Source organism: Hemibagrus wyckioides, linkage group LG02 (genome assembly GCF_019097595.1).
Source record: "Hemibagrus wyckioides isolate EC202008001 linkage group LG02, SWU_Hwy_1.0, whole genome shotgun sequence".
NCBI lineage: Eukaryota > Metazoa > Chordata > Actinopteri > Siluriformes > Bagridae > Hemibagrus > Hemibagrus wyckioides.
This window is the reverse complement of record NC_080711.1, coordinates 13479959-13623611: the sequence shown is the minus strand read 5'-3', so window position 1 is coordinate 13623611 and position 143653 is coordinate 13479959. Positions and strand designations below refer to the sequence as shown.

The 143653-nt window shown below is 39.3% G+C and overlaps 12 protein-coding genes across 23 annotated transcripts; 5 read left to right on the top strand and 7 right to left on the bottom strand.

Moving 5' to 3' along the window:
- Positions 1-171: 171 nt before the first annotated feature.
- Positions 172-2066, top strand: LOC131343121 (proteoglycan 4-like). The gene is made up of 2 exons (XM_058374551.1): positions 172-418; positions 1151-2066. Exon 2 carries the CDS (start codon positions 1212-1214, stop codon positions 2064-2066), a length of 855 nt encoding a protein of 284 aa, XP_058230534.1. The 5' UTR covers positions 172-418; positions 1151-1211.
- Positions 2067-27370: 25304 nt separating this feature from the next.
- LOC131343286 (uncharacterized) lies at positions 27371-30144 on the top strand. Its single transcript, XM_058374851.1, has 2 exons — positions 27371-27617; positions 28362-30144. Exon 2 carries the CDS (start codon positions 28423-28425, stop codon positions 29332-29334), a length of 912 nt encoding a protein of 303 aa, XP_058230834.1. The 5' UTR covers positions 27371-27617; positions 28362-28422; the 3' UTR covers positions 29335-30144.
- A 10778-nt stretch (positions 30145-40922) lies between these two features.
- Positions 40923-43580, top strand: LOC131343320 (keratin-associated protein 16-1-like). The gene is made up of 2 exons (XM_058374908.1): positions 40923-41165; positions 41911-43580. The coding sequence occupies exon 2, from the start codon at positions 41972-41974 to the stop codon at positions 42767-42769; it is 798 nt and encodes a 265-aa protein (XP_058230891.1). The 5' UTR covers positions 40923-41165; positions 41911-41971; the 3' UTR covers positions 42770-43580.
- Positions 43581-49524: 5944 nt separating this feature from the next.
- tspan34b (tetraspanin 34b) lies at positions 49525-58712 on the bottom strand. Its single transcript, XM_058405403.1, has 8 exons — positions 58556-58712; positions 54993-55069; positions 53589-53804; positions 50803-50877; positions 50611-50718; positions 50243-50368; positions 49853-49945; positions 49525-49666 (listed from the first exon to the last, which is right to left on the bottom strand). Exons 2-8 carry the CDS (start codon positions 55047-55049, stop codon positions 49607-49609), a joined length of 735 nt encoding a protein of 244 aa, XP_058261386.1. The 5' UTR covers positions 55050-55069; positions 58556-58712; the 3' UTR covers positions 49525-49606.
- A 2523-nt stretch (positions 58713-61235) lies between these two features.
- Positions 61236-70904, bottom strand: znf653 (zinc finger protein 653). 2 transcript variants are annotated; one of them, XM_058373659.1, is made up of 10 exons: positions 70472-70904; positions 70329-70366; positions 69211-69501; positions 68424-68932; positions 68045-68225; positions 67803-67878; positions 67445-67556; positions 65429-65543; positions 64709-64808; positions 61236-63506 (listed from the first exon to the last, which is right to left on the bottom strand). In XM_058373659.1, exons 1-10 carry the CDS (start codon positions 70765-70767, stop codon positions 63329-63331), a joined length of 1896 nt encoding a protein of 631 aa, XP_058229642.1. In that variant the 5' UTR covers positions 70768-70904; the 3' UTR covers positions 61236-63328. The 2 variants fall into 2 exon arrangements, with proteins under 2 accessions (XP_058229642.1, XP_058229637.1); XM_058373654.1 differs by having other exon boundaries at positions 68424-68938; positions 70472-70897.
- A 58-nt stretch (positions 70905-70962) lies between these two features.
- Positions 70963-73065, top strand: swsap1 (SWIM-type zinc finger 7 associated protein 1). 2 transcript variants are annotated; one of them, XM_058373681.1, is made up of 3 exons: positions 71107-71185; positions 71317-71550; positions 72134-73065. In XM_058373681.1, the coding sequence occupies exons 2-3, from the start codon at positions 71386-71388 to the stop codon at positions 72704-72706; spliced, it is 738 nt and encodes a 245-aa protein (XP_058229664.1). In that variant the 5' UTR covers positions 71107-71185; positions 71317-71385; the 3' UTR covers positions 72707-73065. The 2 variants fall into 2 exon arrangements, with proteins under 2 accessions (XP_058229655.1, XP_058229664.1); XM_058373672.1 differs by having other exon boundaries at positions 70963-71550.
- A 1938-nt stretch (positions 73066-75003) lies between these two features.
- On the bottom strand, positions 75004-80010 carry epor (erythropoietin receptor). The gene is made up of 8 exons (XM_058374875.1): positions 79693-80010; positions 79418-79553; positions 78483-78655; positions 78247-78398; positions 77713-77863; positions 77548-77629; positions 77318-77405; positions 75004-77052 (listed from the first exon to the last, which is right to left on the bottom strand). The coding sequence occupies exons 1-8, from the start codon at positions 79778-79780 to the stop codon at positions 76306-76308; spliced, it is 1617 nt and encodes a 538-aa protein (XP_058230858.1). The 5' UTR covers positions 79781-80010; the 3' UTR covers positions 75004-76305.
- A 1579-nt stretch (positions 80011-81589) lies between these two features.
- Positions 81590-91841, bottom strand: rab3db (RAB3D, member RAS oncogene family, b). Of its 3 annotated transcripts, none has more exons than XM_058375225.1 (5): positions 91647-91841; positions 88984-89223; positions 84723-84841; positions 83630-83754; positions 81590-83473 (listed from the first exon to the last, which is right to left on the bottom strand). In XM_058375225.1, the coding sequence occupies exons 1-5, from the start codon at positions 91824-91826 to the stop codon at positions 83286-83288; spliced, it is 852 nt and encodes a 283-aa protein (XP_058231208.1). In that variant the 5' UTR covers positions 91827-91841; the 3' UTR covers positions 81590-83285. The 3 variants fall into 3 exon arrangements, with proteins under 3 accessions (XP_058231208.1, XP_058231217.1, XP_058231224.1); XM_058375234.1 differs by having other exon boundaries at positions 91713-91841; XM_058375241.1 differs by lacking the exon at positions 91647-91841 and adding an exon at positions 89421-89561.
- Positions 91842-99242: 7401 nt separating this feature from the next.
- Positions 99243-108447, bottom strand: LOC131343046 (transmembrane protein 205-like). 8 transcript variants are annotated; one of them, XM_058374415.1, is made up of 6 exons: positions 105549-105758; positions 104884-104968; positions 103677-104067; positions 102560-102668; positions 100365-100528; positions 99243-100216 (listed from the first exon to the last, which is right to left on the bottom strand). In XM_058374415.1, exons 3-6 carry the CDS (start codon positions 103683-103685, stop codon positions 99914-99916), a joined length of 585 nt encoding a protein of 194 aa, XP_058230398.1. In that variant the 5' UTR covers positions 103686-104067; positions 104884-104968; positions 105549-105758; the 3' UTR covers positions 99243-99913. The 8 variants fall into 8 exon arrangements, with proteins under 8 accessions (XP_058230398.1, XP_058230422.1, XP_058230413.1 ...); XM_058374439.1 differs by having other exon boundaries at positions 104884-104956; XM_058374430.1 differs by having other exon boundaries at positions 105555-105758.
- Positions 108448-111063: 2616 nt separating this feature from the next.
- LOC131343074 (transmembrane protein 205-like) lies at positions 111064-115235 on the bottom strand. The gene is made up of 4 exons (XM_058374487.1): positions 115124-115235; positions 113154-113262; positions 112717-112880; positions 111064-112366 (listed from the first exon to the last, which is right to left on the bottom strand). The coding sequence occupies exons 2-4, from the start codon at positions 113251-113253 to the stop codon at positions 112064-112066; spliced, it is 567 nt and encodes a 188-aa protein (XP_058230470.1). The 5' UTR covers positions 113254-113262; positions 115124-115235; the 3' UTR covers positions 111064-112063.
- Positions 115236-116853: 1618 nt separating this feature from the next.
- Positions 116854-120524, top strand: elof1 (elongation factor 1). The gene is made up of 4 exons (XM_058411985.1): positions 116854-116990; positions 118482-118612; positions 119228-119298; positions 120094-120524. The coding sequence occupies exons 2-4, from the start codon at positions 118497-118499 to the stop codon at positions 120156-120158; spliced, it is 252 nt and encodes an 83-aa protein (XP_058267968.1). The 5' UTR covers positions 116854-116990; positions 118482-118496; the 3' UTR covers positions 120159-120524.
- Positions 120525-124459: 3935 nt separating this feature from the next.
- cnn1b (calponin 1, basic, smooth muscle, b) lies at positions 124460-137457 on the bottom strand. Its single transcript, XM_058411974.1, has 7 exons — positions 137177-137457; positions 133794-133915; positions 133395-133461; positions 131300-131437; positions 127170-127286; positions 126234-126380; positions 124460-125589 (listed from the first exon to the last, which is right to left on the bottom strand). Exons 1-7 carry the CDS (start codon positions 137234-137236, stop codon positions 125350-125352), a joined length of 891 nt encoding a protein of 296 aa, XP_058267957.1. The 5' UTR covers positions 137237-137457; the 3' UTR covers positions 124460-125349.
- Between the last annotated feature and the right edge of the window lie 6196 nt (positions 137458-143653).

Here is a 143653-nt window from a genome sequence, read left to right as displayed (position 1 = left end):
TTTTTATATACATACAGTGATGTTAAAAAGTATTTGCTGATTTTATATAGAATAATATTGAATAAGAAATAAAGCTCAGATATTTAGATAGACGGCCATGTTTTTTTGAGAGTGAGGGGAATCACTGCGCATGCGCACTGCGCACCCTGCAGCGTCAGAGAACACTTTACGTAATGTTTGTCTTTAAACTGTGTTTCCTTTTAAACACTAAGTTGTTGTGGTTGTGAAGCTCGCAAGACTCCAGTTATCCTTTGTGATTTTTCTACACTCCTGATATCTACTTACTCCGCTACTGGACCTGACTCTTACACCGACTCTACAGCAGTGAGGATGAACTTCGAAGAAGAAACCGCGCTTCAGCAGCACCAGGATGTGGAGCCCGAGCCCGGATGGAGCGGACTGGACGACCCCTGGAACGGTCAGTTACTGACTTTTCTCTTTTTCTCTTAAGTATAAAGCCTTTTAAACACCGCGATATTACAAAAAAACCGCAATCGGGAATATCGTTTTATTTGGTTAGATGATTTGGAGAAAATCTGTTCGGCTAATCGATATTTGGCTAATCGCTTTATGGACACGATCATTATGGTAAAGCTAGCGGACAAAGCGGCAGACTCCAGTGAAACGAGCAGGGAAGTAGAAAACAGTGTTAATGTTTTCAGATATGTTAAAATCAGCTTCTTCTTTTTTTTTTTTTTGATAAAAGTCGGAATGTTTATTTAACGCTTATTAAAGTTTACTAAGACAAGCCGATGAGTATTAGCAAAGATTAGCTAGACGGCTAGTTAGCATGTAGCTAAGTAATTGTTTTTCAGTGTTCATAGTTTTTTAAAGAGTGAATAAAACAAGTTAAAATGTTTACAATAACATGATCTATTTTATTTTTTGGACGATTTTTCATTGTCCGTGTTTGTCGAGTTGTTAAAGCCGTGATAGCGTAAGAAACTCCTATAAATGCAGAATATAAATACTGAGTATATAAATTTTTTTCTGCACTGTTATAGGAAGATTACAGTAGTATAACTTGTGTAAATATGTCTTGTTTTCTGCTTTACAAAACATACACAGTGCTATTAAAAAGGGGTTTCTGCTTCTTTTTATGAGATGTTTTTCAATGTGCCGCATTGTCTGTTTATCTTCTTTGACACAGGGACACAGAGGGAGACGTTTGTGTTTCCGGAGGATGAGGACGATGAAAACTGGCCTGTGCTATGCCTCTCTCCTGTTTGGATGCCAACACCTGTGGGGAGCCCATTCCCACCTATGAGAGGTCTCTCTCCTTTATGCACCCCACCACCTGTGAGGAGTCCATCCCCACCTATGAGAGGTCTCTCTCCTTTATGCACCCTACCACCTGTGAGGAGTCCATCCCCACCTATGAGAGGTCTCTCTCCTTTATGGACCCCACCACCTCTGAGGAGTCCATCCCCACCTATGAGAGGCCTCTCTCCTGTATGGACCCCACCACCTGTGAGGAGTCCATCCCCACCTATGAGAGGCCTCTCTCCGTTATGCACCCCACCACCTGTGAGGATCCCATCCCCACCGATGAGAGGCCTCTCTCCTTTATTGACCCCACCACCTGTGAGGATCCCATCCCCACCTATGAGAGGCCTCTCTCCTTTATGCACCCCACCACCTGTGAGGATCCCATCCCCACCGATGAGAGGTCTCTCTCCTTTATGGACTCTACCACCTGTGAGGATCCCATCCCCACCTATGAGAGGTCTCCCTCCTTTATTGACCCCACCACCTGTGGGGAGCCCATCCCCACCTATGAGAGGCCTCTCTCCTGTATGGATCCCACCACCTGTGGGGAGCCTTTCTCCTATGTGGATCCCACCACCTGTATGGATCCCACCACCTGTGGGGAGCCCATCCCAACCTATGAGAGGCCTCTCTCCTTTATGGATCCCACCACCTGTATGGATCCCACCACCTGTGGGGACCCCATCCCAACCTATGAGAGGCCTCTCTCCTTTATGGATCCCACCACCTGTGGGGAGCACATCCCAACCTATGAGAGGCCTCTCTCCTGTATGGAGGAGACCATCCCCTCGCATTAACCCTTCCTCTGTGATGAGTACATACCCACTAACGCTACCATCCCCATTGAGGAGGCCATCACCTTCAGGGAATCCACAACGTTCCACAGTTCCTCTGCCCCAGCCTCATGTCCAGATTAACCCGCACCACATCGTGGCTGGTCAGCTGTATGTTCCTGTCCCATGCCAGGGCATAAGGAGGAGGAGGGACGAAGAGGACGGCAATGAAGAAGCCCCTCCGAGTAGACGGCAGCATGTGGATCAGGATGGGTAGCTGGATTTCATCAGGAGGATCGTCCGATTCCCCGTTCACTGGGTTTCTGTTTTCATGGGAGAGCTGTAAGTTCCAAAGCTTAGTCATCACCTCATGTTCATCACCTCATATCCATGATGTATGGTAAGTATCTGTGGTAAGTATGTATGGTAAGTATTTTACCCCTAGATTTCAGCATTAGTCTTTTTTTAATAATTAAAAAATTAATTAATTATTTCAGCCTTTTAAACACGTGGGGTGGCGAGAATCCGCTTGATACCTTCTCGTCTGTTTCCCAAAATTTTCAGTAGACCCAAGAGCCCAGTGTTCATGCTCAGGCCTCTTCTGTAGTTTTTTTAAGAACAGCTCTTATGAGCTCATAGCCCATAGTTCGTAGCTACATCATTCGGTCACGTTATGAATCTCGGTGTGATTGCGCAGGCATCCAGAGGATTCTTACCACCATCTCTAGCATACTCTCTAAATGTAAATCATTTTAATGATATAATTTTGCTATGATTAAAGTAGTTATCGCATCTAGTTAAAAATGTGAGTCTGTTGTTTCTTTTGTATTTTGCATTTGGATTTAGTTTGTGTTAAATGTGTAGGATTTTTATAATATTAATGTTGTATATTTAAGTTATGGGTATTAACCTAATTTATATGAATGAATAAATAAATATAATTTGTATAGTTGTAGAATCATGCATTGTTGTAAATATGTAAATATGTAAATATTACATTTTTAAGATTTAGATTTTAATATTAAGTTATACAAATGTAGTGTTTCATAAAATATTAAAATAGTGTATAAAATATTAATATCTGTAAGAAGTGTACAATTTGTCATTGCTTGTAAATAGTTAATACATTATTTTTGGTTCAATACACACATGTCTCAAGTGTCTTTTTTTATAACATCATAAACATTTCTCATTTGTTTTTCATAGAATTACACAGTAAAAAGAGTACAGTATTGCTGTATTACATATCAGTATTTTTCTAAAACAACAGCCATGTTACTGTGTGAAATGCTGTCAGAGTGTGTGTGTGTGTGTGTGTTTGTGTGTGTATGTGTACTGAGATGAAATCACTGAAAGCTAAATAAAATCAGAAGGTTGTGAGTTCCAATCCCAGATCCACCACAAGGCCCTCAACCCTCAATTACTCAGTTGTAGAAAATAAGATAAAATGTAAGTCCCTCTGGATAAGGGCATCTGCTAAATGCCAGAAACGTAAATGTCTGATATCTGCCTCTTGTCTCCTCAGTTCTGGTTAAACCTATGAGAGTGTCACACTTATTCAAAACACATGTCACTAAGACCTGTTATAAACATATTCTGTCTAATTTATCTCTGAATGAAATAAAACCTCATAAACCTCCTGATATTAATTATACTATTTTCCTTCCACCCTCATCGTCCTGACTCCTGACCCTGAGGCTGACCAGTGTGCCTGCACACCAGGAGATAGTGGATAGTAAAACTGCTTTATCTTCTTCATAGCTGTCTGTTGGATTTTTTAAGAAATTTTGGACTTGTTTAATTTTGGACTGCAGTTGTTGTGTCTGTTATCCAGTGTGACCGTGCTGTTCAAGATTTAACATAATTTGGTACAACTTACAAATCAGCTTAAAACAGCTTTTACTTGTACTAAAGATTTTAGGAGTACTTCTACTTTTACCCTACTCAGAGAATTATTGGAAAGTAACAGTTCTTTTACATCCCTTTATATATACAGGGGTCGGACAATGAAACTGAAACGCCTGGTTTTAGACCACAATAATTCATTAGTATGGTGTAGGGCCTCCTTTTGCGGCCAATACAGCATCAATTCGTCTTGGGAATGACAGATACAAGTCCTGCACAGTGGCCAGAGGAATTTTGAGCCATTCGTCTTAGAGAATAGTGGCCAGGTCACTACGTGATGCTGGAGGAGGAAAACGTTTCCTGACTCGCTCCTCCAAAACACCCCAAAGTGGCTCAATAATATTTAGATCTGGTGACTGTGCAGGCCATGGGAGATGTTCAACTTCACTTTCATGTTCATCAAACCACTCTGTCACCAGTTTTGCTGTGTGTATTGGTGCATTATCATCCTGATACACGGCACCGCCTTCAGGATACAATGTTTGAACCATTGGGTGCACATGGTCCTCCAGAATGGTTCAGTAGTACTTGGCAGTGACGCGCCCATCTAGCACAAGTATTGGGCCTAGGGAATGCCATGATATTGCAGCCCAAACCATCACTGATCCACCCCCATGCTTCACTCTGGCCATGCAACAGTCTGGGTGGTACGCTTCTTTGGGGCTTCTCCACACCGTAACTCTCCCGGATGTGGGAAAGACACACTGATTTTCGCTGCTGGCACCATTGAAACTGACGTTTGGCATTGGCACGAGTGACCAAAGTTTGGCTATAGCAGCCCGGCCATGTACATTGACCCTGTGGAGCTCCCGACGGACAGTTTTGGTGGAAACAGGAGAGTTGAGGTGCACATTTAATTCTGCAGTGAGTTGGGCAGCTGTGGTTTTAAGTTTTTTGGATACAATCCGGGTTAGCACCCCGACATCCCTTTCAGACAGCTTCCTCTTGCGTCCACAGTTACTCCTGTTGGATGTGGTTCGTCCTTCTTGGTGGTATGCTGACATTACCCTGGATACCGTGGCTCTTGATACATCACAAAGACTTGCTGTCTTAGTCACAGATGCGCCAGCGAGACGTGCACCAACAATTTGTCCTCTTTTGAACTCTGATATGTCACCCATAATGTTGTGTGCATTGCAATATTTTAAGCAAGACTGTGCTATTACTCTGCTAATTAAACCTTCACACTCTGCTCTTACTGGTGGAATGTGCAATCAATGAAGATTGGCCACCAGGCTGGTCAAATTTAGCCATGAAACCTCCAACACTAAATTGGCCAGTGTTTCAGTTTCATTGTCCAACCCCTGTATATATACATCTCTCTCTGACGTCTCTCTCTGCACGCGCGCGCCCACACACACGCGCGCACACCAAAATACCGCGAGAGCTTGCGCTGGAATATGCGCTAGAACAGCTCTCGCGATACTTTAATGTCATACACCTATCGGTCTGCACAGCGCCGCTTTCCCACCACGTGACTAAAATACCTTACAGCCCTTGAACGGGAGAGCAATAAAAATGTCAGAAAACACAACAGTCTTATTATTCAGATAAAAGTCTAACTTTTTATATCTAATGTTAACACAGTTGATAAAAGTAGGCTAACAAATGTATGTTGTGTCAAAAAGGAGGCCCACTGTCTTTGATTCTGAAAACCCCTGACATAAGGACCCTTTTGAATATTATTCCATACCCAAGACGTACAAAAGCCTTAAATTAAATAAACCTAAAGATAGATCTAAATAAAATATAAACTGTTAAAGCGCTAAGACATTACAGTCTGAACATCCTGACTTTCTATTATTCAACTAATGCAGTATTTAAGTTAAAATACAGACATGGCTTAGGTGAACAATGCGCCAGAACAGACTCCATCATTCGGCTGTTCTGTCAATAGAAAAAGGAATTCTCAGAGAGAAGAGAGGCTGTAAAAAATAAAAAAATAATCAAAGAATAATTCATACAGTATTGGCAGCATAAATCAGGAATCTTCTCCCTGAGAAGATGCTGGTGAACTTCTACACTGCCATCATCGAATCTATCCTCACATCCTCCATCACAAGATCGCATCCGACCCCTCTCATCCCGGAAACAAACTTTTTCAGTCCCTCCCCTCTGGCAAGAGGCTCCGGTCCATCAGGACCAGGACTTCACGCCACAAACAGTTTCTTCCCCAGTGCAGTCACCCTGCTGAACAGTGCCTCACTTACCCCCAGATGACCCCCCCAACCCAGACACTCACTTCCACATTCTAAATTGCACTACTGTTCATTCAAACTCACACTTTTGTACACAATATTTATCTCATTCTAGATTGTGTACATACCTCACATCTGTATATATGTTTGGACAGTCACTTTCACTGTACATTCTATTGCAGTACTTCTCATGCAAGTCACTTTGTACAGTATTTATTTAACTTATTCTAGCTCTTTTCTAAAATTGTGTACATTTGTACAGACATTACATACCTGTGTATATGTTTGCACCTGACACCAAGACAAATTCCTAGTACTGTAAAGTGCTCTTTGCTGACCCTTTGCTGTACCTGGCAATAAAACTTTTTCTGATTCTGTTTCTGATTCTGATTCCGATTCTGATGAAATAATAGGTGCAGGTATAATATAGATTATTGTAAAATAATAGTAATAATAAAGGATCTCCACGGCACAGCTACACACACAAGCTGTAAGAGATAATATTGCATGGCATACCTGTGTGAGAGAGAAAAGGTAATGAAATGAATGAACTCCTTTTTTAGTAGCAAGACTCTGGGATGATGGGAGGAGTCAGAAAAAAGATTGAATTAAATTTTCTAAAGTTGCATACTGTTTGTGTTAATTTGTGTTTATTATTAAAGAACATTACATAAAAATGCTCTTACAAAACGTGTTATTCTTGCTTACCCCCTCTCCCTAAGTAGCCCCCGATGTTTCGGGATCAACCCCTCATGTTTTCAAATCCTAGATACACCCCTGGTCACTATCCAGCATCATTTGAAGGTGGGACTTCCTTTTCTGCCACATGGTCGCAGGAGCACATGGTGTGAGATGAAGGTAAGATTATTTACTTTGGTAATCTAATTTAAAATGACATTAACTGTAAATTAAAAATATATGTGCATGCATGAAGGCAAAAGAAGATTTTCGTCATGGTTTAATGTTTTTTTGGTACTTTGCATGTTTAGAAAATAAGTTTTTCCTTTTGTTGCCTCAAGACAACGTTGTGTGATAAGGGGCAGTTTTTAAGGACGTTTTTGCTGACAATGTGTTTTGATGTCATCACGAGTATTTCTGCACAATGTAAAATATTCATTTTTTTATTTAATTTTACTTCTTTTAACACATTGTGCCAGGAAAATGGACATAAAGTTGTTCTATGGAAAGCAAGAGCAGAACTGGAATGTTAGGCAAATCATATCTGACAGTGAGGACAGTGAGGATTCAAGATTCAAGAAGCTTTATTGTCATTTCAACCACATATAGCTGACGCAGTACACAGTGAAATGATACAACGTTTCTCCAGGACCTGGTGCTACAGAAACATACAACAACAAAGAGTTCAACACAAAAAAACCCCACCACAGAGCTAGGACAGAAGGTTGTCTTAGCCACGTAAAGTGCACAGTGTGCAGCTAGGTGCAAACAGAGCATAGACAAGACAGCGCAAAAGACAATAAATACAAGACAACACAAAAAACACAGGACGATTAGCGCCGAAAAAGAATGAAAAGAACATGTGTAATGGAATGTAAGTGAAATAAAATAAGATAAAATGAAATGATGTAAAAAAAATATTGTGCAAAAATACAACAGCAGCGGGTGAGGTAGTGCAAATAGAAATAAACATAAATATAACTATAGCAGCAGATGACAGGTTGAGGTAGTGCAAATAGAAATAAACATAAATATAACTATAGCAGCAGATGACAGGTTGAGGTAGTGCAAATAGAAATAAACATAAATATAACTATAGCAGCAGATGACAGGTTGAGGTAGTGCAATAAGTAATGAACAATATAAATTATGTGTGTGCGTCCACACAATCGAGAGAGAGAGAGAGAGTGTGTGTGTGTACGTGTGTGAGAGAGACACAGAGTTGTATACAGTTCAGTCCTGAGTGAGTGTGTGTGTGTGTGTGTGTGTGTGAGAGTGTAGAACAGTTCAGTCCGGTACCTCTTTCCAGATGGCAGGAGGGTGAAGAGTGTGTGTGAGGGGTGTGTGGGGTCAGCCACAATGCTGTTAGCTTTGCGGATGCAGCGTGCGGTGTAAATGTCTATGATAGAGGGAAGAGAGACTCTGATGATCTTTTCAGCTGTCCTCACTATCTGCTGAAGGGTCTTGCGATCCGAGATGGTGCAGTTCCCAAACCAGGCAGTGATGCAGCTGCTCAGGATGCTCTCGATTGTCCCTCTGTAGAACACAGTCAGGATGGGGGAAGGGAGATGGGCTTTCCTCAGCCTCCTCAGGAAGTAGAGTCGCTGCTGGGCTTTCTTGGTGATGGAGCTGGTGTTGAGCGACCAAGTGAAGTTCTCCGCCAGATGGACACTAAGGAATTTGGTGCTCTTGACGATCTCCCCCAAGGATCCGTCGATGGACAGCGGAGAATGGTCACTCTGTGCTCTCCATTAGTCTTGTCAACATTCAGGGATTCGACATTCAAGGTGTGGACATGAGGAGGAGCGGAATGGAGAAAAAAGGTTTATGCAGAAGAGGTAAAATAATTTTCATTTAGGGTTTGGACTGTTGAGCTCATTTGCACACAACCAAGTCTAATGAGTTGATTTATTTCCTGTAGAAGAATGGTTGTGATAGGTTTATGCAGATACATCCTAAAAAATAGTATGTATCAAATATCACACTGTTTTATTTTTGCTGTGCTTTTATTGGCAGTGGAAACTTACATTTTGTATGTTTTTTATAGATAGTCAAGATAGATGTAATACCATGGAGGATGATGAAGGTGAAATTCTGTCTGAAGACGATGAGTTTCTTTCTAAACCCCTCGATGGAAAACATGTCTCACCATTGTGCCTCCAGTTCACCCTGTATGGTTACAGATCCCTCCATCAGCTGGTGAGATTCTGTTTCAAACTACTTCTCTCTGATGACCTCTATGATGTTATTGTTCATACTTTGGTGTGATTGATACACATGGGATTGTGCATTCTGACTTTTGGAGGCTTTATTATGTCAATTTTATGATGAAACATGAAAAGACTTTAAAGGTCATCTGTCTTGTTCTGATCACATTAAATACACTACATTGCCAAAAGTTTTGGGACATCTGCCTTTACATGGACATGAATTTTAACGACATCCCATTCTTAATCCGTAGGTTTTAATATGGATTTGGCCCGCCCATTGCAGCTATAACAGCTTCAGCTCTTCTAGGAAGGCTTCCCACAAGGTTTAGGAGTGTGTTTATGGGAATGTTTGACCATTCCACTAGAAGTGCATTTGTGAGGTCAGGCGCTGATGTTGGACAAGAAGGTATAGCTCATAGTTTCTGCTCTAATTCATCCCAAAGGTGTTCTATCGGGTTGAGGTCAGGACTCTTTGCAGGCCAGTCAAGTTCCTCCACACCAAACTCACTCATCCATGTCTTTATGGACCTTGCTTTGTGCACTGGTGTGCAGTCATGTTGGAACAGGAAGGGGTCATCCCCAAACTGTTCCCACAAAGTTGGGAGCATGAAATTGTCCAGAATGTCTGAACGACACATTCTTTCATAAATGTTTGGAGAAGCAGTCTGCATGCATAGGTGCTTGATTTTATACACCTGTGTCCATGGAAGTGATTAGAATACCTGAATTCAATGATTTGGAGGGGTGTCCCAAAACTTTTGGAAATACAGTGTATAAACACATCTATCAACATCTATACCATCTACCTGGTATAAATCACATTATACCAGGCTCAGCAGTATCACTCTCAGTTATGATCAGTTAATTCAATAAAAAATTCATTAGGCAAGAGGAATTTAGGGAGAAACTTGTTAATTAACTGATGAGAAACTGAACAACTGTGTTTACTCTAGTGATCCACTGTGGGCCAGCAGAGCCAGCATCCAAGCACACCTCCTTTCAGTTGCATCTGTTGCATTTCTGGGTTTAAAATGTGAGTTAAAGCAGTAAAATCACCAAACTGGATGCTGGCCTTTCAGGACTGGAGTTTGTACCTACGGATTAGTTTAAAAGGTCAGAGATAAAACACCTGCACCATGGTACAATAGTCATACTCATGCCCTCAAGAGAACAACCCGTAACCTCAAGCAAAAGTGGAGAAAAGCCAAATTAGAAGTTTTTAGAATTGCGTATAAAGACAGTCTGGCCAACTATAGACACGCTCTAAAAGCTGCTAGGGCTGAGCATCTGAGCAATCTGATTGAAATAAACCAGAACAATCCCAGATTCTTATTTAGTACAGTAGCTAAACTAACAAAGCATCAGATTTCTGGAGAGAGTATTTCAGCACAGTTTAGTAGTGAGGACTTTATGAATTTCTTCACTAAAAAAATTGATAGTATCAGGAACAAAATATTGGATGTTCAGCCATTGACGGCATCCGGTGATCCAGACCAGCCTATAGCTCCACACTTAAAGCTACAATGCTTTACCAGCATGGGGCAGGAAGAGCTAGTTAAACTTATCACCACGGCTAAACCAACAACGTGTTTGTTGGATCCAATTCCAACTAGATTGCTGAAAGAAGTGATACATGCAGCTGGAGAGCCTCTTCTCAATATTATTAACTCTTCGTTATTTCTAGGTCATGTCCCAAAATCTCTTAAGTTAGCAGTTATTAAGCCTCTTCTTAAGAAACCGAAACTGGACCCTGATGAAATATCAAATTACAGACCGATTTCAAACCTTCCGTTTATATCTAAAATATTAGAAAAGGTGGTGTCAGGTCAATTATGCTCCTTCCTACAGGAAAACAATATCCTTGAAGAATTTCAGTCAGGTTTTGGGCGCCATCATAGTACAGAAACTGCACTAGTTAAAATCACTAATGACTTGCTTTTAGCTTTGGACCAAGGCTGCATCTCAATTTTAGTCCTGCTTGATCTTAGTGCTGCATTCGACACTATAGATCATAATATCCTCATAGATCGCTTACAAAATCACATAGGCATGCAGGGACAGGCATTAAAATGGTTTAGATCCTACCTGTCTGATCGATACCACTTTGTAGATTTAAATGGAGAACTGTCCAGTGTAGTGCCAGTGAAATACGAGGTCCCACAGGGGTCAGTTTTAGGACCTCTGCTTTTCTCAGTATACATGCTTCCATTGGGTGACATCATTAGAAGGCATGGGATTAGTTTCCATTGTTATGCCGATGATACCCAGTTATATATTTCATCAAAACCAGGTGAAATATCTAATTTGTCTAGACTAACTGAGTGTGTTAAAGATATTAGAGATTGGATGACCGATAATTTCCTATTATTAAATTTTGACAAGACAGAGATATTACTTATTGGCCCAAAAACTAGTACACAGAAGCTCTCACAATTCAGCTTGCACCTAGAAGGATGCACTGTTACTACTAGCTCAACAGTGAAAGACCTGCGTGTAATATTAGACAGCAACTTATCCTTTGAAAATCATATTTCCAATATCACAAAAACAGCCTTCTTCCATCTTAGAAATATTGCCAAGCTTAGGAACATTTTATCTGTATCTGATGCAGAAAAACTAGTTCATGCATTCATGACCTCCAGACTGGACTATTGTAATGCATTATTAGGTGGTTGTCCTGCATCTTCAATTAACAAGCTACAGTTAGTCCAGAATGCAGCTGCCAGAGTTCTTACCAGATCAAGAAAATTTGATCATATAACCCCAATATTATCATCCCTGCACTGGCTACCTGTGAAGTTTAGAATTGACTATAAACTAGCTCTACTCACATAAAAGGCTGTAATTGGTTTAGCTCCCACCTATCTCTCCAGTCTTCTAACACGTTACAATCCACCACGCTCTTTAAGATCACAAAATTCCGGACTTCTAGTAGTTCCCAGAATATCAAAGTCCACAAAAGGGGGTAGAGTGTTTTCATATTTAGCTCCAAAACTTTGGAATAGTCTTCCTGACAGTGTTCGGGGCTCAGACACAGTCTCCCAGTTTAAATGTAGACTAAAGACTTATCTCTTTAGCCAGGCATACCTTTAATACATCCCATAACCTTGTACTCCAGTACATCTGATTAAATGCACATTCAGCTAGTACTGCTAATATTATGAACAGCAGCTACGCTAATGCTGTTCCTTTGTTACCCTTCTTCTACCCATCCCGAGGCATACAGAGACTGTGCCGGCTCCAGTGGCATCCGGAGATGGACCAGCTCCAGCCGGGTTCTGCTTGTGAGGATTGGGATATTCAAGCAGCGCCATGGACAACAACCTCCTTATTGATTTACATAACACTATACACATGCTGTATCTGCATCACACAATTGTCACCCAAATGAGGATGGGTTCCCTTTTGAGTATGGTTTCTCTCAAGGTTTATTCCTCATACCATCTAAGTGAGTTTTTCCTTGCCACAGTCGCCTCAGTCACCTCAGGCTTGCTCACTTGGGATAACATCTAGGACTGTCTGTCTGTTTGTCTGTTCATATGTTTGTTGTTTTCTTATGTCGTTTCTCATGTAAAGCTGCTTTGAGACAATGCTCTTTGTTAAAAGCGCTATAGAAATAAAAATTGAATGAATGAATGAATCAGTGTCCATCTGCTGTGTGACATACGAACATGTGGTTTAAATGTGGGCTTGGTTGTCTGTATGGAACCAGGGCAAGAACACACAGAGTAAGGAGTGAGAGTATGAGAGAGTGTGTATGCATGAGAGAGTGACGCAGAGAGCAGTATGTCATCCTTTGCTTATATCTGCATGTAGACATACAGTAGGGTCTGATTGGTCCTTTCCCTCCCTCCCCTCTGACAGCTGGGTCTGAGTTCAGTGTAGCTTTGAGTTGCTTCATTCTCTTCGTTCGTAGTAAGTCATTTAGCATAAAAGCAACCAGCAAATCCACTAGTGAATGCTGCTAGAAAAATGACAGTGATCCGAAACACGCCAGCAAGTCCACCTCTGAATGGCTAAAAAAAAAAAAAAAAAATTAATGTTTTGGAGTTAGCTACCTAGTCAAAGTCCAGACTTAAATACGATTGAGATTCTGTGGCATCACTTTAAACAGACCATTCATGCTAGAAACCCTCCAATGTGGCTGAATTAAAACAATTTAAAACAATTCTGCAAAGAAGAGTGAAGCAAATGTCCTCCAGAGTGATCTGAAAGACTCATTGCCAGTTATCGCTTATGCTTGTTTGCAGTTGTTCCTGCTGAAGGGGCCACAAACGGGTTATTAGGTTTTGGGGGCAATTACTTTTTCACATAGGGCCAGGCAGGTTTGGACAGTTTGTTACCCTTAATAAATGATATCATAATTTAAAAACTGCATTTTGTATTTATTCGCATAATTATCTTTGTATAATGAAACTGATGATCTGAACCATTTAGATGAATTATATGTATGTATGTATATATATGTGTATATATATGTATGAAATAAAGGGTTTTTATATAAAAAGTTTTTAAAAGGTTTTTATATACATACAGTGATGTTAAAAAGTATTTGCTGATTTTATATAGAATAATATTGAATAAGAAATAAAGCTCAGATATTTAGATAGACGGCCATGTTTTTTTGAGAGTGAGGGGGAATCACTGCGCATGCGCACTGCGCACCCTGCAGCGTCAGAGAACACTTTACGTAATGTTTGTCTTTAAACTGTGTTTCCTTTTAAACACTAAGTTGTTGTGGTTGTGAAGCTCGCAAGACTCCAGTTATCCTTTGTGATTTTTCTACACTCCTGATATCTACTTACTCCGCTACTGGACCTGACTCTTACACCGACTCTACAGCAGTGAGGATGAACTTCGAAGAAGAAACCGCGCTTCAGCAGCACCAGGATGTGGAGCACGAGCCCGGATGGCGCGGACTGGACGACCCCTGGAACGGTCAGTTACTGACTTTTCTCTTTTTCTCTTAAGTATAAAGCCTTTTAAACACCGCGATATTACAAAAAAACCGCAATCGGGAATATCGTTTTATTTGGTTAGATGATTTGGAGAAAATCTGTTCGGCTAATCGATATTTGGCTAATCGCTTTATGGACACGATCATTATGCTAAAGCTAGCGGACAAAGCGGCAGACTCCAGTGAAACGAGCAGGGAAGTAGAAAACAGTGTTAATGTTTTCAGATATGTTAAAATCAGCTTCTTCTTCTTTTTTTTTTTTATAAAAGTCGGAATGTTTATTTAACGCTTATTAAAGTTTACTAAGACAAGCCGATGAGTATTAGCAAAGATTAGCTAGACGGCTAGTTAGCATGTAGCTAAGTAATTGTTTTTCAGTGTTCATAGTTTTTTAAAGAGTGAATAAAACAAGTTAAAATGTTTACAATAACATGATCTATTTTATTTTTTGGACGATTTTTCATTGTCCGTGTTTGTCGAGTTGTTAAAGCCGTGATAGCGTAAGAAACTCCTATAAATGCAGAATATAAATACTGAGTATATAAATTTTTTTCTGCACTGTTATAGGAAGATTACAGTAGTATAACTTGTGTAAATATGTCTTGTTTTCTGCTTTACAAAACATACACAGTGCTATTAAAAAGGGGTTTCTGCTTCTTTTTATGAGATGTTTTTCAATGTGCCGCATTGTCTGTTTATCTTCTTTGACACAGGGACACAGAGGGAGACGTTTGTGTTTCCGGAGGATGAGGACGATGAAAACTGGCCTGTGCTATGCCTCTCTCCTGTTTGGATGCCAACACCTGTGGGGAGCCCATTCCCACCTATGAGAGGTCTCTCTCCTTTATGCACCCCACCACCTGTGAGGAGTCCATCCCCACCTATGAGAGGTCTCTCTCCTTTATGCACCCTACCACCTGTGAGGAGTCCATCCCCACCTATGAGAGGTCTCTCTCCTTTATGGACCCCACCACCTCTGAGGAGTCCATCCCCACCTATGAGAGGCCTCTCTCCTGTATGGACCCCACCACCTGTGAGGAGTCCATCCCCACCTATGAGAGGCCTCTCTCCGTTATGCACCCCACCACCTGTGAGGATCCCATCCCCACCGATGAGAGGCCTCTCTCCTTTATTGACCCCACCACCTGTGAGGATCCCATCCCCACCTATGAGAGGCCTCTCTCCTTTATGCACCCCACCACCTGTGAGGATCCCATCCCCACCGATGAGAGGTCTCTCTCCTTTATGGACTCTACCACCTGTGAGGATCCCATCCCCACCTATGAGAGGTCTCCCTCCTTTATTGACCCCACCACCTGTGGGGAGCCCATCCCCACCTATGAGAGGCCTCTCTCCTGTATGGATCCCACCACCTGTGGGGAGCCTTTCTCCTATGTGGATCCCACCACCTGTATGGATCCCACCACCTGTGGGGAGCCCATCCCAACCTATGAGAGGCCTCTCTCCTTTATGGATCCCACCACCTGTATGGATCCCACCACCTGTGGGGACCCCATCCCAACCTATGAGAGGCCTCTCTCCTTTATGGATCCCACCACCTGTGGGGAGCACATCCCAACCTATGAGAGGCCTCTCTCCTGTATGGAGGAGACCATCCCCTCGCATTAACCCTTCCTCTGTGATGAGTACATACCCACTAACGCTACCATCCCCATTGAGGAGGCCATCACCTTCAGGGAATCCACAACGTTCCACAGTTCCTCTGCCCCAGCCTCATGTCCAGATTAACCCGCACCACATCGTGGCTGGTCAGCTGTATGTTCCTGTCCCATGCCAGGGCATAAGGAGGAGGAGGGACGAAGAGGACGGCAATGAAGAAGCCCCTCCGAGTAGACGGCAGCATGTGGATCAGGATGGGTAGCTGGATTTCATCAGGAGGATCGTCCGATTCCCCGTTCACTGGGTTTCTGTTTTCATGGGAGAGCTGTAAGTTCCAAAGCTTAGTCATCACCTCATGTTCATCACCTCATATCCATGATGTATGGTAAGTATCTGTGGTAAGTATGTATGGTAAGTATTTTACCCCTAGATTTCAGCATTAGTCTTTTTTTAATAATTAAAAAATTAATTAATTATTTCAGCCTTTTAAACACGTGGGGTGGCGAGAATCCGCTTGATACCTTCTCGTCTGTTTCCCAAAATTTTCAGTAGACCCAAGAGCCCAGTGTTCATGCTCAGGCCTCTTCTGTAGTTTTTTTAAGAACAGCTCTTATGAGCTCATAGCCCATAGTTCGTAGCTACATCATTCGGTCACGTTATGAATCTCGGTGTGATTGCGCAGGCATCCAGAGGATTCTTACCACCATCTCTAGCATACTCTCTAAATGTAAATCATTTTAATGATATAATTTTGCTATGATTAAAGTAGTTATCGCATCTAGTTAAAAATGTGAGTCTGTTGTTTCTTTTGTATTTTGCATTTGGATTTAGTTTGTGTTAAATGTGTAGGATTTTTATAATATTAATGTTGTATATTTAAGTTATGGGTATTAACCTAATTTATATGAATGAATAAATAAATATAATTTGTATAGTTGTAGAATCATGCATTGTTGTAAATATGTAAATATGTAAATATTACATTTTTAAGATTTAGATTTTAATATTAAGTTATACAAATGTAGTGTTTCATAAAATATTAAAATAGTGTATAAAATATTAATATCTGTAAGAAGTGTACAATTTGTCATTGCTTGTAAATAGTTAATACATTATTTTTGGTTCAATACACACATGTCTCAAGTGTCTTTTTTTATAACATCATAAACATTTCTCATTTGTTTTTCATAGAATTACACAGTAAAAAGAGTACAGTATTGCTGTATTACATATCAGTATTTTTCTAAAACAACAGCCATGTTACTGTGTGAAATGCTGTCAGAGTGTGTGTGTGTGTGTGTGTTTGTGTGTGTATGTGTACTGAGATGAAATCACTGAAAGCTAAATAAAATCAGAAGGTTGTGAGTTCCAATCCCAGATCCACCACAAGGCCCTCAACCCTCAATTACTCAGTTGTAGAAAATAAGATAAAATGTAAGTCCCTCTGGATAAGGGCATCTGCTAAATGCCAGAAACGTAAATGTCTGATATCTGCCTCTTGTCTCCTCAGTTCTGGTTAAACCTATGAGAGTGTCACACTTATTCAAAACACATGTCACTAAGACCTGTTATAAACATATTCTGTCTAATTTATCTCTGAATGAAATAAAACCTCATAAACCTCCTGATATTAATTATACTATTTTCCTTCCACCCTCATCGTCCTGACTCCTGACCCTGAGGCTGACCAGTGTGCCTGCACACCAGGAGATAGTGGATAGTAAAACTGCTTTATCTTCTTCATAGCTGTCTGTTGGATTTTTTAAGAAATTTTGGACTTGTTTAATTTTGGACTGCAGTTGTTGTGTCTGTTATCCAGTGTGACCGTGCTGTTCAAGATTTAACATAATTTGGTACAACTTACAAATCAGCTTAAAACAGCTTTTACTTGTACTAAAGATTTTAGGAGTACTTCTACTTTTACCCTACTCAGAGAATTATTGGAAAGTAACAGTTCTTTTACATCCCTTTATATATACAGGGGTCGGACAATGAAACTGAAACGCCTGGTTTTAGACCACAATAATTCATTAGTATGGTGTAGGGCCTCCTTTTGCGGCCAATACAGCATCAATTCGTCTTGGGAATGACAGATACAAGTCCTGCACAGTGGCCAGAGGAATTTTGAGCCATTCGTCTTAGAGAATAGTGGCCAGGTCACTACGTGATGCTGGAGGAGGAAAACGTTTCCTGACTCGCTCCTCCAAAACACCCCAAAGTGGCTCAATAATATTTAGATCTGGTGACTGTGCAGGCCATGGGAGATGTTCAACTTCACTTTCATGTTCATCAAACCACTCTGTCACCAGTTTTGCTGTGTGTATTGGTGCATTATCATCCTGATACACGGCACCGCCTTCAGGATACAATGTTTGAACCATTGGGTGCACATGGTCCTCCAGAATGGTTCAGTAGTACTTGGCAGTGACGCGCCCATCTAGCACAAGTATTGGGCCTAGGGAATGCCATGATATTGCAGCCCAAACCATCACTGATCCACCCCCATGCTTCACTCTGGCCATGCAACAGTCTGGGTGGTACGCTTCTTTGGGGCTTCTCCACACCGTAACTCTCCCGGATGTGGGAAAGACACACTGATTTTCGCTGCTGGCACCATTGAAACTGACGTTTGGCATTGGCACGAGTGACCAAAGTTTGGCTATAGCAGCCCGGCCATGTACATTGACCCTGTGGAGCTCCCGACGGACAGTTTTGGTGGAAACAGGAGAGTTGAGGTGCACATTTAATTCTGCAGTGAGTTGGGCAGCTGTGGTTTTAAGTTTTTTGGATACAATCCGGGTTAGCACCCCGACATCCCTTTCAGACAGCTTCCTCTTGCGTCCACAGTTACTCCTGTTGGATGTGGTTCGTCCTTCTTGGTGGTATGCTGACATTACCCTGGATACCGTGGCTCTTGATACATCACAAAGACTTGCTGTCTTAGTCACAGATGCGCCAGCGAGACGTGCACCAACAATTTGTCCTCTTTTGAACTCTGATATGTCACCCATAATGTTGTGTGCATTGCAATATTTTAAGCAAGACTGTGCTATTACTCTGCTAATTAAACCTTCACACTCTGCTCTTACTGGTGGAATGTGCAATCAATGAAGATTGGCCACCAGGCTGGTCAAATTTAGCCATGAAACCTCCAACACTAAATTGGCCAGTGTTTCAGTTTCATTGTCCAACCCCTGTATATATACATCTCTCTCTGACGTCTCTCTCTGCACGCGCGCGCCCACACACACGCGCGCACACCAAAATACCGCGAGAGCTTGCGCTGGAATATGCGCTAGAACAGCTCTCGCGATACTTTAATGTCATACACCTATCGGTCTGCACAGCGCCGCTTTCCCACCACGTGACTAAAATACCTTACAGCCCTTGAACGGGAGAGCAATAAAAATGTCAGAAAACACAACAGTCTTATTATTCAGATAAAAGTCTAACTTTTTATATCTAATGTTAACACAGTTGATAAAAGTAGGCTAACAAATGTATGTTGTGTCAAAAAGGAGGCCCACTGTCTTTGATTCTGAAAACCCCTGACATAAGGACCCTTTTGAATATTATTCCATACCCAAGACGTACAAAAGCCTTAAATTAAATAAACCTAAAGATAGATCTAAATAAAATATAAACTGTTAAAGCGCTAAGACATTACAGTCTGAACATCCTGACTTTCTATTATTCAACTAATGCAGTATTTAAGTTAAAATACAGACATGGCTTAGGTGAACAATGCGCCAGAACAGACTCCATCATTCGGCTGTTCTGTCAATAGAAAAAGGAATTCTCAGAGAGAAGAGAGGCTGTAAAAAATAAAAAAATAATCAAAGAATAATTCATACAGTATTGGCAGCATAAATCAGGAATCTTCTCCCTGAGAAGATGCTGGTGAACTTCTACACTGCCATCATCGAATCTATCCTCACATCCTCCATCACAAGATCGCATCCGACCCCTCTCATCCCGGAAACAAACTTTTTCAGTCCCTCCCCTCTGGCAAGAGGCTCCGGTCCATCAGGACCAGGACTTCACGCCACAAACAGTTTCTTCCCCAGTGCAGTCACCCTGCTGAACAGTGCCTCACTTACCCCCAGATGACCCCCCCAACCCAGACACTCACTTCCACATTCTAAATTGCACTACTGTTCATTCAAACTCACACTTTTGTACACAATATTTATCTCATTCTAGATTGTGTACATACCTCACATCTGTATATATGTTTGGACAGTCACTTTCACTGTACATTCTATTGCAGTACTTCTCATGCAAGTCACTTTGTACAGTATTTATTTAACTTATTCTAGCTCTTTTCTAAAATTGTGTACATTTGTACAGACATTACATACCTGTGTATATGTTTGCACCTGACACCAAGACAAATTCCTAGTACTGTAAAGTGCTCTTTGCTGACCCTTTGCTGTACCTGGCAATAAAACTTTTTCTGATTCTGTTTCTGATTCTGATTCCGATTCTGATGAAATAATAGGTGCAGGTATAATATAGATTATTGTAAAATAATAGTAATAATAAAGGATCTCCACGGCACAGCTACACACACAAGCTGTAAGAGATAATATTGCATGGCATACCTGTGTGAGAGAGAAAAGGTAATGAAATGAATGAACTCCTTTTTTAGTAGCAAGACTCTGGGATGATGGGAGGAGTCAGAAAAAAGATTGAATTAAATTTTCTAAAGTTGCATACTGTTTGTGTTAATTTGTGTTTATTATTAAAGAACATTACATAAAAATGCTCTTACAAAACGTGTTATTCTTGCTTACCCCCTCTCCCTAAGTAGCCCCCGATGTTTCGGGATCAACCCCTCATGTTTTCAAATCCTAGATACACCCCTGGTCACTATCCAGCATCATTTGAAGGTGGGACTTCCTTTTCTGCCACATGGTCGCAGGAGCACATGGTGTGAGATGAAGGTAAGATTATTTACTTTGGTAATCTAATTTAAAATGACATTAACTGTAAATTAAAAATATATGTGCATGCATGAAGGCAAAAGAAGATTTTCGTCATGGTTTAATGTTTTTTTGGTACTTTGCATGTTTAGAAAATAAGTTTTTCCTTTTGTTGCCTCAAGACAATGTTGTGTGATAAGGGGCAGTTTTTAAGGACGTTTTTGCTGACAATGTGTTTTGATGTCATAACGAGTATTTCTGCACAATGTAAAATATTCATTTTTTTATTTAATTTTACTTCTTTTAACACATTGTGCCAGGAAAATGGACATAAAGTTGTTCTATGGAAAGCAAGAGCAGAACTGGAATGTTAGGCAAATCATATCTGACAGTGAGGACAGTGAGGATTCAAGATTCAAGAAGCTTTATTGTCATTTCAACCACATATAGCTGACGCAGTACACAGTGAAATGATACAACGTTTCTCCAGGACCTGGTGCTACAGAAACATACAACAACAAAGAGTTCAACACAAAAAAACCCCACCACAGAGCTAGGACAGAAGGTTGTCTTAGCCACGTAAAGTGCACAGTGTGCAGCTAGGTGCAAACAGAGCATAGACAAGACAGCGCAAAAGACAATAAATACAAGACAACACAAAAAACACAGGACGATTAGCGCCGAAAAAGAATGAAAAGAACATGTGTAATGGAATGTAAGTGAAATAAAATAAGATAAAATGAAATGATGTAAAAAAAATATTGTGCAAAAATACAACAGCAGCGGGTGAGGTAGTGCAAATAGAAATAAACATAAATATAACTATAGCAGCAGATGACAGGTTGAGGTAGTGCAAATAGAAATAAACATAAATATAACTATAGCAGCAGATGACAGGTTGAGGTAGTGCAAATAGAAATAAACATAAATATAACTATAGCAGCAGATGACAGGTTGAGGTAGTGCAAATAGAAATAAACATAAATATAACTATAGCAGCAGATGACAGGTTGAGGTAGTGCAAATAGAAATAAACATAAATATAACTATAGCAGCAGATGACAGGTTGAGGTAGTGCAATAAGTAATGAACAATATAAATTATGTGTGTGCGTCCACACAATCGAGAGAGAGAGAGAGTGTGTGTGTGTACGTGTGTGAGAGAGACACAGAGTTGTATACAGTTCAGTCCTGAGTGAGTGTGTGTGTGTGTGTGTGTGTGAGAGTGTAGAACAGTTCAGTCCGGTACCTCTTTCCAGATGGCAGGAGGGTGAAGAGTGTGTGTGAGGGGTGTGTGGGGTCAGCCACAATGCTGTTAGCTTTGCGGATGCAGCGTGCGGTGTAAATGTCTATGATAGAGGGAAGAGAGACTCTGATGATCTTTTCAGCTGTCCTCACTATCTGCTGAAGGGTCTTGCGATCCGAGATGGTGCAGTTCCCAAACCAGGCAGTGATGCAGCTGCTCAGGATGCTCTCGATTGTCCCTCTGTAGAACACAGTCAGGATGGGGGAAGGGAGATGGGCTTTCCTCAGCCTCCTCAGGAAGTAGAGTCGCTGCTGGGCTTTCTTGGTGATGGAGCTGGTGTTGAGCGACCAAGTGAAGTTCTCCGCCAGATGGACACTAAGGAATTTGGTGCTCTTGACGATCTCCCCCAAGGATCCGTCGATGGACAGCGGAGAATGGTCACTCTGTGCTCTCCATTAGTCTTGTCAACATTCAGGGATTCGACATTCAAGGTGTGGACATGAGGAGGAGCGGAACGGAGAAAAAAGGTTTATGCAGAAGAGGTAAAATAATTTTCATTTAGGGTTTGGACTGTTGAGCTCATTTGCACACAACCAAGTCTAATGAGTTGATTTATTTCCTGTAGAAGAATGGTTGTGATAGGTTTATGCAGATACATCCTAAAAAATAGTATGTATCAAATATCACACTGTTTTATTTTTGCTGTGCTTTTATTGGCAGTGGAAACTTACATTTTGTATGTTTTTTATAGATAGTCAAGATAGATGTAATACCATGGAGGATGATGAAGGTGAAATTCTGTCTGAAGACGATGAGTTTCTTTCTAAACCCCTCGATGGAAAACATGTCTCACCATTGTGCCTCCAGTTCACCCTGTATGGTTACAGATCCCTCCATCAGCTGGTGAGATTCTGTTTCAAACTACTTCTCTCTGATGACCTCTATGATGTTATTGTTCATACTTTGGTGTGATTGATACACATGGGATTGTGCATTCTGACTTTTGGAGGCTTTATTATGTCAATTTTATGATGAAACATGAAAAGACTTTAAAGGTCATCTGTCTTGTTCTGATCACATTAAATACACTACATTGCCAAAAGTTTTGGGACATCTGCCTTTACATGGACATGAATTTTAACGACATCCCATTCTTAATCCGTAGGTTTTAATATGGATTTGGCCCGCCCATTGCAGCTATAACAGCTTCAGCTCTTCTAGGAAGGCTTCCCACAAGGTTTAGGAGTGTGTTTATGGGAATGTTTGACCATTCCACTAGAAGTGCATTTGTGAGGTCAGGCGCTGATGTTGGACAAGAAGGTATAGCTCATAGTTTCTGCTCTAATTCATCCCAAAGGTGTTCTATCGGGTTGAGGTCAGGACTCTTTGCAGGCCAGTCAAGTTCCTCCACACCAAACTCACTCATCCATGTCTTTATGGACCTTGCTTTGTGCACTGGTGTGCAGTCATGTTGGAACAGGAAGGGGTCATCCCCAAACTGTTCCCACAAAGTTGGGAGCATGAAATTGTCCAGAATGTCTGAACGACACATTCTTTCATAAATGTTTGGAGAAGCAGTCTGCATGCATAGGTGCTTGATTTTATACACCTGTGTCCATGGAAGTGATTAGAATACCTGAATTCAATGATTTGGAGGGGTGTCCCAAAACTTTTGGAAATACAGTGTATAAACACATCTATCAACATCTATACCATCTACCTGGTATAAATCACATTATACCAGGCTCAGCAGTATCACTCTCAGTTATGATCAGTTAATTCAATAAAAAATTCATTAGGCAAGAGGAATTTAGGGAGAAACTTGTTAATTAACTGATGAGAAACTGAACAACTGTGTTTACTCTAGTGATCCACTGTGGGCCAGCAGAGCCAGCATCCAAGCACACCTCCTTTCAGTTGCATCTGTTGCATTTCTGGGTTTAAAATGTGAGTTAAAGCAGTAAAATCACCAAACTGGATGCTGGCCTTTCAGGACTGGAGTTTGTACCTACGGATTAGTTTAAAAGGTCAGAGATAAAACACCTGCACCATGGTACAATAGTCATACTCATGCCCTCAAGAGAACAACCCGTAACCTCGAGCAAAAGTGGAGAAGTTTTTAGAATTGCGTATAAAGACAGTCTGGCCAACTATAGACACGCTCTAAAAGCTGCTAGGGCTGAGCATCTGAGCAATCTGATTGAAATAAACCAGAACAATCCCAGATTCTTATTTAGTACAGTAGCTAAACTAACAAAGCATCAGATTTCTGGAGAGAGTATTTCAGCACAGTTTAGTAGTGAGGACTTTATGAATTTCTTCACTAAAAAAATTGATAGTATCAGGAACAAAATATTGGATGTTCAGCCATTGACGGCATCCGGTGATCCAGACCAGCCTATAGCTCCACACTTAAAGCTACAATGCTTTACCAGCATGGGGCAGGAAGAGCTAGTTAAACTTATCACCACGGCTAAACCAACAACGTGTTTGTTGGATCCAATTCCAACTAGATTGCTGAAAGAAGTGATACATGCAGCTGGAGAGCCTCTTCTCAATATTATTAACTCTTCGTTATTTCTAGGTCATGTCCCAAAATCTCTTAAGTTAGCAGTTATTAAGCCTCTTCTTAAGAAACCGAAACTGGACCCTGATGAAATATCAAATTACAGACCGATTTCAAACCTTCCGTTTATATCTAAAATATTAGAAAAGGTGGTGTCAGGTCAATTATGCTCCTTCCTACAGGAAAACAATATCCTTGAAGAATTTCAGTCAGGTTTTGGGCGCCATCATAGTACAGAAACTGCACTAGTTAAAATCACTAATGACTTGCTTTTAGCTTTGGACCAAGGCTGCATCTCAATTTTAGTCCTGCTTGATCTTAGTGCTGCATTCGACACTATAGATCATAATATCCTCATAGATCGCTTACAAAATCACATAGGCATGCAGGGACAGGCATTAAAATGGTTTAGATCCTACCTGTCTGATCGATACCACTTTGTAGATTTAAATGGAGAACTGTCCAGTGTAGTGCCAGTGAAATACGAGGTCCCACAGGGGTCAGTTTTAGGACCTCTGCTTTTCTCAGTATACATGCTTCCATTGGGTGACATCATTAGAAGGCATGGGATTAGTTTCCATTGTTATGCCGATGATACCCAGTTATATATTTCATCAAAACCAGGTGAAATATCTAATTTGTCTAGACTAACTGAGTGTGTTAAAGATATTAGAGATTGGATGACCGATAATTTCCTATTATTAAATTTTGACAAGACAGAGATATTACTTATTGGCCCAAAAACTAGTACACAGAAGCTCTCACAATTCAGCTTGCACCTAGAAGGATGCACTGTTACTACTAGCTCAACAGTGAAAGACCTGCGTGTAATATTAGACAGCAACTTATCCTTTGAAAATCATATTTCCAATATCACAAAAACAGCCTTCTTCCATCTTAGAAATATTGCCAAGCTTAGGAACATTTTATCTGTATCTGATGCAGAAAAACTAGTTCATGCATTCATGACCTCCAGACTGGACTATTGTAATGCATTATTAGGTGGTTGTCCTGCATCTTCAATAAACAAGCTACAGTTAGTCCAGAATGCAGCTGCCAGAGTTCTTACCAGATCAAGAAAATTTGATCATATAACCCCAATATTATCATCCCTGCACTGGCTACCTGTGAAGTTTAGAATTGACTATAAACTAGCTCTACTCACATAAAAGGCTGTAATTGGTTTAGCTCCCACCTATCTCTCCAGTCTTCTAACACGTTACAATCCACCACGCTCTTTAAGATCACAAAATTCCGGACTTCTAGTAGTTCCCAGAATATCAAAGTCCACAAAAGGGGGTAGAGTGTTTTCATATTTAGCTCCAAAACTTTGGAATAGTCTTCCTGACAGTGTTCGGGGCTCAGACACAGTCTCCCAGTTTAAATGTAGACTAAAGACTTATCTCTTTAGCCAGGCATACATTTAATACATCCCATAACCTTGTACTCCAGTACATCTGATTAAATGCACATTCAGCTAGTACTGCTAATATTATGAACAGCAGCTACGCTAATGCTGTTCCTTTGTTACCCTTCTTCTACCCATCCCGAGGCATACAGAGACTGTGCCGGCTCCAGTGGCATCCGGAGATGGACCAGCTCCAGCCGGGTTCTGCTTGTGAGGATTGGGATATTCAAGCAGCGCCATGGACAACAACCTCCTTATTGATTTACATAACACTATACACATGCTGTATCTGCATCACACAATTGTCACCCAAATGAGGATGGGTTCCCTTTTGAGTATGGTTTCTCTCAAGGTTTATTCCTCATACCATCTAAGTGAGTTTTTCCTTGCCACAGTCGCCTCAGTCACCTCAGGCTTGCTCACTTGGGATAACATCTAGGACTGTCTGTCTGTTTGTCTGTTCATATGTTTGTTGTTTTCTTATGTCGTTTCTCATGTAAAGCTGCTTTGAGACAATGCTCTTTGTTAAAAGCGCTATAGAAATAAAAATTGAATGAATGAATGAATCAGTGTCCATCTGCTGTGTGACATACGAACATGTGGTTTAAATGTGGGCTTGGTTGTCTGTATGGAACCAGGGCAAGAACACACAGAGTAAGGAGTGAGAGTATGAGAGAGTGTGTATGCATGAGAGAGTGACGCAGAGAGCAGTATGTCATCCTTTGCTTATATCTGCATGTAGACATACAGTAGGGTCTGATTGGTCCTTTCCCTCCCTCCCCTCTGACAGCTGGGTCTGAGTTCAGTGTAGCTTTGAGTTGCTTCATTCTCTTCGTTCGTAGTAAGTCATTTAGCATAAAAGCAACCAGCAAATCCACTAGTGAATGCTGCTAGAAAAATGACAGTGATCCGAAACACGCCAGCAAGTCCACCTCTGAATGGCTAAAAAAAAAAAAAAAAAATTAATGTTTTGGAGTTAGCTACCTAGTCAAAGTCCAGACTTAAATACGATTGAGATTCTGTGGCATCACTTTAAACAGACCATTCATGCTAGAAACCCTCCAATGTGGCTGAATTAAAACAATTTAAAACAATTCTGCAAAGAAGAGTGAAGCAAATGTCCTCCAGAGTGATCTGAAAGACTCATTGCCAGTTATCGCTTATGCTTGTTTGCAGTTGTTCCTGCTGAAGGGGCCACAAACGGGTTATTAGGTTTTGGGGGCAATTACTTTTTCACATAGGGCCAGGCAGGTTTGGACAGTTTGTTACCCTTAATAAATGATATCATAATTTAAAAACTGCATTTTGTATTTATTCGCATAATTATCTTTGTATAATGAAACTGATGATCTGAACCATTTAGATGAATTATATGTATGTATGTATATATATGTGTATATATATGTATGAAATAAAGGGTTTTTATATAAAAAGTTTTTAAAAGGTTTTTATATACATACAGTGATGTTAAAAAGTATTTGCTGATTTTATATAGAATAATATTGAATAAGAAATAAAGCTCAGATATTTAGATAGACGGCCATGTTTTTTTGAGAGTGAGGGGAATCACTGCGCATGCGCACTGCGCACCCTGCAGCGTCAGAGAACACTTTACGTAATGTTTGTCTTTAAACTGTGTTTCCTTTTAAACACTAAGTTGTTGTGGTTGTGAAGCTCGCAAGACTCCAGTTATCCTTTGTGATTTTTCTACACTCCTGATATCTACTTACTCCGCTACTGGACCTGACTCTTACACCGACTCTACAGCAGTGAGGATGAACTTCGAAGAAGAAACCGCGCTTCAGCAGCACCAGGATGTGGAGCCCGAGCCCGGATGGAGCGGACTGGACGACCCCTGGAACGGTCAGTTACTGACTTTTCTCTTTTTCTCTTAAGTATAAAGCCTTTTAAACACCGCGATATTACAAAAAAACCGCAATCGGGAATATCGTTTTATTTGGTTAGATGATTTGGAGAAAATCTGTTCGGCTAATCGATATTTGGCTAATCGCTTTATGGACACGATCATTATGCTAAAGCTAGCGGACAAAGCGGCAGTCTCCAGTGAAACGAGCAGGGAAGAAATAAACAGTGTTAATGTTTTCAGATATGTTAAAATCAGCTTCTTCTTTTTTTTTTTTATAAAATTCGGAATGTTTATTTAACGCTTATTAAAGTTTACTAAGACAAGCCGAGGAGTATTAGCAAAGATTAGCTAGACGGCTAGTTAGCATGTAGCTAAGTAATTGTTTTTCAGTGTTCATAGTTTTTTAAAGAGTGAATAAAACAAGTTAAAATGTTTACAATAACATGATCTATTTTATTTTTTGGACGATTTTTCATTGTCCGTGTTTGTCGAGTTGTTAAAGCCGTGATAGCGTAAGTAACTCCTATAAATGCAGAATATAAATACTGAGTATATAAATTTTTTTCTGCACTGTTATAGGAAGATTACAGTAATATAACTTGTGTAAATATGTCTTGTTTTGATAGGGAGGTTTTTCTGCTTTACAAAACATACACAGTGCTATTAAAAAGGGGTTTCTGCTTCTTTTTATGAGATGTTTTTCAATGTGCCGCATTGTCTGTTTATCTTCTTTGACACAGGGACACAGAGGGAGACGTTTGTGTTTCCGGAGGATGAGGACGATGAAAACTGGCCTGTGCTATGCCTCTCTCCTGTTTGGATGCCAACACCTGTGGGGAGCCCATTCCCACCTATGAGAGGTCTCTCTCCTTTATGCACCCCACCACCTGTGAGGAGTCCATCCCCACCTATGAGAGGTCTCTCTCCTTTATGCACCCTACCACCTGTGAGGAGTCCATCCCCACCTATGAGAGGTCTCTCTCCTTTATGCACCCTACCACCTGTGAGGAGCCCATCCCCACCTATGAGAGGTCTCTCTCCTTTATGCACCCCACCACCTCTGAGGAGTCCATCCCCACCTATGAGAGGCCTCTCTCCTGTATGGACCCCACCACCTGTGAGGAGTCCATCCCCACCTATGAGAGGCCTCTCTCCATTATGCACCCCACCACCTGTGAGGATCCCATCCCCACCGATGAGAGGCCTCTCTCCTTTATTGACCCCACCACCTGTGAGGATCCCATCCCCACCTATGAGAGGCCTCTCTCCTTTATGCACCCCACCACCTGTGAGGATCCCATCCCCACCGATGAGAGGTCTCTCTCCTTTATGGACTCTACCACCTGTGAGGATCCCATCCCCACCTATGAGAGGTCTCCCTCCTTTATTGACCCCACCACCTGTGGGGAGCCCATCCCCACCTATGAGAGGCCTCTCTCCTGTATGGATCCCACCACCTGTGGGGAGCCTTTCTCCTATGTGGATCCCACCACCTGTATGGATCCCACCACCTGTGGGGAGCCCATCCCAACCTATGAGAGGCCTCTCTCCTTTATGGATCCCACCACCTGTATGGATCCCACCACCTGTGGGGACCCCATCCCAACCTATGAGAGGCCTCTCTCCTTTATGGATCCCACCACCTGTGGGGAGCACATCCCAACCTATGAGAGGCCTCTCTCCTGTATGGAGGAGACCATCCCCTCGCACTAACCCTTCCTCTGTGATGAGTACATACCCACTAACGCTACCATCCCCATTGAGGAGGCCATCACCTTCAGGGAATCCACAACGTTCCACAGTTCCTCTGCCCCAGCCTCATGTCCAGATTAACCCGCACCACATCGTGGCTGGTCAGCTGTATGTTCCTGTCCCATGCCAGGGCATAAGGAGGAGGAGGGACGAAGAGGACGGCAATGAAGAAGCCCCTCCGAGTAGACGGCAGCATGTGGATCAGGATGGGTAGCTGGATTTCATCAGGAGGATCGTCCGATTCCCCGTTCACTGGGTTTCTGTTTTCATGGGAGAGCTGTAAGTTCCAAAGCTTAGTCATCACCTCATGTTCATCACCTCATATCCATGATGTATGGTAAGTATCTGTGGTAAGTATGTATGGTAAGTATTTTACCCCTAGATTTCAGCATTAGTCTTTTTTTAATAATTAAAAAATTAATTAATTATTTCAGCCTTTTAAACACGTGGGGTGGCGAGAATCCGCTTGATACCTTCTCGTCTGTTTCCCAAAATTTTCAGTAGACCCAAGAGCCCAGTGTTCATGCTCAGGCCTCTTCTGTAGTTTTTTTAAGAACAGCTCTTATGAGCTCATAGCCCATAGTTCGTAGCTACATCATTCGGTCACGTTATGAATCTCGGTGTGATTGCGCAGGCATCCAGAGGATTCTTACCACCATCTCTAGCATACTCTCTAAATGTAAATCATTTTAATGATATAATTTTGCTATGATTAAAGTAGTTATCGCATCTAGTTAAAAATGTGAGTCTGTTGTTTCTTTTGTATTTTGCATTTGGATTTAGTTTGTGTTAAATGTGTAGGATTTTTATAATATTAATGTTGTATATTTAAGTTATGTGTATTAACCTAATTTATATGAATGAATAAATAAATATAATTTGTATAGTTGTAGAATCATGCATTGTTGTAAATATGTAAATATGTAAATATTACATTTTTAAGATTTAGATTTTAATATTAAGTTATACAAATGTAGTGTTTCATAAAATATTAAAATAGTGTATAAAATATTAATATCTGTAAGAAGTGTACAATTTGTCATTGCTTGTAAATAGTTAATACATTATTTTTGGTTCAATACACACATGTCTCAAGTGTCTTTTTTTATAACATCATAAACATTTCTCATTTGTTTTTCATAGAATTACACAGTAAAAAGAGTACAGTATTGCTGTATTACATATCAGTATTTTTCTAAAACAACAGCCATGTTACTGTGTGAAATGCTGTCAGAGTGTGTGTGTGTGTGTGTTTGTGTGTGTATGTGTACTGAGATGAAATCACTGAAAGCTAAATAAAATCAGAAGGTTGTGAGTTCCAATCCCAGATCCACCACAAGGCCCTCAACCCTCAATTACTCAGTTGTAGAAAATAAGATAAAATGTAAGTCCCTCTGGATAAGGGCATCTGCTAAATGCCAGAAACGTAAATGTCTGATATCTGCCTCTTGTCTCCTCAGTTCTGGTTAAACCTATGAGAGTGTCACACTTATTCAAAACACATGTCACTAAGACCTGTTATAAACATATTCTGTCTAATTTATCTCTGAATGAAATAAAACCTCATAAACCTCCTGATATTAATTATACTATTTTCCTTCCACCCTCATCGTCCTGACTCCTGACCCTGAGGCTGACCAGTGTGCCTGCACACCAGGAGATAGTGGATAGTAAAACTGCTTTATCTTCTTCATAGCTGTCTGTTGGATTTTTTAATAAATTTTGGACTTGTTTAATTTTGGACTGCAGTTGTTGTGTCTGTTATCCAGTGTGACCGTGCTGTTCAAGATTTAACATAATTTGGTACAACTTACAAATCAGCTTAAAACAGCTTTTACTTGTACTAAAGATTTTAGGAGTACTTCTACTTTTACCCTACTCAGAGAATTATTGGAAAGTAACAGTTCTTTTACATCCCTTTATATATACAGGGGTCGGACAATGAAACTGAAACGCCTGGTTTTAGACCACAATAATTCATTAGTATGGTGTAGGGCCTCCTTTTGCGGCCAATACAGCATCAATTCGTCTTGGGAATGACAGATACAAGTCCTGCACAGTGGCCAGAGGAATTTTGAGCCATTCGTCTTAGAGAATAGTGGCCAGGTCACTACGTGATGCTGGAGGAGGAAAACGTTTCCTGACTCGCTCCTCCAAAACACCCCAAAGTGGCTCAATAATATTTAGATCTGGTGACTGTGCAGGCCATGGGAGATGTTCAACTTCACTTTCATGTTCATCAAACCACTCTGTCACCAGTTTTGCTGTGTGTATTGGTGCATTATCATCCTGATACACGGCACCGCCTTCAGGATACAATGTTTGAACCATTGGGTGCACATGGTCCTCCAGAATGGTTCAGTAGTACTTGGCAGTGACGCGCCCATCTAGCACAAGTATTGGGCCTAGGGAATGCCATGATATTGCAGCCCAAACCATCACTGATCCACCCCCATGCTTCACTCTGGCCATGCAACAGTCTGGGTGGTACGCTTCTTTGGGGCTTCTCCACACCGTAACTCTCCCGGATGTGGGAAAGACACACTGATTTTCGCTGCTGGCACCATTGAAACTGACGTTTGGCATTGGCACGAGTGACCAAAGTTTGGCTATAGCAGCCCGGCCATGTACATTGACCCTGTGGAGCTCCCGACGGACAGTTTTGGTGGAAACAGGAGAGTTGAGGTGCACATTTAATTCTGCAGTGAGTTGGGCAGCTGTGGTTTTAAGTTTTTTGGATACAATCCGGGTTAGCACCCCGACATCCCTTTCAGACAGCTTCCTCTTGCGTCCACAGTTACTCCTGTTGGATGTGGTTCGTCCTTCTTGGTGGTATGCTGACATTACCCTGGATACCGTGGCTCTTGATACATCACAAAGACTTGCTGTCTTAGTCACAGATGCGCCAGCGAGACGTGCACCAACAATTTGTCCTCTTTTGAACTCTGATATGTCACCCATAATGTTGTGTGCATTGCAATATTTTAAGCAAGACTGTGCTATTACTCCGCTAATTAAACCTTCACACTCTGCTCTTACTGGTGGAATGTGCAATCAATGAAGATTGGCCACCAGGCTGGTCAAATTTAGCCATGAAACCTCCAACACTAAATTGGCCAGTGTTTCAGTTTCATTGTCCAACCCCTGTATATATACATCTCTCTCTGACGTCTCTCTCTGCACGCGCGCGCGCGCGCGCCCACACACACACGCGCGCACACCAAAATACCGCGAGAGCTTGCGCTGGAATATGCGCTAGAACAGCTCTCGCGATACTTTAATGTCATACACCTATCGGTCTGCACAGCGCCGCTTTCCCACCACGTGACTAAAATACCTTACAGCCCTTGAACGGGAGAGCAATAAAAATGTCAGAAAACACAACAGTCTTATTATTCAGATAAAAGTCTAACTTTTTATATTTAATGTTAACACAGTTGATAAAAGTAGGCTAACAAATGTATGTTGTGTCAAAAAGGAGGCCCACTGTCTTTGATTCTGAAAACCCCTGACATAAGGACCCTTTTGAATATTATTCCATACCCAAGACGTACAAAAGCCTTAAATTAAATAAACCTAAAGATAGATCTAAATAAAATATAAACTGTTAAAGCGCTAAGACATTACAGTCTGAACATCCTGACTTTCTATTATTCAACTAATGCAGTATTTAAGTTAAAATACAGACATGGCTTAGGTGAACAGTGCGCCAGAACAGACTCCATCATTCGGCTGTTCTGTCAATAGAAAAAGGAATTCTCAGAGAGAAGAGAGGCTGTAAAAAATAAAAAAATAATCAAAGAATAATTCATACAGTATTGGCAGCATAAATCAGGAATCTTCTCCCTGAGAAGATGCTGGTGAACTTCTACACTGCCATCATCGAATCTATCCTCACATCCTCCATCACAAGATCGCATCCGACCCCTCTCATCCCGGAAACAAACTTTTTCAGTCCCTCCCCTCTGGCAAGAGGCTCCGGTCCATCAGGACCAGGACTTCACGCCACAAACAGTTTCTTCCCCAGTGCAGTCACCCTGCTGAACAGTGCCTCACTTACCCCCAGATGACCCCCCCAACCCAGACACTCACTTCCACATTCTAAATTGCACTACTGTTCATTCAAACTCACACTTTTGTACACAATATTTATCTCATTCTAGATTGTGTACATACCTCACATCTGTATATATGTTTGGACAGTCACTTTCACTGTACATTCTATTGCAGTACTTCTCATGCAAGTCACTTTGTACAGTATTTATTTAACTTATTCTAGCTCTTTTCTAAAATTGTGTACATTTGTACAGACATTACATACCTGTGTATATGTTTGCACCTGACACCAAGACAAATTCCTAGTACTGTAAAGTGCTCTTTGCTGACCCTTTGCTGTACCTGGCAATAAAACTTTTTCTGATTCTGATTCCGATTCTGATGAAATAATAGGTGCAGGTATAATATAGATTATTGTAAAATAATAGTAATAATAAAGGATCTCCACGGCACAGCTACACACACAAGCTGTAAGAGATAATATTGCATGGCATACCTGTGTGAGAGAGAAAAGGTAATGAAATGAATGAACTCCTTTTTTAGTAGCAAGACTCTGGGATGATGGGAGGAGTCAGAAAAAAGATTGAATTAAATTTTCTAAAGTTGCATACTGTTTGTGTTAATTTGTGTTTATTATTAAAGAACATTACATAAAAATGCTCTTACAAAACGTGTTATTCTTGCTTACCCCCTCTCCCTAAGTAGCCCCCGATGTTTCGGGATCAACCCCTCATGTTTTCAAATCCTAGATACACCCCTGGTCACTATCCAGCATCATTTGAAGGTGGGACTTCCTTTTCTGCCACATGGTCGCAGGAGCACATGGTGTGAGATGAAGGTAAGATTATTTACTTTGGTAATCTAATTTAAAATGACATTAACTGTAAATTAAAAATATATGTGCATGCATGAAGGCAAAAGAAGATTTTCGTCATGGTTTAATGTTTTTTTGGTACTTTGCATGTTTAGAAAATAAGTTTTTCCTTTTGTTGCCTCAAGACAACGTTGTGTGATAAGGGGCAGTTTTTAAGGACATTTTTGCTGACAATGTGTTTTGATGTCATCACGAGTATTTCTGCACAATGTAAAATATTCATTTTTTTATTTAATTTTACTTCTTTTAACACATTGTGCCAGAAAAATGGACATAAAGTTGTTCTATGGAAAGCAAGAGCAGAACTGGAATGTTAGGCAAATCATATCTGACAGTGAGGACAGTGAGGATTCAAGAATCAAGATTCAAGAAGCTTTATTGTCATTTCAACCACATATAGCTGACGCAGTACACAGTGAAATGATACAACGTTTCTCCAGGACCTGGTGCTACAGAAACATACAACAACAAAGAGTTCAACACAAAAAAACCCCACCACAGAGCTAGGACAGAAGGTTGTCTTAGCCACGTAAAGTGCACAGTGTGCAGCTAGGTGCAAACAGAGCATAGACAAGACAGCGCAAAAGACAATAAATACAAGACAACACAAAAAACACAGGACGATTAGCGCCGAAAAAGAATGAAAAGAACATGTGTAATGGAATGTAAGTGAAATAAAATAAGATAAAATGAAATGATGTAAAAAAAATATTGTGCAAAAATACAACAGCAGCGGGTGAGGTAGTGCAAATAGAAATAAACATAAATATAACTATAGCAGCAGATGACAGGTTGAGGTAGTGCAAATAGAAATAAACATAAATATAACTATAGCAGCAGATGACAGGTTGAGGTAGTGCAATAAGTAATGAACAATATAAATTATGTGTGTGCGTCCACACAATCGAGAGAGAGAGAGAGAGTGTGTGTGTGTATGTGTGTGAGAGAGACACAGAGTTGTATACAGTTCAGTCCTGAGTGAGTGTGTGTGTGTGTGTGTGAGAGTGTAGAACAGTTCAGTCCGGTACCTCTTTCCAGATGGCAGGAGGGTGAAGAGTGTGTGTGAGGGGTGTGTGGGGTCAGCCACAATGCTGTTAGCTTTGCGGATGCAGCGTGCGGTGTAAATGTCTGTGATAGAGGGAAGAGAGACTCTGATGATCTTTTCAGCTGTCCTCACTATCTGCTGAAGGGTCTTGCGATCCGAGATGGTGCAGTTCCCAAACCAGGCAGTGATGCAGCTGCTCAGGATGCTCTCGATTGTCCCTCTGTAGAACACAGTCAGGATGGGGGAAGGGAGATGGGCTTTCCTCAGCCTCCTCAGGAAGTAGAGTCGCTGCTGGGCTTTCTTGGTGATGGAGCTGGTGTTGAGCGACCAAGTGAAGTTCTCCGCCAGATGGACACTAAGGAATTTGGTGCTCTTGACGATCTCCCCCAAGGATCCGTCGATGGACAGCGGAGAATGGTCACTCTGTGCTCTCCATTAGTCTTGTCAACATTCAGGGATTCGACATTCAAGGTGTGGACATGAGGAGGAGCGGAATGGAGAAAAAAGGTTTATGCAGAAGAGGTAAAATAATTTTCATTTAGGGTTTGGACTGTTGAGCTCATTTGCACACAACCAAGTCTAATGAGTTGATTTATTTCCTGTAGAAGAATGGTTGTGATAGGTTTATGCAGATACATCCTAAAAAATAGTATGTATCAAATATCACACTGTTTTATTTTTGCTGTGCTTTTATTGGCAGTGGAAACTTACATTTTGTATGTTTTTTATAGATAGTCAAGATAGATGTAATACCATGGAGGATGATGAAGGTGAAATTCTGTCTGAAGACGATGAGTTTCTTTCTAAACCCCTCGATGGAAAACATGTCTCACCATTGTGCCTCCAGTTCACCCTGTATGGTTACAGATCCCTCCATCAGCTGGTGAGATTCTGTTTCAAACTACTTCTCTCTGATGACCTCTATGATGTTATTGTTCATACTTTGGTGTGATTGATACACATGGGATTGTGCATTCTGACTTTTGGAGGCTTTATTATGTCAATTTTATGATGAAACATGAAAAGACTTTAAAGGTCATCTGTCTTGTTCTGATCACATTAAATACACTACATTGCCAAAAGTTTTGGGACATCTGCCTTTACATGGACATGAATTTTAACGACATCCCATTCTTAATCCGTAGGTTTTAATATGGATTTGGCCCGCCCATTGCAGCTATAACAGCTTCAGCTCTTCTAGGAAGGCTTCCCACAAGGTTTAGGAGTGTGTTTATGGGAATGTTTGACCATTCCACTAGAAGTGCATTTGTGAGGTCAGGCGCTGATGTTGGACAAGAAGGTATAGCTCATAGTTTCTGCTCTAATTCATCCCAAAGGTGTTCTATCGGGTTGAGGTCAGGACTCTTTGCAGGCCAGTCAAGTTCCTCCACACCAAACTCACTCATCCATGTCTTTATGGACCTTGCTTTGTGCACTGGTGTGCAGTCATGTTGGAACAGGAAGGGGTCATCCCCAACTGTTCCCACAAAGTTGGGAGCATGAAATTGTCCAGAATGTCTGAACGACACATTCTTTCATAAATGTTTGGAGAAGCAGTCTGCATGCATAGGTGCTTGATTTTATACACCTGTGTCCATGGAAGTGATTAGAATACCTGAATTCAATGATTTGGAGGGGTGTCCCAAAACTTTTGGAAATACAGTGTATAAACACATCTATCAACATCTATACCATCTACCTGGTATAAATCACATTATACCAGGCTCAGCAGTATCACTCTCAGTTATGATCAGTTAATTCAATAAAAAATTCATTAGGCAAGAGGAATTTAGGGAGAAACTTGTTAATTAACTGATGAGAAACTGAACAACTGTGTTTACTCTAGTGATCCACTGTGGGCCAGCAGAGCCAGCATCCAAGCACACCTCCTTTCAGTTGCATCTGTTGCATTTCTGGGTTTAAAATGTGAGTTAAAGCAGGAAAATCACCAAACTGGATGCTGGCCTTTCAGGACTGGAGTTTGTACCTACGGATTAGTTTAAAAGGTCAGAGATAAAACACCTGCACCATGGTACAATAGTCATACTCATGCCCTCAAGAGAACAACCCGTAACCTCGAGCAAAAGTGGAGAAGTTTTTAGAATTGCGTATAAAGACAGTCTGGCCAACTATAGACACGCTCTAAAAGCTGCTAGGGCTGAGCATCTGAGCAATCTGATTGAAATAAACCAGAACAATCCCAGATTCTTATTTAGTACAGTAGCTAAACTAACAAAGCATCAGATTTCTGGAGAGAGTATTTCAGCACAGTTTAGTAGTGAGGACTTTATGAATTTCTTCACTAAAAAAATTGATAGTATCAGGAACAAAATATTGGATGTTCAGCCATTGACGGCATCCGGTGATCCAGACCAGCCTATAGCTCCACACTTAAAGCTACAATGCTTTACCAGCATAGGGCAGGAAGAGCTAGTTAAACTTATCACCACGGCTAAACCAACAACGTGTTTGTTGGATCCAATTCCAACTAGATTGCTGAAAGAAGTGATACATGCAGCTGGAGAGCCTCTTCTCAATATTATTAACTCTTCGTTATTTCTAGGTCATGTCCCAAAATCTCTTAAGTTAGCAGTTATTAAGCCTCTTCTTAAGAAACCGAAACTGGACCCTGATGAAATATCAAATTACAGACCGATTTCAAACCTTCCGTTTATATCTAAAATATTAGAAAAGGTGGTGTCAGGTCAATTATGCTCCTTCCTACAGGAAAACAATATCCTTGAAGAATTTCAGTCAGGTTTTGGGCGCCATCATAGTACAGAAACTGCACTAGTTAAAATCACTAATGACTTGCTTTTAGCTTTGGACCAAGGCTGCATCTCAATTTTAGTCCTGCTTGATCTTAGTGCTGCATTCGACACTATAGATCATAATATCCTCATAGATCGCTTACAAAATCACATAGGCATGCAGGGACAGGCATTAAAATGGTTTAGATCCTACCTGTCTGATCGATACCACTTTGTAGATTTAAATGGAGAACTGTCCAGTGTAGTGCCAGTGAAATACGAGGTCCCACAGGGGTCAGTTTTAGGACCTCTGCTTTTCTCAGTATACATGCTTCCATTGGGTGACATCATTAGAAGGCATGGGATTAGTTTCCATTGTTATGCCGATGATACCCAGTTATATATTTCATCAAAACCAGGTGAAATATCTAATTTGTCTAGACTAACTGAGTGTGTTAAAGATATTAGAGATTGGATGACCGATAATTTCCTATTATTAAATTTTGACAAGACAGAGATATTACTTATTGGCCCAAAAACTAGTACACAGAAGCTCTCACAATTCAGCTTGCACCTAGAAGGATGCACTGTTACTACTAGCTCAACAGTGAAAGACCTGCGTGTAATATTAGACAGCAACTTATCCTTTGAAAATCATATTTCCAATATCACAAAAACAGCCTTCTTCCATCTTAGAAATATTGCCAAGCTTAGGAACATTTTATCTGTATCTGATGCAGAAAAACTAGTTCATGCATTCATGACCTCCAGACTGGACTATTGTAATGCATTATTAGGTGGTTGTCCTGCATCTTCAATTAACAAGCTACAGTTAGTCCAGAATGCAGCTGCCAGAGTTCTTACCAGATCAAGAAAATTTGATCATATAACCCCAATATTATCATCCCTGCACTGGCTACCTGTGAAGTTTAGAATTGACTATAAACTAGCTCTACTCACATAAAAGGCTGTAATTGGTTTAGCTCCCACCTATCTCTCCAGTCTTCTAACACGTTACAATCCACCACGCTCTTTAAGATCACAAAATTCCGGACTTCTAGTAGTTCCCAGAATATCAAAGTCCACAAAAGGGGGTAGAGTGTTTTCATATTTAGCTCCAAAACTTTGGAATAGTCTTCCTGACAGTGTTCGGGGCTCAGACACAGTCTCCCAGTTTAAATGTAGACTAAAGACTTATCTCTTTAGCCAGGCATACCTTTAATACATCCCATAACCTTGTACTCCAGTACATCTGATTAAATGCACATTCAGCTAGTACTGCTAATATTATGAACAGCAGCTACGCTAATGCTGTTCCTTTGTTACCCTTCTTCTACCCATCCCGAGGCATACAGAGACTGTGCCGGCTCCAGTGGCATCCGGAGATGGACCAGCTCCAGCCGGGTTCTGCTTGTGAGGATTGGGATATTCAAGCAGCGCCATGGACAACAACCTCCTTATTGATTTACATAACACTATACACATGCTGTATCTGCATCACACAATTGTCACCCAAATGAGGATGGGTTCCCTTTTGAGTATGGTTTCTCTCAAGGTTTATTCCTCATACCATCTAAGTGAGTTTTTCCTTGCCACAGTCGCCTCAGTCACCTCAGGCTTGCTCACTTGGGATAACATCTAGGACTGTCTGTCTGTTTGTCTGTTCATATGTTTGTTGTTTTCTTATGTCGTTTCTCATGTAAAGCTGCTTTGAGACAATGCTCTTTGTTAAAAGCGCTATAGAAATAAAAATTGAATGAATGAATGAATCAGTGTCCATCTGCTGTGTGACATACGAACATGTGGTTTAAATGTGGGCTTGGTTGTCTGTATGGAACCAGGGCAAGAACACACAGAGTAAGGAGTGAGAGTATGAGAGAGTGTGTATGCATGAGAGAGTGACGCAGAGAGCAGTATGTCATCCTTTGCTTATATCTGCATGTAGACATACAGTAGGGTCTGATTGGTCCTTTCCCTCCCTCCCCTCTGACAGCTGGGTCTGAGTTCAGTGTAGCTTTGAGTTGCTTCATTCTCTTCGTTCGTAGTAAGTCATTTAGCATAAAAGCAACCAGCAAATCCACTAGTGAATGCTGCTAGAAAAATGACAGTGATCCGAAACAAACCAGCAAGTCCACCTCTGAATGGCTAAAAAAAAAAAAAAAAAATTAATGTTTTGGAGTTAGCTACCTAGTCAAAGTCCAGACTTAAATACGATTGAGATTCTGTGGCATCACTTTAAACAGACCATTCATGCTAGAAACCCTCCAATGTGGCTGAATTAAAACAATTTAAAACAATTCTGCAAAGAAGAGTGAAGCAAATGTCCTCCAGAGTGATCTGAAAGACTCATTGCCAGTTATCGCTTATGCTTGTTTGCAGTTGTTCCTGCTGAAGGGGCCACAAACGGGTTATTAGGTTTTGGGGGCAATTACTTTTTCACATAGGGCCAGGCAGGTTTGGACAGTTTGTTACCCTTAATAAATGATATCATAATTTAAAAACTGCATTTTGTATTTATTCACATAATTATCTTTGTATAATGAAACTGATGATCTGAACCATTTAGATGAATTATATGTATGTATGTATATATATGTGTATATATATGTATGAAATAAAAGGTTTTTATATAAAAAGTTTTTAAAAGGTTTTTATATACATACAGTGATGTTAAAAAGTATTTGCTGATTTTATATAGAATAATATTGAATAAGAAATAAAGCTCAGATATTTAGATAGACGGCCATGTTTTTTTTGAGTGTGAGGGGAATCACTGCGCATGCGCACTGCGCACCCTGCAGTGTCAGAGAACACTTTACGTAATGTTTGTCTTTAAACTGTGTTTCCTTTTAAACACTAAGTTGTTGTGGTTGTGAAGCTCGCAAGACTCCAGTTATCCTTTGTGATTTTTCTACACTCCTGATATCTACTTACTCCGCTACTGGACCTGACTCTTACACCGACTCTACAGCAGTGAGGATGAACTTCGAAGAAGAAACCGCGCTTCAGCAGCACCAGGATGTGGAGCCCGAGCCCGGATGGAGCGGACTGGACGACCCCTGGAACGGTCAGTTACTGACTTTTCTCTTTTTCTCTTAAGTATAAAGCCTTTTAAACACCGCGATATTACAAAAAAACCGCAATCGGGAATATCGTTTTATTTGGTTAGATGATTTGGAGAAAATCTGTTCGGCTAATCGATATTTGGCTAATCGCTTTATGGACACGATCATTATGCTAAAGCTAGCGGACAAAGCGGCAGACTCCAGTGAAACGAGCAGGGAAGAAATAAACAGTGTTAATGTTTTCAGATATGTTAAAATCAGCTTCTTCTTTTTTTTTTTTTTTTATAAAAGTCGGAATGTTTATTTAACGCTTATTAAAGTTTACTAAGACAAGCCGAGGAGTATTAGCAAAGATTAGCTAGACGGCTAGTTAGCATGTAGCTAAGTAATTGTTTTTCAGTGTTCATAGTTTTTTAAAGAGTGAATAAAACAAGTTAAAATGTTTACAATAACATGATCTATTTTATTTTTTGGACGATTTTTCATTGTCCGTGTTTGTCGAGTTGTTAAAGCCGTGATAGCGTAAGTAACTATAAATGCAGAATATAAATACTGAGTATATAAATTTTTTTCTGCACTGTTATAGGAAGATTACAGTAATATAACTTGTGTAAATATGTCTTGTTTTGATAGGGAGGTTTTTCTGCTTTACAAAACATACACAGTGCTATTAAAAAGGGGTTTCTGCTTCTTTTTATGAGATGTTTTTCAATGTGCCGCATTGTCTGTTTATCTTCTTTGACACAGGGACACAGAGGGAGACGTTTGTGTTTCCGGAGGATGAGGACGATGAAAACTGGCCTGTGCTATGCCTCTCTCCTGTTTGGATGCCAACACCTGTGGGGAGCCCATTCCCACCTATGAGAGGTCTCTCTCCTTTATGCACCCCACCACCTGTGAGGAGTCCATCCCCACCTATGAGAGGTCTCTCTCCTTTATGCACCCTACCACCTGTGAGGAGTCCATCCCCACCTATGAGAGGTCTCTCTCCTTTATGCACCCTACCACCTCTGAGGAGTCCATCCCCACCTATGAGAGGCCTCTCTCCGTTATGCACCCCACCACCTGTGAGGAGTCCATCCCCACCGATGAGAGGCCTCTCTCCTTTATTGACCCCACCACCTGTGAGGATCCCATCCCCACCTATGAGAGGCCTCTCTCCTTTATGCACCCCACCACCTGTGAGGATCCCATCCCCACCGATGAGAGGTCTCTCTCCTTTATGGACTCTACCACCTGTGAGGATCCCATCCCCACCTATGAGAGGTCTCCCTCCTTTATTGACCCCACCACCTGTGGGGAGCCCATCCCCACCTATGAGAGGCCTCTCTCCTGTATGGATCCCACCACCTGTGGGGAGCCTTTCTCCTATGTGGATCCCACCACCTGTATGGATCCCACCACCTGTGGGGAGCCCATCCCAACCTATGAGAGGCCTCTCTCCTTTATGGATCCCACCACCTGTATGGATCCCACCACCTGTGGGGACCCCATCCCAACCTATGAGAGGCCTCTCTCCTTTATGGATCCCACCACCTGTGGGGAGCACATCCCAACCTATGAGAGGCCTCTCTCCTGTATGGAGGAGACCATCCCCTCGCACTAACCCTTCCTCTGTGATGAGTACATACCCACTAACGCTACCATCCCCATTGAGGAGGCCATCACCTTCAGGGAATCCACAACGTTCCACAGTTCCTCTGCCCCAGCCTCATGTCCAGATTAACCCGCACCACATCGTGGCTGGTCAGCTGTATGTTCCTGTCCCATGCCAGGGCATAAGGAGGAGGAGGGACGAAGAGGACGGCAATGAAGAAGCCCCTCCGAGTAGACGGCAGCATGTGGATCAGGATGGGTAGCTGGATTTCATCAGGAGGATCGTCCGATTCCCCGTTCACTGGGTTTCTGTTTTCATGGGAGAGCTGTAAGTTCCAAAGCTTAGTCATCACCTCATGTTCATCACCTCATATCCATGATGTATGGTAAGTATCTGTGGTAAGTATGTATGGTAAGTATTTTACCCCTAGATTTCAGCATTAGTCTTTTTTTAATAATTAAAAAATTAATTAATTATTTCAGCCTTTTAAACACGTGGGGTGGCGAGAATCCGCTTGATACCTTCTCGTCTGTTTCCCAAAATTTTCAGTAGACCCAAGAGCCCAGTGTTCATGCTCAGGCCTCTTCTGTAGTTTTTTTAAGAACAGCTCTTATGAGCTCATAGCCCATAGTTCGTAGCTACATCATTCGGTCACGTTATGAATCTCGGTGTGATTGCGCAGGCATCCAGAGGATTCTTACCACCATCTCTAGCATACTCTCTAAATGTAAATCATTTTAATGATATGATTGTGCTATGATTAAAGTAGTTATCACATCTACTTAAAAATGTGAGTCTGTTGTTTCTTTTGTATTTTGCATTTGGATTTAGTTTGTGTTAAATGTGTAGGATTTTTATAATATTAATGTTGTTTATTTAAGTTATGTGTATTAACCTAATTTATATGAATGAATAAATAAATATAATTTGTATAGTTGTAGAATCATGCATTGTTGTAAATATGTAAATATGTAAATATTACATTTTTAAGATTTAGATTTTAATATTAAGTTATACAAATGTAGTGTTTCATAAAATATTAAAATAGTGTATAAAATATTAATATCTGTAAGAAGTGTACAATTTGTCATTGCTTGTAAATAGTTAATACATTATTTTTGGTTCAATACACACATGTCTCAAGTGTCTTTTTTTATAACATCATAAACATTTCTCATTTGTTTTTCATAGAATTACACAGTAAAAAGAGTACAGTATTGCTGTATTACATATCAGTATTTTTCTAAAACAACAGCCATGTTACTGTGTGAAATGCTGTCAGAGTGTGTGTGTGTGTGTGTTTGTGTGTGTATGTGTACTGAGATGAAATCACTGAAAGCTAAATAAAATCAGAAGGTTGTGAGTTCCAATCCCAGATCCACCACAAGGCCCTCAACCCTCAATTACTCAGTTGTAGAAAATAAGATAAAATGTAAGTCCCTCTGGATAAGGGCATCTGCTAAATGCCAGAAACGTAAATGTCTGATATCTGCCTCTTGTCTCCTCAGTTCTGGTTAAACCTATGAGAGTGTCACACTTATTCAAAACACATGTCACTAAGACCTGTTATAAACATATTCTGTCTAATTTATCTCTGAATGAAATAAAACCTCATAAACCTTCTGATATTAATTATACTATTTTCCTTCCACCCTCATCGTCCTGACTCCTGACCCTGAGGCTGACCAGTGTGCCTGCACACCAGGAGATAGTGGATAGTAAAACTGCTTTATCTTCTTCATATCTGTCTGTTGGATTTTTTAAGAAATTTTGGACTGCAGTTGTTGTGTCTGTTATCCAGTGTGACCGTGCTGTTCAAGATTTAACATAATTTGGTACAACTTACAAATCAGCTTAAAACAGCTTTTACTTGTACTAAAGATTTTAGGAGTACTTCTACTTTTACCCTACTCAGAGAATTATTGGAAAGTAACAGTTCTTTTACATCCCTTTATATATACAGGGGTCGGACAATGAAACTGAAACGCCTGGTTTTAGACCACAATAATTCATTAGTATGGTGTAGGGCCTCCTTTTGCGGCCAATACAGCATCAATTCGTCTTGGGAATGACAGATACAAGTCCTGCACAGTGGCCAGAGGAATTTTGAGCCATTCGTCTTAGAGAATAGTGGCCAGGTCACTACGTGATGCTGGAGGAGGAAAACGTTTCCTGACTCGCTCCTCCAAAACACCCCAAAGTGGCTCAATAATATTTAGATCTGGTGACTGTGCAGGCCATGGGAGATGTTCAACTTCACTTTCATGTTCATCAAACCACTCTGTCACCAGTTTTGCTGTGTGTATTGGTGCATTATCATCCTGATACACGGCACCGCCTTCAGGATACAATGTTTGAACCATTGGGTGCACATGGTCCTCCAGAATGGTTCAGTAGTACTTGGCAGTGACGCGCCCATCTAGCACAAGTATTGGGCCTAGGGAATGCCATGATATTGCAGCCCAAACCATCACTGATCCACCCCCATGCTTCACTCTGGCCATGCAACAGTCTGGGTGGTACGCTTCTTTGGGGCTTCTCCACACCGTAACTCTCCCGGATGTGGGAAAGACACACTGATTTTCGCTGCTGGCACCATTGAAACTGACGTTTGGCATTGGCACGAGTGACCAAAGTTTGGCTATAGCAGCCCGGCCATGTACATTGACCCTGTGGAGCTCCCGACGGACAGTTTTGGTGGAAACAGGAGAGTTGAGGTGCACATTTAATTCTGCAGTGAGTTGGGCAGCTGTGGTTTTAAGTTTTTTGGATACAATCCGGGTTAGCACCCCGACATCCCTTTCAGACAGCTTCCTCTTGCGTCCACAGTTACTCCTGTTGGATGTGGTTCGTCCTTCTTGGTGGTATGCTGACATTACCCTGGATACCGTGGCTCTTGATACATCACAAAGACTTGCTGTCTTAGTCACAGATGCGCCAGCGAGACGTGCACCAACAATTTGTCCTCTTTTGAACTCTGATATGTCACCCATAATGTTGTGTGCATTGCAATATTTTAAGCAAAACTGTGCTATTACTCTGCTAATTAAACCTTCACACTCTGCTCTTACTGGTGGAATGTGCAATCAATGAAGATTGGCCACCAGGCTGGTCAAATTTAGCCATGAAACCTCCAACACTAAATTGGCCAGTGTTTCAGTTTCATTGTCCAACCCCTGTATATATACGTCTCTCTCTGACGTCTCTCTCTGCACGCGCGCGCGCGCGCGCCCACACACACACGCGCACACCAAAATACCGCGAGAGCTTGCGCTGGTATATGCGCTAGAACAGCTCTCGCGATACTTTAATGTCATACACCGATCGGTCTGCACAGCGCCGCTTTCCCACCACGTGACTAAAATACCTTACAGCCCTTGAACGGGAGAGCAATGAAAATGTCAGAAAACACAACAGTCTTATTATTCAGATAAAAGTCTAACTTTTTATATTTAATGTTAACACAGTTGATAAAAGTAGGCTAACAAATGTATGTTGTGTCAAAAAGGAGGCCCACTGTCTTTGATTCTGAAAACCCCTGACATAAGGACCCTTTTGAATATTATTCCATACCCAAGACGTACAAAAGCCTTAAATTAAATAAACCTAAAGATAGATCTAAATAAAATATAAACTGTTAAAGCGCTAAGACATTACAGTCTGAACATCCTGACTTTCTATTATTCAACTAATGCAGTATTTAAGTTAAAATACAGACATGGCTTAGGTGAACAGTGCGCCAGAACAGACTCCATCATTCGGCTGTTCTGTCAATAGAAAAAGGAATTCTCAGAGAGAAGAGAGGCTGTAAAAAATAAAAAAATAATCAAAGAATAATTCATACAGTATTGGCAGCATAAATCAGGAATCTTCTCCCTGAGAAGATGCTGGTGAACTTCTACACTGCCATCATCGAATCTATCCTCACATCCTCCATCACAAGATCGCATCCGACCCCTCTCATCCCGGAAATAAACTTTTTCAGTCCCTCCCCTCTGGCAAGAGGCTCCGGTCCATCAGGACCAGGACTTCACGCCACAAACAGTTTCTTCCCCAGTGCAGTCACCCTGCTGAACAGTGCCTCACTTACCCCCAGATGACCCCCCCAACCCAGACACTCACTTCCACATTCTAAATTGCACTACTGTTCATTCAAACTCACACTTTTGTACACAATATTTATCTCATTCTAGATTGTGTACATACCTCACATCTGTATATATGTTTGGACAGTCACTTTCACTGTACATTCTATTGCAGTACTTCTCATGCAAGTCACTTTGTACAGTATTTATTTAACTTATTCTAGCTCTTTTCTAAAATTGTGTACATTTGTACAGACATTACATACCTGTGTATATGTTTGCACCTGACACCAAGACAAATTCCTAGTACTGTAAAGTGCTCTTTGCTGACCCTTTGCTGTACCTGGCAATAAAACTTTTTCTGATTCTGTTTCTGATTCTGATTCCGATTCTGATGAAATAATAGGTGCAGGTATAATATAGATTATTGTAAAATAATAGTAATAATAAAGGATCTCCACGGCACAGCTACACACACAAGCTGTAAGAGATAATATTGCATGGCATACCTGTGTGAGAGAGAAAAGGTAATGAAATGAATGAACTCCTTTTTTAGTAGCAAGACTCTGGGATGATGGGAGGAGTCAGAAAAAAGATTGAATTAAATTTTCTAAAGTTGCATACTGTTTGTGTTAATTTGTGTTTATTATTAAAGAACATTACATAAAAATGCTCTTACAAAACGTGTTATTCTTGCTTACCCCCTCTCCCTAAGTAGCCCTAGGTTTTGGGCTCAGCCCCTGATGTTTTCAAATCCTAGAAAACATCTATCTATCTATCTATCTATCTATCTATCTATCTATCTATCTATCTATCTATCTATCTATCTATCTATCTATCTATCTATCTATCTAGATAGAGGTAGATAAATATATGCATAACTGATCATTATTATTGACCTTAAGCATTGAACGCACTGAAATGCATTCATTGTGTTTCATATGCGTTTTAAGTGGCTGTGTAGCCACTATGACTTCCAGATATGAAGGCATACATAGAAAATATATTATATCTGAAAGTCCAATGAGGACCCTTAACAGTACATATGCTTAGATTTGTACTGTATATACATGCTTATTCTTATGCTCTACAAATTTACACATGCTCCTCATGCCATATGTCTTATCGTCTTTTTTAAGCCCTGTGCCTGGTGACTGTTTACTAGGTGACTGCAATACTAGCCCCCAGCGATGCTAAAAACTCATTTTCTTATTTAAGTCTTTTTTTATGTTCATTCATTTATTTCATGCAAAATCAGTCTAATAAATAATAAAATAAAAACAACTGAATAAGAACTGTATACACTAGGAATTACATCTATGAACAACAAATAAATAAATAAATAAATAAATAGCTTAGTTCTACTAAATGAAGGGGAAGGTACAACCACGTCTCACGTGGACACGAGTGTGCTAGCTGTTAAATTTTGGATATGGCTGGGAAAACTTACAGTTGTCAAACATTGTATTGCTTTTTAGATTTAATTTAAAATGAATTACATTTTTGTTTGGCTTTTGTTGCCATCAATCTACCACCAATAATCTATAATGACAAAACAAAAACAGGTATACTTTTAGTCACTGCTGGGGATGTAGTAGCTTAGTGGTTAAGGTATTGGACTACTGATCAGAATGTGGTGAAGCTGAACACCAGGTCCATCAAGCTGCCACTGCCAGAGCCGGGGAGAACATCCACACAGAAAGGCCCCAGCCTGATTTGAACCCAGGACCTTCTTGCTGTGAGACAACAGTGCTAACCACTAAGCCACCCCACTGCCCTGAATGCATTCATCCATCCCTTAATTCTGACCAGTTTCCCATCCCTGGTGCTGAGAAGCACCTACACCAGGGGTGTCTGATCTTATCCAGAAAAGGCCAGTGTGAGTGCAGGTTTTCATTCCAAACAAGCAAGAGCCATATTTTATTCCACCTGTTTAATCAACTAATCTTGGCTTTCAGTAGACTCTGGTGTGGTTTCTGCTCCATTGTAACGAAAACCTGCATCTACACTGGGCCTTTGTGGATAAGACTCGACACACCTGATTACACCATATGATGCTGCCACCACCATGCTTCATAGTAGGGATGGTATTACCAGTTGTACCAGTTGTTGGTTTGCCAGATGTAATACCGGCAGTTCAGCCCAAAGTATAATTTTTTCCTTGTCATACCAGAGAATCTTTTTTTTCTCATAATCTTAGTGTAATAAGAGAAACTAAATGTAGAAAAGAAGAAATGGGAGGCAGGTTAAAGGTGGAGGAGAAGAGAGAAAGGAGAGGAGAAGGTAGAGATGACTAATGAGAAGTATTCTATATCGGTTGCTACACATATTAAGAAAGATTTATAGTTTTTTTTTCATTTGTCATTTATTTACACAGAACAATGTTTGTAAAGGTGCATTTTTAAGAAATATATACTTATCACAAAATATCATATCTAATATATCTTTGCAGATACTTTAGCTGCGAAAATTGGCAAAAAAGGTATATATATCATTTTTATGTCTATAACACTATGTCAGTAGACACTGAATAATCTGAAAATAACATGTTTGAATCAAGAATAAAATTAAACAGTAATCATAATAAATCCTTTAAAGAACATAAATATATTATTGTGCACATTTCAAGTGTTCGTATATGAAACATAAAGACAACTTCATTTACAAAATTCCTAAAAATCAATTCATTTATTTTGAAAAAGCTTTCAGTAAATATGTATTTGTAAATTTCGAATGTTGGGATTGTTCTGTTGGTCAGGTTTCAGGCTTCTGTAGATTTTATTTGGCAGTACAAGGTCATGGAGACAACCATGGCGAAGAGCTTATAGTCAAAAGAAAACAGAAAGGAGAAACTTTATTCATGAAAAATGACTAAAACAAAATGGCAATATGCTATAAAAAGAACAACATATCTTTACTCGAACATCTGATACAAGAATTCTTATGAATATGCGTTATTTAGTAGACAAGGGCATTTATTTAAAGATAATGGGAATTGCTAAATTACCTCAAGTGCAGCGATGCCCAAGGCCACAGCTATGATGACAACTGAATTTGAGTCAAAAAGTTTGATCAATGCAGGGTAACATCCATTAACATTCTGTGTAGGAAAAAGATAAAATCGTATAATCAGATAGTAGACAAAAAAAAAAAAGAATAGGATATTAGTGAGTTTCACATTCTAGCTTAGGGGTTTCTAACTATTTTTGTAAATAAGAAGAGTTAGAATATAAAAATACCAAAAACTAATGACAACACACTCTCTTCCTCTAGCTAACTTATCATTCTGTTTTTAATTGGTCAATTTATGGGAAATAAATCTTGCAGTACTGTCTTTGATTAGGTAGTCTCTGCTATAAAATACATTTATAAAAAAAATAAAATCAGCGTGTTTTACCGCAATTGTAGCATTTTGTTGGCTACAGGATTGAAGCTGACAGCACTGCTTTGGATACAGACTGGTGGTTTGGACAAAAGGGGAACCTGTGAAATCTGTATAGTTGTTGAATCCACAGCACTTCAGCTACAAGAAGACACAGACAGAGGAGGTGTTAAATGAACACAAGACATAGATATCAGCATTTAAATTCCAGATATTAAGGACCAATCATTACAGAAATTAATAACCAATCATTAGACCCTAACTGCTTGTGGAATGTCAGGCAAGGGATTGTTTACCGATTACATCTTTAATTCTTATCAACACATGAAACACAATAAAAAAAAAACGGTATCAAGATTGCCTGTACAACAAATTTTACCGACCAAGTCCATAGTGGTGTTCCACAGACCCGTGACATCTGCATTAGCGCCGTAATCTTTGCGAATGCTGTCCACTACAGTGACTCCCACTTGAGCTATCAGAGATTGTATCTGAGAGAGATAGAGTTTGCAGCAGAAATCATTAAGCATCAAAAGCAGCTGTCTGCATCTATAAAGATTGTTTGTGTTACTTACCACTCCCTTGAAGACCAAAATCACAATAGCTCCAGCAACCTCAGCAATAAAGACTAGCAGGATAATGACAAAGAACTGGGGACAGAAAGAGCAAAAAAAAAAATTAGGGCACAAAACCTCAACCCAATTCTACAGCTGTGTTACACATACACATTACATCCCTCCTCTGTGTGGCTCATGGATGTGTAAAGATGTGCCTTGAGGGTGATCTGGACTTCTGTGACCACAAATGATGCATTTGAGTCATGAGTTATTTACAAGCTGAACGCATGAGTGGCACCACAAAGTCGTAATTACGAATAAGAAACACAGGATTTTCTTTGAGTTTCAGAAGTCAGAAAACATGATAGAATTTCTTGAAATTGAATACTTACTTGTCTCAGATGCTGATTTTTTTTCTTTTATTATTTATGATAAAACAAGCTAATTGCCTGCACAAAATACAAATGCACTTTGCAATTCTGATATAATATGTAATAAAAAAAACCCCAGAAGAGGTTGTTTAAAATGTATTAAAACATACAAAAAAGCAAAACACACCTGATGGCATTCTTTGCTATTAGATTTCTAGAAGTAGTGATTTAAAATAATTTGTATTTAATTAAAAGAATTAATCTTGCTCAAAACAAATTGACTTAAACACATCTGAAGTCGTAATTACGACTTCCCAACTTGTAAATATGAGCTTTCCAAGGAGGACTCCAACTCACAATTTGAAAATTGTATAATTTTGAATTAGCTCCCTGTAAATTTCATAATTCTTGGACAATCCTCTGGTATACCACCAGTACAACTATTTAAAATAATTCAGTTTTGAGACCCAAAGATGCTGCATACTGAAAGTCTAGACTTCAGTTGCGTATTCAGCAGCAGCAACGTCAGAGACACTAGAGACACCTGAGCCTCCATGGCCCAATTTATCTGGTTTAAAAAAAAAAGGAAACGGTGTGATAATGTTCTGCAAATTATGTGAGCCAAATCAGTTGAAATTATTAACATTTCATAGCACAACACCCAGCTAGAAAGATAAGATGTGCAGCTAAGCTGAATGAGCTAGACTAGCTAGAAAGATTTGGATGCTTTACAGTATTAAAGCTCAGTATTAAACTTTGATGTACAGTATGAAGTTTGACAGCCATGTTAATTATATTAGATGCAGCTACAGCCGATAAGTGATGCTCAGGGTGATGTTTAAGAGCATCTTTGCTAGATATCTTACTACAAAGGTGGAGACATAACTAACATGGCTAGCTAGCTAACAAACTTAGCAAGCTTCTCAGTCTCCAGCAGTTTTTTGCGGCATTAAGTAAGCTAGCCAGCTAACCTTTCCTTTCTTTATGTACTGTTGATAATTTAGGTGTTTTTTTTTTTTTATCACTTTTCACTTCACTGAAAATAAAATATTTTCAGATTAGTTGCGTCAGCTGTACATGTAAACAAGTAATTTGTAAAGTTATGTAAGTCAGTTTTTTTTTTTTTTTTTTACCAAATTCCCTGTTTTACACAAGTGAATCATTCCTACAGAAACTAATTTAATTATTTAACAGTAAAGTATGTGTTGTATTCTCTTCAGCACAGTGTAAGCTTTATGTTTGTGTGTGTGTGTGTGTTCCCTACTGAAATAATATAAAGTTGTTTTTGTATTGTTTATTCACTATTATTATTATCCTTTGTACTACTTTCCGTCACTGTTTAATCCTTGATCATAAGCATTAGTAAGGATTACAGTCTGTAAGAACAGAATGTATTGTCTGTGGTCAAGGTGATATCTGTAGAGAATGAACAGATCCTTACGTCACACTTTCACAGTGTATGAAAGCCATTACATGTTAAAAGAGAATTTTCTTTAGTCAGTAATGAATGTCTGGGTGTGGAACTGAATGTGAATAGTATTATGTAGCTTAAATTTTAAAGATAAGCAAACAGAATAAAAGCTGTCCCCAACTTTTAAGGACACTATTAATAGTGTATTGCTGTAATTAATAAGTAATAATATAACTATATTCCTATAAACTATGTTCCTCAAAGGTATTATGGAGAGTTAAGTATTCTTAGCTTCCTAGTTCCTCTATGATAGGGAAATACCCTGTGGTACGAAACTACAGAGTTTAACTCCATGGAGTTGTATGAAAGTTCACAGTCATACTAAGAAGACGTCATAATAGTTGTTCCATAACAGTTTAATGGTTTATAGCCATTACATTCTCTACAGAAATAAGAAAGCCAACATAGTACAGCAGGGTGGAAACACTCAAACTGAGTCACTCTGTATCTAACTTCGTATTTTCATCTGTCTTAACTTGCTGCTACTGGACATTTTTAAACTATTTTTACATATATTTCTCTGTCTGCTTGCTGATACTGGACATTTATTTATTTATTTTTAAAATTACTTCATTTGCACATCTTTCACCCCATTGTTTGCACAAAATTTGATACTCACTGTCATTGCTGTGCCTTATAGACAATGCTACTTTGTAATATAGGTTTTTTACTTATATGGGTCGACATTTTAATCTGTACAGTCTGATGTACAATGTCTGTTGCTTATAGTTTCACTGCTAAGTATTACTTTGGGTGTGGGGGGTGTTGATAATCTTGCCTACTGGATGCTTGAATTTCCTCCAGTATTCAATAAAATATCTATCTATCTATCTATCTATCTATCTATCTATCTATCTATCTATCTATCTATCTATCTATCTATCTATCTATCTATCTATCTATCTATCTATCTATCTGTGTCTAGTCTGTGATAAATGCTGTAACAGAAGCAGCAGACTTACCGTAAGCAGCATGCACCTGCTTTCTCGAACAGCGCCACAGCAGCCCAGGAAGCCGAGCAGCATCAGCACACCGCCCACAGCAATCAGCAGGTAGCCTACATTCAGAACCTGTTTCAGCTCAGGTGGTGCCCCAGACAGACCTTGTAGAGCGCCCATGATCGAGTTATTATCTACCTTTACCCAGATACCTACAGCCAAGATACCTGCTCCAGCCAGCTGAGGAAGAGGGACAGAAGTGGAGAAAGAGGAAAAAGTTCATGAAACAAGATCACTAGATCACATTTCTTCTTTTATTAACACATTGTTTATACACTATTTGGGGCCTCCTGACAATGAGCCTGGCGCATAGAATAAATGAATAGCGAATTTATTTGTACATTGTTCAGTAGTGTAGAGTAGTGCAGTTTAGATCATATGATTTGGGTTGAGCTATTGTGCTTTATTTGTATATGGATTACTGGGTCATTTAGTGCATAGTCAAAATAAGCACATTAGTATGAAGAAAAAATCGAGAATGCCAAAATCTTCATAAGTCTGATTTGTTTTTTGTTTTAACTTTATTCATTTCACTTCATATCCCTTTAGTGTGTTATGTTTGTCGACAAGCATCATAAGAATAATATACAAGGATAACATGGAACCTCATTACCCCCTTTTTGTCCACCGAGGTGGTGGGATAGATTATTTGCATGCAAGAATAAAGGTCAGAAAACAAGGAAACGAAACTCTCACAACATGGAGGACAGTGCAGGTTAATTCAGTTACCTTGTTACTAATTTGTGTAGTGATGCATTTCAAAGCACAAAAACCCTCATGCAGTTCATTTACAATGGGGATATCCAAAGCTTTAGTAACAGGTTTGGAGAATTTAATATCACTTTAAAGGTATAAGAGATGATTGGTGTATGTAGAAAACTTTGAGGTTGCAGTAAATAATCATTCCATGCGTTATTTGTCCATTCCTGTGGATGGATTTTATGATAATAAGAACTGCTAACTTTGTGCTGTGTTTCTGTGGCCATGACTAAAAACAACTTTGGGCACCACTGCTGTAAACGATGGAAAAAAACCCCAAATGAGGTGGACAACCAACATCCAATCAAAAAACAAGTAGGGCATCTCGACCTGCCTGTCAATCATGTAACCTGTCATTTCAGAAAGCACTTCTTCTGTGCTAGTGCTCAGGTTTTCTAACCACTGAGGCACTGAGAGGGTGTGTTTTAAGGGCTTTGGAGAGAAAGTGAAAAAGATCTATACTTGGTTGGAGTTACAAAATCCTTGACTATGAATTTGGCATATGGATCTACAAGCGAGACAAAATCCAACACCTCTTTACTGGCCTAGAACCTTCACAAAGTTACTCATAAAGATTCTAGCATTCATTTTAAAATCCATTGTACTTACAAAGATAATGCCATTAAAGATAAACATCATTGTTTTCAAAAATCCAAAGCAGCCCATCTTGACAGCGTCTGATGTACCTGAAACAGACACAAAGACACAAGTAACGTGAAATCCAATCAGCAATCAAAGCCAAGGCGGTTCTTTGAATACAGTTTTCTTAAGACATTACTAATAGTTTAGTCTGCGTGTTTACTGTTTTATTAAATAGTTTGAACTTCTTGTTTTTAAGGATCTCTATCCACAAAACAGCTGATTGCTGTGATAAGTTATTGAACTGAATCCTTCTGTCAATCCTACTCCACTAATTTTGTCTTCATGTTCAGTATCTAGCTTAGCCAAAGCGGATCATTTTATAAAATTTTGTTATTCTCCATTACTGAGTAAAGTTAGAGGTTACAGAATGGTCTGATAGTAACTGGAAAACAACAGCTTTAATTTTAAAATATCTACAATGGTTAAACCATATAGAAATCACACGCCATTTAACCCATAGGGTCTTTTATATTATAAGAGATTCAGACAAGGCCTCTAATTGTTTGTTCACATTTAGCTTATTTAGATTTAGATTATTGTTTATCACAAGTAGACAACAGCAATACAAATGTAACCTTTTCGATCGCACCAAGAGGTCTGTCACATGTTTGATCAATTACTGTAATCGTTGTAGGAACATCAGGATATTACACACAATAAAGAGCTGATGTGATGGAAAGTGGGAGTGACGTGGCATAACAATGGTAGGAACCTTTTGGTGGAATCCATTAAAGAGAGGACAACAAGTATTGTATAAACATTGTAAAGAAGTAAATTACATTTATAAAAAGGAGGAATGTCAGTAGTCCTATCAGTCCCCTGGATTGTTGGAATAGAGAGAGAAAGCCATTTGCATGCATGGAAAACAGGGCAGCAAATCCCTCACAAGATGAATGACTGGTTTATTCAGTACCTGTGGTTGCTAATTTGCATAGTGATGTATTTTTAAAATTATACTAACATTACATCTAAATGCAAAATGAAGATATGTGAATATGATATAATGGGTTTTTAAGGTTTAAGTAGTCTCTATATATGGGGTTGACCTTTTTTGAGAATTTATTACACTGTAAGAAGTGACAAAAAGCAGGATTGGCATTTTACATTTACATCTATGTCAATGTGGCAGACGCCCTTAACCAGAGCTACTTATAGAAGTGCTTTTAAAATCCCTAATAATGAATACATCAATACTGGTTCAGTTGGCCAGGGACTCATATTGTCAGACTGAAACTCTGTTAGGAGGCAATACAGCAAGAAGAGCACAGAAACAAGTGCTAGTTCAAGTATTTCAGGAAGAGGTAACACATTGTCTTTACACAAAGACAGCCAGTGACTCAGCTGTTTAGACATCTAGGGGAAGTTCAGTCTACTACCTAGGTGCCAGAACAGAGAAGTGTAATGATGCATACCTTCCTTGTATCCTGAGAGATCAGGTGGGATCAGAAGAGCAGTGTTAGAGGAGTGGCAGGAGCATGGTGCAAAGTGGAGTGTGTATTTTAGCATATAGATGTAAATATCCATGGGCCACCTATTTGTTTATCTCAAAGAAAAGTCTAAATAAAGCCTTTGTATTTCCATATTTTTTTTCTTATTCCTATAGAAATCAAACATTCAATGATCAATTTAGTCATATAACAAAAAAACTGGTAAACAAATGAAAAGGTGATCTACAGGCTTGGCTTGCCTTCAGGCAGCCACTATCTATTCAGACTAAGCTGGAATTTTTAGCCTCATCAGGGAAAATTGTCACACAGTTAATGTTAAAAAATGGCAACCTAAAAGAGGAAAAGCATGACCTAGGTCTTTATTATAAACGAATTCTAAATGTACTATAAACACTATTATTTAAAAAAAATAATATTACCGTATACCAAGGTATTTAGTATTCTGCCCCACCTTACAGAACATAAGGTTATGCTTCTATGCCTGATGTTTAGATTCGTGGTTTTCCATTCACCATGCAAAGAAGTGGTTTTTAAAAAAAACTGATCCATGTGCTTGCATTTAAATGCCTCCCAGTCACGCAAACTGCCGATGTGATCATGAAAACAGTCTTCATAATCTATTCAGCCCATACCATGGCTCAGATTAGTCCACTATAAGTGTTGTAGGTGTAAAATAATTTCACTGATCTGTTTTTTTATACTTTATACTTCAAGCTTTTTATATGAAAAGGGATTTTTATTTGTGCTTTTATGCTGAAACTGTGGTGAACCATGAGGAATCATAGCGTATGAGGCAAGAGACCAAATGGTGACAAAGAGCTTCTACTCCCGTCTCATTTCCAATAAAAGTCACTGACCGTATTCAGAATTTGAACCGTTGTTGTTTAGAATCTCGAAAATTCTGACCAGAGCTGTCACCTGCACCATAATCAGCAGTTATTATCACCTGCCATCTTATCTTGTTCTTCCCTGTTATGAAACTTTCCCAAAAATCATTATCTGTTCAAAATTTGGTGCAGGTCAAATATCAGATGCGGAATAATAAAATTTATTTGTACTTCCCTTCACAAAAGAAAGCATGAGGCTTGTTCTAGTTATGTCAATGTTTATCTAGTGTTAGGTTAATCAGAGCAACACTGAAATCTCAAGAGCTTTTTAATTGCACAGGTGTTTTTTTTTCACTCTGTCTCCCTGACATGGCCTACTGCTTGCATGTATGAATGTATGCATAGAAACAGGACGCTGTCCGGGTCAGCATCACACTTGAATAGCTAGTGAGTTACTTCAGTGATTTATTAAGTACTCATGAAGCCTGAATCTCAAACCACTCAGTGAAAACAGAAAGTGGGAAACTGGACTATATCAATTGCATCTGATTTCCTTTGTTTATGGTATGATGCTCACTGGAGTTTTGCATTGTCGTTTGAATTAGCGAGTGCCCTGATGAAATCGGGAACGTTCATGTTTTGTTTAAACAAAAAACAGCAACGGGCATTCAGCTCCTATCTTACTTTCAAAAAAATGTTAGATGTATAATTGCAATAAAACTAACACATATTAATCAACAGCTCTGAGAAGACATGCTAGCAAGGCTCTCCTTTATTATTTTTTTTTAAATGTATTTATTTCCTGTTATTTGTTCTCATCACTCATTTTTTATTTACATTTTTTTTGCAGGTCAATGAGCTGGAAATTTCAGGGCACACCTGGTGACAGTCGTATCCTGGAGATGGCTAAACCTGTGGAGAACCCTTGAGAGCTTCAGAGTGGGAAATGCCAAGCCAATTACATAATGGCAATTTTAACTGCTTGTTAAATGGAAGATAACTTCATTATAATTATTAAAAAAATAAATAAATTAAAATAAAAAAATCAAAAAAAAAAAAATCAACAAAACTCACAAAAAGTTCAGTGTCTATTATAGTAAATGTTCACAGGATATATAGAGATACACATCAAACTCAAAATAATGTCACAATGTCTGTTTAAAGTAGTTTGTGGTTGAAGTCCCGAGAAGAAGCTTAGTGTAAAGATAAATAGACCTGCTCCATGTAAGTCAGAGTGAGTAAAAGAAATTCTTACCTTTACTGAAGACTTGAAGAGACTAAGGAGAATGTAAGACTAAATTTCGGAATGTCCACAAGAAAACAGGGCTGAAAATACAAAGGACCAGCTAGTCTGTTCTACACTTGTGCTTCTATCATTCTGGCTGAAGTGCTGCAGGTTTACAATTGCCAGAGAGAGAGAGAGAGAGAGAGAGAGAGAGAGAGAGAGAGAGAGAGAGAGAGGGAGGGAGGAGAGAAGAGATGAAAGAAAACTAGTGGGACAGCAGGTTTTCTGTTCCCTGTAGAGAAAGTCCCACTTGAGAAGGGAGGCGAGGGGGGGTGCATCGAGGTGGTGGCCATGGTGATACACAGGCTTGTGTTTATACACATCATACGGCTCATGTTTACTGGTACAGAATAGAATTTTAGTAAATGGATTAAAGCTGAACAGTATGATGTCACTGTATATATATATATATATATATATATATATATATATATATATACAGAAACTGCTGACCTCCTGTGATTTTCACGCATGACCGTCTCTACAGAAAGAAATACACAAAACATTCAGTGTGTGACAAGGATGAGAGAGGCCAGACTGGTTTATAGTCATAGTGGTTCAAATCTATCTATCTATCTATCTATCTATCTATCTATCTATCTATCTATCTATCTATCTATCTATCTATCTATCTATCTAGCTATCTATATATATATATATAGAGAGAGAGAGAGAGAGAGATACACATAGATAGATAGATAGATAGATAGATAGATAGATAGATAGATAGATAGATAGATAGATAGATAGATAGATTTGAACCACTTCAGTAAGAATCTGGAGTATTCTGAGGACAGTATGTTAATACTGTAAGCCAGCCTGTGATATTTTAAATCCTTCATACACAATATCAGATTTTCCTAAAGTCATTTCCCTTATTTTGAATTTTGTGAGCCAGGGCCCAAGGTAGCTTCAGATTTTTATACTTGTGTGCCAAGACTGTTACAAATATGGTCGTCTTTTGCTGTAGACCATCCGTCTCATTATTTGAAAAGTTGTGAGTTCTGAGATGATTTTCTGCTCACAAGTGTTTTGAACCACTATGACTATAAACCAGTCTGGCCTCTCTCATCCTTGTCACACACTAAATGTTTTGTGTATATCTTTCTGTAGAAATGGTCATGCATGAAAATCACAGGAGGTCAGCAGTTTCTGAAACACTGAAACTAGCCTGAGGTTAAAGTCACTCAGATCAATTTTTCCCTCACTTGGCTGTTTGATGTGAACATTACCTGAAGCTCTTGACATAATTTTATTTGCTGCACTAATGTTTTATGACTGATTGGATAATTACATGAATGAACAGTACAGGTGTATAGTGCACTGAATAGGATGAAATGTTCTTTCATTTAAGTGTAAATGAAATTCAGTACATAACATTAATGCCTATGCCCATCTAATGTCTGTAGAATTAGATGAGATTACCTAGTAGCATGTCTTTGGACTGTGGGAAACTGGAGCACTCAGAGGAAACCCACCAAGCACGGGGAGAACATGCAAACTCCACGCACACAGTGAGACTCGAACCCAGGACAGTGGAGGTGTGAGGCGAACATGCTAACCACTAAGCCACCATGCCGCCCTTGAGTTGTACATAGAGAATAAAAATGTTTTCATCTTCATTTTGTATTCATTATTAAAGACAGAAGGATATAGAATAAAGCATTTATAGCCCTGCATCTTTAATAACTAATTCTTTTCTACGAAGGCTCATATAAAGTGGGCAGCCAATGCCAGACTAGAAAATCTGGTTTCATAATGATAAAAGCCCACAAAGCATTTCTAGAAAGCTGGCCAACAAAGCAAGGCTAAATCCAATCCAAATCAGAACATCTTTTGTTTTTTTCCTACGATTTATATGTCCATTATTTACTACAGGTTCATTTATCTTAGAGGTGTGGCAGACTGCAAACTTGGTCACTGACTTCAAAGTTAGTACACAAAAGTGAACAGAGAAGTTTGCTATAAAAACAATGTCTAACATCATTGTTATTTAAAACAGAACGGCTCTAATGAAGTACAAATCCCTGAGCAATGTTATGACAAAGAATATGCTTTTAGTCCATGTCCTTTCAACACTCACGACATATGTTTGAATTCATGCAAATCCTAGTGTGTAATAATTTGCACGTTTACGCACAGTCTGGGTAGATTAACAAATGTTCAAGCTCTCTTAAAAGTTTATATGCATGTAAGGACAGAAGATCAAGATGAATACAGTCCAGTCTCTTGTTTTCAGATAAAGCATAAGCAAAACATCATAACAGAAAATTTTTCCACAGAATGAACTGTTATTTAATAAACAGTATTAACAACAGTATTAATATTAATACTTTCCATATAACTTTAACATAATAAGACCATCATAATGAAACTCACAGAAAAGAATTTCAGAATTACAGCATTGAACCGTTCACCATTTGGCATTAAAACAAAACGATTGTCAACTCAAAGTGCTTAGATATAGCAGAAACAAACGAACCGGATCATAAAAGCCAAAGGTTTCAGATAAAGGAACGAGAAATACAATAGTTGGTGACTGTTTCCCCTGAGAATTGAAGCACTGTAATACAGTCACTTCCTTGTAAGATCAACAATGCAGTTTTATTTCAGGACATTAAGCAGGTAAGTGAGAGTTTTTGAAGCACTTCCTGCTTTTTTTTTTTTGTTGGAGAACATTTAAAATGGGCTGTAAACATTATATGTAAATGCATCGACATTTTTAGGGGGTACCAATTACAGTATTTACACGTAGCGGATCACTGACAAAAGCTTGAGGCTTCCAACACCTTGAAAACACACAAATCTGTTCTTCTCAGTGTATCTAGGAGGGTAAACAAATAAGGCACCACTGCTAAAGTGGTTTGACTTAAAATGAGAAAAAAGACTGAGGAAAAAAAAAAAAACAGACTTTTCTCCAGAAGCTTATAGTAATAAAAAAAATGCCAGCATATAGGGAAGATATTGGATAACAGTCTGATTTAAAAATCTATTCTATAAAGACACACAATAAATAAAACAAGAACAAACAAGTCCAGTTATGATAAGTCCGACATATTCCCACAGTTCACTCAGCTGTGTGAGCATGTGTGTGTGTGTGTGTCAGGTCTTTGATGCACAAATTAAAAAGCAAAGCTTTAACATGCAATCAGACTGTTACACAATTACTGGCACCACTAATGAATCCCGACAACAATAAGTGTACGAGATGAACAGGCAATTTGTGGCACTGTGAGTTTAACCATACAGAGATACTGTATGGTGGTAATAATAACAATAATAACAGTTCTTCCTGTAATGACTCCATTCATTCAAGTCTTTATATTATTAAGATTGCATAAAAGAGAGCTGTTCTCATATATTGAGGTCAGTACTGCAAATCAATGTGATTCTGTGGATTTTGGACTCGGTCATAGCTTGGGGTCATTTATCTAGCTTAAAAGACCCTTCAAAAGGCAGGCTTTTACTTCCAGGCAGAGGTAGCCAGGTTATTGACAAATGTTATGGTACTTAGTATAGTGGAATCTTCAAACAACTCCTAGAGCCACTATATTTACAGTTCCTTTTTACTTCCAATTCTTGCCATTATATGGTTATGGTGTGAGCAAAAAAGTTTTATTTTTGGTCTCAGTTGATTACACACTCCAGTGACACATAGTCGTAAGTATTTCTACATCCATTAACCTGACATGCGGAGGTTAACATGCATTCTTATCCACCAAACTGTTTAGATCCTGGAAACTAAGGGATATCATAACGTACATGTTCTCAATTCAGACAATTTAGTTGCATTTCTTTTAAATATTTTTTTTAAAAACAGCTGAAATGATTGTGAATGCACTAAAATTAAAACAGGTCTGAGGTGGCACTTGTTTAGTCATTCCTTAAACAGACAGATGTGAAACACAGCTAATCCTTTAGGTTCCTATTTTTTGATACTGGTATGCTGGTGTTGTAATAACCTGCACAAGCATTTTGGTTGGAACATTCATTCGTCTTCAGTAGCCGCTTTATCCTGATTAGGGTTGCGGTATATCTGGAGCATATGCTAGGAACACTGGGCACACACCCTGGCAGTACACCCTGGCTGAGCCATCAGTCCATCACAGTGAAACATAACTGGCCCTTGAATAAAATAAATTCACCCGTTACATGTTGATAAATAACCGTTTGCAGCTGCAATAATTCTTAAAATAATTTAGCATAAATTCTGTAGTGGCAATTTCTACCCTCTACCCACACCGCACACTCACTTAAAAAGATGTTGCTTCTAAAAAAAAAGAAAAAGAAAAAAAACTTCTCTCAACAAACCTAAAATGTGTTTGAAAATATGAATTAAACACATTTTATAAAGCTCAAGATGAGGATTTGGAGTAGAATATGAACCTACAAAACACTTTGTAAACAATACTTCACAAAGACATTTGAGAACCATGCAACACCATAACCGGGTGAGTAAAAGCTGTGACCAGCACAGCACATGGAAAATAATTATGCCTCAAATTAGCACACACAGGTTTAACTTCTGCTGCGCTGGGCCTCTTTAGACCACTATTCTCTTTAGTTTTACCTTCATGATTTGTTTCTTCATTTCCTCCTGCTTGTGCACTTACTCAGAGCCCAGTCTACAAACCGTTCACTCTGCCCACCAGTCACTAGCCTCAATAAAACTGGTGTTGACAGAAGCCCCTATACATATATTTTATTAAATATATCCTTCTTGCCACCTCTCTACATACTCTTTCAAGTGGTCTGTCTGTCAGGATGGCTTTTCAGCTTATGGAACTTCACACTGTCGAGTTTCTCAAAGCGCTTGCCGCAGTACTCGCAGGTGTAGTTGTAGTGTGCCTCAGAGGTGTGTTTCTTCATATGCCAGTTGAGGGAAGCACGCTGCCGACACTGATAACCACAGATCTCACACCTGCAAGGAAAAAACCCGCTGTTTTTCATACTGGTTCACAGGGATGGCATGCAAGATGATTAAGTAATTAATCAACAATAATGAATTATTGTATTGATATATTATTATTATTGCTACCATAATGTAATATGATAAGTGCATTAAAAAAAGGACTGAAAAAATTAGATTAATTGCAACTAAGGGATTAAACCTATGAAGTCGGCGGCCCCCTATGAGCTAAGACAACACATAACTGTTGTAGCCGGACACACACTGCAGACTATTTTGGTAAAGTCTCTAAGGGCTGCTGGAATAACATCACAGCTTGCTGAACAGGTTTCATTTGTCTTTTGTAAAGTAAAGTAAAAAAAAAAAGCCCATGCAGAATGTCAATACTGACCTGAAACACTAGATCAGTCCTGGATCAGATTTAATAACCATCTGGCAGATTTGATACCATAAAGGTTAAATTGACCATATTAGTAGATAAATTTAGCCCAGCTGCTAAAATGTTCCATGTATTTATGTAATTTCTTTGTTCCAAGTAATTAAAAACCATATTTAATGGCTCTAATAAATGAGTATTACAGAAATACAGAAATAAAGATTTTATATTTTACACACACACACACACAGTCTTTAGTTCTGTAATATACTACACTATATTGCCAAAGATTTTGGGACTCCCCTCTAAATCATTGAATTCAGATGTTGTTTTGCATGGGTTGGACTTAGATCCAGTAAAAGGAACTCTTAATGCTTCAGCATACCAAGACATTTTGGACAACTCCCAACTTTGGGGACGACCCCTTCCTGTTCCAACATGACTGCACACCAGTGCATAAAGCAAGGTCCATAAAGACATGGATGAGCGAGTTTGGTGTGGAGGAACTTGACTGGCCTGTACAGAGTCCTGACCTCAACCTGATAGAACACCTTTGGGATGAATTAGAGCGGAGACTGTGAGCCAGTCCTTCTCATCCAGCATCAGTGCCTGAAAATTCCCATAATCACACTCCTAAACCTTGTGGAAAGCCTTTCAAAGGGTGGCCCAACTTCATATTACATTCATGTGCAGGTAAAGGCAGACGTTCCAAATCTTTTGGCAATATAGTGTACATGGATGTTTTTCAGTTCTGTAATATTGATTTATTTTACTGCTATGAACAGTAAAGCAGGTTAAACTCACAAAAGATATTTGAATGAGATCAGGTTAAACTCACTGTAAAGGCGTCTCTCCGGTGTGAGTGCGCCTGTGCACCTCTAAATGGTTCTTGCGTTTAAAAGACTTGCCACAGGTCTCGCAGATGAAGTCTCGCACTCCTGAGCAAACATAACGGACAAATGCCCTTATTTATCAAACAGTCAACCTTCATTGTGAAACGAGCATACTCATATTCAAATATCTCTATTCATTAATTTAATCTTTGGCATATTTGTATGATCAAATTCACATCTGAATGGAATGCATGGAAATAGGAGCATACCATTTTAACAACCTGAAAACTGCTCGTAAAATTGTCAAGATGAATATACTGTACATCACACATACTCAAACATTGCAGCAAGATAAACCGCAAAAGTAACATCAGACAAAACAAACAAATTGAGGACCTTGCACAAAAGTAGCCCTAGTTTCACTTTTTTCTCCCCCCACAGCTCTTCACAGGTCTGCTGAATGCTTTTTTTCATCGGCTCACCTGCATAAATTAGGGTGTGTTTGATGTAAATTAAGTGTATATGAGGATAAATTGGGCTGTGGTGTATGCGTATGACATGTAAATATTGGGCTTGGATCATTGCAGCTGAAGCAGAGACATTTCAGATAAAAACAAAATCACCACCACTCATTTTGTTGATATAGGTTTCCAAGAGTCCAAATCGTACTAAACTTTGAGCTATGTGAATGCAACCATGAGCAGAAGGAGTGTACGTGTATTTACCCGAGTGAATAATCATATGGCGATGCAGATGGTTAGACAGGTAAAACTTCTTCCCACAGCCGGGATGTGGACACACTTTTGTCCTGCCTTTCCTGTGGACCAGGTTCACATGATTCTGCAGACAGACAGACCGACCGACAGATCAAATCCATTTACAGCCCTTCATTTTACAAAAAAAAAAAAAAAAAAAAAAAAAAAAATCCCAACACAATTGGCGCACACTTGGTATTGTTAAATAATCCCAAAATTGAATTTACAGCCCCAGGCTGAAACTACTGGAACAGCAAAGGCACATCGTTTGTTTATGACACGCCAGGATATTTGCGTAATTTAATACGAGAATGAGAATTTAGTATTTCAGCTTTTATTGCGTGGTATTTAAATCTACAGGTATTAAATAACAGCACATAGTACCTTTTGTATCTGACCATAAGCAAAATATAGGAACAGATAAATGTAAATGAAAGTAAATAACACTTAATATTTGCTTGCATACCCTATGCTTGCAATAACTACATCAAGCCTGTGAATTTGCTGACAAACAAATTGTTGGTTTCATCTTTCGTCAGCACATCAGTGTTTTTTCAGAACAAATTATTGTATTTGCTAAGCCCAATGTTTGTGCAATGGCTCTGATTTTTTTCTATCTTTTGTGAGCTTCAAAATGCCTTGCTTTGCTCCCATAGACAGCTCTCTGATCTTTATGTTGACTTTCTTAACAACAAATGCCATCTTCAGGTAAAACTGAAGGCTAAAACCAAGAGCAAAAGCTCACAGCTATTAAAAAAAAACAAAAAAACAGAACACACCTGCATAACAAGAAAAGCCTGTCAGGTCACATGTTCCAGTATTGTTCACCTAATAATTGAGTGTTCTGATACAAAATGTGATCTTCCCTATGACCTTTAACACATCTACATATACACCGATCAGGCATAACATTATGACCACCTGCCTTATATTGTGTTGGTTCCCCTTGTGCTGCCAAAACAGCCCTGACCTGTCAAGGAATGAGCTCCACTAGATCCCTGAAGGTGTTCTCTGGTATCTGGTACCAAGATGTTAGCAGCAGATCCTTTAAGTCCTGTAAGGTCCCACCTCACCACTTACAGGACTTCAATGACAATTACATGACTTAAAGGATACTTTTGATAGATACTGACCACTGCAGACTGGGAACACCCCACAAGAGCTGCAGTTTTGGAGATTCCTGCTTCTAACACATCAACTTTGAAAATAAAATGATCACTTGCTGCCTGATATGTCCCACCCACTAACAGGTGCCATGATGAGGGGATAATCAGTTATTTACGTCACCTCTCAGTGCTCATAATGTTATGCCTGATCAGTGTAAATAACAGGAAATCTGAAATGATAAACTCTCTTCTCATATTCATTATTTGATCTCAAACCCAAATGTCTTCAGTCTACAGCAAAAACAATAAATCGGCCTTGCAAGTTCAATAGTTTTGACATGTACTGTATAACAGCCAGTTCTCTCAGGTAATAGGTTCACATTCATGCTTTGTTTCTCATTAATGAGAATGAGCTAACTTTCTCTGGTAAACATGTCCAATACACTTTAAGTGAAATTTAACCAACACAATGACTTAAAAGTTGTCTTCAAATCACAGGCACAGCTAACAGAGACATTAAACAATAAATCAAACTACAGTTGCAAAAATCATGTTTGCACACCATTTCTCTTCCCTGAAAATGCAACCATTAACTAGCAAGTTACATAGTGATTAAAATTGATGGTTAATGATCCATGAATTACAACTTTGCTTTCCCCCCCAGTGGCCAAGGTACTTCCTATTCCTGTAAGGCAACAATAGAATTACAAACAAAATAAACAAACAAAACAAAACACTAATGTAAATAAGTGTAAAGGTTTGAGCAATTTATCACATGACACAATTAGTTGTAACAATCATAAGGAGTGGTGTTCAAGCAAGCCTCTAGTTGCCCATTTTTAGGCTGTGTAGCACCCCAGTAACATTGGTTGTTACTCACCTGGTAGCTGCTGAGGGCCACGTACACCTGGCTGCAGCCCTCATATGGACAGTGGAACATTTTCAGCATGCCGTCTGCTTCAATAACTGGACCTTGACGACTCCTCTTAGACCTGAACGTTGTATCCGTACATATACATGATTTTGTTTTATCCACAAAGCATGCTTTTTCAAAAAACACATCAGCAGTGATGCCATGACAACAGGCCATAAAAGATAGCATCAACATTATGAAAAGGTTAGATTACCTTGATTGAGCTTAACAATAATAAAGACAGAAAACAAGTCTTTTGTAAGCTTCATGGTCATGAAGGGAATGACTCTGTTGTATAACTACGCAAATGTAGATTCACACAGACCTGCTGAGAGAGCATTGAATATCTTTCTGACTGTGGGATTCTTCACTAGGCTCCAACAGCTGTTTTTCACTCAGGTCTGGAAAAAAAAACATTAAATTACTACATTTTTACAAAGAAAAAGCGCATGGCTTATTTTTAAATGACCACATGGGAGGTGTGTAATTTGTAAAAGTTACATTTCAAGCATAAGACCCAGTTGTAGCACTTTTATAACGATTAAACACACTGCAGCTCTATTGCACCTGTTATGGTATCTGTGTGCGAGATGCTATTCTGGACTATTGTGTCTGAATGGCACATCTGATTGTAGGACATCCCCTCGATCACTGTGCACGTGACCCCCTCCACATCTCCACCACCCACATTGAGCTCAATGCCTTCAGATGTCATCGCTTCGTAACTGGATCCTGTGATTATGATCAGCTAGAGAGAAGTGAATTTGAAACAGAAAGAAGGTAGCTGGGTAAAAAAAAACAAATACATAAAATTAAATAAAATTTAATTTGCATGAAAACCTATTAAATCAACTACTGACCACCATTACAATAATGTGATGTTTGTGTGCAGTGTAAAATTGGCCTTACGCTGTACGATTTTCTGTAATTGAGCATTGTGGCCTACCTGTGAGCCCTGAAGTGTAGCATGCTGGTCTGGTAGCTCACAGCTGCCCACCATGTTCTGCAGTGCCTGTGATTCATAGAGCTCTGCTTGTACCGGAGTGGCTGCTGTGTGGTTGTGGGTTATACTACCCGAGACTAGTCGTGCTCCATTCTCTTCTATGCCCCCCATCAAATGACTGGCTCCGTCCGGTTCATGCAGGCTTTCCATCAAAGCCGCTGTGACCACCACACATTCATAACCATCTGTCCCAGTACCATGACCTCCTAAAACTTGAGGCTTCGAGTTGCTCGCCTCCATCAAAGGAAAGTCATCTCTTGCTTCATTTTCACAGTCAGCCAAGGCCAGGTCGTGTTCTCGTTCTGCTTCCGTTTCCCACATGACCTGGTCTCCCAGGGGGGTTGAGGATGCGACAGCTTCACTGTGGGATTCGGGGAGTTGACTGAAAGCAGTGGAGGACATCTGTTGAGCCACTTTGGAAACCTCTGCTGTGGCAGTCTCCAGCTCATCCTCTGTATCTGGACAAATCATGGGCATTATATGTCCAAGCAATGACAGCACAGCAACTTCATGGAAATTATTAGATAATTATAAGATTTCATTTATTTTCAGAATTTCAGTTAAAACACATTTAAATAATAATAAATGTAGACATCTAAAAAATAAATCACAAAAGCAAGTTCAATAAATCAACTTGTGGATACAAAATTGTCAAACAATTGTCCACATTCTGCAGTGCTTCAGAGAAAGCCAGACTTTCTTTAGTTTATGATTACTCATAAAACCACACCTGCCAGTGTCCTTTGGTTGCTCTCAGCTGTTGCTTTAGTCCGGACAGCTGTCTTTTTCTCTGGCTCTAGCACGGCATTGTTGTCGTCCTCATCAGTCTCACTACTCCCACACACAGGCCATGAAATGTGCTGTATGAATGAATGCTCAGCATCACACTGCCATACCACGGTAGTGGACAGGCCTAGCGTTGGCTCCACAGACCGTAACTCGGGCTCATGGGAACACATCTGGCAGTGCTGCTGATACCAGCTCACCAAGCTGTGCAAGCTTGTGGCGACCACCTTCTTCCCTAAATGAAAGACAAAAAAATGCTCTTCATGTACATTTACAGCATTTAACTAACATACAAAGAGACTTACAGAAGCACATTATAATCTCTGTCAGGAAGACATATTTAAACTAAAATCCAGTTAGAGAGAAGTTTGTAAAACACACACACACAATACATTTAAAGTTAATTCACATGGAAGGGGTTAAGTCTTCAATCTTCAAGTCTGCACACAAGAGCCTTGATGCACGTCTACCATGGACTTTGGGTCAAACTGAGCCATGCTAGTCTCTAAATGGACCTGATGTAAAGTGGTGGGTAACAAGTGCCTTCACGTAGGTGACCCCTGGTCTGTTTTTTGGCTTGGTATGCAAGCATCAGCAAATTAACTTTAAAGCAGGTAGGTACAGGAAACGAGTAGAGGGAATGTAGAAACTGAGAACTTAGAATGTAGAAACTGAGAAACTAGAGTCAAGAGATGACAAGGTACTGAACTGCGCGACCTCCATAGATAGAAACCGGCAGATCGTCCTGATGTTGGAAAGGAGAACCTTGGATGGCTAGTCAAGTTAGAATAGAGAGAGGAGAGAAGGACAGCTGGTTGTCCTGAACTAACACAAGGTTACAGGCAGATGGCAGATGGTGTGTTCCCTGACATTTTCTGCATGGATTTTCACAGTTCATAAACATTGAACAAAGTTCTGTTGCACCTCTGATATTCTGAACTCAAACACCAAGAAAGAACATTTGACCCAATTTGTTGAGTGACCAGTGCATGAGTGGATAGATTTACTCCGTGTGCACGCGATGAATGATCAGAAACGTTTAATGCATGCTCATGAGAGTACCTTTTTTCGGATTTCTGCAAAGTTCTGGGAAGTTTTTCCTGCAAATATAAGAGCAAACGACAAGAGCGCTGTTTTTAATGATTGCTTTTCACAATAAATACGTCTTAGATTAGTCATTAATTAGGGGGAAATGTTGCACATACACGCAGTATTTCTGCTGATATCTTTCTCCGTAAACTGAGTTCAGCAGGATTAAGTACTCGGCCAGTCCGGCGTCGCTCATGCATGTTTTCTGTCTCAGGTCGCTCCAGACCTTGTGTGATTCTCCGAGGTAAACTCGTCGAACATCGTACTTTTTCCGGGATTCGAGTCGTCTTCGAGCTCGGTCTGTGTCCGACAGCCTGGGGCGACCCCTACACCGCCGTAAAATAGCATGGATTTCATTCCCGGAGTCTTTGGAGCCCAGACTAGCGGCTATTTCTGAGCACACAGTCGCCATCTTTACATCAGCTGTTGAGTTGTTGTGGTTTTTCTTAAAGGGATTTGAGCTGAGCGGAAATACGAAAGTACCTTTAAAGGAAGTGGATTTTTTTTTTGTTGCTGTCCAGAATGTGAAATAATAGATTTAACACACACACACACACACATATGTTGCTATTTATTGTTTGAGGTGTTTGAATTTGGATATCGAAAATATATAAAACATCAATAATGCAGTAAGTAATTTGACGACGACAAGCACATTGTGGGGCATTGACGTATTGAATATCCAATCGAAATAAAGAGATGGACTTTTTACTGTCCAATCACAGTCAAGTGGGCGGTGCTGTAAGTTCGCGGGGAAAACAAGCACTAGGTGCCAAACTTAGCCTGCTTGCTACTGTGCTGCTTTTGGAAATTTCTGGAAAGTATAGCTCGTGAGCTGGTTATCTTATGTCGCCAGAGTAGCTTTATATATATATATATATATATATATATATATATTTATTTATGGCCTATATATATTTGTGAAATCACCATGGTTGACATACTGAATGTCGTTTTCCAGCGGTATGGTTCACAGCTACACGCGTCAGGTGATATAAAGGTCTGTCCTCAACAGGAGAGAGGCACTTTAATGGTGGGAGATGAAAACATCACCAGGTCTGTGTTACTCCTGACAGCTATAACTGCAGCTTCAGAACTGGGATTCAGAGTGATGTTTCTTACACAAAATCAAATCCAGAGCCTTCCAGTAACTGTGCAAGATTCATTCACACCTCTCAAGCCTGACAGTCTGAAGGTAAAGTTTAAACTCAGGTCATAACAATATTTAGGAATGTAAAATTGCTTAGTCTGCAATCAGTAACTTCAGAAAAAATCAACTGAAATTATAGCCCTGTGTTTTTATTATTATTATTACCATCCTATTTGCCTGTGGTGTGATGCTGAAACGTGTGAGTGCTCCTCCTTTAATGACCATAAATGGAAATGTGGGCGTGTATTTGTGTCCATATATGGAAGTATAGCGCGCGCTATTTATTTATTTTGGACACATGTTCAGTGATACTGAAGGGTGGTCATTGTCACTGATTTTGATAGGCAGTTTGCTAATGTGAGTAACATGGAAGCTGATTGGTTTGAGCAGAGTGCACAGATGAGGAGGTGAGAAAGCTGGACAGTCTAAAGGAATAAAGAGCCGCTGCATCACTCATGCTCTTTAAGTTGAGATGAACTCCCAGTGGTGTGTCTATCAACAGTCGAATAGAGTATGTAGATATTGTAGGTAATTGTTGGCCAAAATGGACCAGTTGTTGAAAGAATTTTAGAGCAAGGCATATTGCAATCCATTTAAGTTGCATTTTTGTTTTGTTCTCACTTTGTAGAAAATCAGGTTTGTGTATCCCAAGACATTGGAGGATCTGATGGAGGATGTGGCGTCCCTTCACGAGCTGGTGCCTGAGACTGCACCACTTCCTTCCTTGCTAATCGTAGATGGAGTGGAGCGCTACTTGTGTGTCCAGGACAGACCACAGCAAGATTGTCAGAGTACAGCTGCTCACATCGTAGCCCTCCTGCATGACACTGCTGCTTTCCTCGAGGACAGAAGTGAAAAAAGCCAGCAACCGGCATGCAGGGTCATTGTGTCCTATCAGCCTGAGTGGGAAGGACGAGGAAGTGATGCATTTGCCCTGGATTCTATCCTCTCAGTCCTGGAGCGCTATCTGCAGGTGAGGTGCAGCTTACACAAAGTTCTAAATAGCGGAGAAGCACAGAACGAGTGGCTGCTGTATCTTTCGGGTCCAGGACTGCAAGTTGATGGCTATGGTAATGGAGAGAAATGTTTGGGTTTGCAGTGGCGTGTGGTGATGCAGCTTAATGGCACACTGGATTTCAAGCCAGAAAATGCACAGAAAGAGGAGACCTCTCAGGTTCAAGAATCTGAGTGTGGAAATTAAAAGTGACTATTTTCATTACATTAGTTATTTAATTAAAAAAAAAAGTGTTGCACACTCGGACACAAGACAAAAAAGTGGCAAGACAACACGGGCTACAGCTGGGTGACATGATGTGATAAATGATGTCACAGTGTGCTTTTCTGATATTTCATGGATATTGTTATATATACAATGATCAGCCATAACATTATGACCACCTACCTAATATTGTGTTGGTCCCCCTTTTTGCTGCCAAAACAGCCCTGACCTATCAAGGCATGGACTTCTCTAGATCCCTGAAGGTGTGTTGTGGTATCTGGTACCAAGATGTTAGCAGCAGATCCTAATGTTATGCCTCATCAGTGTGTGTGTATATATATATATATATATATATATATATATATATATATATATATATATATATATATATATATATATATATATATATATATATTATAATCTTACCACAATATTTTTTATTATTTATTTTATATTTTTATATTTTTTATTTTGTTCCAGAATGACTGGGAGCAGCAGCTGTTGTGTTAAAATTCTGTACTTTAAGGTTGCAAAATGTTAAAATTGTTAAATTTGATTTTGCTCTTCTGTATTGGTGGTTTGTAAGCAAACCTATATCTTGTGATATATACAGTGGATATAAAAATTCTACACACCTCTTAAAATTGCTGTGTTTTGTTATTAAAATAATAATAATAATACATGATAAATCATGTCATATTTTTTCCACTTTTAATGTAATATAGCAACCAAAAATAATGTCAGTGAAAGGCAAAATAGAATTTTGGAGAAAGAAAAATAAAACATTTGTTGTGTTCACTGTGTAAGTGTGCACACCTTTTGGGTATGTGACTCAAAATGAACCAATCACATTCAATCTCATGTTCAAGGTAAGTATTATACATCTGTCATCAATTCAGTGATTCTGATTAACCACAAATAAAGATGTGAAGCCCCATTTAAAGTCAGATTCAAGAGATAATGGGTGTGTCTAGGACAGGCCAGGTCTTTATAAACCCCTTAGTTCTGTAGTCAGGGCACTGACCTGGGCGTCGTCCATTTTAATGTCTTCCTCAATTCCAAAGTCCTTCCAGTGCCCTGAAACGTTTGCTCCCTAAAGAAAACCCAACAATTTACCACAAAAACCAGAAAGCATCAGTGCTTAATATATTCTTTTACTGGTGTTGTCATTTTCTGAAGACTCTTAGCTCAACCAAAATAAAGGAAGAACTCTCAACCAGCTTTGTCTATAAATGTAAGTAACCTGTTATTGTTGTAGCTCTCAAATGATTACTAAGTGAGTTTTAATTTTACTGACATTCTATGTTTTTTTTTTTTTAATTCTAATGACTTCTAAGTGTTTTTTTATTTTCATTTTAAATAATCCAGTAGCTAGCTTCTGATTCTGCTTGAAGTATGGCTGGTGAAAGAAACGTGATTAAGCTGACCAATTTATATGACACATAAAACTAAAATATTTTATATGTTCGGTTTTACAGTGATTGATGAGGAAATTAGAATGTCACTGGATGCACCGGAGTAAACAAGTGGCCAAATTCATCTACAAATTATACCTCTTCATGAGCTAGGGAGCTGATTGAGATGCACCTTATACACCGATCAGGCATAACATTATGACCACTGAGAGGTGACGTGAATAACACTGATTATCTCCTCATCATGGCACCTGTTAGTGGGTGGGATAGGTTAGGCAGCAAGTGAACATTTTGTCCTCAAAGTTGATGTGTTAGAAGCAGGAAAAATGGGCAAGCATAAGGATTTGAGCGAGTTTGACAAGGGCCAAATTGTGATGGCTAGGTGACTGGATCAGAGCATCTCCAGAACTGCAGCTCTTGTGGGGTGTTCCCGGTCTGCAGTGGTCAGTATCTATCAAAAGTGGTCCAAAGAAGGAACAGTGGTGAACCAGTGACAGGGTCATGGGCGGCCAAGGCTCATTGATGCACGTGGGGAGCGAAGGCTGGACCGTGTGATCCGATCCAACAGACGAGCTACTGTTGATCAAATTGCTGAAGAAATTAATGCTGGTTCTGATAGAAAGGTGTCAGAATACACAGTGCAGGACGGGTCAGAGCTGTGTTGGCAGGAAAACGGGGACCAACACTATATTAGGCAGGTGGTCATAATGTTATGCCTGATCTGTGTATAAGTAATGTTGGAACCTGAATATTTTGTGTGTGTGAGAGAGAGAGCTATAAAATAAAGTGTGTGAATCTGTGTCTGACTATTTAATTAATCTTAATAAATTAAGCTATAATGACCTCAAACAAACATCAACCATGTTTAAGAACAGAGTTTTTTTTTATTTTGTATGAAAATATAGGGTTGCTTACATTTAACAGTTTCAAAACATAATTTCACAAAGGGCTTCTTTTTTTTTTTGAAAGAGTTTCTAAAGGCAAGGTTAACATATACAATTTCATGAATGCTCTTTTATTACACAAATGCATTAGACTGGCAAAAGATCCCAAAAAAGCTTCAAAATCAATAATTCTTCACGTGTAGTTTTTGCCGTCTACAATGAATGACAATATAGACTGTTTATTTCAGAAACATACCAGATGAGTGGGTGCTACAGTAGTATTTACAGTAGGTTCTAATGAATCTATAGAATGATATTGTTTGACAAGAACCACTACAACATTTTTCAGACTCGTCATGTAGTTTGTAAGGTTGCAAATACTAATTTTAATAAAAGTGACTTGAACTGTAACTGTAGGAATATATTTATTTACTTACATGACATTTATGGCATAAATAGTGTATGATACACAAAATATGTGATGCTTCAAAGATCGCTTTTGTTCCTTTTTCTTCCCAGTTTCGTCTGGAATTTGTAGTCTGAAGGATCCAATACGCAAATAAGTAAGTTTGTGGTATTTAGTGATGTTTCAGCTGCTCTTGTAAACTTTCTTTGGTACCAGTAAAGATGAATAATACCTGTATTCTGCACCATACCTATTGCAAATTTATGGAAAGCACAATATTAAAACTTCTGGCTCCAACGATTCAACTGATTGGAAGATTTTTAGATGACACCGTTGCTTTGGTATTTGTAACTGAAAAAAATGATGGCACGTGATCTATTTCAAAATCGTACTATTTTTCTCCATTTACCACCCATTTAATGGCAGTTAAAAACGTATCTACATATTTTACAACAGATTTTACTATTACAACCCTTTCAAGACACAAAATGGATGGACACACAGTCATATAAACTCCAAAAGAACATATAGGAGTTGGAAACCAGCCACTAATTACAACAATTATAATCTTTTTTAGGCTACAGGTAGTATTTGGTGTTCTGTAAAAAAAAATAGTTAAAACTTTAACTGCTGCCAGAGCTAACAAAAACCTGTAGTACTGAAGAGAAAGTTAGCTTATTTATTATTAATCCAGGTGTGACTGTCTGTATCCAGGTACATTCCACAATTGTTGCATTGTCATTCTGAAAGTTTGAGAAGGAAGAGGTGAAGACATCCTGGTTCAAACTCCATTATCTCCTTAGGCAGATAAAAATCCAGTGTTTTGCATGACTCCCAAAAGCAAGTATTTCAACATTGATTTTGAAAGATTTTTGATCAATATCCATACTGGATGGGTTGACCAGCGAGTGGTCGCTTGTGTCCAGGAATATCATTTTTGTACTCGTTGGCATAGACAGTGCCATTCCCCATGTCTGTTATTCTGCTGAAGCTCATTGGACTGTAGTCCATGGAGACTCCTGAGTCTGCCACAGCCATGTAGGTATATCCTGGCCCTTTGGGAGGCCATGTGTTGTTTGAAAATTCAAGGCTTGACTGTGATGAAAGTGTTCCTGAGCCGGAACTTTGCGGGAGGGAGCCGATGTCAGAATCTGAAGCCATCAAGGAGGACCCATTGCTAGCAAACAGGACCTGCAGGGGCAATGACTCCTCAAAGCTATCATCCCTTTGCACATCTGCCCGGGCACGCTGGGAGTTCTGGTTGAGGGTGACATAGGTGTCTTGTGACTCAAGTAGTGATGAATGGGAAAGGATCTCTGGATGCCCCTGAGAAGCCTTCAGCTGCTCCATCAACCAGTGGCTGTGTGGAGGTTCTTGCCATCTGTCAGTGAAACCTGTATGCACATCCTGTCTCACAAATTGATTGTCTGCTTCTTCTATGTTCTGTGGTTCTTCTCTCAGGAAGTCAGCTGTTCTAGGGGTTGATTCCAACCTCAGGGGAGATGTGTGATTTGTCAGTGGTGGGGCTAAACTGACTTCAGACAGCACCTCCAGAGAGGAAGGAAGCTCCTCTGTGTACACATGAACTGGCCATCTGCTGCCGCTACTGTGGCCAAGCCATTTCTGAGGGTAAAATCAAAAAAGTTAATGAAGTTTTCTCTGTAGGTCCCATCTGAACTCATTTTGTTTCAACATGAATGCTGTTCAAGCGAAGATTTTGATTCTGATTCTGCAATTTGCTTATTTGAGGACAGAAAAAGGAAAAGGAATTGAATTCAAGCAAAACACAAGACTGCTTTTACTAAACATAACGTAAAGGACATGTCTGTGCTTTATCGTTTCATGTAGTTGACTACTCAAAAGCAATAAGAATTCATTATAGCTGTACCTTGAAGTCTCCTTTGTAGACTGTGAAGAGGCCTGGGAATTTGTGCTCAGGAGAAGGGATGTCAGGCCACAGTTTCTTTAGCAGGAATCTGTAATGGGTCACACAAATTCTCCATAAGACTCCACTTGCACTTTGATTATATTATTAATCAAATGTATGATTATAAAACATTACTACTTTTTTTTTTCACAAAAAGAATGTTATATTGCATCTGACTGTATTTTACTGACTTGTGGTGGGACAGAAGCACAGTGATAGACAGCAGGATGAGGATCAGAAAGATGATGAGTACTAGTACCACAATCAGGGGGTCTGATGAAAAAGAAGAGCAGCATGGTCACTATAGTGACACTAAATTCATTCATCCATAATGAATAACCAGCAATAATGTGTACCACTTGGGGGTGTAGTCCCAAACTCAGGATCTGACCAAGCACTCCAGTAACCTCCATAGCTGATGCCGTCAGGTTTGACACGGACTAACACCTTGTATTTGCTGCTTGGTTGAAGGCCACGCAGGGTGAATTTTGTGCTGGTTACTATTTCCTGAAACAGAGAAAAAATGTTTACGGTCCACTCCATACTCATTAGCCCTATTAATGGTATTAGTGCCTGGTTATTAGTAAACATCTCGGGGCTAAATAAGAAACAGATTCCTCATTGGAAGTCCAGGTCAACTGGACTTCCAGTAACAATATAACAATCTGATGATTTGGATAGATGCACTGTTCAACAACTGGTATATTCATACCATATTGTACTGTGACAAATTCAGTGATGATATCAAACACCGAAATGTTTGCTTGTCTTTGCATGGTTCAAGATATGATGGCAGTAAATCCAACTAATTTTCTAGGTTTTTAAGACTTTTATTATGAAAAGGTATTCTTGAAATAAAATGTCCAAAAGCTGAGCAGTTTTATGTTTACCTTCCTCATAGGAATCCCTTTCGCCACATATCTGATTTCGTATATCAGACTGTCAACAAAGTACTTCACAGCAGGAGGCAGCCAGCTCACCATCAGTTCCCCTTGTTTCCCTGTGCTCACCACAGTCAGGTTAGTAGGAGGATCTAGTAGAACTGAAAAAAAAAAGCAAGAGGAGAAAAATTAACTTGATTACCTCTAGTAAAACAGAAATGATCTACTGGAGCTCTGGGACTCACTAGAACGTTCAGTGGTGAGGGTGCGGTTGAAAAGTTCTCTTCCCCCCTGAAACACCCGGAGCTTGAGGGTAACGAAACTGAACGGTTTGGGGATATTGCAGAGGAACAGTCTTTTATCACTAGCTCCATGTATAGGCAGTTCAGACACAGCACACTTACTGCTGTTCTCATTCCTAAACACAAAGAGTTTATTAGATTCATGTTCTCATAGTCACACCACAGAGAAGGCCTATAGCCATCTATACACACACACACACACAATACGGTCCAAAGTTCTGAGCCCACCCTGAAAATTAGTGTTTTATTTATTTCATTTCAAATTTTAGAGTTTAATGTTTAGAATTTATTTAGATTTAAAAACAAAGAAACTACAGATTTCTAGGTCCCCATTTAAATGTCAGCAAATGATTTGATATTGACCATGTTAACTGCTTTGTACACAATGTTCATTTGGTCCATGCCAGCTACACTGAAAAAAAGTGCACACTGATACAGCAAAAAGACAAACAAACAAAAAACGGTAAATACAAAATATTAAGTGACTGTGAAATTTGTGTAAATTCATGTAAAATTCATTTAATTTGTTTTTCAATTAATAAAAACAAATAAAATAAAATAAAATAAAAATGAATGCATTTTTTTTTTTCAAATAAAAAAATGAAAAATTCCAGCTAATAAAAGCATTAAAATAAAATTTAAAAAATAAAATAATTTTCACTAGTGCTTTCAGACTTTTGGACCCCACTGATTGATTGATATACAAATAAATAGATATTTTAATATTTAATATCCAAACAAAGCAGATCCTTAATCTATCATTGCTTTAGTGTAAAATTAATGGCCTGTATATAGGTGAAAGTTAAAGTATGGATAATTCTTTTGCATGGGATAAACTGACACATGGTTATATGTTAGGAATTCTCACAGTTACTTACTGGTATTGGTATGTGAAGGTGAATGGTTGTTGGTTGTAACTATTTTCCCTCTCCTCTTCCCAGAAACAGGCGAAGTCCTTCAGAGTCTCAGAAAAGCATTTAATGTTGTCCTGCTCATCATGAAGCAACTGAATAACTGTCAAATGACATTTTTACTGACATTACTGTTCATGCTGATGAAACTATGCGCCATATCTTTACACAACAATTGGAGATGAATAACTAATTAATAATTAAGTTACCACTTTTAAAATACAGATAAAATCGCGCCCTACCTTTGCTTTCAAAATTCTGCCCCGCGTTCGCGATTAAACCCCAGGAAAGCGCGCACAACACCAGGATCTTTATCCTGTCATTGGACATTTTTTGGTCATGTAGAACAAAAGCGGTGTCGCTTTCTGTTCCTCTGCATAATTACGCAGTTACCGTTGTCCGTCGTGTTGTCCTCTGTACATCATGTCCCCTGAGATAGCCCACCGGGTGTGCGTCGTGTCAGATAAAAGCGCAAATACGCGCAACTGAAGTGTTTACTCTTTTTTTTTCTTACACTAATAAGGAGGCGGGGCTTTGAAGTATCTTTGTTTGCCCGAAGTTGTTTGTGGGCGGGGCTTAACTTGAGCGTATAAAGTCTGTGATGGCGGCAAAACGATTAAGTAAACAGCATGTGATGATCTGGCGTCCTGCGATATAGAGAAAAAAAAATATTTTCCTAAAAGAAATGTGGTTCATGAAGTATTTATGAGCTATAAATATACTCGAAATGTACAGGTGTATTGGTGAGAGTGGACACTTGGGAGGCTCAGAGGCAGTGCAGAGAGAGTGAGTACAGAGTGTACAGAGCGCAAGAGTCTCACTGGTCTGTAACCGGTCCTTCTTATCAGCATGTATCAGGCGCGCTTGTTTTGCGCTCATTGCGCGTTATCGCCTGGCCGAGAGCGCCCTTAACGCACAGATAAAGGCAGATGGAGCCAGCTTACCCCGCCCCAACAGTGCCAGAAATCCATCTTATTGTTCAACCGCACATCGCCATTTTTTTTTTTAAATAATGACACCCATATTAAACTGGAATTCTGCTGAGTTGTACACAAGCACCATACAGTTCAGTGAAAAACAGACCAAGGTTTATAGAAACAATTAATATTTGCTTTGCACTAACATAACCCTCTTAAACCTGGGAATAAACTTTAATTTTCTGTCCAAGAGCAAGCAAATGACAAATCAATCTATAATCTATAATATTGAGTATTGTTCCCTTATCTAGCAAAACGCCTTTATAATTCTAGGAATTTAAATAAATAAATAAATAAAGAAAGAAAGAAAGAAAGAAAGAAAGAAAGATTAACTTTCAAAACTTTTATAGTTTTAAATCAATTTATAATTTCACAAACAGTCTAGCATAGCAATTTCCCTTCAGTGGAGTTAAGGGACCCAAACCTGTTGATGTGGAATAACACAGCTGAACAAGTTTCCCTGCACAGAGCCCTGACCTCAACCACACTGAGCACCTTCGAGATGAACTGGAACTGGAAACACCAAGATCTCCTCTCTTGACATCAGTGCCCAATTTCACTATTGCTTCTGTGGTTGAACTTCAACCACAGAAATTCTTACAGACGCACCCCAGAACCTAGTGAGAAGCATAAGCTGCTTTAGTAGTAAACTAGGAGGCAACTCCATGTTAATGCCAATATTTTTAAATGGGTTCCATGTCAGGTGTCCACATATTCTTGACCATTTAATGCATTTATTGTAAATAATAAAAAGTATATTTGACTAGAAGAATTAATAGGTCATGTTGAATAAGTATGTTTTACATCTGAAACACTACAAACAGTAGTTGCTGGATGTTTTAACTTATCAGAAGACCAGACTTTGTTCCAGCTACTGGATTGACAGAAATGTAGAGAACAATTGTGTCTTATGTGCCTCAGGAGGTTGTGGATTACCGGTGGCTACCAAAAAAAAACAACACATGCTGCAGGAAGCTCTTGCTGTCATGTGCACTTCTCTGGATGTTTAGATAAAACACAGCATGGCAGCCATGTGACGTACAGTCGTAAATCAGATGTTATCAGTGGCCCACTGTACCCCAAATTTCTTCACCAAAGGTAGAAAAAAACCCACCAGTAAAGACCTAGAGTTAATAAAAAGTCGACTAGTTTCGTTACCATGTGAGTAATTATGAGCTTTATTAATGGTGGAATATGTATGAGACATTACAGGACCAAAAAAGAAAAGAAAAGGAAAAAAAAAACAGATTTAAGAAAAACTTGAGACCAGAGTATCTCTGCTTAGTGGTGCCAACGGATCATAACAGTTAACTGTATGTTTGGCAATTGATAGAGAAAAAGGAGAGGGAAGGGGTGGAGGTTAGATGAGATGCTGCAGAGTTTTGGCTCGTTTCTGTTATCACAACAACCAGGTTACATTTTTATATATATATATATAAAAGCCAATTCTTTCTCAGTGATGCCACTAGCTGTGCACACGATCATTTAGTACAAATATAAAGATGAGTAGAGCCTGAGTCATTACCATATTGCAGGTTTTAGAGCAGTCCCTGAATATAGAAAGTCATGTAATCTACACATTCTCACTTACTAAATGATTCAGACACACAGCGGTGGTTTCTGTTCTGTACTTCACAAGAGTGATGAATGATATGGAGGCAAGTAAACACAGGTAACAAATAAAAGGTTTAAGTGCAAAACATGTGACACACATAACCCTAAGCCCACATAAGCCCTAAGCATATACATCTGATCTTTCTTATGCACTACTGCCTGAATGCAGTGATGATTTAACCACAAAAACAGCAAATTGTATATTAATGTAATACTTAAAAAAAGACAGACTGGCTTTATACTGAAATGAAAACAATTGTCATTTAACTGTATGCTTTGTAAGTGAAATAAAAAAAGCAGGAAGAGTTTAAGGTATTCAATACTTAGTGTACCAGGTTCAGAATATTCATATAAGTTTATATGATGAGTCACATGCAGCATTTTACTATAAATATTTGCTAGGACAAACACATTCCCCATTCCCATTAAAAAAATATTTGACATGAAATGTAACATGGTCACATTTATCTAAATTTTACTTCCTCTTGTCTTCATTTGTTTTTCATGCTTTGTGCATCGACATGTGGTTCCTGTAAAACCTAAAGTTTTTAACAAAACAGACAATATGCTGTCCAAGTCTCGTTGGCAGTTGAAAAAATGGGGCTATCAGCTTGCATGTGACATAAACACATCCATTGTGGGCTAAGCCACAGAGCTCTCCCAAATGTTCTTTTTTAATTTTTCAGAGGAGAGACAACATAGAGAGAGTGTGAGGGCTTAGAAGGAATGGATGAGTGTGGATGGATAGATGTTTATCTCTGTAAGCTGCTAGCACACAGATCTCTAACAGCTTGTGCGTTTCTTAGTGCAGTTATGAGAGGAGTTAAAGTGAGCTGCAACAAGGTTTAAGAATATTTTGATTGATTTAATGCACTCTGCACCTTAGCTCATGTTCAAGTTCTGCACCTACCATGACCGTAGCTAAATCCCAAAACACCCCTTTTCTCTTAGCAGTAAGTAATGCTTATAAATGAGGCATCATGCAAATAGACTGCTGTTCAGACTATATACACTTTCACCTGATTGGCCAAATGAATTTGTGTAAGAATACTGGCTTCACAGCTACGAAAGAAATGTGAGAAAGGTTTACAGAATCTGAATCAGAACATGTCTCCATCCAGAACAGCGAGTCTTAGTCAGACAGCTAGACTGAAGTCTCTGAAGACGGGTGTTTTGCAGGGACACAGAGACAAGGGTGCAGTTTGTAGGGTGGAATGGAAGTAAGGTGGTGTGGGGTTGGTATTTTAACAGGCACAGCTGCCAGGTCCTTCAGTGGAAGAGTCCTGCATGTTGGAGTCTTTGAGGCTGCTGAGTGGACCACCGTCTCCCTCCATAGTTTCGTTCATTTTCTCACAGATTACATCCACCAACCGCTCAAACACCTGCTTCACGTTGATGTTGTCTTTCGCACTGGCTTCAAAGAACTGGAATCCTGGAAGAAAGGAAAGGTGGAACTACAATATATACTATTGATGTACTATTCAAGTAATTTAGTGAAATTTTGTATGTTTACATAGCCATTTGTGCAAAGATGTGGGTGTGGTCTGTTTGCCATATTTAGTGTGTCAGGATACAAATATATAATCACCTAGTTCATCAGCTAGTCTCTGGCTGTCTTCTGTTGGAATAAGTCGGTCATCCTCTAGATCACACTTATTCCCCACCAGGATCACTTGTGCATTGTCCCAAGAGTATGTCTTAATCTGGGTAGCCCTAAAGGAAACACACACAGAAGAGGGAAAACAGCTTATTAAGTTATCTTATTGCAAACTATCTGCAATGCATATAGACAATTCTCTCACTCCTGTTCTACTGTATAATCTACTGTATAGGTACTCTTTTGGTTAACTCAGTCAACTATGTAGATTAAACATGGACCACTTTCTGTACATAGATTATTGAGTTGGATTGGACTATTGACAATTTGATACTCCAAAGTGGCCCTGGACATTAGGGCCATCAGATCTCTGCCTCAATAAGCAGACATTTGAAGACAATCATTAGGCCACTTTGCTGCAACACAGCCAATGAATGTAAAGTCACTGAAACTGAAATAAATTCAGAAAAGTGTGCATGAGCCTGAATTTCTCCCTCATTTCTCATTTTAATTTTGTCATCATGCGACTGAAAACCGGAAGGATGAAGCTTAACGTCCTCCCAATGTCCTCTCTGCCAAGTGTGAAGCCAGCCAATCACAACTATTTGAATTGTTGCTCATGCTGTGTCACAGGGCAGCATAATACACCACAAGGAAAGCACTATCTGCCCTCTTCTGCATATTAGCACATGGACATTCACTACTGGCTAATGTCATTATGACTGACAGGGGAGGGAATATGAAATTCCCCTTAACCAGAATGCAGGACCTATAGCTTGTGGGAACAGATGGCTGCAGCATCGCTAGGATTCTGTTGCAGTCTGCTGAAGATAGGGTGGATGCTTTTCGTTGTGTCAATTGAGAGCTGGGTCCGAATTTGTAACCACTGAGTAGTCAGTTAAGCCCTTAAAAACCCCCGGATTGTGCGAGTTTGGGGCAAGGTGGTCAGGGCTCCTTGCATTAGTTTAGTTAGTGTGTACTGGTGTGGGACGGGGAACTCTGCCTAGAAGCTCAGGATATACTGATCTGTCCCTGATTTGTACAGGTATCCTCTTTCTTCTTCTTCCCTTTGTCCCTCACTTACCAGTCCTGTACAGCATTAAATGAGTCTTGGTTGGTGATGTCATACATTAGCAGAAAGCCCATGGCTCCTCTGTAATATGCTGTAGTGATGGTTCGGTAGCGCTCCTGTCCTGCTGTGTCCTAAAACAAAACAAACACAAAGCCACGTCAAATACAGAATGCAGCACAACACATTGCAACTCGTCTGCTTTCACAATATAACTGTGGGTAGATAAAATAACGCTTGATCCATTTTCATCACAAAGCTCTGTGTTGTTTATGATGGTTAAGGGATTTAAACATGTTGAATCATAAGTTTAAGCAGCTAGGCCTACTTCTAAACTGGAAGCTGGGAAGAATATGGTGAGGTAAATGCAACTGGAAACCAGCAGAGGGCAGCCACTTCTAATTTTCCAGTGTTACACTGACTGAAAGGATAAATGACATGATAAATGACACCATAAATGATAAATGACGCAATATATTTACATTTATGGCATTTGGCACATGGCCTTATTCAGAGTGACATACAAAAGTGCTTTGAAGTCTCCATCAATGAATATCTCAATATATAAAATAATAATTAATATAAGCATTTTTTAAAAGTATAAATGTTATTAAAAATTGTAAACATTCTGCACCTGCACTTTATTCTGTGTGTTTTAATCTATGACTATACACTCATTGTCCACTTTTATAGGAACACTTGTACACCTCCACATTTATGCAGTTATAGAATCAGCCAATTGTGTCACAGCAGCGCAATGCAAAAACCCATGCACTCTCCACCACAATCATAAAAATGGGAAAAAGGGAATATCTTTTAGAAGAATGGTGCTCTTCAGAGAGTTGTAGAAATCTGTGCTAAGGTGCATTGGGGGAGTTCTGGTCTAGTTCATGGTGCATCACCTTACACCTTAATTTGTCACCAGTGTGTACAACTGATACACTTTTTCCATCTACAGGGTGTCCTAAAGTTTCAATACAAAAGTGGAAATTAACCCACTTAAATTTTGGTAAAAACTTTGATGTGTTCATCCATGTATCACGTGCGTTAAAGCATAAAGTAGAGGTTTCGCTTTCCGATTTGGCTTAAAGCAATGCGGCTTTGGTTAAAATTAATCTCAAAGTGCTTTAAGCAGTTTAAACTTCAATCTAATGTATTGTATTTTAAGTAAATTTATTTATCATATATTTATCGTCTCTATCCAGACGTAATCAAGTAACGAATGGTTGTAAACACTGGACACTGAATTATCAGCTCAAATCTGACATCAGAGACTTTTGTGCCTAAAGTAATTACGAAATAGAAGAGCTGAAATCAGACAGGTAAGGGGTTGGCACGGCAACTATCCCACTGTCGCCTGGAAACCTGGTCTGGCACCCTCATTTGCATACGAAAGAGGGAGAGGAAAGGTTTCTCGGGTAACTATAATGCCATAGTGCATCACTCAGGCTGGACATCAAACCCCTGTATGTGTGTGTCACATTAAGACTGCACTGCAATAAATACTTATTACACTTAATAACAAAATATTTGTAACTGACACACTAAGCTGTGTTAGTAGGAGTAGTATTAGTTTGTTATAGGTAAACTACACACACACACGCAAACATGCATAATTTGCCTATAGCATTACTATAGCTTAGTTCCAATTAAAGAGAAAATAGGACACCGGTTTTCCGTGATAATGCTCTATGATGACAGACAATTCAATAGTTTAAATGTCATTGTGGCTAACAAACGTGTCATATCCTGTTTCCTGTGGACACTTCAATTAGCAGGCATGTCTACATGCATGAGAGACCATGTTTGGATAAACACTTTTACTTTATGGCACTTTGCATAAAACTGGCCTTTCCATATCATGTCCATCTATCAACATAGGTTTCTGACACACACACACACACACACACACACACACAGGTGATGAAAATGCTCAAATTATTTAAAGCTTATTTGTGACTGAATCCACATCTTGAAAAGTATGTGAGGCATAATATTGGCATAAATATGTAGAGTAAAATAATTTTCATAAGGATACCAAAAGAATTTATGTAGGTATGTATACTTTCTTGCAAATTTCTCAGTACAATACTGGTCAGTGGAGCAAAGCGAAAGTACTTGTGCTGTGTTCCTCATTGAAAGGCTGTGAGTATGAGTCATGGCCTAATCTCTTACATCTACAAAAGATTCCTGTGGAAATCAAAGAGTTAGTGGAAAAGCGTCGAGGCAAACCACAGCTGCTGATAACTCTTGATGACCTTTGCCAACTACGCTTCCTGGCATTAGAAAAGAAACGAGCAGAGGTGTGGTTTGGTCAGGAAGCAATTCATGCCAACCTTTTTTTGGGCCCCCTGAAAAAGGTAGTGCAAGCAAACAACAGGCCATTTCATCTTTGGATTGATGCCACTGAGCACATTAAGGAGGCTCTGGACTCACTGAGGGTCTGCAAGCATTGCCACTTTACTTCATCTGGCTGCGAGAGAGTGTAATCAATTATCCTACCTGCTACTACTGCTCCACTGTAATATACAGCTTTGTGGATAAGCTTAAAGTACACCTAATATTTCAAATTATGGGATTAACAGTAAAAGGTAAAGGGATTTGGATGTATTTGCACACTAACAGTATATGCTGTGTGTAGAGAAAACGTCTATAATGTTGTACCATATTTCACAGAGTCAGATGAAGAAAGAGAAATCATTCGAAAACACAACAAATTAGAGATTCTAACTTTCCCTGGGGACAAATGTGACCCACATCCTGATCACAAAGTAGCATTCAAGCAGCAGTGAAAGCATGCTAATACACACGAGCAGTTTCACATCATTAAAGCCTGCTACAACGTTGTGTTTGATGGCCTACAATAAACAAGAAACTAAAACAATGCAGCAATTAGCCAAAGAGAAAAGATCTGATATTTGTCTTGTTATTGTTTTATCATTGTGTGTGTTCAGATTATTAAATGTGATCCAGGTTTAAGGGTTTTTTCCTGAAATTTGACCTCAAGGGAAGAGTTCAAAACACAACAGATGCTGCGAATAAGTAAAAACTATATACTCGTAAATCATTTTGTTTGTATTTATCTTAGATCCATTATTTTGATCCATTAACAGAAGTAATAATGGTGATGTAGGAGAGGGTTGCATTTTTGTCCTTCTAGTTAGATGTACAACCATGAATTCATATTAGTTTCATACACCTGATATATGAAGCAGTTGGTATGTAACTCCTGGGGTTCTTGCACACCAGATAGCACCTGCTGATTTGTTGCTTCTAAATAACCAAATTAAACTACTGATTAAACCAAACCTGCACAGATGCCTCAGGATCATGCATGTGCAATCTTGTCTTTGGCAGAAAAGCAAAAAAATTTTTTGTGTTAATTTAAGTCATCTATGTAAAGAGCTAAAATTAATGAGTAATGGCAGCGATTTTGCCTACATTGTTATTATAAATAGTTCATTCCCAGCAGTATAGAGTTCACTTGGCACCATATTACAATTCGAATAAAAAATTCTTAATTAAAACTAGGCTAATGCTTGATTTGATTCATTGCTGTGCTAAGCAATCATTAAGTTAGTGTCCAGTATTATATTTCAACTTCACTGTAGCTGACAGGAAGAAAACAGAAAGGCCTGAGTGAACAATACTGATTTCAGATAAGTGATGATTTGTGGCTAAGAAAAAGGCGCAAAAAAATGAACGCTATGATGCATCACATTAGAGATCTTTTTCTTTGTAAGGTTGTTCTATCAGGATTATAAGTGTTTATGGTCTACAAAAATCAGCTTGTATGTTAATTAGAGGTTTGATTGAAAATCACAGCACTGTCCCTGTGTGTGCATTCTCTAAATATTATAGCCATGTTCCAGTTAAAGCAAGGGAATAGGAGCCAGATCTTTGTATCTGTGATAATAACCCAAGTAGGAGTGTCCTAAAGAAAACTCTTCAGTGACCTCCCTTTGGGTTTTGTATATATCCGTTACTCGTTGTAAAAACATTTCGTCTAAAGCAGTTACATCTATGACCAAATTTATTTAAAAAAAGAGACGACATTGTTATTTCTTTGAGAAATCCTAAAAGGATTTCTGCAGAATTCTAGTTGAGTCTACAGGCAATAAAACAAAACAGTGTCTTAGTCTCAGACTCCTCAAGCTCCAACATGAACAAAAGATGCCAAAGACAATCCTATTTTTACACAGATAATATAGATACATCTACATAATAACTATAAAAGTTTGAGAGAAACGATTAATTCACGTGCACTCAAACATACCCAGATTTGTAGCTTGATCCGCTTGTTGTTGCGGAAGACAGTTTTGACCTTGAAGTCGATGCCTACGGTGCTGACGAAGGCCGAGGTGAAGGAGTCATCGGCGTAACGGAACAGGAAGCTGGTTTTTCCCACGCTGCTGTTGCCAATAATCAGTAGCTTGAACATATAATCAAAGTTCTGATCAGCTGCGTCCTTCTGAGAGGGCTGCTGCAGCAGGCGCGAGTCATTCACCGTCGCCATCTAGGGGACATGAGACGTTAAAACGTTAAACAACAGGTTATCGTGCCTCACTCAAACATTATTAGAAACTCCTATCCAGTTTCCTGAAATTGCATTTGATTCTCACGTGTAATCTGACTATCAGCATTCTAGCTAAACGTTTCCTAAACAATCTAACATATGCAGTCAATTAATCTGAAATCTGAATACTTTGTTACCCTCTGAGTATAACCTCCTGAGTCTATCATCTCCAAAAAAGCTAGACACCCCTATTACAAGCAGAGCTTGACAGAGAGAAGAGAAATCCTCTCATCCAGCCCTCCCTTATCCACCCTACTTCTCTCTCTCTCTCTCTCTCTCTCTCTCTCTCTCCACCCTTTTCCTCCTCCTTCCATCCTGATCATTCAGGGCTATGCAGCGCTCAGCTGGCCTTTGGCAAGGTGTGTCTCCATGGCGACAGACCCCCGAACAAAATGTGCTGAGCCATTAGAGCGAGCGAGCAGAGTTCTCTGGGCACGACTCCTCTCTAGAGGTGCAGATATTACATAACAAAAAAGCGTAGATGGACGGTCATTGTTCTGAATGGAACAAGAGGCCTTGTTTAAATGCTAGCTCTGTTTGAGCATATGCTTCTGCAAACAGGTGAGCATGTATGATGGGGTTGGATGGCAGACCCTTAACACTGGAGTGTGTCTGCAATCGAGAAGTTCAAAGAAGCAGCAGAATGTATTAAATATCACCTGCTTGTTGACGAAGCTTGTAATAAGTGTCAAACGTATTTGTGGTTACGTTCAGGAGACTAGTTCCTCATAAGTAGCCTGTTCTTGTGCTTAGCTAACACTGCATGATGAGAGCAGAGTTTGCATGTGGGCTATATTGCAGGAGTTGTTGCGGAAGAGGAAGAGGGCAGAAGTGTGAGGGAGTATTTGAAATGCACGCTAAACCGATCTTCTATAACATTACAAATACAATGCAAATACTGCAAGCAGATCTTCTCGGTGTCCAGTGAAGAGTTACGCATTAAGATTTCATATCGCATGGAGTTGTTTTAACATGGATCACAAGCAGCTTTTCTCCAGATACATGTGAAGTCCAATGACCAGTCAGCAACCAGAGGCAACCAGCATTATCACACATAAAAACAAGACATCATCACTAAACCTCAAGACATCGTTAATGACTTAACTGTCTTTTGTTCATTGAATTCACTTTTGCCTGTTAAATAATGCTTTCTTCATCAAATCCTTAATTTTATTGTTCAGACTAATGTAGAGGTGAAAAGTTGATTGATAAATCTCTCAGTGAAGTCTGAGACTTTCCAGAGGGTACAAACCAACAACAACAACAACAAACACTTTCCAAAAAAGGAACTGAGCCGTTAAACTATATTTGTGGCTTATATGAGAACGGCTTTCCGGGAAAAAAACAAAATATATTTGTCCATATTGTTTCATACAAACTGGCAATACTTTGAAACTGTCCAGGTGGATTGGTGATGTATTTCAGAAGGAATGAGGAAATGGTACTTTTCTAAAAGACTAGGTCAGGGTTTGTACATCCACAGAGTTTAAAAACTTAAAAACCGCTTAACATTTTTTTTGTCTGGGTAGGAGTGTATAACCGTAGCAGAAGGATTTAGGATACAGCAAAAGGATTTAGGATACAGATACTTAAAGAATATTTATGAACAAATGAACCTCAAACAACCCAAAGAAAAAATTTATTATGTACATCAGCCTGAATAATTAACACCCAAGCACCATGTCTGGATCTAAATGGCCTCAATAAGGACTAACTTTATTGATTTTATGACAGATGGCCCATCTGTCCTGTAATCTATATCCAAGGCAGCTCTTTTAAATGGGTTTCTTTGTATGGTTAATGGTTCTAGCTTTCTAAAGCACATCATCTTGGGAGATTTTCTATAAGAAGCCCTCTGTTGTAGGGTCCCTTACAGGGTTCATAAAGACAAACCAGATTGTACTTTGTGTGCCATCGTAGTGGTCAACATGGTCAAATTACACAATAAACGTTTTACACAATGATATTCTTTCCAAACTCTGTATCGGTCACGAGCGCGTGCGGTCTTGTAAATAGTCCTCTGTAGCTTTTGCTTTTGTGTCTTATTTATAAATTTTAATCTTTTAATTAATCCCGGTTCAAGTTTTGGACCGGACTCGAAGCTTTTCAACTTGCCATAAAACAAAACAAAACAAGCAAAGAAATAAACCAAAAACTATACAAAAGGGTCTGTAACAAACACTGGCTCGTGACTATGCCTATAACGTAAACAAAACTTGTGGCGTTTAGCCTCAGGGAATCCACACGAATTTTAGGCTTAAAACAAATCGATACGCAGGTTGCTTTCATCTTTCTTCTGCTTCTGAGTAGCTCAACTTGTACCTGACACGCAAACCAAAAAAAATAAAAGTTTCAATGCCTACCTCCTCCTCCTCCTCACCGTGAGAAACGCGAAAATCCGCCTTGTGCGTGCCCGAGACTGATCTTACCGGATATTTACAGCTCGGTAGGGAGGGTGCTTTGCCGTTGCTAGGCTGTGGCGTGCACGCGGACCCTAGCACAGCTCCCGGATCTTTGGTGTGTGAGACAGCTGCTCTACACATACCCTCCCAATGCACCCCGATCCACCTTCAGAGACATTCCAACTCACATACTACACATCAGTACACACACACACCCTCCCAATGCACCCCAATCCACCTTCAGAGACATTCCAACTCACACACTACACATCAGTACACACACACACACACACACACACACCCTCCCAATGCACCCCGATCCACCTTCAGAGACATTCCAACTCACATACTACACATCAGTACACACACACACCCTCCCAATGCACCCCGATCCACCTTCAGAGACATTCCAACTCACACACTACACATCAGTACACACACACACACACACACACACACCCTCCCAATGCACCCCGATCCACCTTCAGAGACATTCCAACTCACACACTACACATCAGTACACACACACACACACACACACGCACACACACACACACACCCTCCAAATGCACCCCGATCCACCTTCAGAGACATTCCAACTCACATACTACACATCAGTACACACACACACACACACCCTCCCAATGCACCCCGATCCACCTTCAGACACATTCCAACTCACACACTACACCACTAAACATCAGTACACACACACACACACACACAGTGCACCCCGATCCACCTTCAGACACATTCCAACTCACACACTACACCACTAAACATCAGTACACACACACACACCCTCCCAATGCACCCCGATCCACCTTCAGACACATACCAACTCACACACTACACCACTAAACATCAGTACACACACACACACACACACACACACAGTGCACCCCGATCCACCTTCAGACACATTCCAACTCACACACTACACCAGTAAACATCAGTACACACACACACACACACACACACACACACACACTCCCAATGCACCCCGATCCACCTTCAGAGACATTCCAACTCACACACTACACATCAGTACACACACACACACCCTCCCAATGCACCCCGATCCACCTTCAGAGACATTCCAACTCACACACTACACATCAGTACACACACACACACACACACACGCACACACACACACACACCCTCCAAATGCACCCCGATCCACCTTCAGAGACATTCCAACTCACATACTACACATCAGTACACACACACACACCCTCCCAATGCACCCCGATCCACCTTCAGACACATTCCAACTCACACACTACACCACTAAACATCAGTACACACACACACACACACACAGTGCACCCCGATCCACCTTCAGACACATTCCAACTCACACACTACACCACTAAACATCAGTACACACACACACACCCTCCCAATGCACCCCGATCCACCTTCAGACACATACCAACTCACACACTACACCACTAAACATCAGTACACACACACACACACACACACAGTGCACCCCGATCCACCTTCAGAGACATTCCAACTCACACACTACACCAGTAAACATCAGTACACACACACACACACACACACACACACACTCCCAATGCACCCCGATCCACCTTCAGAGACATTCCAACTCACACACTACACATCAGTACACACACACACACCCTCCCAATGCACCCCGATCCACCTTCAGACACATTCCAACTCACACACTACACCACTAAACATCAGTACACACACACACACACACACACACACACACAGTGCACCCCGATCCACCTTCAGACACATTCCAACTCACACACTACACCACTAAACATCAGTACACACACACACACCCTCCCAATGCACCCCAATCCACCTTCAGACACATACCAACTCACACACTACACCACTAAACATCAGTACACACACACACACACACAGTGCACCCCGATCCACCTTCAGACACATTCCAACTCACACACTACACCAGTAAACATCAGTACACACACACACACACACACACTCCCAATGCACCCCGATCCACCTTCAGACACATTCCAACTCACACACTACACCACTAAACATCAGTACACACACACACACACACACACACACACTCCCAATGCACCCCGATCCACCTTCAGACACATTCCAACTCACACACTACACCAGTAAACATCAGTATGCACACACACACACACACACACACAATGCACCCCGATCCACCTTCAGACACATTCCAACTCACACACTACACCAGTAAACATCAGTATGCACACACACACACACACACACACACACACACAATGCACCCCGATCCACCTTCAGACACATTCCAACTCGCACACTACACCACTAAACATCAGTATGCACACACACACACACACACAATGCACCCCGATCCACCTTCAGACACATCCCAACTCACACACTACACCAGTAAACATCAGTATGCACACACACACACACACACACGGATGTGTTTAGTGTAGCTTTTGAAAATGCAAATCTCTTTTACAACTCAATGAAAATGTTAATACAGGCCAATATCTTTTAAGTTCATGTTCACATCAAACATCAGAATGGGGGGGAAATGATCTCACTGACTTTGACCATGGCATGTTTGTTGGTGCCGGGCAGGCTGGTTTGCATATTTCTTTAAGTTATTTGAGTTTGTAGTTATTTGAGTTACCATAGACTTCCTTTGCAAAGTCTTCAACTTTGCTGATAATACAAAATCCTGGGACCAATGGTGATAAGACGTCCTGAGGTCAGAGAACTGTCAACATGATGTGAAGACAACAATCCCTTTCTGTATGTCAACAAGAACAAGAAAATCATGGATTACAGGAAGGAACAGAGAGATCACACTCATATTCATATCAGTGGGCAGGGGGTGGAGAGAATCCAGAGACTCCAGGCACTCTCCTGGAGCCTCCACATAGACACAGTACTGAGAGGAGCCTCCACTTCCTGAGGAGGTTTAAGACATTTGTCATTTCCTCTGATGTCATGGCAAACTGTTACTGGTTCCCATAGACAGCATTCTGACTGGTGCATGACCAGTTTGGTATGGTAGCTGCTCTTCCTCTGGCCACAATGCTCTTCAGAGATTGGTGAGAACAGGGGAGCTCATGACTGGAAATAAAAAAACTTTGGAAAAAACTTCTGTAAACTCCATCTGGCACACACTTCCATTGCATGCAATCACAGACAATCAGACCAAAGAACTGATTTTATCTTCAAGTCATCAGACTACTTAAAAGCCAGTAGCCTTTCATCTAGCACTGTGACAATCTATTACTGCCACTCCTAAATACTTTCTAGATACTTTCTATTCAGATTTAATATTTAATGTGCTTATAGTTTTGCTGACATAATGGCATATGCTGCTATTACTCTGCCTTTGTCCATCAATATTTTTATTTACCTTATTACATTACAGCATGATCTCAACAATATATGTCTAATTATATGTTTGTTCATGTGTATGATGTGCTTGTACTGTCAATGTCTGAATTTTCACAAGCATTTCAATACCCAGTTTCCAGTGTAAGTGTGCTAATGACAAATAAACATCTCTTAACTCTTGTCTGGCCATGCTCCTCAGACCTCTCTCATTAACAAGGCATAGAGCAGCCATGCGCCGGATGCTTTTGTGTGTGTGTGTGTGTGTGCGTGTGTGTTTTGAAGCACTCTGTGAAAACTCTAGATACTGTACTGTGTTATAATCCCACAAGATCAGCAGTTTCTGAACTCAGCCACAACCATGCCATGGTTGAAACCACTCATCGGTCTTTTTTATGAACATTAATCAATAATCTGAATTTAATCAGCATTTCTTATGCATGGTTCTGTTGCAACGTGATTATTTGAATGAGCATGTGCATGTGTGTTCCTATTAAAATGGCTGGTGAGAGATGGTTGACTAATTTTCCAGGAAGAAGGAGAGTACGTTTACACTGGGCCATTTCATAGATGACCTTTACCATGAATACCAGGCTTTTATTATACACAAACTGTATATGTGTAGTTTGTATCTGACCATGTAGGCTGCTGTGTGTTACCATTAGCACTGTTATTGTGAATTCTCAACATCAAATTCCTGAGATAAGAAACAATCGAACAAAACAATATTTTCTGCTCATCAGGATCCTGTAGTCAGAAACTGGGCTTTAAAAAGGCAGTAAATGACACTGTGCATGGAAATGAGTGGACTCAGAAAAGAAGGAAGGAAGGAAGGAAGGAAGGAAGGACGGAAGGAAGGAAGGAAGAAAGAAAGAAAGAAAGAAAGAAAAAGAAAGAAAGAAAAAGAAAGAAAGAAAGAAAGAAAGATAAATGGATGTGTGGAATAAAACATATATTTAAAACATATTCAGTCCTAAGGTAGCTAATGTTTTGAAGCTTGCTGCAAAGAAATCATCAATCATATTAGATTTGTCAAAGTTTTCTTCAGGAAACTGGGAGATTAACACCATCTTAATGAACTGGAAAAAAAGGGAAGAAGTAAGCTTTGAATTCTTGGCTGATTACTAGTGCCAACATTTCCTGGAGTTCAGTTTACACCACATTCCTTCTCAAACGACTTTATCTTACACTTCCTCATGTTAATGCTGAGCTAGTCCTGAAATCAGAGACGTTTAGCAACAATGTGTAGATATGCAGATTGTTGTTTATTGTCTGAGGGATTTTAGTTGACTAGCTATTAAAATTTCTTAGAGACGCATGTAGTTTCCATAGCAAAAAAGAAAGACATTAAGTAGGCGGACGCAGAGGAGGGCACGGTGGCTTAGTACATCTGCCTCGCACCTCTGGGCTTGGGGGATTGATTTGCGACTCTGCCCTATGTGTGTGTGGAGTTTGCATGTTATCTCAGTGCTTTGGGGGTTTCTTCGGGTACTTTGGTTTCCTTCCCCACCACTGTTCATGAAATTTTCTGGAGTTTGTGATGGGATGGCTGTCCCCAACCTTGAGTCCCCTTGGATAGGCTCTGTACTCACTGTCACCTTATGTAGAATAAGCTGTTTAGAAAATGGATGGATGAATAGAGAAGAGGAAATTTCTCTTCTTTTACAGCTTTCTAATCCAGTTTTCTGTCTTATTTAAGGTTTATTTTACATAAAACTTACTTTCTGTTCACTTTTGCTTTAAACCCTTATCCTCTCTCCTTTGCCACTCGGTCTTGTGCACTTTATTTCCCATTATGAGTATTCATTAGAGTCATCGTTGATGGAGATGAGAGCAGTATACAGTGAGCAGGCTCTTAGTCTACTTTCTCGTCTCCGTTAGTGAGTGTGCAGTTTTAGACGTGAGCAATGCCAGCACCTCTGCACTCCAGCCTGCATCTGCAACACCACTAACCACATTAAATCCTGCATTTAGAAAGCTGGCCAGATCTGTTTTAACTCCATGTATCCAATTTTTAATGGCCCTTCGTATACATCTGGCCAAGAAGAACAAAATTTAATACTAAAAAAATTAGAATAAAAGAGATATTGTATTTTGTTTTTATTTAGTGCTTCCTTGAACAAGCTAACAGATGTTTACATACAGTCCAGAACACACAATAATAACTGAATTTCACCCAAATGAAACTGGTTACAAGCTTACATACTTTTTATTCTTAATGCTGTATGCTGTTAACTGGAATGTTTTGCTGTTTATGAGTCCATTGTTTGTCCTGAGCAGTAACAATGCCCACTTTTCTTCAGAAAAAATCCTCCAGCTCTTGCACACACTTCCTTTTCCAGCACCTTCTGCATGTGTGACCCCTTTTCAACAGTGGCTATGTGTTATATAAGTCGAGATCCATAAATCATTTTTGGATGAGACAGATTACAATAGACATGTCCTGTTCATTGAAAGTTATTATTTGCATTATTTGAATCATTTAAAACATGAAAGATGATAGAAACATATCCTGTCCATCTTTGTGAATCATGCCTCGCCCCCTCGCTGTGCTCCTTCTTCACTTTTCCCTGTGGAAACCTTAACTTTCTGTTAGACAATCTCTATAATACAACATTATGGTTGAGGTCTGAGACAAGGTACCGGATTTGAATTGTATTTAGTTGAATGGGGACATCCCGTTTTCCAGATCTAACTTAATAGGAACAGATTTGATAATATGAGCCTGTTAACTGCTAAAATAATGCTTGCTTTTAATAAGTAAGTAAAAAAATTCTTCACCAGGGTACATGCCTCTGGACCACCCTATAAATTCAATTATATTAATTTAATTCTTAAATTGTACAAGACAGTGGTGAGACCGGCCATGCTGTATGGTGTAGAGACTGAGGAAGAGACAGGAGTCAGAGCTGGAGGTAGCAGAGCTGAAGATGTTGAGGTTCTCTTTTGGTGTGACAAGGTGGGACAGGATTAGGAACGAGTACATCAGAGGGACAGCTCATGTTGGACGTTTGGGGGACAAAGTTAGGGAGGCCAGATTAAGATGGACATGTTCATGTTCAAGATTAGACATGTTCAGAGGAGGGAGAGTGAGTATATTGGTAGGAGAATGTTGGACATGGAGCTACCAGGCAGGAGGCAAAGAGGAAGGCCAAAGTATATGGATGTAATAAGTAAGGATATGAAGCTAGAGGGTGCAAGTGTTGAGGATGCAGAAGATAGGGATAGGTGTAGAGAGATGATTCGCAGTGGCGACCCAAAAGGCGAAAGAAGAAGAAGAATTTAATTGTTACATTAAATTAGTAATTTTATCAAATATTTGAGGAGCCTGTGCCCAAGTGGTGATGAAACCCTAGAAACATCCCTGGGTTTATTCCATATCATTTCAGTAGCCTAATACAGTCAAATCTAGACTGCTCATTACCGATCTAAATCTATATCTGAACTCCTGTAAAGGTAAATTGTGATCTTGTCTCATGTTAAACAAAATAAAAAACATTAATGAAAATGTTTCAGAGCTTTTCGTCATCAGTATCATTAGCACATACTGTATACAGTGTGCAAATGTGTTAACATCAATACTATAAAAATCAACCAGAGTCAACCATTTGTTCATTTAAAATTATACTGCACGTTAAATTACCTAAAGCAAACGCCACTTGTTCTGGTGACATCTTCAGACCTTTGTGAGTGATGATTGGGGTTGTGTTACTCAAATTAACTTTGCTTTGTACTGTGCAAACAACTCTGATACTCACATTGGAAATTCAATTCACTTGAGAACACTGTCGCAAATATAGAGCCTTGAAAGTTAATTTTTTCCGACAGACGTCAGCGTACAGACGCAGGTAGATTACGCAGGGCTCCTCTTTGTGAGCTGTATGATTAGTGGATACGACTGAATCAACATAGTAATTCATCATGGAACACCATGGAAAATCCGAGATGTTACATGGAGAGCAAAGATTTTGAGACCTGAATGCAGACAGAGCCCTCTAGTGTGAAACATTCACACACTTCAACAAGTATTATTCAGATTTTTGCCAGATCTTTAGATGTTACAAACTACACAAATAGTTATACACAAATACAGCTAATCCTGAAACAGGCAAAATCTGATGTACACAACCACTGTAATTATACTCTAAAAACAACAACAACAAAACACCTGTGAACTGTGACAAAGCAGATTTATGGTTTATTCATAAAATTAACATGTCTATACATACAATACAAATGTGATTTAATGTCAATTTTAAAATATTGAAAAGTATTCATAAAATAATTTCTCATATATTCTCAGTAAATGTGCTCATTTCTCCAAATGCAGTTGAAAATAAATGAAATCAGGTTTTGCAGTCACATTAACTAAATGCTTTCACATTAATGAGAACTAATTATGGATTAGGAGAGCTTTAATATTGCAGGCACCTGAGTCAATATTTATAAATTTCAGATAGTGTAGCTATATAATGCAAACCCACTGCTCTTAGCTGTGCTATAAAAGTAAATTAACACTTTGTAATGATAGCTTATATATATGTCAAATATTTTGGATTATGAGATTATTACTCAATAATGTTTATTATCAGATCATTTTGCTTGTTTCTAAGAATAAACAATTTTTTTTTTTTTAAAAGTCTAGAAATAGCAGTTCATTGTTTTTTCATTTAAAACATGCCATCAAAGAGAAATATTCATATTTTACATGGTAAGATATAATTTTTATGCTTTCTCCAGTGAATTCCTGTTCAAAACTGAATTAGGCGTGTTCTGCTCTGGCTCGCCGTATCAAACACACATGTACACATTTACTAATTAGTTGTATGTTTCGGCCAACAACATTATATCAAAGACAAATTAAGTGCCAGGTAGATGAGATTGACAGTGATGCAGCCGAAGCCTATGAAGTTGCTCAGGACAGACAGGCCATGGTAGAGGAAAAAGCTCTTCCTGTGGGCCTTGTATTTTGGATCCTTCTCACGGAGTTTGATGTAGGGCTCTTTGTTGGTGGAATAGGCGATCTCTCCACCGAGACCATGTTCCTGCTCAACCTCCCACATCACCATAAAGTGCTTGGTGACAGCTGGAGTGAACCACTGCACATTCAAACCTGCTATGATCACAGCCACGAAGAATAGAGCCATCTGTGACAAAGACAGAATTGTGTGTTAGGACCAAATTATCTAAAAATTTTTATTTAGGAGAATTTAATTGGGGTCTTTAATTTGAAACTGATAATTTCAGACAAATAAAGACCCAGAGACATCCTGAAGGAACCAGAGCTGAGCTCACCTGTGTAGACTCATGCCAGTTCATCAGCTCTCTGGGATGGTAGACAGCATATATAGCCAAGCTGACTATGTTACTACCCAGCAAGCAGTAGAAATACACAGGAATGAGTTTTGTCTGAACTATGCCAAACGTGTGCAGAGTGACCTTGAAAAACATCACAAACCCTGAAATAAATGTATCACACCACTGTGAATTAATACAGCAGAAATTTATATAAAAAATGTCCCTGTAAATCATAGACCTTTCAAATGTAAAGAGTGAACATTCTGACTAATTTCAGCCATTCATGATAATCTAGTACGGTGACCATATTATCAAAATCAGCAATCAAAATCGAGCTCCCAGCAGACCTCCAGCCACTCACATTCTCCACTAATGACAACAGTGCAGTACTAAGCAGGATCAATGCAAGGAAAGCAGCAAGGCCTGATGGTATCCCCGGGCGTGTCCTCAGAGCATGTGCTGGGGAGCTGGCGGGGGTCCTAACAGACTTATTCAACCTGTCTCTAGCCCAAGCTATTGTGCTCCACTGCATCCTGCCTTAATGACTACCGCCCAGTAGCGCTCACCCCCATCATCACTAAGTGCTTTGAGCGGCACACCTCAAAACCTGTCTTCCTGCCACCCTTGACCCTCATCAATTTGCTTACTGTCAGAACAGGAGCACGGAGGACGCAGTTTCCACAGCGCTGCACTCAGTCGTCTCTCATGTGGACAATAAAGACACCTATGCCAGAATGCTTTTCCTGGACTTTAGTTCAGCGTTTAACACTGTCATCCCTTCCAAGTTAGTCACCAAACTTGGAGACCTGGGCATCAACGCATCACTATGCAACTGGCTTCTGGACTTTCTGACCAACAGGCCCCATTATGTTCGGATAGATCGCCAATGCTCTTCCACCCTCATCCTTGGCACCGGAGTACCACAAGGCTGTGTCCTGAGTCCCTTCCTCTACTCTCTCTTCACCTATGACTGCAAGCCTATACATAGTTCCAGCACAATTATCAAGTTTGCAGACCACGGTGATTGGACTCATCAAAGACAACGATGAGTCTGCTTATAGAGAGGAGGTGGACCATCTAGCTGCGTGGTGTGCTGGCAACAACCTGCTGCTCAACACTACGAAGACCAAGCAGCTCATAGTGGACTTCAGGAAGGAGAAAGGTGACACACATACACCTATTCATCTCAATGGAGAGGTGGTGGACCGTGTCACTAGCTTAAAATTCCTGGGTATCCACATCTCCGAGGATCTCTCCTGGACTACCAACAGCTCCAGTCTGGTCAAGAAGGCTCACCAGCGCCTCTTCTTCCTAAGGGCTCTGAGGAAGAACCATCTCTCTTCAGACATCCTGGTGAACTTCTACCGTTGCACCATCGAGAGCATCCTGACCAGCTGTTTCACTGTCTGGTATGGGAACTGCACTGTGTCAGCCCGGAAAGCGCTGCAGAGGGTGGTGAAAACTGCCCAACGCATCGTAGGAGTTCCACTTCCTAAGACCGAGGACATTTACAGGAAGCGCTGTCTCACCAGAGCACGCAAAATCATAAAGGACTTTTATCACCCTGCCAATAGACTCTTTGCCCTCCTACCTTCTGGGAGGCGCTACAGGAGCCTGCGGACCAAGACTAGCAGGTTTAGGAACAGCTTTTTCCCCACAGCTGTTTCTTTGCTGAACTCTGCCTCCACCGATCACACACACATTGACTGAGTACATTATTATCAGTGTACATAACCTTTTTCTATATATAACCCTTTCTGTGTACAGTTTACATGTACAAATTATTTATCATAGTATACAATATCTTCCTCATTGCACACATCTAAATCATTGCACTCATGGTATACAGTACCTTCTTTATTGCACCACTACAATCATTTGCTCATTTGCACTCACTGCATTTACTCATTGCATTTACCTCCCACTGTATACTGTTTATATACTGTTATATATGCAAATTATTTATATATTTTTGTATATTGTTTATATATGCAAATTATTTATTGTTATATACTTATTATATATGCTAATTATTTGCACTGCGAAACGCACTTCTGGTTAGATGCTAACTGTATTTCGTTGCCTTGTACCCACATGTGCAGTGACAATAAAGTTGAATCTAATCTAATCTAATCTAATATTATCTATGGACTGGTGCTACTAACAGTGATGGAAGATGGTGATGGTGTTACCTGCAATAAATGACATCCACACCTGCATTCCCCATCCGAATGCCATGACCAATAGGTGAAGCACCTTCACCACGTCTGTCGGTTCTCCCTCAGTGGCCATTGTACACTTCTGAAAAACGTACTATTCAGTAATTTTTGTGAAAGCAATGCAACTATGATTTCAAGCACTTTATCCAAAATCCAAGAACTTTTTAAAACTTGAAAACTCTATATTAATATTAAAGCATTTTCAAGGATTTCAGGCACCTGTAAGAACCCAGTGTTTTAACTACAAAGTGAAGTATTAAGTAAGATTATGAATAAATCTTTATGATAGCAATGCAATTATAATTTCAAGCAGTTTGAAGTATGTCTCAAAATGTTTCAAAATGCAACAGCAATTGCAATGCAATGCAACTAATATTTTAAGCACTTTATTCAAACAAATATATATATGGTGGTATGTAATCATTATATTTGTAATGTGAATGCTTAAAACCCTATGCTCTGTCCAGTCCCTGATGATAAATGATAAAATGCCATTGCCTACTCTCACACTGCTTGATGCACTGGGCATGGACTCAAAAAAGGACTTTACTTACCCAGTTTGTTTATTTAGACCAATGTTCAGTGTTTTTAGCTTCCAACTCAGTGCCAACTCTTCCAACCCACAAACTGCTGGCTGAACGTCTGATGCAATCATTTTAAAAATCGACTGGATAAAACCTTGCTTGGCCCGCAAGAATTCCAGATTTACATTTAACCCTCCAGCTTTTCTTAAGTGTATAACATGTTTTGCCCTTGGGGTCAATTTGACACCAGTTTAAATTTAATTTAAACCCCTAGAATATAATTTCACACAGGTTTTTTGTCAGGTAATTTATGTTTCTTTGTTGACTACCTAAATAGCTTTATAAATAAAACAACCCACCACTCCACCACCCCATTCTCCTAAACACCCAGAATTTCTATTGCATGACTATAGAAAAATTTACAAATAACCATAAAATCTCACTGATTGACAGAATCATTGGACAGAAAAAAAATATTTTTTTGATTTTAACAGTTTTATTTTATTTCTAAGTACAGATTTTTGCTGTCTATAACATTTGGAAAATAGTACAATTTCTATACATACACAGTACATAAACCTTGTGGAAAGCCTTCCCAGAAGAGTTGAAGCTGTTGTAGCTGCAAATGGTGGGCCAACTCCATATTACATTCATGTGCATGTAACGGCAGATGTCCCAATTTTGGAATGGCTCAGAGTGGAATGGCTCCACTCTAATTCATCCCAAAGGTGTTCTATCTGGTTGAGGTGCAGGCCAGTCAAGTTCCTCCACACTAAACTCACTCATCCATGTCTTTATGGACGTTGCTTTGTGCACTGGTGTGCAGTCATGTTGGAACAGGAAGGAGTCATCCCCAAACTGTTCCCACAAAGTTGGGAGCATGAAATTGTTTAAAATGTCTTTGTATGCCGAAGCATTAAGAGTTCCTTTTACGGGAACTGAGGCCAAGCCCAACCCCTGAAAAACAACACCTGAATGATTGGAGGGATGTCTTTTGACCATTTAGTGTATTTAAAGACATTAAACAGTGAATGGGGCCAAATTGACCCCAAGTATAACAGGAGGGTTAAAGTACAAAAATACCCTAGATACCCAGTTACTCCAATAATCCTCCATTTAAATTTCCACTTAAAATAAAAAGTACCGCATTTTAACAGCTCTAATGTTGTCATTTTTTTTGTAATTAACCATTCATTTTATTTGGAAGTATCTGTCACTCTCAGTACTGTCACTATTCACACATGCCTGCTAATACAAAGTCTTAGAAATGAACATGATACGGATGTCAGGTAACATTATTCTGAGCAGTCAAGGCACACAAGGGGTATATGGGGTGCTGTAACAGGGCACACCCTTACAAAAACATGATCCTGGCAAATAGTTGTGCAAATTTGAAACAAGTTCATATTTTCATATGCAAATTAGGTTTGTTGCAAACTTCTGATGAACGCCTGGCAATGTTTGTGGTAAACCTACAGTGAACAATTTAGGTATTTGTGCATGGGCACTACATGGGGCGGACTTAACCAATAAGCGAGGTAAGCAGCCGCTTAGGACCCCGGGGAATTGGGGGCCCCGACCAATACCAAGAAGCCTATATAAATCATATAGTACTTGTTACTTTTCTATCATATATTGTATGGTCTGTCTATAACCATTAAGATTTGAATTATTATTATTATTATTGTTATTATTACATCTTTTCAAATGCGCCCCCCCCATGATTCATGAATAGTGGAACGTTCCTATCGCACATGCACAAGATTTCCATACCTGGAATTGCTTAGGGCCCCCATATCACTAAGTCCGCCCGTGAAGACGGAGTCTGAGGCTTGTACATTGTTTCCTACATAAAGTGCTTAAAAATTAAAAGATATACATTGAAGAAGAAGAAAATAGTAAGTACTACAGCAGGACAGTCTGACTTGGTAACTCATACAGAATAACTAATGTGTGCTGGACACTCCTGTGTCCTGGGAGTTTTAAACAAACGACAAGCAAGGATCTAAGCAGATTCACTTTAAGAGAAACTTGCTGCTCTACAGATTCAGAAGAAAAAAAGCTAGGTCACTGTTTCCTTTTAGTATTTAGTAACTAATGCTTTGGTGTGTGATATGCAATTACAGTACTTGTACAGTATTCTTATCCTGAAAACATATGAAAAAGAAAATTTACTTGGTGACTGGTCAAATATCAACAATAAAAATTGACCTATTGGGTTATTGTGTTGCTGAATAACATTAGTAACGTTAACATGCTGCTGAAGAGTTACTGATTCCACTAAGTTACTAAGCTAATTAACGACGTAAGCGTAACGGCGTAATTAAGATAATGACAGATTTATTCACATGCACAATAAAATCCTTTGTAGTTGCAAGCTAACATTAGATTTCATATTACAGAAAATCAACATTCTGATTATCATAGGACCTGCTCACCTCTACCTGTTTTCTCAAATACGATGTTGAATTCTTTTAAGATGTAGGATTAGCTGTGGCAGGCAGAGCAGGAACCTGAATATGAAAGGCTCTTCTGTTCTACAACTTGAAACAAATCCTGAAGATAAGACCATGGGTGCGTGGGTGGCGGGATGGGGTCAAAGTTATCTTCCATCGTAGGTTACAGGTATTTCAGGCTGTGATTTTATTACTCTACTAAATGTTTGCACACGCTGCATTTAATGAAACCCAAAAGCTACAAAGGTCAAAAAATAATGTTTGCTGTGCTGAGCTGTAACTGGACAACTGTGTTTTTCATCTATCACAAGTATCAATAGATGTGAGATAATGTAGAAAGTAAGATATGTTGCTTCAAAATACTTTAGTGAAGTAGAGATATTGGAAAAAGCTACTTAAGTACAGTAACGAATTACATTTACTTTGTTACTGTCCATCACACTGCAAATGTAGTAAACTTTCCATCAAACTATCTAATTAGCATAAGCAATCACTGGAAGCATGGAAAACAGACTTAAAAATAATTTGTCTCCACACTCATGTTATACTATAGAATAATCAACATGTGTTATCTAAAATCAAGAGCATATTTTAAAATAAATGGTTTGAATTATTTTTATTTCACATGGGGGCAAACTTAATACTGATAAATAGGTGCGTATTGGCGATCTGCAAGGGGGGGGGGCTGCAAGCATGAGAGAAAACCCAATAACAAATCAAAAAATCCAATAACAAATCAGAAAACTCAATAACAAATCAGAAAACCTAATAACAAATCAGAAAACCTAATAACAAATCAGAAAACCTAATAACAAATCAGAAAACCCAATAACAAATCAGAAAACCTAATAACAAATCAGAAAACCCAATAACAAATCAGAAAACCTAATAACAAATCAGAAAACCTAATAACAAATCAGAAAACCCAATAACAAATCAGAAAACCTAATAACAAATCAGAAAACCCAATAACAAATCAGAAAACCTAATAACAAATCAGAAAACCTAATAAATCAGAAAACCTAATAACAAATCAGAAAACCCAATAACAAATCAGAAAACCCAATAACAAATCAGAAAACCTAATAACAAATCAGAAAACCCAATAACAAATCAGAAAACCTAATAACAAATCAGAAAATCCAATAACAAATCAGAAAACCTAATAACAAATCAGAAAACCCAATAACAAATCAGAAAACCCAATAACAAATCAGAAAACTCAATAACAAATCAGAAAACTCAATAACAAATCAGAAAACCTAATAACAAATCAGAAAACCCAATAACAAATCAGAAAACCCAATAACAAATCAGAAAACCTAATAAATCAGAAAACCTAATAACAAATCAGAAAACTCAATAACAAATCAGAAAACCTAATAACAAATCAGAAAACCTAATAACAAATCAGAAAACCCAATAACAAATCAGAAAACCCAATAACAAATCAGAAAACCCAATAACAAATCAGAAAACCTAATAAATCAGAAAACCTAATAACAAATCAGAAAACTCAATAACAAATCAGAAAACCCAATAACAAATCAGAAAACCTAATAAATCAGAAAACCTAATAACAAATCAGAAAACTCAATAACAAATCAGAAAACCCAATAACAAATCAGAAAACTCAATAACAAATCAGAAAACCCAATAACAAATCAGAAAACCCAATAACAAATCAGAAAACTCAATAACAAATCATGTGTTACATGATTGTCAACACTGTCACTTCTAGGTCATGTGACCATGTGACCCAAAACCAGTACTAAAATGATCTACTTGAACTCCTTTTGTCTGGTTAAAAGTTCCAGTTTTTCCCCAAAGTTATCTAAAAAAATTAACAGCAATTTGGAACAAACAGCTGCATTCTGTAATAGCAACTGAGCTATTATTTTTACATGATGCTTAATACATAATATGACAATCATTTTGGCAAGTCCAAAACGACTGCCATGTTAGAATGAACAATAAAGAACTACTGTGTGCAGCTTTAAAAAGATGAACAGATGGTCAAAGTTCACCGCTTTTATGCAAAGCATCAGACTGCGTTAAACAATAATGATTTAGGGAGCAAACCTTTGCGCACATGACAGCTGAATGCTGCCTGTAGCTGTTGTGCTTGGGAGTCGGTTATCACCAGTGTGGTTCTTCATGTTACTGGAGGCAACATCAGAGAGCTTTTTTATTACTTTATAAATATTACTTTATTACTGTCACGGCCGGGATCCTCGCCCTAGGCGGGGCTCGAACCCGACCTTCCGTGGTGCGCGTGCCTATGCCGGCACGTGGCTGAATGTAGACCCACACAGGACTCAGCGAAACGCTGCTTTATTACATAAAGACAGGACATTGGGAAACAGACGGGTGACGAGACATGGCGTAGTTAACCGAGAATACTGAAGACTAATACTAAAGATGAACAGTAGACGCGCCGGACTAGAACCACGGCACAAGTAACAGTAAAACAATCACGGACAAAGACATGCACAAAAGGAACCCTAGACATTAGGGTAAACTGGGTACAGGTGAGACAATCAGGGGAGAGAACAATAGGACAGGTAATCACACGAATGACACGGAACAAGCAGGCTTCTCAGGTTCACCTGCCAGCGCCCTTCAGTTGCTGGCAACTGTGATGCCAGTTACTGTTTTTTAACGGGACAATTTTTAACAGTGTGAACAACAGCTGTATGAATGTTTTGTTTGTACTAAGAAGTTAAACTTACCCCTGTTCTTCAGAACTGTACTCCAGGTTCTAGACCTTATACGCATTGGTGATTTTGACAATCCATCTTTTTACAGTGAAGACATCTGAGGCACTCACGTTCAACTACTCTGATACTACTACTACAAAACCTCTGATCATGCTGTTATAAAATATCATGTTTTCACACCAGCAGTTTAAACTGTAACTATTTAGATTAATGTTTAAATGTTTTTGAAATCACAGAACCACACAGCTGAAATAGAAGTAAATAGAAGTAGCCTTTATTTGTCACATATACATTACAGCACAGTGAAATTCTTTCTTCACATATCCCATCCTTGGAGGTTGGGGTCAGAGTGCAGGGTCAGCCATGATACAGCACCCCTGGAGCAGAGAGGGTTAAGAAAGTATGTGACTAGAGATAAATAATAGGGTTAATTATCCTCTAAAGCCTGCACTTGTGGAGCTAGTGGACCAGGAATTGCTAGATATGGAGGCTTGCCAGATACTGTGTCTCCATCTTCACATGCCAGCTATTTCAACCTTCAACCTTGCATCAGTAGAGTTGTACAAGCTTGAATAAACACATTCTAGGTATACTGAAGGAGAGATTCAATAAATAAAGTTTCTTACTCATTTTGTCTGGGTAAAGTTCCAGTTTTTCCCCACTCTCTTTACAAAGTTACCTAAAAAAGTTGACAGATGATGGCTTGCAGGGTGTGTTTAAAAGAATTGAAGAAGCTGGCTGCTCAAGGCCTACAAGAAGTAATAAAAGTAGCTTCATTAATGTCTTCCAAATTTATAAAAGTCTTATAAATATCAGCTGCTTCATTGGCATGTGGCAACAGTTCCTCAAAGATCTTCTTCTTACATCCACCCTCTGCCAAAACATTGGGAATTCCTTTGCCTGGAGTAACAAAAGTTCAAGTCATATTGACCATTCTTAATCATTGTTACTTTAATAAAAATGTGTTCATTCCAAGCTTGTTCATTCTATTGATGCTAACATCCTTTCAACTGTGTGGTTCTGTGATTGTGAAAATAGAAGAACATTAATCTAAGTAGTTGCAGTTTAAACTGTTGAACTGTTGTGAAAACATGATATTTTATAACAGCATGATCAGAGTTTAGTGTAGTAGTTGAATGTGAGTGCCTCAAATGTCTTTACTGTAAAAAGATGGATCTCCAAAGTCACACTGTCACAATCACCAATGTGTATAAGGTCTAGAACCTGGAGTACAGTTCTGAAGAACAGGGGTAAGTTTAACTTCTTAGTACAAACAAAACAACTACCACAACACATTCATACAGCTGTTGCAGGCAATAATGCTTGGTATTAAGAATCAAGCTGATAAAATCAGTTAATTTGGTTTGTGGACTGTATGTAAACTTTGTGAAATAGCTTTTTCAAGGCAGTACAACAAAAATTATATTATCCATCTCATATTTTAAGAAACTATTAACATTCTGGTGTATGTAAACCACAACTGTACCACTTTGTTATATGCACCAGGAGCTGTGATTTTCTTCAATAATGGAAATACGATGCACTTTAGGGCATTCATGTTTGGTGAGAGTTACTACACTTATTATGATTAAACGAATAGAGAAAAATGAACAAACAAGCCATTTTCTCTTTTTTTTCATGTGTTCAGAAACAATAAAACAGCGTTTTTTATTTTTTCTGCGTTTAATATTAAATTAAAAAAAAAAAACGAATAAGGCATCGTAATTCAATTTTTGTTTTTCAATTTAGAATCAAAAATCGAATGAACACAACCTACACAGGCCTGGTTAGCTTGTTAAGTTTGTTTGTTTGTTTGTTTTGTAGCTAATTAAGTTTGCTGTAAAGCAGGACTGAATGCATAAATGATGGTATGTCAGTTTAATTGGTGGTATTCCTGTGAAGATTGTAATGTTATCGCTATGTTAGGTAACTGTGTGCCATTCTTTTTGGTCTTAACATGTCTCTCATATCCATCCATCCATCATCTATTCCCGCTTATTCCTAATTAGGGTCACGGGGGTCCGCTGGAGCCTATCCCATCGCACATAGGGCAAAAGGCAGAGGTACACCCTGGACAGGTCGCCAGTCCATCACAGGGCCACATATAGACAGACGTTTCTCATATCCTAGACTATTATTCTGACTTTTCCTCAAGTCAATTTTTGAACTGTTCAACCTATAAGTATAGCATAGACAATGACTTTAAATCACTGTCACTTAACTCGAGCAGAGAGGGTGCAAAGTCATAAGGGTTTCAATTCCGCTCTGAAATGTGCTATTAGAATTTGACCAGTCCTGCTAAACAAGCTTTACCTTTCCCTCACTTCCATTTGTTGTCAGAATGAGAGCATATGAGGATATGTCCTATAGCTCAACTAGAGGCTGGAGTCCGGTGCAAGTGGAGCTGAAAAGTTGCCAAGAAATGCAAAAAGATTTCAGATGCTTGTAATCCTTTCTAGGTTGTTTTCCCTTCGTAAACTTGTGTGTCTGAATTTTTTTAATGGGTTCCAATTGTTTTTCACCCTTTATTAGTTTGCACTTCTGATTTCAGAGACTAGGGAAAAGCCAGAGTAAAGGTTTTTGTGTTTTGAGGTTAATATTTTGACACACACTTGACTCCACAGCACCATTATAAATGACTGTGGTGTTTTATGCTCAACTAATGATTATCTTTGTTTATTTTTGATTCATTTTGTTTAATGTAGCATATTGTATATCATGACTATATTATATTGTTTATTTTTCTAATACAGAGAGAGATATGCCAAACCACTGTGAACTGTGAAAGAGCAGATTTATGGTTCATTCATATAAAATAACACTTTTATACATGCAATACAAATTCAAATTAATGTCAATTTTAAAACACTAAAACATTTACAAACTAACTCCTCATATATTCTCAGGAAATGTGCTCATTTCTCCAAATGCAGTTGAAAATAAATGAAATCAGGTTTTGCTGTCACATTAACTAAATGCTTTCACATTAATGAGAACTAATTATGGATTATGATAGCTTTAATATTGCATATATTTATAAGTTTCAGATAGTATAGCTGTATAATGCAAACCCATTACTCTTAGCTGTGCTATAGTGAAAATCACAGTAACATAACACAATTAATGTAATAAAAGTAAATCAACACTTTGTATAGTCCAAATTTCTGTAGTATTCAGAATATTATTGTGCTTAATTTTTTTATGATTTAGCCATTTGATTGGTCCATCATCTTCTACTTGTTATTACCGTACCTGTACAATTATCTGTGCCATTTTCATGTATAGTGTTGTATAGGATATAGGAGATAATAGTCGATGAAAAAAACCCAAACAGAAAAAAATACCCTCATGGTCTGGATAATTCAATGCAAAAAATGATATTTTAGCATGTATAAATATTTTGAACAAAATAAAAGCTATCAAATATTTTACATTATGAGATTTTTGTATCAAATGAATCAAATATAAAGCCATCAAAATTCTAAAAATCTTTACTAGTCACAAGCTTAAACCTGTCTTCTGTTGGCAGATCATTTTGCTTGTTTCTAGGAACAAGGCATTTTAAAATATGTCTAGAAATAGGCTTAACATTTTTTTATATATAAAACATGTCAAAACAAGAGAATATTCATATTTTACATGGTAAGATATCATTTTTATGCTGTGTTCAGTGAATTCCTGTTCAGAACTGAATTAGGTGTGTTCTGCTCTGGCCCGCCGTATCAAACATACATGTACAGGTTTTACTAACTGGTTGTATGTTTTTGGTCAATAACATTATAGTGAAGACAAATTAAGTGCCAGGTAGATGAGATTGACGGTGATGCAAGCAAAGCCTATGAGGTTGCTCAGATTAGACAGGCCGTGGTAGCGGTAAAAGCTCTTTCTGTGGGCCTTGTATTTTGGATCCTGCTCACGGAGTTTGACATAGCGCTCTCTGTTGGTGGAAAAGCCGATCTCTCCACCGAGACCATGTTCCTGCTCGATCTCCCTCATCACCAGAAAGTGCTCAATGACAGCTGGACTGAACCACTGCACGTTCAACCCTGCCATGATCACAGCCACAAAGAACAGTGCCATCTGTCAAAAAAACAGAATTGTGTGTTAGGACTGAATTATCTAGGAAAAGGGGAAAGAGAGAAAGAGAGAGAAAGAGAGAGAGAGAATGAATGAATGAATGAATGAATGAATGAATGAATGAATGAATGAATGAATGAACAATAATGGGGGGTGGAAGACAAGAAAAAATAAATCTTTGTTACAGTATTTTAACAGCGCTCACCTTGCAAGTACTACTTTAGTAACTTAAGTTAGAAGCAACTACCTAAGCAACTTTAGTTAGAGTCTTTAATCGGAAACTGATAATTTTAGACAAATTAAGACTTGTTAAAGACTCACAGACATCCTGAAGGAACCAGAGCTGTGCTCACCTGTGTAGTCTCATGCCAGTTCAGCAGCTCTCTGGGATGGTAGACAGCGTATATGGCCAAGCTGACTGTGTTACTGCCCAGCAAGCAGTAGAAATACATGGGGAAAAGTTTGCTCTGAACTAAGCCAAACGTGTGCAGAGTGACTTTGGACAATAACACAAACCCTGAAAGAAATGTATCAAACCAATGTCAATTAGGACTTCACAACATATTATGGTCTTTGCAATACAAGACTGCAGTTCATAAATGTCCCTGTAAATCACAGACTTAACTTTAACCATGTCGCTTCTTAGGTATTGCAGTACACATCTCAAATCACAATTACTGCCAGCAGCAATACCATAATAATCTAGTATGGTGTCCATAATATCTAACTCTAGTATGTATGGACTGGTGTAGTTGTTAGTAACAATGATGAAGGATGAGGATGTTGTTACCTGCAATGAATGACACCCACACTTGCATGCCCCATGTAAACGCCATGACCAATAGGTGAAGCACCTTCACCACATCTGTCGGTTCTCCCTCAGTGGCCATTCTAAACTTCTGAAAAACAGACATTACACAGGATTTTAATCAAGTATCACTGGGTAAGGTCCCGCATCTCCAGGGTTGGGGGTTCAATTCCGGCCTCCACCTCCCTGTGAGTGTGTGTAAATCACAATGCAGTTGACTCTTATGGTGTTAAAAATCGAGAAAATACACTAATCAGCTATAATGTTATGACCACCTGCCTAATATTGTATTGGTGCTGAATGAGGCCACAGCCATCAAGGAATACTGTTTCCATGAAAGGGGGTACATGGTCTGCAACAATGCTTCGGTAGGTGGGACATGCCAAAGTAACATCCACATGGATGGCAAGACACAAGGTTTCCCAGCAGAACATTGCACAATGCACTGCCTTCGCCGGCTTGCCTTCTTCCCACAGTGCACATTGGTGCCATGTGTACCACAGGTAAGCGACACACACACCCCCGGCCATCCACGTGATGTAAAAGAAAATGTGATTCATCAGACCAGGCCACCTTCTTCCATTGCTCTGTGGTCCAGTTCTGAAGCTCACGTCCCCATTGTTGACTGTGATGCACTGTGTATTCTGACACCTTTCTATCAGAACCAGCATTAACTTTTTATGCAATTTGAGCAACAGTCTGTTAGATCGGATCACACGGGCCAGCCTTCGATCCCCACCTCCATAAATGAGCCTTGGCTGTCCATGACCACTGTTCCTTCCTTGGACCACTTTTGATAGATACTGACCACTGCAGACCAGGAACACCCCACAACAGCTGCAGTTTTGGAGATGCTCTGACCCAGTGGTCTAGCCATCACAATTTGGCCCTTGTCAAACTCGCTCAAATCTTTACGCTTGCCCATTTTTCCTGCTTCTAACACATCAACTTTAAGGACAAAATGTTCACTTGCTGCCAGATATATCCCACCCACTAACAGATGCCATGATGAGGAGATAATCAGTGTTATTCACTTCACCTCTCACTGCTCATAATGTTATGACTGATTGGTGTATGCTGTTGTCACACCCTGCTGGAGACATGAAGAAAAGACGCTCTTCAATAGAGTATTTACCTGCCAGCAAATGACAGCCAAGTAATATTCAAGGAATCAGTTCAAGGCAAGAACGAATTAGTGTTGTATAGATTTGTGTAGCACTCCAGCATAACGCCATGCTCGCGCTCTCCTCATGACGCCATGGCACCTGATTCACGTCACCTCACAACTTTTTAGGGCGGGGGATACACGCTGAAGGAACATTATAGAACATGACATAATGCAAAAAGAAACAGTACACTTTCAGATCATGCCTTTGATACGAGTTTTGAAAAATTGCACTGCAGTTGGTCTTTTAGTGGCTGTTGCTGAAAGGTTCAGAAGCAAACACACACACACACAATTACTGCTCATAGAAATGTACTCTATTTTATGCCTTTAATCGTTTCTGGATATGGATATGGAATGGATATTCGTCGTAGCATGCAGGGTTTGCCGAAATAAATTCTGAACTCTGTGTATGACCTGAAATTGTGTGTGCAACATGCAGCCTAAGTAATCCAAGTGAACATGTTTCAAATAAAGATAAGGTGTTTTTACAGATAAGGCCTTGCTGCATGACACGCATGTTATCGCCAGAATTACTAATGGCCTATATTTCCTAGCATATATATGTATATATACACACACATCTATACAAACTGTTATGAAATCGTTTTGTTTATAACGTGAACGCTTAAACCACTGTGCTCTACCCAGCCTCTGATCTCACCGCGTTTACTGTTTCAAAAGAACCGACTTCATTGATCGTGGCTCCAAACAGTTAGAAATCATAAAATACCATTATGTACTCCCACACCCCTTGTTGCACCAAAAAACACTACAAATTATTTACCCGATTTGTTTATTCCGCTTCCAGGTTCAATGTGTTCAGCTTCCAACTTGCTCATTTGGCAGCCATACTGTACGTTTCCTTGTTGCGTAACGCTCCCTTTCCTTTAGACACGCCTCTAAATTCAGGACCACCAATCAGGCTCCTGTATTTAAATAAAGACGACTCATATTGTTCATCCATAGGATAGAAGAACTGGAGCTTGTGTGAAGCTCCGCCTTTGATTGTGATATCAGGGAAATGCCAGAGTACTGTAAAAGCGTTTTGTGTTAAAAGATTAAAATATTTCGACTTGTTCTCTCTATAACATAAATTACGGATGCATTTGGTTCTGTACGTTAAGATCTGTAAGTACATTTAAAAAAAAATCATTTTGTATAATGTAGAATACTTAGTATCATACCTACACTATTTTGCCAAAAGTTTTGGGACACCCCTCCAAATCATTGAATTCAGGGGGTTGGGCTTGGCCCCTTAGTTCCAGTGAAAGGACCTCTTAATGCATCAGCATACCAAGACATTTTGGACAATTTCATGCTCCCAACTTTGTGGGAACAGTTTCTGTTTCAACACGACTGCACGCCAGTGCACAAAGCAAAGTCCATAAAGACATAGATGAGCAAGTTTGGAGTGTATAGGACCTTCACAGGGTCCTAACCTCAACCTGATAGAACACCTTTGGGGTGAATTAGAGCGGAGACTGCAAGCCAGGACTTCTCGTCCAACATCAGTGCCTGACCTCATAAATGCAATTCTAGTGGAATGGTCAAAAATTCCGATAAACACACTCTTAAACCTTGTGGAAAGCCTTCCCAGAAGAGTTGAAGCTGTTTCAGTTGCAAAGGGCAGGCCAACTCTATATTAAATTCATGTGCATGTAAAGGCAGACATCCCAAAACTTTTGGCAATATAGTGTATGTATGCTTTGTCTTCAGTGGAGCTGGAACTGGGCCCAAACCTGTTCTAATATGGCAATGCAGTGATCTCAGCTCAGCCATCACCTGTTTTGGGTGACTCTATAATCACAAATTCACATAATCACAAAAAATACAAACCAAACCAAGATTCAAACAGAAATCTAAAATGCATGGAAGCCCGAAAGTCCAAGTGCTTCACTGCCAATCTACTTCAATACATAATCAAATGAATAACGCATAATAAGACAGATATGGCTACGGACTGAAGCCGAGCGAACACCATGCAAAGAAGTACGAACCTACCGGTCATCAACTCAGTGATCAAATACCAAACATTTCCTTAACCACCATAAAAATATCAAACTTCTCCATAGGGGTAGAAAAAGGCATTATAGATCTAAAACAATCTCTCAGAACAACACATTTACATTCATTGAACCCTTTATTGGGAACACTATACCAATACTAAGTGGTGCCTCCCTAATTTCTCAAAACAGACTAAATCCTTCATGGCATGTATTCCACAAGATGTTGGAAACATTTAATTGAGAATCAAGTCCATGTTGACATCACATAATTCCTGCAGATTTTTCAGGTGCACTTTCAAGCTGCAAATCCCCAGTTCTACCACATCCCAAAGGTGTTCTAATGGACTCAGAGCTCTACTGAAGACCATTATCATGTTCATAAAACCAGTTTAAGACAACCTTTGCTTTGTGACATGGTGCATTATTATGCTGAATTAGAAAATGGTAGCTTGTGCCTATGAAGGGATGGACATGGTCAGTAACAGTACTCGAAGTTTCTGGCGGATGTGGAGGATGTAGGCTGTAGATGGCGCTACACAGCACTGTAAACGACTGCACATGCTTTATTAAACGGAGAAAGAATTTCCCCGGAAGTTTCTCTTGTGTTTATTTGCTGTGTGTGTGCTCTTTGTAAATTCCTAACCGGTAAGAAATTCTAAGTTATTTTTGTGACTTTTATAATGCAAAACCAGTGGCAGAGCACATACTATTGTAGCCATAGCTGATGTAAATGAAAAGCAGATTTCCAGGCTTTGCTAACTAGCTTTAGCCAGGCCTCCAGTTCTCTGGTTTACCCGTGCAGTTTCTGTGTTATGTTGTTTAGCTTAGCCAGATAGCTAACTAATATACAGCCATGGATTTGATGCGTTGTTAATTAATACACTTTGAAATGTAGCCCCTCAAACGAACCGGTTAGTTTAGTTGAAAATGTGCTTTTTAGTCTATAAGCTGTATTTAAAGTGTCCTTATTAGCTAGCATATGGTATTTAGCGTGTCTTATGACTACATAGGTAGACACACATCTGCTACAACTTCATCTCTGTGACTGTTTTTATAATAACTGCATGTTTTTTCCCGGCAAACACGGGGCTTTAGTTAAAAAAAATGTAGTTAATAACGTTATTAAATTTCTAATCTTTCTTTTATTAGCTCGGCCCTCTGTGTCTTTACAGTTCATGAATTAGGGTTAAAGGCACATTACGCGATCCAAAGTTATGCGCGTGCGAGGCGCAAGGTGTAACGTTAACGTTGCCATAACAACGAGAAGCACGTGCAAGCTTTGTAATCCCGCTGCTTGTGTCTTTTTAATGAGGTTTCATTCGCAGCAAAAAAAATCATCCACGTATAATTGTATGAACATATACTCTAAATGTGGAAAATAACCCTCAGTGCAGCTTTCATAAACGAGGCCTAAAGGTTTGAAAAACATCACGTGATCTTTTCCTAATCTCTGACTGTCCAGTTAAGGTGAGTCTGTGTCCACTGTAGCCTCAGACTCGCCACAGTTGTAAAGAGTGGACCCTTCTAGCTAATCTCCATGTAAGATGTTGCCGCCTGTGGTACTGCTGCACACTGGATGTTTTTTGTTTTTGTCTGTTGTGTGAAAATACCAGGAGATTTCTGAAATACTCAAACCAGCCCATCTGACACCCAACAACCGCTGAATACACAGAGCAGGCATAACATTATGACCACCTGCCTAGTATTGTGTTGGTCCCCCTTTTGCTGCCAAAACAGCCCTGACCCATCATGCACTGTGTATTCTGACACCTTTCTATCAGAACCAGCATTAACCTCTTCAGCAATTTGAGCAACAGTATCTGCAGTTTTGGAGATGCTCTGATCCAGTCATCTAGCCATCACAATTTGGCCCTTGTCAGACTTGCTCAAATCCTTACGCTTGCCCATTTTTCCTGCTTCTAACACATCAACTGTGAGGACAAAATGTTCACTTGCTGCGTAATATATCCCACCCACTAACAGGTGCCATGATGAGAAGATAATCAGAGTTATTCACTTCACCTCTTAGTGCTCATAATGTTATTATGACTGATCATGTGTATATTCAGAACATGTAGTGACAATTATATTGTGTTAGTGTTTCTGTATAATCTTACTAGAGAAATCCTTTTCCAGAGAAATTTGGTATCAATGGGTCGCAGAAAGTCGAAGCGAAAGCCTCCTCCCAAGAAGAAAATGACTGGAAATCTGGACACGCAGTTTACCTGCCCGTTCTGTAACCACGAGAAGTCCTGCGATGTTAAAATGTAATTCCACATCCACATGAACATCAACTGTTTTAACACTCATAGCAGTAAGATGTGGGAAAAAAAGCCAGACCTGGAAAGACATTTTTTTTTATTGTATGGTGTTGAGCTTTGGTTGATGTTAAGTGTATTCAAGGGGGTCTTACTCAACACTTCCAGCTGCTGCATGCTGGATTCAAGAAAATAAGAATGAACCTATTATAACCTATTATAAAAAAACTATGGTTGCATATATAGTGGTTTTGTATAAGATTTTTTATTCAGACAAATACATCAGTTACCATTGTAATTTTCTCAACAGTAAAAATGGCATTTAAAAATCTGCACAGTTTTGTCCGGTTTCTCAGTTCTGGCTAGGTAGACGAGTACATAGATGTGTTTCGGCAGTGTGAAAATGCTGAGACCACAGTACACTTACGAATAAGGCACATCTAAGGCCAGCCCACATTTTATCTTTCATGTCATTATTTATTTAGTTTTTAAAATATTTTAACAAGGCATTACATTTGTTTAAAGTATAATGACTCCAGTTGAGCTAAAATTATGATGTTGCTTTCATAAAATATGAAATATTTCTTTAAAATGCTTAATGCACTTTTTTCTCTTGTCTTTTAGGGAACGAAGTCGAAACACAGGTATAATATCTTGTACTGTGTGCTTGGAGGAGTTCCAGACTCCCATCACCTGTATCCTTTTAACCAACTTTAAACCCTCTTCCTTGTGAGGCCTTTTTTTAAGCCTTGTGTTTTGTAATGTGACATGATTCTAAGATCTTGTATCATCATTTAGAATTTATTCCTAACAGTAGTATTTGCTAGAAGATGCCAAGAAAACAAAACACAAAACACCCTTGAAGAAATCAAGTCTTGGGAAATGATTGTAGATGTGACTATGATTGTAAAAGAGACTAGAATATAAAAATGTAAACACTTTGTGTGATTCTAGCTGCTGAAATTGTCTAATGATGTGCAGGCTAAGTGGTAGTCAGTTTGCACATCTTAAACCTGACAGAAAGTCTGTTCAGTATTATACACAGATCAGCCGTAACATTAAAACAACCTGCCTAATATTGTGTAGGTCCTCCTGGTGCCACCAAAATGTCTAGGTAGGTGGTAGATGTCAAAGTTATATCCACATAAATGCCAGGACCCAGAGTTTCCCAGCAGAACATTGCCCAGAGCATCACACTGCATCTGCCAGCTTGTTTTCTTCCCACAATGCATCCTGCATGACTGTTCTCTTGCTGCCTGATGTATTCTACCTCCTGACAAGTGCCTCTGTAACCAGATACTCAGTGATGTTCACTTCTCCTCACTGGTTTTTATGATCTGCCTGATCGGTGTATAAAATATGGCTTATGCTTTCTTAAATATTTGCATTTGAAGTGCACTATGGGTAATCAAATGGTCTTGCAGCAAATTTTCAGAAAACCAGACATCTGCAGCATTTAGAGTATCATTCTTCCTTAACCTCTCCCTCAGATCTCTCAGAACCTGTGGATGTCTACAGTGATTGGATCGACGCTTGCGAAGCAGCCAATCAGTAGCTCATTTCATAGGGTCAGAGGTCATAGAAGACTGCATGGCCCTACAAGACTACAAGGTGTATTTTTCTATCATGAAATGTATCCTGTAAACATCCAGTTTGTCTCCTGATGCAAAGGAATCATTTTCAGTCACATGTAATCACTGTGTTCCCTTTTGTTAGTATTAAACAATGTGAAGACACACAGGAAATTAGCTGAACTCAAGTGTTGGTGCATTTGATAATACTGGTTTTTGTGACCTACATATTTCTACATTTTTTTTTTAGTTTGTAAACATTTAAGTTGACATTCAGGTTTTTATATGTTTAATGACTAGTTGAGGAAATGTCAATAAAAACATGTGCATCTTCCTTGTTAGGAATGAAACGAGTGTCATTGTGCAGTTATTTGAACACGGTATTTTAAGGAAGGCTGATTTACAAGGTTCATTATATAACCTTGAGCATGTAAAGGTGTATGCAAACGAAAGGTAGATTTGGAATGTCTGTTATTTTAATCCACACTCTTGCCATTGGGGTTCTGAAGGGGTGGGGGATTTGGTTTCACTAACCACTTTATTCTGATAAGGATAATTGTGTTACCAGAACCTATGCTGGCTGCGATTAAACCCTGTATGAAACCCCAGTAGCACACCATGCACACACTCCTTGATACCTAGAGGCAAGCCTTCTTAGATATTCAACTTACTGGCATGTTTGTAGTTGGAAGAAAACCAGGGAAGCAGTAGGAAACCCACATGGTTACAGAGAGATAGTACACACAGATTGAAACAGGGAATCTCAAGCTGTGAGCCAGCAACATTACCCACTGTGCCATTGCCCCTAGAAAAAATACTAATAATTAAAAACTAAAGCTACTGAAGACACCACTGAGCCACTGAAGAAAACATCAACATTATCAATTACTCATTAGCAGTGAGTCAATAGATTCAGTAGATCAATATCAAGTAAAGCAGTTAATATACACTATATTGCCAAAAGTTTTGGGACACCCCTCCAAATCATTGAATTCAGGGGTTGTACTTGGCCCTTTAGCTCCAGTGAAAGGACCTCTTAATGCTTCAGCATACCAAGGCATTTTGGACAATTTCATGCTCCCAACTTTGTAGGAACAGTTTCGGGATGACCCCTTCCTGTTCCAACATGACTGTGCCCCAGTGCACAAAGCAAGGTCCATTAAGATATTTACATGCACATGAATTTAATATAGATTTGCCCCACCCTTTGCAGCTATAACAGCTGGGAACGCTTTCCACAAGGTTTAGGAGTGTGTTTGTGGGAATCTTTGACCATTTCACTAGAAGTGCATTTGTGAGGTCAGACACTGATGTTAGATGAGAAGGCCTGGCTCACAGTCTCCGCTCTAATTCATCCCAAAGGTGTTTTGTCTGGTTGAGGTCAGGACTCTGTGCAAGTCAGTCAAGTTCCTCCACACCAAACTTGCTCATCCATGTCTTTATGGACCTTGTATTGTGCACTGGTGTGCAGTCATGTTGGAACAGGAGGGGGTCATCCCCAAACTTGAATTGGGAGCATGAAATTGTCCAAAATGTCTTGGTATGCTGAAGCATTAAGAGTTCCTTTCACTGGGACTAAGGGGCAAATCAAAACCCTTGAAAAACAACAATTCAGTGATTTGGAGGGGTGTCCCAGAACGTTTGGCAATATAGTGTAGTATCCATTGCTTTGAAGTTAAATGATTGTAGTTTCTTACACAACTTTGACACAGACACATGTGGCTGCTTTTTATTGTGATTTTACTGGAAAGCCTTGGCATAAATAAACCTTCTGACATTAATAAGTTATTACGTCATTGTGGTAGTGAAGCAATAAAGAGAGATGTATAATAGTAGTTTAGGTATAGGGAATTGTCTCAATCCCATCAGGAAGCTATGCTTCTTCCTATCAGACTGTAACATGACCACAAGATGGCTCTGTGAAACACTGGAATGAAGACCAACGGCCACGTGCTGCACGAGAGAAGTATTCATATTTTCATCTGGAAATGCATTTCGTCCTGGCAATAACTACAGTACAGTTCATATGATTTCCTTGCTGGTTTAAACACTATCAGCGTGCACACTAGCTAGCAGAATAAAGAGTAAATAAAATGTCAGGTCAGCTGTCATTACAGAATGAATATTGGGGGTAAATATGCCTCGTGCCTCTAGGATTTAGTAAGAGTCATAAGTCACTTCAATCAGCAATATTCATCCAGTACTGAAGTGTAGGGCTGGTGTTTGCACCTATCTATGCTGTCTTTTCACTAGAAGAGAGACGCTGTACTTTATATTGTGAAATTGTTGATTAATATTCTGCTTCTATTACAGCATAGCACTGACAACGGCACAGGCTCAAACAGTGTTTATATTAATCTGCTACTTCTAATAGGTTATTGTTGCTGTACAAACAACTCATTCATAGCTACTTGTACAGCCGACTGTTCACTATATAAAAAAATCAATAGCTTGTGAGAAGACAGTGTCAGTGCTTTGTAAGTGCCGGAGGTTTTGAGTCTTCAGGACGGAGGGCTTTTCAGGCTCTCTGTAACATCACAAGCTGCATTTTTATGTCTTATGGTTTTTGAGAGAGATAAAAATATTGGATGGTGAGACCATAATTGATAACAGGACCTTGTTTCATGGGTGTTCCACGATATTAAATGTAGCTATAAATGGATAAAAAGTACAATTTGTCGTTCTTACATTATAAATAATGGTATAAATTATTATTATGATATGTACATATCTTCAGAGTTGTCGCAGATCACTAATTTTCACTGGTGGCTCAACGATTCAAGCTCGCAAGGCCCTTAACTCTCTCTGCTCCGAGATTGCTATATCATGGTTGACTCAGTACTCTGACCCCAGCTTCCTAACAAAGAATTTCACTGTGCTGTAGCATTTATGAGACAAAACAAATTCTTCATCTTCTCTAACAAATGATTCTTTTATCAGCTCAGTGATTTATTTTTTTTACTTAAGGCTTCATACTTCTCACACTAGACAGCAATTATTAAAGTGTCAGAGAAATCCGGTGCATTAAGCAATGTTAAGCTTTTAGAGTGTCCAATGCCGTTTAGCTAGGAGACAATTCTCTATAAGTCTGGCAGCATCTTTTCTGAAAACATTTCTATTTTTAATATCATGTCATAAATCTATCCATATAATAACGTTCCAATTTCAGCTGCAATCAGTCTTCTAGTATTTTTAGGTCCGGCCTTGACGGACAAAGTTAATATTACCGTCTGCAAGCCTTCTTCCGATAATGACCTAGACTGGAGTACATTGCTGTGAGTGCATGCACTCATATTTAAAATCATTACAAACCCGTGCATTTTTGCACTGGCTTGTTAAATTCCAAGTGAAGTTGAAAAGTAATGCAGCGCTTCTGTAACTATGTGTAAGAATGTTGCTGTGTTCTTTCTCTGGAGGGGATTTACTAATATGGACATAAGCACTTAAGCAATCCTATGCCTTAGTGAAACCCAATCTGCACCTGATCTTTCACTTAAGGGTGCCGGCTGCCCAAATGTCATCTTCCATCTAATCAAAAATTCTTTTGTTGTTAAAGAGCCAGTTCACACAACTCCAGTGTGTATTCTCACCACATTCTCCTGATGCTGGAGACTCACCCAACAGATTATTACACTTACCACTCGCTGCTTAAAAGTTCTAACATCTGAGGGATTCCCTTTGAAAAATGCTTCCATATGGATCCCCTTTAGAAACATAGAACTGTTTACCATTTAATGAACACTTTTTTTTTTAACAATGTATGTCTATGGAGCACAGTTTCATCTCAGGCTCAGACGCTGCCCACGGTCCACTTTTGTGCTCTTTTTTGTGCACTTTTCCAGCCACAAGCCTTAAGATCTTGAAGGCTGCAATGTGCAATCATTTATAAACACTTCCATGTGCTGATTTCCAACAGCTAAACAAAATTCTAAGACGAAATTCTTTAGAAAGGTATTAACACTCAATTGAAGAAAGTTCATGGAATGATGTCTTCATTCTCATGTTTGTCAATAGACTGCAGGAAACTCCTGTTTTGCACAAATAAAACTAAGCTTTTTCAATTTTCCTGCTCTGTGGCACCTGATTTATCTTGCAGTTAATAACTAAGCAAGGAAATCACCACCTACTGCTAGAATCTGGCTCTCTATGACTAAGTTCTGAACCCTTGACCCAAGTCCATTTAAAATTCCCCAAAACGTACTTCATAGAAACCTTCTTAATAAAGTGAACTCTGGTTAATCTGTACTGTGCGGCACTGGGTTGTGTTTCTGCATATGAACAGAAGTGAACAGGACGAATTTATTATTCAAGGCACAGAGTGTGTTTTAGCAATTAGCTGTAATGGAAACAATCTATCAAATTTTACACACTTCCAAAAGCCATGCAATACTGGAGTGGTGCACATTACATTCTTCACGTCATGTTGTACTGCACCTGTAGATTTTAGCTTGATTTAAAGCCTCGCGGCTAAATGATATGTCCATCTGTGAACCATCTTCTTATGCATTTATGGTGCAAAAGACAGAAGGAAAGAGAAAGAACACAACATTGACTGCAAATCGCAGGAACCAAAAAAGGACAGGTTTGAGTTTGGTTGTCTGACTGGAATAATGCTGCGTTTTCTCAGGTGTCCTCTTAAGCAACAAAGCTTCTCTCATAAAAGGTGGATAGAATTTTTAGATGTTAGTGAGTGTCCTCAGCTTTGCTGTGCTTGGTTAGTACCATATCATCCTTTTTTACTTTTGCTATTACTTCCTCTGAGCCAAACTTTATGTCTGCAGACTTGTGATCATCAGGAGCTATAGTGGATAAACCAAACTATATCCAACTATAAGGAATCATAAATATTCTAGATTTTCTAGATCTTTTCGAAGCATAGTTTTTTGTCCATTTGCTAAAAACAAAATGTCATGCAAAGTGGTGACAGGAAGCCGCTACACTCAAAAAATAAAAATATAAAAAAAATTCCGAGTGAGAAGCAGGGGCAGCCCGTGGCATAAAATTACAAACCTTACAAACGTACATATTTTTTTTTATTCCATCTTAAATTAGACCTAATGTTCTGGTTTCGATGCAGTTTGCGTGGTCTCACAGGATGAGGTTTACATTTTTTAAAAAGTGGGCAAGAAATGAGTGAATAAAAAAAAAAAAAAAACGCGGCAGTGTGTAGGCGTCTTAGTCAGAGTACTGGTATCCGTCAATCTGCATGTCCTGGCCGTTGTCCATGTAGTCTTCGGGGTAAGTGCAGTACTTTTTGTCGTAGACCTGACGTGGCAGCCCGTAGACAGTCATGCCTGACTGCGATGCCACCTTGTTAGTACCCATCTGCAGTGAGACGATGGAAGTGTCACAGGTTTCCATGTCCAGCTTCTTATCAAAGATCTGTCGCTTGGTGCCCGGTGCTGTCATACCAGACTGAGAAGCAAGAACAACAATAAGAATATTGTAAATAATAGTTGAGGCTTGTACACTATATGACCAGGTTTGTGGACACCTGACAATTACATGATCAGAATATGTTTGTTTTCCCTACAACTATTGCAACACAGTTAGAAACACACAGTTGTGTAGAATGCCGTTTTATGCAGTAGCATTACAATCCTTTCACTGGAACTAAGTTCCAGCATGACAATGCCCCTGTGCACAAAGCAAGCTCAGTGTAGACATGCTTTGCCAAAATTGGCATGAAAGAACTTGAATGTCCTGCACAGAGCCCTGACCTCAACACTACTAAACACTTTTGAAATGAACTGGAACACTGATTGGCCTCCTCACCCAAGCTCACTACTGCTCTCGTCTCTGAATGAGCACAAATTCACAAAATCTAGTGGAAAGCCTTCCATGAAGATTAGAGACAAAGGAAGACCGACTGCATATTAATGGCCTTGGATTTGGAATTGGATATTTAACAAGCACTGTATTGTATGTGTGTGATAGTCAGGTATCCCAATATTTTTGACCATATACTGTATATGAACATATGAAGGATTTATCAATAATGTAAAATAAAACAGATCATAGTTATAATATGAAGCAGTGATGTTATACTTCATAAGCACCTGATTGGCTCCTTTGTTAGTTCCCATCTGCAGACTGATTGTTGACTGGTCCATAGGATTCTCCATGCCAGCTTTGGGGTCATAGAGGTGACGCCTTGTACCGTATGATGTCATCCCCTTTTGGCTGGCGAACTTGTTGGTTCCCATCTGAAAGAGTCCAAATAAGAAAAGAACAAAATCATTATCAGTGTTAATACACGGTATCCACAAAGTCAGAAACCAATGAGAGTAAAACTAAATATGCTCTGCATGCTCACTCCCTGCATTTTCTCAGCCACTGTAACATTTTTTGTATCAACATATTACTCCGACAAGGCATAACATTATGACCACCTGCCTAATATTGTGTTCCCCCTTTTGCTCTCAAAACAGCCCTGACCCGTCATGCACTGTGTATTCTGACACCTTTCTGTCAGAACCAGCATTAACTTCTTCAGCAATTTGAGCAGCAGTAGCTTGTCTGTTGGATTGGATCACACGGTCCAGCCCCATGGGCATCAATGAGCTTTGGCCGCCCATGACCCTGTCGCCGGTTCACCACTGTTCCTTCCTTGGACCAATTTTAATAGATACTGACCACTGCAGACCGGGAACACCCCACAAGAGCTGCAGTTTTGGAGATGCTCTGATCCAGTCGTCTAGCCATCACAATTTGGCCCTTGTCAAACTTGCTCAAATCCTTACACTTGCCCATTTTTCCTGCTTCTAACACATCGACTTTGAGGATAAAATGTTCACCTCCTGCCTAATATATCCCACCCACTAACAGGTGCCATGATGAGGACATAATCAGTGTTATTCACTTCACCTCTCAGTGCTCATAATGTTGTGGCTGATCAGTGTAGTTCAACATATTCCCATTGGCTCCCGACTCTTTGGGATATAAAAAAAATATTAAGTTTTACTAGACCAAAAAAACAAGACACAGAAACTGACCTGAAGCCCGATAACATTGCGCCCCTCCTTCAGTTTCTCAGGGGCGAACCTACGCTGCTGTTTCTCTGCATATTTCACCCCGATGTCAGATTTAGTATGGACACCTTTAGATTTAGCCTGTACACAGAAAAAGGGGATCAATTAATGATATGCATTATAAAATGAAACGGCACTCCACTGTCACTGAATGATATATCAGTCCCTCCAGGATTTTATGATTTTAGCTATGATAGAAATGAATGCAAAATCCAGCATGATATTTGGAGGATCTTTGAATTTTTCCACAGATTCTTTGCAGATTTGTGCCAATATATGTCATGTGACATCATGACAACGTGCATTCATGTGTTTCATGTACAATGAACATGAGTACAGCTATAATAGATAGCAATTATACATGTGGCAGTAGTTTATAACATGAATCCTGTGACTGGGAAAAAATAATAAAAAAAAAGAAAAAATGCTACAGACATTTTTTGGCTGCAAAAACCACAAGAAACTCCTTGAAATCCTTAAGACACTGAAATGAAGCTACTGTTGAATGTTCTCATACAAACGAAGCTATTCTTTGATAATGTCTTTAAATTGTGCTATAAGTACATTATGTACATATATCATGCTGTCCTGAAATCTACTTAAAGTTTACTCCTGTAACACAATATTTAGGCACATTATACTGTATGGCTATAATTACTTTAGTGCAAGATGGGGCTGAAATGATATTACTTGTAGGTAAGCCTGTTCAGCATTACTGCTGATTTGATAAATAATTTAATCCTTAATACATTTAATACATCATTATTTCTACAGTAGCCTAATAGCTCGTTCACAGGCATCTATATGGTGGATTCTAACCATAATCTATAACAAGGGCTTTTTCTTTTGTTTTTTTGTTCAACACACATTTTCTAAGAAAAGAAAATTCTACGTAATTTGCATTGTCAATAAATTAATACTGATGAGATTGGGATCAAGTTTTATAATAAATTGTGAAGACAGTGTCAAGACTTGCTTGATTTTTTTTTTTAGGAAGTTTCCTTGTAATTTCTAGATTTTGTTAAAAATGAACACTGTTAAATTAAGTCATTTTTTCTGAATATAACAAAATATAAGACAATTTGTTTTAATGGGTTTCTAGTCTAGGGTTTTTTTAAAAGGTTAATTCAACTATAATGACAGATAAACTGACATAATTAATATGTCTGTCACGAGATATATATTTAACATTTATATGAGTAGTCTCCTTTCTACCAGAGTTTTTAGAAGAGTCTACAGAGGATACAGGACATGAAGCTTTATCATCTAGGGGACTTTATAAAATGACAAGCTGCTAGTCTTATTAATTTTAAAAGGAAGAATAAAAAAACAAGACTGCTGAAGGAATGACTCCACAGGTCCAGAAAGGCCATAAGTTATTTATTATTTTGTTATTTTGAGATCACAACATATTTTTCTTGTGATCTCAAGATAACAAAGTTGTGTTTCCCGAGCTCACGGCTTATTTCTCTCATTATGTCAAAATGCATTATTAAGGAAATATGATGTACATGAAGAATGAGGCCATCTTTATTTTAATCAGGTGTTAATACAAAAGGTCAGGTTTTGCCTTGCAGTTCTGAGCTCCTGAGGTTGATCCAGAGCCTGTGTGGAGTTGCACTACTGTATACCCCCCCACCCCCCAAATTTCCCTTTTGGGATTAGTAAAGTTAAATTTTTCTGTCTAGGCTTGTGTTTATAACCGCTAGAAAATTTCCAAATTAGGGTCTGTCACTAGTTCGTCTGAATTGGAGACTCAGAAATCTGCAACAACTCTGTCATGGACACTATACTGATCTTTAAATATCAGTTTCATTGCCAAACAGTTTGAGGTACCGGAAAATCTCGGTGGTTATTGAAAGGTGTTTGATCGATGCCGCCTAAATGGTATGTATCTCTCAAGACAAACAAAATAAAATAAGATATAATTACTGCAGAATCACCATGATACCAATTCGATGACAGTGTACCACTGGCCACAACAATGGTAGTATGCTACATGATCCCTGCAAATAACTTTTGCTATCAAGATCAAGGAAAAAACGTTTCTTTTTTATTACCAAGGCAAAAAATGAAAGAAAATAACTTTTGCTATCTTCAAGATCACTAGAAAAACAAGTCTCTAGATAACAGGACAGAAAAAAAATGAAGAACTCATGGACTTTCTCGACAGCAAATGAGAAGTTCCTTTTTGCAGCTATTCCACAACATTACATGTAACTATAAAAGGATAGAAAATATGGCATGATGCACTTTAATAAAAACAATAAATATAATTGTCAGCAAATTGATATGGTGTAAGAGGAATAAAGCATGATGCGCTTGTTAGATAATCAATTGCCTTGTCAATGAATATTTTCATATATAAAAATATGCCTCTATTGTGTTTTGTTGTGTACATTTTTTGTGACACTATTAGTACACGAGCCACGTTCTTATTTATTTGCTAGGCGGAAAACAAGTCACAAAATCCATCTGTCCATCTGTAAGAATTCTCTGTGAATATAAATTTCTGATTGCCTGACCACAGGCTGTACACTTCGCCACTGTCCCGCTTGGCTCACACTTGGGTTTTTAAAGCAGTTTTAAATGAATTCTGACATTCGCAATTTGTTCTGCCTCTTATTCCATGGTTAGTTTCATGTGCCATTTATTTATACAGTACGTTTAAAGGCGTGTTGGCTGAAGTTTTGCAAAGGAAACTGAAGTGAATGTGGTTTAAAAAATCTAGAAATCTTTTTTAGATTTACTATTTGACAACGAGTGTATTTTATTTTACAGTTGCTATTAAAATGCACATAGCTCATTGCTCAAATTGCAAACCTAATTAATAACACTCTATACTCAGAAAATACATCGAAATTCGAGTATATAAAAACTAAACAATACATATGCTTCACATTTTATGTATTTCTGTTTACGTTAGGGTTACACCAACTGTGTAAGGTGAGAAATCTGGGTTAGGTGACTTAAAAATGTAAGTTTTGTTTATAAAGACACCGATTTGGCTACTACAGAAGCTTGTTGGTGTAAATAACTGGTTTCTTCCATCATTATTACTTGACTACCGCCTGATTAAAATGCCATTTCGTCCTTTAATTAATTATTCATTTCTTAATGTGTTATGGTGAATGATTTGCAAACAGATTTATTGATTAATAAATGACTTCTATAAACAGCCTTTTGGATAGTGGGCCTTTAAAAGGAATTAGGAATAAGCACCATTTATTTGTTACATATACTTTACAGAAATAGCGAAATTCAGTTCTTCACATATATCAGCATGTTAGGAAGTTGGGGTCAGAGCACACGGTCAGCCTTCATGCAACACCCATGGAGCAGAGAGGGTTAAGGGTCCTGCTCTAAACCTACAGATTAGCGCCTTAACTAGAGCCTTAACCGTTGAGACACTACTACCAATTTAGCCCAATATCTTCTCTTACAGTATATTGAGGAGTACATTTCTAGTGATATTGAAAATAATAAGAAACACATGTACACAGTATAATGGAATCCAAGATTTTTTTTTTCTTCTTTTCTACATTTTCTTTGCTATAAGTCTGTCCAAAGGGTTCATTAAACAGTTTTACTGTGAAATCTGTTTTCGTCTGGTCTTTCCATTATTTTGTCTACCTCACATAAACATTAGTAAAAAACTTTGGAGCTCAGAAATGGAGGAGATTCAGGAAATCACTGCCTCACATGCACAAAATCACTTATACAAATAAAGCTATTATTAGCCTCCAAAAAACTGCCAAAAAGCCCTTCAGTTCAGAGAGCACTAAAAAGCTTGGATTTGTTTGGGTCACGTGAAAGGCGATGGTCATGAAAACATTTTGTTACACACTTGCGTTCTCTAGCACTGCCTATGAGATCACTGTTCATTCTTTACTCTATTCCCACAAGCATGTCTGCATAATGATGGAGTGTGGAGTAGAGGATCTAATTCATCGTCATGCAAAAAATGTTATGCTTATAGTGTGCGTGTTCAAAAGAAACAGATCTGCATGAATATACAATGTACATGGAGGGAAAATATGACAGAAATGTAAGTAGATCTATGTAGTAATGTAGAAATGTAGTAGTTCACTTACTATCCCAGCTAGTGTGATCAGAGTGCACTGAACCTGCGTGTGGTTGACGTTCTCAAACAGATCATTCGCCTCAAAGATGTCATGGGGCTTCAGACCGTAATCCTGAATGGCTCGGACAAAATTGCCTATGTTTTCCAGCTGCAAACAATAAGAGCATGTATGTAAAAGGTACAGCCATCTTTGCATACAGTATTCACTTTTAATACAGAGCAGATCAATGGCATGACACATTCTGTTCAAATCTGGAATTAATGAGTGGTGTCCTCTTTATTTTATGGAGGAAGAAATAACACAACATGTGTTAGAAACAGATCTGGTTCTCAGCAGATGAGAAAACAATAATACACTAACTGTCTATTAAAGTACTCAGAGAAAAACAGAATATATTACAAGGCAAAACATCTGGGATGTCTCAGAATATCTCCTTGGCGTTTAAAGACAGCTTTATTTGAGAGCCATTAGCTAAAATTTCATCAGAAATCATTAGACAGAACCATCACGCATGCCTACGGCTTATATCAGCCCTCTGAAGAAGTGCCTTGCATTGTATTAAAACAATCTGGGAAGCTGTGCTGTGTAGGTTTGACCTACATTCATGTGCAATTTATTGAATTCATTGGTGTGATGCTGAAACTACAGTAACTACAGTTTTCAAAAACATCTTCATTATCTTTCAGTCTCACAGAACACAATAAATATTCTTAAACCTTGGAACATATTGCTGGTTTCTGTGAAACTATTGCAAAGGCCAATCTTGTTGAGTACTGCAGATCCAAAACTATTGTCAGAATGTATTCATACTGCATGAAGGTGCATTACTGCCTCACAGCTCCAAAGGGTGAACTTGGGTTACTGTCTGTGTGTTGTTCTTCCAGTTCTCCCTATGGCTGTGTGGGTTTCCTCTGGGTTCACTATCCACAATATTCTCAGGAACCATACTGACCAGGATAAAGTAGCCAGTAAAGATAAATAAATTCATAGTGGTAAGATGTTTATAGACAGCTCATGACTGTGTAATCCTGATATATGGCTGAACTAAAGGCTGTTGGCTGTAAGAACATCTGCTTAAACAGCAGCAGCAAAACTATTGGAACACACCAATGAATATGTCCACAACATAAGAGTTGCTTCTGTAGCATTTATCCTATCTCATACTCTCTGGGCAAAAGTTTATGGACAGCTAACCATCACAACCAGGGCAGCTCGTATAAATGGGGTAGAGGGTAGAGGGTTCAGTATGGTCAGGGGGTAAGCACCCCCTGACCATACTGAACATCCCATTCCAGATTCAACCCTCCTTTTGCTATTATAATATCCTTCACTCCTCTGAGAAGGATCTCCATTAGATTTTAGAGCATGTCTGTGGAGATTTGTGCTCGTTCAGCCACAAGAGCATTAGTGAGGTCAAGCACCAATTAAGTCTGGTCAATAAGTAAGTCTGGTCTTTAATCCAGTTCATCCCAAATGTGTTAAGTAGGGTTGAGGTCAGGGCTCTTTGTAGAACAACCTTTTTCCATTGCAACTTTGGCAAAACATGCCTCCATGGAGCTCACTGTGTGCTTTGTGCACAGAGGCATTGTCATGCTGGAACAGGTTTAGACTCCTTTGTTCCAGTGAACGGAAATTGAAATAGATATCCTATATAACTGTGTGCTTCCAACTTTGTGGCAACGATTGCAAAGATTGGGGAAGGCCTACATATGGATGTGATGTCATGGTCAGGTATACACAAACCTTTGGCCATATTGTGTTTTAAACTATACCATATACTAACACCATAATTATCATTATATGGAAATGTATATGGCTTTCAGAGTAATTCAGTGCATACAGTCCTTTAAGGTTAGAGTGTATTAGGTTATGTATGGACAAAGCGTCCTTTGATGCAGATTTTTACAGCAGTTACATCAAGATATTTGTCTCACCTCTGACTTCAATTTAATTTCCCTAATGACTTTAGGGAAGAATAGGTCCAGTGTTTTTTTTTTTTTTTTACAGCCATGCAGTGTAATATAATCTCTGCAGGATTTATTATACGCTCATAGAAAAGCATATGAGTATGCACAGAGATTTTTTTGGGGGAAAGGATATTCACCTGATGCCAATTCTGAGTGGAGTTGTTGATCTTTCGCACAGAGCCAGGCTGGAGAGCATTGATGAGTCTGGGAAAGAAAAAGACAGACAGACAGAAAGAAAGAGAGAGAGAGAGAGAGAGAGAGAGAGAGAAAGAACAGATTTATAATATTTAGTGTATATAGTATCATTCATAGTTGTTAGAGAATGTATAATCAGTGTTATGATGAAGCATTTTGTCTGCAGAGCTTCTGGGCTGTAAAGCCTCAACTGCTGAGTTTTAGTTCTAAACTTTCAGATCTAAAGTTTACATTTCAACAGCACATTTACATTTTCAGGTATGTGTGTGCTGAGGCAATTGCGAGCATCTTAAGACAAACTAATTATCTGTGATCATTATGTCACTGCAGCTGTTACTCACTCGCACAGGATGACTCCATCTTTAAGGCCTTCCATGAAGTTGTCTGGGACTTTGCGCCCTGTCAGCTCATGGATCCAAATCCTGAGCTCCTCCTCCTTCTGAGGGTCGTACTTCTGTGCAAGCTGGAGGTCAAATGTCAAACAAGGGTCATTGTAGCACCTTTAAAGCATTTCTATTCATATTTCTAGCTGCTAAAAGACAACAGGCATGCAGCGTCTCTCAATAGCTGCCTTAGTTGCATGTTATTATTAAGGACTTAGTACACTGTTTAATTTATAGCCCTTTAATTATAGCAATAATCAGTTGATTACAGTCATAACAACACAGAAAATCATCATACCAGCGACCAGGATGATGAATTTTATAGACAAGAGCTTCCCCAAGAGCAATCAGTGTTACACTTCGAAGTGTAGGTTCTTTCAGACTTCAAGAACCATCATCCAATCTTCCGAAAATCCCTGTAAGTACTGTATTTTCAGGACATGAAAATTCAGTTACACGATTGTGTTTAACCGTAATAATATTCAGATTGGGCACAATTTATAATATCCCATCAAGACATTTCTGTCCATAATGTCCACAGATTTCAACACTATTGTCTGTCCATATACGATCTCAATTTTTTTGAAGTAAGGGGCTTCTTAAAAGACCAGCCATGAGATGGAGGGATTTGAAAAAAAAGACATTTCTGCATAAACACACTCAAAATATTGTTGTATTTTTGTGTCGTGTTTCTGCTTTTCTGAAATGTTTGTGCTCCCTGTGTCTGACAACTGAGGGAGAAAAGAGAGAGAGAGAGAGAGAGAGAGAGCCAACAATAACACTGATTTCAAAGCAGCAGGGGTTTGCTTGGCTTCCACTCCAGCACACCAAACTTGGGAGTAACATACCTCTCTCTCTCTCTCTCTCTCTCTCTCTCTCTCTCTCGCGCGCGCTCTCTCTCTAGCACATGGATAGTGTTTCTGGCTTTCATTCTTTCATATACATACACACCATTTTTCTATGTCACACCCCACACAGCTGTCTAGCCATCATCAGCTCACTATCCCACCATCTCCCTCTCTCTCTCTCTCTCCAGGTCCCGCTGTCCTTTTAAAGTGAAACACTTACACTCTCTAACCACGTCCGTTTATGGGATGCAAGACGGACAGCCGTCGTCTACGGCCAAGGAATTCTGCTCAGGCCTTCATTTGTTGTTTTTCTCCCTCACTATGGACATGAGGAATGCAGTCAAAACCGGTCTCTCTCCTGTGTTTCTCTTTCTACATGGTGTGCATGCTGTTATGGGTTATCTTGAATCAAGGACTGTTTAACTGTTTATCAGTCAGAGGAGCATGCTCCACTTAAAAAAGGGAAGTTATAAATGTGTTTATGAAAAGTGTGGTAGCCCAGAATGAAATTGCTGGAGTAATTACTTTCTCAGCTGCAATCCTGTCAACTTGTTTTCAAGTTTCATGGCATTCTGAAGCAATGATGGTCCAAGAAAACAGCAAATGCTCATTTGAGTTTATGGCAAAAAATTCTCTGTGGTTTCATATCTCTGCTTTCTTGGGCTAGGCTCCTCTGTGGTGTTCCACCTAAATCACAAACTGTTTACAATACACCACTTTCCCGAGGCTGTGGACCCAGAGAGAGCTGTGTACTTCCTTATTTGGGGAACAGAAAGTCACAGGCCTGTCACTCAGATGGACACAGAGACTGTGGATACACCCCCTACATCCAGAGGGTCAGTCATAATGATGGTTAAAATACCTGGAGCATGCTGGGCAATATGGCAGTGTGTATCGTGAACGTGTTCCTATGTGTTCCTCATCACAGTATTTGCAGACTTCTATATGTATATATACTTGTAATATCCTTATGTGAGCTTGGCTATTACTCTGATCCCAAACCTCTTCCTGTTTGAAGACTTAGTTATCATGAACAGCAATGTTAAGCAATTATAATACATTCATCATTATAGTTTAGGTCTCGGGAGGTTATGGTATACCAAAGATACAACACTGCATCTAGAGTAAACCTCTTGACCATTAGCAGATTCCAGTTGCCTATTTGATGTGTGTGAGTAAGCCGTGAGTTATACAAAGTAGCTACGAATGTCAGTCCAGTGACAAATGTTTAACCTTTGGCCTTTCACATTCAAAATGAATGCTGTAAGTTCTGCTTATTTGGGGCTAATGATGCTGGTGTTGACTGGTGAAGCTGGTACTGCCTGTGAGGTTTGTCAGATGTAGTCTATATAATAAATGTATTATTTCAGGAACTACACTCACTCGACTTTATGTGTGGAAAAAAAACCATTTTTTGATGTGGTGCAATGTAACTGTACTTGACTTTTATTCGATGTGCCAGCCATAAAAAAAATAAAAGTGCATTGAAGAAGGGTTTCTTCAGATAGTTAAAGTTTTACAAAATGAATAAAAATAATCTTAAATAGGTATATTTCTGTGGGTTCTGATGAACCTTTAATGATTCTCTCTGTGGAACGGAGCAGATGATGTCAAAAATCTCCTGTTACCCCTTTTAAAGGTGAATGAGATACACAGAAAGCAATGCATCCAAATGTTTTACAAGACCATGTTGGGCTCTGAGGAGAACATTTAATCTTTATTTAAAACCTTTAATTATTTCCATATATGTTCAAATAAAAAAAATCAAACAAATTCCACTCCCTCTTGTCACTGCAATAAACACAAAACTGAACAGAGAGTGAAAGAACCCGACATGTCGTAAACAATTATTTTCGGGTATGACTTTTACGCAGGTTTCGCAAACATCCAAATGATGTCTCAGAAACCCACCACTGATATATGCATTAAACCTGAGGTAGTGCAGAACAGAGCTTTATAGATACATCACTGGTCTAATTATGCATCAAAAAAAAAGTGCTATTGATGGCACCAGACCAGTGACAAGGAAAAGTGTATTTCTGATTGTGAGTTACTTCACACACACACACACACACACACACTGTTTTAACTGTAGCTAATAAATTCAATACCTAGCCCTAGTCGTAACTAAAGCGAGCCATTTTGACTTTTATAATTTTTCAAATAAATCAGCATATTTTGGTGAGTTGTGGACTTATGACACTATCATTGTAAAGACTTTTAGTCTAATTGTGTGCCCACAAAAGCTTCAACATGCGTAAAAAGAGAAGAAGATGCACACACTTAAGGTACAGAAACACTTTTTTGTTCTTTACCAAGAGGTTCAGTATAAACTAGGCCTATCCTGCAGACAGACTCACAGCTCTAATGTTTTGCCACTCTGGCGCGTGAACGCCAAAGCAGCCGCCGCCTCCTGGTTTAAAGCGCCCGTGCGCCTCGCGCGCTCCCGCTCACACACTGTACACACTGCTAGCGCGAGCACTCGCATCCTACCTTGCTTTTCACCTCCGCTGAAAGTCCGAAAGCTGGCCCGCTTCTGAAGTGCTGTGCCATTATTATTTTTAATAGTTACTGGAGTCGAGCTAAGTGGTGGAGGAATGCGTCAGCTGGGGAAAATCTGAAGAACAGTTATCCTGCGCCACCAGATATCTGTGGTAAAAAGTTGAGCCCGGTGCTGATGTTGTTGGGGGGGGGGATTTGCTCCTCGGTTACTATCCCGTTTTTCCCCGCATGAGGAGAAGCGTCACAACGCCACACTTTTCCCCCAATCTTTTTTAAACTCTTCCCGTCTGCGCGTGTCCGCCGTGCGCGCCCATTGGCCCGGAACCTCGTCCAATCCGCGCGCTACGTCTTTCTCCCGGTGATGTCAGCAGCATGGTATTAAAACTCAGCCGCTGTCATTTTTTCCGCCCTGAATAGAATTTACGGATGCCCCTTATTTGTCTTCAAATATGCTGCTCTCGTACTTCTGTTTACATAAGCTGCTTTACACAGACACAGAGATCATTGGATTAAAAAAAAAGAGAAGATATCTTTTTTATGTTTGCTTTAGCAGACACACACTTGAGTAAAATCAGCATCTGTACAGAAGGATAAAGGAAGCTTAAAGGGAAAATCCACCCTCAAAGACCTCTATCTTAATCTTTATAATGAACATGAGATCCTTAGCTGTGTCCAAGATTTATCCTGTGATGAAAGTTGACTTCTTTCACCGTGTGTTTTCACTTTGTTTTCTGCAATGCCCACTGACTGATAGTGACCCCCAACAGTACATGGCCTTCGCTTCATCCTGTACCTAAAGAGCACCACTTTAGTCTTCCCAGCTTTCTCAACTCATCATCTGCAAGCTCATCCTTAAACAGTTCCAAAGCTTCAACCTTTATGCTAACACCGCTGCCTGTCATCTTGTAGATAAGCTAACCAGCCAAGTCGAATCTTTGCCGTAACCCTTGCAATTCTGTCAAATAGCTGAATTACATTCTGGATCTTTGCGTCCATGGTTTGTTGTTTCACGACTTCTCTGTTGGATTTCTCAGTGTTGATGTTGAACATCACTGGAAAATAGCAAATGAGAAAAGAAGCTATTCTCATCTTGTCGAGCTAAGCTTGTTTTTATGAGTTTAGAGGAAGACCTGGCAGTTATCCCTTATGTCCTATTAAACTCTATTGTAACTCCACTAGAAATATGCCACTGTCATGACAGCACAGCATACAAAAACTTTTCACAAAAATAAAAAATACTACCAACCAACACATTGGAACCAAACACGTCACAAATATTTCAGTATAAATATATTTAGTTTATTTCAATCTGAAGTTTTGCTTTATATATACTTTATGCTCAATTTTAGGGACATTTTCCCACAAGGTTGCCGCAAAGGGAAAGCACGCAATTGTGTAGAATGTCTTTGAATGCTGTAGATTTACAGTTTAGCTTCACTGGGACTAAGAGGCCCAAACCTGTTCCAGCATGGCAATTGCTCTGTGCACAAAGCAAGCTTCAGAAAGACACGGTTTGCCAAAGTTAGAGTGGAAGAGCTTGAGATGGTCTGCACAAAGCTCTGACCTCAGCCTCACTGAACATCTTTGGGATAAACCAAAATGTTTACTGCACTCTAGACCCCATCACCCAGCATCAGTGACTGACCTCACTAATACTCTTTGTAGATGAATGATCACAAATCCCCACAGCCACACAAAAAATTTAGTGGAAAGCCTTCCTATAACAATAGAGGCTATTATAACAGCAAAGGGCAACTAAATCTGGAATGAGATATTCAACAAGCACATAGGAATGTGATGGTCAGTTGTGTACACCCTTTGGCGATAAAAATGTATGTTTACAATAATTTAAATAAGACTGAATGCATCTTAATACACCATTTGTAATTTGTTATTACTGGACTATTCTATATGACAGTCGAAACCAGGTGGACAATCCAAAACATTCTTTAAATAGAAACAGTAGGCTTAACCACATTAATCCCTGCTGATCATGAGCTCCTCTTCAAAAATGGGTTGATGGGTGGTTGTGCTGGTGTGAGCTGGTTTTCCTCTTTTATTATGATACGTCACCCAATGAGCCAGAGCGCCCTGTAGATCACATAATCTCAGAGACATCCAGTACTATCACACACGTCACCTTGTACACCGAATGTACAATGCTGATGAGGTGTATGTGTGTTAGGAATTTCTCTTTATGGTCACAATATTTGAACCCAGGCAATAAAATAGTTGCAGATGTTTTTCCAAAAAGGAAACAGTGATAGCTGGTCATAATTCTGTCTTTTTTTTTTTTATTTATTTTTTATTTATTTATTTATTTACTTACTTACTTACTTACTTACTTACTTACATACTTACTTATTCATTCATTTTTATTTGATTCTTTTGCTGTTAGAATACTGTTATTCATGGATAGCTCGTTCCAGTGTGTTTATTGTTTTAAAAAAAATATTAAGGATCAATTGTGGGTAAACGGATCAAAATACAGATTTGTGAACACTATTGTCTTGGCCCCATTGTGTTTGAAACACAGGTGATATGGAGAAGCAGGTGTAGACTAGACTGTTCTGTTTCATTTCGCTCCAAAACACAGAAAACTATGTAGACTTCTCTGGCAGTTAGATAAATGAATCATTTCCTCAACTCTGCCAAAGAAGGGGGTGTTTTATATCAAATTTCCACACACAACACTGAAAAAGAAAACAGAGGGCTACAGTGAAGGAGAGTCTGATGAGTTTGCCTCAAGCTCTCTGTAGCTCTGAATGTTACCTAGTACATGCCACTGGATGTAAAGCAAGTAATACTGTGGACGTTTGCTGCAGGTAAAGAAAGTGGTACTGCTGTGGCACTGGATCAGTTACAACTGCATATACTAGATGTGCAAAGGTGTCTTTAAACATATATATTTTTTTATCATCTCATGATGGTTTCAGCTCAACATCAGAGCAGAGGAGGAAAAACAACCCAGTGAATAGCTCCTCTTCTCTTCACTCAAGTTTTGATAAATAAATATTATACCATCAAATTTCATTTCCTCTGGCTTATTTGCTTAAAGTTTCATTGAAATAATGTTTCATCTCTTTGATACACTAGGCCCTAGGCCTAGGTGATTTCTTGCTAAGACATTGTGCATGCTTTCTATAAAACCTACATTGACCTTTGGTAATGGTGTAAAAGCACTGGTCTGGGATTTCAACTCACATCCTTCCAGGCAGTAGTGCAGAGCCTTTAAGGAATACTTCAGCAGTTTTCAACTCAATCTCTAATCTACTAGAAGTGTAAACCTCAGGCTTGCACAAATTACCATATGATTTGAGCAATGATTTGATATTTGCTGATATCACTGAATATGCTATGATAGGATATGATGTGATGTAATAGCCTCTAACAGATATGCAACATTCAGAATCTGGGGAAAACTTACCATTAATTCATGATGATATCAAACATACTGTTAAGTATCAGAATTATAGGCAAATCAACTTGATTGCTATTAATGCATCGGTTAAATCCAGTCTGTTACATTCCTATCTGTTACTGTTAGTAGTAGTGGCTTACTGTTTAAGGCTCTGTGTGACTGATCAGAATGTCAGTGGTTCAATCCTAAGTACTGTCCAGCTGTTATTGTTGGGTGAATCATGTCTGATCTCAGTTTCCTAATAACAAGCTAGGATATGTGAAGAAAAGAATTCCACTGTGCTGTATTGTACATTTGACCATCAAAAGCTTTCTATTTCCTTTAATCAGAATAATTTGTCCTTTCCAAGGACAAACATTTACAAAGAAAAAAGTGTGGTTACTACATCAGTATGATGCACAGACGCTACACTGAGAAGTTTAAATAACCAAAATGATGTTTTTACTAGATAGCTCAAATGCACAGAAAGTTAGATTAAAACTATACCAGCAGCATTGGTAAGGGATTCTGTAACCTTTACTGTTAGCGTGCAAGACTGATTTTGAGCCTTTGCTAAAGAGCCACAGATTGAAGAGTGAGACTAAAATATTTATTGATGGAATCCAACTGCCCTTAGACTTAGAGAATAAATTAGGTTTTAGGTTTTCTTCTTTTGTTTTTTCCTTGTTTTTCCTTGTAACTGGAAAACATATCTAATTTATGGCAATCAACTGTTCACTACAGATGTTTAAGTTGGGCATTAGGTTGAAAAAATGCTGGCATTGTCCTTTAACATTCAAGTTCTTAAAACAAAAATGTTGTTCAGTTTTAAGAAACTTTGTACAACCCAACTTTTTGAAAAAGCATCTAACTACCATCATCTGACAACCGCATACAATTTTTGGTTGTAAAAAACCTGTAGTGCTTTGGGCCTAGAAATTTAAAATTTTAAGTTTCATCATCTTCTTCTACTTTTTCTTCTTCTTCTTAATATATATAATAATAATAATAATAATAATAATAATAATAATAATAATAATAATAATAATAATAATAATTAACACTGGACTTCTATTGCTTACTGATACTGCAGCTGTACTCCACCAGTAAGCTTCACTTTATTCAGTTTCTCACTAAAGTCCAAAGTGGCAATAAAAGTCTACACATCCAATTTTTTCTTCATCTTCAGATCTCTAATAGAAGCCTATAGATTTTGTGCCAAAATAGAAGGGATATTTGAGATATCCATGCTCTACTCTATTGAGATTGAAACCCCAGTCATACACTATATTGCCAAAAGTATTCGCTCACCCATCCAAATAATCAGAATCAGGTGTTCCAATCACTTCCATGGCCACAGGTGTATAAAATCCAGCACCTAGGCATGCAGACTGTTTTTACAAACATTTGTGAAAGAATGGGTCGCTCTCAGGAGCTCAGTGAATTCCAGCGTGGAACTGTGATAGGATGCCACCTGTGCAACAAATCCAGTCATGAAATTTCCTCGCTCCTAAATATTCCACAGTCAACTGTCAGCTGTATTATAAGAACGTGGAACTGTTTGGGAACAACAGCAACTCAGCCACGAAGTGGTAGGCCACGTAAACTGACGGAGCGGGGTCAGCGGATGCTGAGGCGCATAGTGCGAAGAGGTCACCAACTTTCTGCAGAGTCAATCGCTACAGACCTCCAAACTTCATGTGGCCTTCAAATTAGCTCAAGAACAGTGCGCAGAGAGCTTCATGGAATGGGTTTCCATGGCCGAGCAGCTGCATCCAAGCCATACATCACCAAGTGCAATGCAAAGCGTCGGATGCAGTGGTGTAAAGCACGCCGCCACTGGACTCTAGAGCAGTGGAGACGTGTTCTCTGGAGTGACGAATCGCGCTTCTCCATCTGGCAATCTGATGGACGAGTCTGGGTTTGGCGGTTGCCAGGAGAACGGTACTTGTCTGACTGCATTGTGCCAAGTGTAAAGTTTGGTGGAGGGGGGATTATGGTGTGGGGTTGTTTTTCAGGAGCTGGGCTTGGCCCCTTAGTTCCAGTGAAAGGAACTCTGAATGCTTCAGCATACCAAGACATTTTGGACAATTCCATGCTCCCAACTTTGTGGGAACAGTTTGGAGCTGGCCCCTTCCTCTTCCAACATGACTGTGCACCAGTGCATAAAGCAAGGTCCATAAAGACATGGATAACAGAGTCTGGTGTGGATGAACTTGACTGGCCTGCACAGAGTCCTGACCTCAACCCGATAGAACACCTTTGGGATGAATTAGAGTGGAGACTGAGAGCCAGGCCTTCTCGTCCAACATCAGTGTATGACCTCACAAATGCGCTTCTGGAAGAATGGTCAAAAATTCCCATAAACACACTCCTAAACCTTGTGGACAGCCTTCCCAGAAGAGTTGAAGCTGTTATAGCTGCAAAGGGTGGACCGACATCATATTGAACCCTATGGATTAGGAATGGGATGTCACTTAAGTTCATATGCGAGTCAAGGCAGGTGAGCGAATACTTTTGGCAATATAGTGTAGCTAAAGAGAAGCCGCAACATTGCATGATGCTGCCACCACAATTCTTCACTATGGCTATGTTGTTCTTTGGGTGATAAGCTGTCTTGTTTTGTTTTTACAACAAACAACAGTTTCTGGAAATATTCATGTACACATGATTGCATAAATAATACACTGATCAGGCATAACATTATGACCACCTGCCTAATATTGGTGTTGGTCCCCCTTTTTGCTGTCAAAACAGCTCTGACCCGTCATGCACTGTGTATTCTGACACCTTTCTCTTAGAACCAGCATTAACTTCTTCAACAATTTGAGCAGCAGTAGCTTGTCTGTTGGATCGGATCACACGGGCCAGCCTTCACTACTTGCATCAATGAGCCTTGGCCGCCCATGACCCTGTCACCGGTTCACCACTGTTCCATCCTTGGACCACTTTTGATAGATACTGACCACTGCAGACCGGGAACACCCCACAAGAGCTGCAGTTCTGGAGATGCTCTGATCCAGTCATCTAGCCATCACAATTTGGCCCTCCATCAAACTCACTCAAAT

Bases quoted from the DNA above. Each gene is read 5' to 3' on its own strand.
- elof1 (XM_058411985.1), top strand. From the start codon at position 118,497: ATGGGTCGCAGAAAGTCGAAGCGAAAGCCTCCTCCCAAGAAGAAAATG. The intron at 118,613-119,227 runs GTAATTCCACAT...CTTGTCTTTTAG, and splicing joins AAGTCCTGCGATGTTAAAAT to GGAACGAAGTCGAAACACAG. The intron at 119,299-120,093 runs GTATCCTTTTAA...CCTCTCCCTCAG, and splicing joins GTTCCAGACTCCCATCACCT to ATCTCTCAGAACCTGTGGAT.
- LOC131343046 (XM_058374415.1), bottom strand. The intron at 100,529-102,559 runs GTAACACCATCA...CATTTATTTCAG, and splicing joins GTGGATGTCATTTATTGCAG to GGTTTGTGATGTTTTTCAAG. The intron at 100,217-100,364 runs GTGAGCTCAGCT...TCTTTGTCACAG, and splicing joins ACTGGCATGAGTCTACACAG to ATGGCTCTATTCTTCGTGGC.
- LOC131343286 (XM_058374851.1), top strand. From the start codon at position 28,423: ATGCCTCTCTCCTGTTTGGATGCCAACACCTGTGGGGAGCCCATTCCC.
- swsap1 (XM_058373672.1), top strand. From the start codon at position 71,287: ATGGTTGACATACTGAATGTCGTTTTCCAGCGGTATGGTTCACAGCTA. The intron at 71,551-72,133 runs GTAAAGTTTAAA...CTCACTTTGTAG, and splicing joins TCAAGCCTGACAGTCTGAAG to AAAATCAGGTTTGTGTATCC.
- tspan34b (XM_058405403.1), bottom strand. From the start codon at position 55,049: ATGGGCTGCTTTGGATTTTTGAAAACAATGATGTTTATCTTTAATGGC. The intron at 50,719-50,802 runs GTAAGTAACACA...TATCTCTCTCAG, and splicing joins TTTTGGTCTTCAAGGGAGTG to ATACAATCTCTGATAGCTCA. The intron at 49,946-50,242 runs GTAAAACACGCT...TTTCCTACACAG, and splicing joins AACAAAATGCTACAATTGCG to AATGTTAATGGATGTTACCC.
- rab3db (XM_058375225.1), bottom strand. From the start codon at position 91,826: ATGTGTAGAGCAGCTGTCTCACACACCAAAGATCCGGGAGCTGTGCTA. The intron at 89,224-91,646 runs GTAGGCATTGAA...CATGTCCCCTAG, and splicing joins ACGGTGAGGAGGAGGAGGAG to ATGGCGACGGTGAATGACTC. The intron at 83,755-84,722 runs GTAAGTGAGGGA...TGTTTCCTTTAG, and splicing joins TTTAATGCTGTACAGGACTG to GGCTACCCAGATTAAGACAT.
- LOC131343074 (XM_058374487.1), bottom strand. From the start codon at position 113,253: ATGGCCACTGAGGGAGAACCGACAGATGTGGTGAAGGTGCTTCACCTA. The intron at 112,881-113,153 runs GTAACAACATCC...CATTTCTTTCAG, and splicing joins GTGGGTGTCATTCATTGCAG to GGTTTGTGTTATTGTCCAAA. The intron at 112,367-112,716 runs GTGAGCACAGCT...TTTTTTTGACAG, and splicing joins ACTGGCATGAGACTACACAG to ATGGCACTGTTCTTTGTGGC.
- LOC131343121 (XM_058374551.1), top strand. From the start codon at position 1,212: ATGCCTCTCTCCTGTTTGGATGCCAACACCTGTGGGGAGCCCATTCCC.
- LOC131343320 (XM_058374908.1), top strand. From the start codon at position 41,972: ATGCCTCTCTCCTGTTTGGATGCCAACACCTGTGGGGAGCCCATTCCC.
- znf653 (XM_058373654.1), bottom strand. From the start codon at position 70,767: ATGGCGACTGTGTGCTCAGAAATAGCCGCTAGTCTGGGCTCCAAAGAC. The intron at 68,939-69,210 runs GTGTGGTTTTAT...TGATTTGTCCAG, and splicing joins CAACCAAAGGACACTGGCAG to ATACAGAGGATGAGCTGGAG. The intron at 63,507-64,708 runs GTGAGTTTAACC...TTTTCCTTGCAG, and splicing joins ACCGGAGAGACGCCTTTACA to GTGTGAGATCTGTGGTTATC.
- epor (XM_058374875.1), bottom strand. From the start codon at position 79,780: ATGTCCAATGACAGGATAAAGATCCTGGTGTTGTGCGCGCTTTCCTGG. The intron at 77,406-77,547 runs GTCAGTAAAATA...GACCCATTACAG, and splicing joins GTGCTTCTGTCCCACCACAA to ATTCCTGCTAAAGAAACTGT. The intron at 77,053-77,317 runs GTACAGCTATAA...TTTTACCCTCAG, and splicing joins TCTACAAAGGAGACTTCAAG to AAATGGCTTGGCCACAGTAG.
- cnn1b (XM_058411974.1), bottom strand. From the start codon at position 137,236: ATGGCACAGCACTTCAGAAGCGGGCCAGCTTTCGGACTTTCAGCGGAG. The intron at 133,462-133,793 runs GTGAGTAACAGC...TTTCTTTCCCAG, and splicing joins GATGGAGTCATCCTGTGCGA to ACTCATCAATGCTCTCCAGC. The intron at 131,438-133,394 runs GTGAATATCCTT...TATTGTTTGCAG, and splicing joins CCACTCAGAATTGGCATCAG to CTGGAAAACATAGGCAATTT.